The 142,466-nt window shown below is 38.6% G+C and overlaps 5 protein-coding genes across 11 annotated transcripts in view; 3 read left to right on the forward strand and 2 right to left on the reverse strand.

Moving 5' to 3' along the window:
* LOC139165791 (putative ferric-chelate reductase 1) overlaps window positions 1–11,239 on the reverse strand; it is a 23,773-nt gene extending 12,534 nt beyond the window's left edge. The window contains exons 1-3 of the mRNA XM_070749028.1: window positions 11,211–11,239; window positions 2,879–3,074; window positions 1,598–1,734 (exon numbers count right to left, since the gene is read on the reverse strand). Of these exons, the coding sequence (XP_070605129.1) occupies window positions 1,598–1,734; window positions 2,879–3,074 (333 nt within the window). The 5' untranslated portion in view covers window positions 11,211–11,239. The remainder of the gene's footprint in view (window positions 1–1,597; window positions 1,735–2,878; window positions 3,075–11,210) is intronic.
* A 39,265-nt stretch (window positions 11,240–50,504) lies between these two features.
* On the forward strand, window positions 50,505–72,666 carry MTF2 (metal response element binding transcription factor 2). 7 transcript variants are annotated; one of them, XM_070746489.1, is made up of 17 exons: window positions 50,549–50,905; window positions 51,604–51,636; window positions 52,961–53,027; window positions 54,392–54,590; window positions 54,682–54,763; window positions 55,282–55,377; window positions 55,775–55,875; window positions 55,971–56,119; window positions 56,890–56,985; window positions 57,500–57,568; window positions 63,123–63,246; window positions 64,387–64,454; window positions 64,757–64,927; window positions 67,560–67,668; window positions 67,827–67,885; window positions 68,774–68,878; window positions 69,911–71,676. In XM_070746489.1, exons 3-17 carry the CDS (start codon window positions 52,996–52,998, stop codon window positions 70,263–70,265), a joined length of 1,815 nt encoding a protein of 604 aa, XP_070602590.1. In that variant the 5' UTR covers window positions 50,549–50,905; window positions 51,604–51,636; window positions 52,961–52,995; the 3' UTR covers window positions 70,266–71,676. The 7 variants fall into 7 exon arrangements, with proteins under 7 accessions (XP_070602591.1, XP_070602592.1, XP_070602590.1 ...); XM_070746486.1 differs by having other exon boundaries at window positions 50,566–50,905; window positions 52,925–53,027; XM_070746492.1 differs by lacking the exon at window positions 52,961–53,027 and adding an exon at window positions 71,869–72,666 and having other exon boundaries at window positions 50,816–50,905; window positions 69,911–70,161.
* A 511-nt stretch (window positions 72,667–73,177) lies between these two features.
* On the reverse strand, window positions 73,178–87,934 carry TMED5 (transmembrane p24 trafficking protein 5). The gene is made up of 6 exons (XM_070746493.1): window positions 87,919–87,934; window positions 82,237–82,490; window positions 79,779–79,876; window positions 78,186–78,363; window positions 73,651–76,466; window positions 73,178–73,569 (listed from the first exon to the last, which is right to left on the reverse strand). The coding sequence occupies exons 2-5, from the start codon at window positions 82,423–82,425 to the stop codon at window positions 76,248–76,250; spliced, it is 684 nt and encodes a 227-aa protein (XP_070602594.1). The 5' UTR covers window positions 82,426–82,490; window positions 87,919–87,934; the 3' UTR covers window positions 73,178–73,569; window positions 73,651–76,247.
* CCDC18 (coiled-coil domain containing 18) lies at window positions 82,779–121,262 on the forward strand. The gene is given in 30 exon segments (XM_070746484.1): window positions 82,779–82,862; window positions 84,730–84,890; window positions 85,032–85,185; window positions 85,307–85,471; window positions 86,523–86,632; window positions 88,995–89,123; window positions 91,018–91,114; window positions 91,757–91,878; window positions 93,855–94,164; window positions 97,269–97,336; window positions 97,421–97,572; window positions 98,325–98,542; window positions 99,399–99,509; window positions 102,884–103,015; window positions 104,507–104,641; window positions 105,439–105,516; window positions 106,091–106,207; window positions 107,131–107,298; window positions 108,294–108,436; window positions 108,813–108,976; window positions 110,774–110,987; window positions 113,290–113,389; window positions 114,599–114,715; window positions 114,853–114,996; window positions 115,704–115,907; window positions 116,387–116,524; window positions 117,974–118,162; window positions 118,533–118,880; window positions 118,882–118,971; window positions 121,117–121,262. Coding segments are annotated over 28 exon segments (4,224 nt in total). The 5' UTR covers window positions 82,779–82,862; window positions 84,730–84,756; the 3' UTR covers window positions 118,945–118,971; window positions 121,117–121,262.
* Window positions 121,263–125,894: 4,632 nt separating this feature from the next.
* Window positions 125,895–142,466, forward strand: part of DR1 (down-regulator of transcription 1) — a 20,911-nt gene continuing 4,339 nt past the window's right edge. Inside the window, exons 1-2 of the mRNA XM_070746498.1 lie at window positions 125,895–126,589; window positions 135,667–135,830. Coding sequence (XP_070602599.1) covers window positions 126,370–126,589; window positions 135,667–135,830 — 384 coding nt within the window. The 5' untranslated portion in view covers window positions 125,895–126,369. The remainder of the gene's footprint in view (window positions 126,590–135,666; window positions 135,831–142,466) is intronic.

The raw sequence follows: 142,466 nt of genomic DNA on the forward strand, positions 1-142,466 counted from the left end.
ATAAATGTGTCCAGTCCTTTTCTTAGTTCTTCAACTAAGAGCAGCATAATAATACAGATATATGTAATTCTAGGGCCAAACCAAGATTCTAGGCTTATTATTTCTAAACAAGCCAGGAAACTTTGCTTGTTTTATAAACATTGGACCTTCCTTGGGGGACTTCAGACCTTGGGTTTTTTTTGTTTTTTTGGACCTTGCTCTTGATCTGTAGATTTCAGACCCTGCACTGTGGATGTCAGATGTCGCTCTTGCCTTTTGGACTATTTGGATTATTGTCCATGGGATTTTGGGTTTTGTTTCCTGTGGATTTTGGATTTTGCTTTTGCCTTATGAAATTGTGGATCTTGCTTTTGTGGATATCAGACTTTGTCCTTGCAATTGTGAAATCGGGGTTGAATTTTACCAGGATAACTGTGGAACAGATTAGAGGCTGTCAGTTTTCTTTGGGAAGCTGTTTGATTTACGTATGGCTGTGCAATGAACATAATATGTTAGCATCTGGGATTAGTGACTTACCATAGGTCACAACAGAAGCTGGGTATCCCAGTTTAGTTAGCACATTGAACAAACCAGGGATGATTTGTTAATTCACTCTTGCAAGCAAAAGCAATGAGGACCCAGATTGTGGGGGCAATAGGCTGGCTCTGTTAAAAAGTGCTATTGCTAACATGTTGTAAGCCGCCCTGAGTCTAAGGAGAAGGGCGGCATAAAAATCGAATAAATAAATAAATAAAATAAATAAAATTGGGAATAATCTGATGATCATTATTGGTGATTATTCCCTAACAATAATAAAACTGGTACTTAACATGCAATGTCACAATACATGCCCATCTTTCAAAAATAAATAACTTGTTGCAAACAAAAATAAATGAGTATTTAAGGTAAAGATAAAATTAAGCAATAGGAGGAGTAGGGAATTCAGGAATATTCTTTTCTGTAGGGCCAACCTATTAGAGGGCACGAGACATGTTGCCCTACGTGAGCTCCAGTGCGTTTACATGCGCTTGCCAGCTGATTTTCACCCTTGGGGAAAGCCATTCTCACCCTCCCCAGGCTTCAGGAGGCTTCCCCAAAGCCTCAGGAGTGCGAAAAATGGCCCAATGGGCAAAGCGGAAGTCCACTTCTGGTTTGCCCATTGGGCTGTTTTTCACACTCAGGAGGCTTCAGGGAAACCTGAAGGTGAAAAACGGCACAACCGGGGAAGGGGGGGCTTGCAAAGAGATGCACGCATGTACAGTGTGGTGCACATTGTTAGGTTGTGTGTTGGCATGTGCACACACACACACTCATTTTTGGCACACAGGAAGAAAAAGGTTCACCCTCACTGCTGTAGGGTATTATCTCTTGAATATCATCAGGTTTTCTCTGCTACAGTGTATATCAAACAAAATCAAGGTGTGATTCTTTTCAGTATCTTTCTCATGCTTTTTCCTTTTTTGGGATTGATAGTATAATCTGAAACTCTTAGCACTTCGTTCATCTCTTCCTCATTTCCGGGCCAAGCCTACATTCCATCACATGGAGGGACTTTGATAAACAATTTTTCAAAGAACAACATAGCATAAAAACATTATCTGAACACAAAGACACATACCGTCATATTGTCACAATGGAGACCTCGCGTGTTTCGATCTACAATATGAAATATCCCAACAGGAACATTTCCATCAATTTCTCGGGCCTGTACCATAAATGCTGTAAATCCAGATGTTGACGTTCCTTCTAATATCACTAGGATAAATATTTCATAGCATTAGAGAAGTCTGTGGGTGGGGTTTTGGGGGGGCATCATTAGACGTAAAATATATATCGGTGCCTTTCTTTCTTTGAAAGTTCAGTGGTATTCACACAATATAATCTTTGCTGGAATAAATAATCTCAATATTAGTTTTAAATGCATCTATTGAAATAAAAATTTAAGAGTTGGTTGAATACTTTCAAGTTAGTTATTTCCTAAAATGAGACCAGCTGCTACCTACTTCAGCTCAACTATAAGTGGCATCTAATTTTCCTTAGTATCAATTTACCTAGTTCTAAAAGAGTGTGGTTAATATTTTTTTAAAAATAATTAAAAAAACCCAATAATATACTTGTAACTTGTAACGTCCACCAATACACAAAACAACTACCTTTTAATAATGTCGGCTAAATTGCATTTATTTAATATTTTGCATTTGCTAAGGACAAATAAGGAGACATGCAATCCAGTCTCCAATCCAAAATATTCTATGCTGATTTCTGAGACAGCACAGCAGTCTGAAAACAAAGCCCTGAAGACATTGTGAGCAGTGAAATATAATTCTGGCATACATTGCTGTCATTATTTATTTATTTATTCATTCATTCATTCATTCATTCATTCATTCATTCATTTTCTTTTTTTCCTTTTCTTTCTGTTTTTCTCTTTCTTCCCTTCTGTTTTTTCTTTCTTCTTTTTTCTTTCTTTCTTTCTTTCTTTCTTATTCTCTCTCTTTTCTTTCTTTTCTCTCTATTTCTCTTTCTTTCTTTCTCTCCTCCCTCCCTCCCTCTTTCCTCCCTTCCTTTTTTCTTTCTACAAGAGCAAACAAATTAAGTTTGTACATTCCTGAAGTAGAGTGTTACAGTCTGTATTTCATACTTTTATACCCAGGGGTCTAAACTTTGTCTCACCAGACTGAGTCATAAAAATATACCATATATCCAGCTAATTTCAGCTAAATAGCCTAATATTTTACAACCTGAAGACATTTTTTTTAAAAAAAGGAACAATCTGTATGGCAAATTTAAACTGCCACTGAAAAAACTATTGACAGATAACAATGTTCAAAGTCTGATGGATTTTAGCATAATTTACTCAATTTTTGAGCTAGATTATACCTTTGCCCACTTTTTTTACCTTGTATTTCATTTCCAGGGTCATATCTATCAAAAGAGACAGATATGACATAAGGTGGGCTTGAGGTCTGTGGGGCATTTCCATGATCTGGTAACATGGAGTCACAATCTATCGAAATATCATTGTATGGGTATCCAAAGATTTGGGACACAAATAATGTATAAAGAATGATCCCAAAAAAGGAATACGTCTCCATCTGAAGAAAGAGAGAAAAAATATGAGTGAGTAGGAAATATCTATAGAAAAATGGGAAATTTGTTTCTCCAGGGGTGAGAAAATAATTGTTACTGTAAATACATCTTTTTCATGAGGATGATCACTTATGATGATGTGTTTGTTAAAATATACAGTATCTTGTTTGCCAATTTATTATGGGAAGACACTGAAGAGTATTTGGAAGAAGAACAGCAGGAACAGAAGCATTTGTCAGTGGCTGAGCTCACAGGTTAAAAATAATTTGGCTTCATATTGATTTATCATAAAAAGTGAGTCTATTCATTGGAAACTGTAAACTATGGTTTGGAGACAATAATCTGGTCCTGAACACCAATAGAATGGAATGGAATGGAATGGAATGGAATAGAATAGAATTCTTTAGTAACCAAGTGTGATTGCACACAGGGAATTTGTCTTTGATGATATGCTTTCTCAGTGTACATAAAAGAAAAGATACATTTGTCAAGAATCATGAGATACAACACTTAATGATTGTCATGGGGTACAAATAAGCAACCGGGAAACAATCAATAGCAATATAAATTGTAAGGATACAAGCAAAATGTTACAATAATACAGTCATAAGTGGGAGGAGATGGGTGATAGGAACTATGAGAAGACTAATAGTAATAGTAACGCAGTCTTAGTGAGTAGTTTGATAGTGGTGAGGAAATTATATAAGACCATGGAGCTTTTAGTGGACTATATAAGAAATAGATCAGATATCCAGTCCTTGCTTGTCAATGGAGACCGAGTGGAGAAACTGGCTGGGCCTTCGTGCTGCTCTCAAATTTCCTGGGAAATTTTTCCGGGCTCGGGTTCTTAAATAGAAAATGGTTCTTAAGAAGAGGGAAAAAATCTTAAACACCCGGTTCTTATCTAGAAAAGTTCTTAAATAGAGGCGTTTTTAGATAGAGGTACCACTGTATTACCATCTGGCAGAAGGTACAGGATAATAAAAACAAATAGACAAATAGACAAATAGTAAAACAGCTTCTATCCCAAGGCAGTAACTATATTGAATTCTACTGTATACTGCAATATTGGGTGTTCAATTCAATTGTATAGAATGTGAAGGATGTGTGCTTGTGTTTTATTTTTATAGTTACAATGTACCCTGAAGACCATTTAATTTCATTGTATGAGGTGCAATGACAATAAAGTAAACTAAACTTATAGAAGACGTAGGAGACACTGTTAAATTTGAGGGAGAACTGCAACTTTCTTTTATTTAGTTATCAACCTTCAAACAGATAAAATGGAAATATCAAACTTCAGTCCTTTTCCTCCAATTGTTCACTTCTGGGTTTGTTAAACCTGCCCGGGGGAGAAGAATAGGGCTGAGGGACCTGGGCTGTAAAAAGATAGACAACTAGTGTAGCAAATGTTAGCAAAGAATCGTTTAGTACTCTCCTGGATTTTTCAAACTCACATAAGGTAATCCTACATAGCTCTGAATAAGCTTCTATGGCACAAATATTCTGAAATGAAAACACAAGCCAAGGTAGACACTGGTGAATTGGAAGGCTGCTACCTGGTAGGGAAGCAGGTGACAACCATGTATCTGTTCCATTTCTTGGTTGTATTGTCTGCAGATGTTTGTTGTGTCTTGTTGCCTGGCTGTGATAAATCTTATGTGATATCGTGGTTTGTTTTTGCTCTTGTTATTTTGTTTTGAACTGACAGCTGTCCATAGCCATGCCTTTGAAAGGCACTGTCATACACATTTACTAAATAAATAAACAAGCAAAAACCTTAAAGGATCCATCCTTTTAGAAATGGAATAAAATAACAAGGAGTGGCCCTTTGGCTGGTTTTTACAACAAGAGAATGTGTTTCTTTTTCCATAAAATTCTAACCAAAATACAGGTGGTCCTCGACTTACAATATTCATTTAGTAACATTCACTGGAAAAAAATGACTTATGACCATTTTTTACACTCATGATTCTTGCAGCATCCCTGTGGTCACACAATTAAAATTTGGACATTTGGCAATTGGCATGTATTTATGATGGTTGCAATGTCTCAAGGTCGCGTGGTCACTTTTTGCAACCTTCTGACAAGCAAAGTAAATAGGGAATCCAGATTCACTTCCCAATGATGTTGCTAAGTTAACAACTGCAGTGGTTCATGTAACAACTGTGGCAAGAAGGGTTGTAAATCGGACAAAACTTAGATGGAAGACTACCTGCAATTAACTCAACAATTAATCTGAATATTAGAAAGAGATAAATGTATCTCCTGAGGGAATAGCACTTCCAAGAAGCTATTCCATATGCTCTCATCAGCTCAAGCCACTCCCATCTAATTTGCACGTCCTTCCGGTCAACGACTACTTCAGCTTCAACAGCAACCACACAAGAGCATGCAACAGATTCAAACTTAATATTAACCGCTCCAAACTTGACTGTAAAAAATATGACTTTAACAATCGAGTTGTCGAAGCATGGAACTCATTGCCGGACTCTGTGGTGTCAGCCCCCAGCCCCCAACATTTCTCCCTAAGACTCTCCACGATTGACCTTTCCAGGTTCCTAAGAGGCCAGTAAGGGGCGTACATAAGTGCACTGATGTGCCTATCGTCCCCTGTCCAATTGTCTTTCCTTATCTCATATATCATATATTTTCTCTCCTTTCCTTCTACTTCTCTTCTCTTCTTTCTTACTTTCTATCTTTATATATATTACTTAATGTCTATTCTCTTTCATATGTATTGTATATTGGACAAAGAATAAATAAATAAATAAAATAAATAAATAAATAAATAAAATATAATTTGTAGTATAATATCCAGGGGTGAAATGCTCCTGGTTCGCTCGTGCCTATTGGTCGTTGGAGAACCAGTCGTGAAGGGAGCGCAAGGCTCCGCCCACCTGCCCAGATGCCATTTGGGTTATTTTACCCTCTGCGCATGTATGCACAGAATGCTTTGCGCATGCACAGAGGGTAAAAGAACCAAATGGTGGTGTCCGGTTGAGTGGGCGGAACCTTGTGCTCCCTTCGCGACTGGCTCTCCGACAACCAATAGACACAAACATACCGGGAGCATTTCACTCCTGATATATCCATTTTTACTTATTTTGACTATGTGCTATATAGCTAGTACGTATAGTATACATTTTTGTTTGTAGTAAAACAAACTAGACATTTAGTTGTATAAATATCTACAGCCTGTAAATTCTGTTTGCAACACCAGCTCCCACTTTCTTCGGGGTCATTTCTTAAGTATTTATGATACGTTTTATTCTTGCTACGGACAATGAATTTGGGGTCTGCAAAGAATGTATCGTATAAAGAGTCTACCTCTTCTTAATAATATCCTAATTTCAATTGTACTATTTCATTGGATCTGCCCTAGAGAAGAAGATGGTGTTTAGCTAAACTAGAAAGTCCATGCAAATACTTAGCTATATTGCAAGTCGGATATACATCACAAGTATCTTTTTTAAAAACAATAAAGTTTATTAATTAACAAAGGGTAAATGGAGGGGAGGGGAAGGGGTGTATACATAGATTCAAAATGGGTAAGGGTATTTATTACATGATAATATATTTCATAATATATGTAACAAAATGTAACAAAAATTCAATATTCACATTTGTATCTTATTACTATCAATAATTCATTTATCTATCTTATCATGTTAATTAAAACCTATAAGGATAATAAATGTTAGTAAGAATAGTGGAAGATGTATTTGTAGAAAGGTAAATAGAAAAATAAGGTTAGAATTATATAAAATATTTAGCATAAGAAAAGTATAAGGAGTAAGAAAAAAAAGTTAAATAAATGGGGGAGGGTAAAGGGGAAATCTGCATAAATAGCAGAAGTTATCAGGAGATACGACAATGTATATTGATATATTATTGGGTGTATCAGTAATATATCAGTAATGAAAAAAAAGAGTGAATAAAGAAAATAAAATATATTTATATCTATGTATCTTATGCTGCATTATGTTAGGGGATAAATAAAATATCAACAGACCTTCAGATTATGAGTAATAGCTTCATGAATCTCTACTATACTTGAGACATCTGCTTTATATCAAGTCAGACCTCTGGCCTGACTAGCTCAGCATGTCATCATAGGCAGTCAGTAGCCCTTCAGGGTTTCAGCCACAGTTTCGGCCAGGTGTTGAGGAAATACTATTATTTGAAGCAAGGCTCTTCTGCACTCAGTTCATATGCTCACTATTACATGATTATCTTTATTAACACTAGGACCCATTATCCTATTATGAAAGCAAAATAGTTAGCAGCAACTAGCCAATCTTGACTGATCCCCAGAACCTGACCTGCTAAGTATTTTAAGGGAGGATCATCTAGGTATACTACGTTTGTCAACTAGAATGGGAAATTTAGGACAGGGGAATCCAAAATTGGTAAATCAGTTCTATGATGCTTTTCCAGAAGAATGGATGCTAGAAGTTAGTTAGGCTCTATTCAAGAACTTTGGTCTTTATCCTGTGATAAAATAAATCTTTCCAAGAATTATGTTTCTGAATAAGATACAAATTTCTCTTATTTCATCCATTCACCTTTCAGCAACAACAAACTATAACTGAGATGAAATTTGCTGCCTGAGACTATTTTATTTGCTCTAAATTGCTCCAGAATTGTACTGTCCCTAAATAAATGTGCAATATGCAAAGAAAAAATTGGCTGATTCTTCCAGGCTTGCTGCCTTCAGCACATCAATCGTTGGTAGTGAAAAATACACCTGTCAATCATGGCACCACTGCAGAAATGGGGCAATATCACTGCATGACTCTTTCTGAGGACTCTAGATTCCTTCATGATCCTTTCTTCCTACCCTCCGCTTAATTGCAGCCTAGGTTGGGTAATAAACAGTCATTGAGGAGATGACATCACAAGCTTCACTTTTATTTAGGATTCCTCTCCCCTTTCTTTTCTTATATAGATTACAACCTGTCTTTCATAAACTACTCAAGACTCACTTATACCGCCAGGCATGGGGGAGTTGAGACACCTTTCCCCCGGGCTCTTTTATACTTTGTTTTATGTTTGGTATGAATGTGTTGTTTGGTTTTTTAAATAATGATAGGGTTTTATATGTTTTTTAATATTTGTTCTACTATAATATTGTTCTACTATAATATTGTTCTACTATAGATTTGTTCTACTATAATATTGTTTTTATTATTGTTGTGAGCTGGCCCCGAGTCTTCGGAGAGGGGCGGCATACAAATCTAATAAATAATAATAATAATAATAATAATAATAATAATTATTATTATTATTATTATTAAGCTCCCTTCATAATTTGTTCAGAAGATAACAGCAAGTGTTGGTCTCATCCTTCTACTATCCTACTATGTACTTATTAATCCAATCAGTCCCACAGAGTTTATCGTTTGCAGTACTTCTAGGTGAGCAGCCTAATGGCATTGCACAATTCTTAGCATATAATTTTTTTCAGTCATTGGTTGTTGCATTGCAGAATTCAAAAGGCAACACACAGGGGTCATTTGGACATGTGTGATAAACATTGCTTCATGATGGGCTATTACTTGCATGCAACTAGATTGGGATTGTCAATGAAATGTAAAGAGAACTCCTATACTAAAAAATATGGGTCTACTGTTCTTGAACAAATGTCAAGAACCAGGACAATGCTGCAGGGTCCAGTTCTTTAGAGGGACAAGAACAGAATGATGTTAGATAAGGTTAAGTTTGGGGGGGCATCCTAAATTTTTTTTTTTAATTTATTTATTTTGTCCAATACATAATACACATTGAAGAGAATAGATATGTAATAATATAAATAAAGAAAAGAATAGAAGAAAAGATATAAAAGTATAGGTGAACATATTTGAAAGGAAGAAAAGATAAATGAGATAAGGAGAGACAATTGGACAGGGGAGGAAGGCACCCTGGTGTACTTATGCACGCCCCTTACTGACCTCTAAGGAACCTGGAGAGGTCAATCGTGGATAGTCTAAGGGAAAAATGTTGGGGGTTAGGGGTTGACACTACTGAGTCAGGTAATGAGTTCCACGCTTCGACAATATTATTTTTAATATTAGATTTGTTTACATTGTCTTTTTTATTGTTGTTAGCCGCCCCGAGTCTTCGGAGAGGGGCTGCATACAAATCTAATAAATAAATAAATAAATAATAAATAAATAAATAAATAAATAAACTCGGCTGCTGAAGTCATATTTTTTACAGTCAAGTTTGGAGTGGTTAATATTAAGTTTGAATCTGTTGCGTCCTCTTGTGTTGTTGCGATTGAAGCTGAAGTAGTCATTGACAGGTAGAACATTGCAGCATATGATCTTGTGGGCAATGTTAAGACGTTGGGCCATAGACAAGAAGGTTGGTAGTTTGAGACCCATGTATCACATGACAGGATGAGTTCCTATCACTTGCCCCAGTTTCTGCCAAGCAAGCTGTTTGAAAGCATGCAAATACAAATCAATAATCATCAATACCAAATTACTATTGTACACTGTTTTATTGTCGCTGTTAGCCGCCCCGAGTCTCTGGAGAGGGGCGGCATACAAATCCAATAAATAAATAAATAAATAAATAAATAAATAAATAAATAAATAAATAAATAAATAAATAAATAAATAAATAAATAAATAAATAAATAAATAAATAAATAAATAAATAAATAAATAAATAAATAAATAAATAAATAAATAAATAAATAAATAAATAAATAAATAAATAAATAAATAAATAAATAAATAAATAAATAAATAAATAAATAAATAAATAAATAAATAAATAAATAAATAAATAAATAAATAAATAAATAAATAAATAAATAAATAAATAAATAAATAAATAAATAAATAAATAAATAAATAAATAAATAAATAAATAAATAAATAAATAAATAAATAAATAGATGCCACTTTGGTGGGAAGGTAACAAGTGTTCAGTGCCTCAGGGTATAGTCATGCCGGCCACACGAGCACAGAAGCATTTTGGACATCACTGGCTCCGTTGGCTAGAGATGAGCCCTGCCCCCTAGAATTGGACACAACTGCATAGGGGAAACCTTTACTTTTTTTAAAGGTTATAAGAGGGATCCAGAGGGAGACACGATGTCTGCACACTCTGAATAAGATTCACTGACTCGTTGTTACTTCTCATTTTATATATGTGGCAAAAGAGATCACATACATCTAGCAGTTGTCATTGCATACTGTTGATTTAAGAGGAGAGTTGTCAACATGGGAGAGATAAGATTGAAGTCTATCTGGTTTTTGTCTAGGGGGAAAAATAAAAGCAATGGCATGGGGACATGGCAGAAAAAAGATGTTTATGCCACAATTGGGTACAAATGAAGGAAAATGCTCAGCAAGATTTTTCCTATGTCAAATAATCTAGTAGTGCATCTGCCTTTTTGGTCCAGATTGCCTTGATGAATAGCAATTGAAATTTTGGAACCTATATTGAAATGTATTTTTGGGACAATCTCTTTTTAATCCCTGGATAAATAGATTAGAACCCAAACCTCATTCTTAATCACAATCCACTCTTTTCATTTGGTTAAACCAGGTTTTATGATATTATGTAAGAATCCTCACATTTAAAGCCAGATATAAACATTTGCCGAGTGGGAACTTGTGCAACTTGTGAACTTGTTAGGAAAGAACAACTAAGAACCTGCTCTTTGCAGATAAAATAAATTTCTGCCTAACTTGAAGGACCATTATGAAGAAATCATTCATGTTTCTCTTCCTTTCCTGCCTTCCATAGTCTTTGTTTCCTGATAAATAACACAGTCACTGCAAATTTTTCACCACCCTGATTTCAGGACACAATATACTATTTTTGTGGTGTGGTTCATTTTCTGCAGCTGGTAGTGTTCAGTACTCAGAGAAATCAGTGTAATGCTCAGCATCTTGTCATATTTAAAAAAAAACACTCTTTAAAATACAAATTAGTTTTATCTTGTTAAACTTTTCTTCTAATAGGTTAATCTGGCTTGCTAAATATTAAGATTCAGTCATTATAGCCATACAGCTCATTGCCAAGTTTTACAACCTAGTCAAGACACAGGTCATTAAATCCAACCCAAAATACATGGGAAGTAATACTCCTAGATTATTTTCAGAATCCCAGCAACCTACCTTCACAATCCCCAATTCTGACCAGCTGTGATACCTTTGCAGCCTGTATAGGACTCAGAGGAAGATGCAATGAATAATTATGAGGAACTGGAAGGCTCAGCCAGTCACATGGGCTTGAATAGAAAGCAGCCAATTACAGACTGGAATCTCCGCCTTAGAAATTAACAAATGCCAGATAAAATTATCTGTGATATGGCTAGACTTTCCATCCTTTAAGCAATCTTTCTTCCTTTTGTGAAACGTGCAGTTTAAGATAGAAAAGTTTTTGAACTCTATTCATAGAATTTCTGAGATTTACTGGTGTCATTTGTGAAAACAAATTTTGAATATAAACGTATACATCAATGCAGAAGATTTTAAAGGTTAAATTACAACTGAAACCATAAGTTTTTATTTTGGGACAAATGGATAGGCAATTAGAAAACAATCGTGTGGTTTTGTTTTTATATATGACAATTACAGCAAGACTATTATATGCTCAAAACTGGAAAAGTTAGATACTGTCTAGAAAGGAGGAATAGCTGGTGAAGATAATGGAAGTTGCAGAGATGGCTAAATCAACTTTCTTTATTAAAGACATGCTTATTGCTGACTGGAAATCCCCTTATAATATTTTTAACATGAAATAGAAAAAGTGCATTTATGATTTTATGATTAGAAAAAAAATGGATAATAGAAAAAAGTGAGCTTTTTTCCTTCGTAATCATAGAGTAATAATATCATGTTTATATTTGCTGCAGAAGATAATGGAAGCTTCTTGTATGTCTTTTTGTGCTCTTTTCTTTCTCCTTTTATTCTTTATTATTTTTACATTTTTTTGTAAAAAAAAATTAATAGTTTATTTTTTTAAAAGTGCCACCATGAGATGTTGTTTTGCAGCTTCATTTATCACTCCTATCATGGGAGTGGTAAATAGGAAAACTTTACACAATCTCATATCTTTGTATTGCATTGGATCGGTTTCTTTAAAAAGTGACTTTACTTGTTCCATGGTCTAGGCAATATGCCAGGAATAATGTGTGGGATGGGCACCTATTATTTATTCCAACAGAGTGTCTCCATTTTTGTAAAGGAAAGTAGGGCTTTAAAGCATTTGTTCTATTTGACAGGTTTACGGACGAATCAACAAAACCAAAAAGAGCCAGCTTTGTTTATTATTATTATTGTTGCTGTTGTTATTGTTGTTGTTGTTGTTGTTATTATTATTATTATTATTATTATTATTATTATTTAGATTTGTATGCCACCCCTCTCCGCAGACTCGGGGCGGCTCACAATAACAATAAAGACAATGTAAAACAAATCTAATAATTTAAAAAACACTAAAAAACCCATTATTAAGAGCAAACATACACACAAACATACTATGTATAAACTGTATAGGCCCTGGGGAGATGTCTCAATTCCCCCATGCCTGACGGCAGAGGTGGGTTTTAAGAAGTTTACGAAAGGCAAGGAGGGTGGGGGCAGTTCTAATCTCCGGGGGGAGCTGGTTCCAGAGGGTTGGGGCCACCACAGAGAAGGCTCTTCCCCTGGTTCCCGCCAAACGACATTGTTTAGTCGACGGGACCCGGAGAAGGCCAACTCTGTGGGACCTAACCATAGTGCAATGATAGTGAATCTATGGCATATGTGTCACATGTAGCACGCAGAGCCATATCTGAGAACACGCAAGACATTGCCCTCTGTCAGCCAGCTGATTTTTGGGCTTCTTTCAGCCATTTTTGCTCTCTCCAGGCTTCAGCAAAGCCTCCTGAAGCCTGGGGATGGTAAAAAAATGGTCCAAGAGGCCAACCGGAAGTTAGGAAACAAACTTCCAGTTAGGTCTCTGAGCTGTTTTTCACTGTCCCCAGGGTTCAGATGGTGAAAAACGGCCCAACAGGCCTACCAGAAAGCTTCAGTGAGGCCTGTGCTCATGTGTGAGGGAGAGGGGTTCACTGGGGGTGTTGTGCGCATGTGCGGTAGAGCATTGCATTATGGATGTGAGCACACACGCACACATGATAGCGCGCACATGGGCATCCTTTTTGCACCTAAGCCAAAAAAGGTTCGCCATCACTGTTAGAAACCAGGAGACTGTGAATTCTAGTCCTACCTTATGAAAGCCAATTGGGTGAGTTTTGGCCAGTCACTCACTCTCAGTCAGACTCACCTCAATGGGTTTTTGTTGTGGGAAAAATAGAAGGAAGGAGTATTAGATATATTTGCCACCTTGAACTATTTACAAAAATAATAAAAGGGGGATTAAGAAAAAAAACAATGCTATAAATGGAACCAACTACCCCCGATGTCTGTACTCAGGGATGGGCTACTGCCCGGATGGGGGGGCGGGGGGGGGGGACACACGCAGTGGGGTAGTGAAAATGGAGCTTTACCCCAGAACACCCAATTTGCACTGAAAGATGTTGAAAGAAAATGCAGGGCATCCTGCACAAGCCACGCCCACAATGTGGTAGTAAAAATTTTGGTAGCCCTTCACTGTGTACTGCTCCCACCCTACTGGCCTTCCAAGATTTTTAATAGTTCAATTTATTGCAGTTTGATCAAACTAAAGGCCAGAGACTGGTATTTCTTCTTCAAAATATTCATGTGCCTTGGATGCATCCTATTAGAGCAGAAATGCCTTATTAATACCCACAAGTGAGAAGTGTTGTTATTTTGTCCTCATAAATTATAGCACCTGATACCCATAGGAATCTCTCCAAATATATGACTGATGTGAACCATTGGATTATTCTGGGCAGATGGGATGGTGGTAGATTTTTTTTAAAAAAGAAACAGTGCTTAACTGAGATCATTATAGGTAGATCTTGAGACTGGCAATTCCTTTGCTAAGTAATGCGATAGTTAAAGGAGATATCACATGGCCATGATGGGTTTACAACCTTGCTTTCCCCCCCTGGTTTTTAAGTGAATCATCCATGGTTATTAAGTGAGGCATCAGGTGACCATGAATTGTGCTTTTATTGCCAGCTTCTCATTGACTGTGCTTTGTCAAAAACTAGATGTAAAGTGCCTAAATGGCAATCAATTCAATTCAATTCAATTTATTAGATTTGTATGCCGCCCCTCTCCGAAGACTCCGGGCGGCTCACAACAATGATAAAAACAATATTATAGTGGCACAAATCTAATATTAAAAGAAATAACTAAAACCCTATCATATTAAAACCAGACAACACATACATTCCAAACATAAATTATAAGGAGCCTGGGGAAAAGATGTCTCAAATCCCCCATGCCTGGCGGTATAGGTGGGTCTTGAGTAGTTTACGGAAGACAAAGAGGGTGGGAGCAGTTCTAATCTCCGGGGGGAGTTGATTCCAGAGGGCCGGGGCCACCACAGAGAAGGCTCTTCCCCTGGGGCCCGCCAGATGACATTGTTTAGTCAACGGGACCCAGAGAAGGCCAACTCTGTGAGACAGGATTGTGGGATGCTATGACAATTGTGAATGCTGTGAAGCACCCAAACTCAATCATACTGCAATGGTTGTGTGTGGACTAATCATAAAGTTGTTTTTCAATATTGTTGTAATTTTGAATCACTGTTAAACAGCACAAGGAGTATCTATAAAATTAAAACTACAAGCAGTGTTGAGGGCAGGTGGAGAAAATTTACCCCTTTATTTTCCTAATCAACCAATGTTCTTGTCTTATTGTTGAAATCATAATTATATATCCCTCCAGATGTTGCTGAACCATTTCTTCCTTTATCCATTGAAAGTCTGCTGAAGCTGATGAAGATTGTCTTCTTCTTCTCTGCCCTTCTAAGGAGATAAAATAAAATGTGCACATGTTTAGTAATCCAATGGACATATTTTGTCACGAGGCCTAAAAAGCCTGGCAAATGTACCCACAGTCTTTCTTTGGCATTAATAGCCACCCTCATGTATAAGGGCCACCATGGTGCATACTCAGGGAATGTTATGTACTATTATTTCAATTTCAGCAATATTATTTTTTCTGGTAAATATTATTCTGGAAACTCTGCAGGTGCCACTTGCAAAAACCCACTTCTGGTCCCACATCTATCTTGGGAGCAATGGCTTGGGGCTCCAAGTTGTATCATTGTGGCTGCACCAGGTCTGTTGGTCATGCTTCAGCAGGATGACTGTTTATTTAACCACATCCTGTTAGGCATGATCCCCACTTATATATTTTTAGTAGAGCTTCAATTGAATCTGTTAAATCCTGTAAGTTCTGTAATGTTCTATATCTAGGTTAACTTGTTAAACAGTGTTGTTAAGCAGAAATTGTAATAACCCATAGGAATTGTTTACCTGCTTCCTATTGGTCGCTGTAGAAGGCGCCAAAATGGAAGAGCTGTCAGCCGCCGGCTGTTGCTGGGGGAAAGTCTTTAAATAGAAGCGCTACTTGTCTTACGCGCCTTCTGCTTCACTCGCGCCTGGAGTGAAAGTGTTTCAGCCGCTCGCTACGAGCCTAAGAGAAATAAAGAGTTTAAATTGGAGACCGTGTTTCTCGGTTATTACATTGGCGACGAGGGTCTTAGCGGTGATTTTTTTTGTGGAAAAAATCAGTATGTCAACCCCTTCACTTATTCAGCCTCCGGAGCTGTTTGACCCAGAGAGGTCAACTTGGTCAGCCTACATGGCTAAATTTGAAATATTCTTAGAAGCTGCCAGTCTGCATACAGCTGAGGACAGCAGGAAACGTGCCTTATTTTTGAACTATTGTGGCACACACATATTTGAGTTGGCAGGGACTTTGACAGATCCTGAGCCTCCTAATTTTGTGCCATGGACTACTTTGCAAACCAAATTGGCTGCACATTTTAAACCTACTAAGCCACCGATAGTTTACAGGCACCAATTCTCGCGTATGTCTCAGTCGGATGGGGAATCGATTAACCAATTCGCAACCCGTTTGCGCACTATTTTGGCAAAATGTCAATTTGACAATCCTGAAGCGAGATTGACAGACGCCCTTATATTTGGAATGCGGAACGTCATGATAAGGAACAAGCTTTTAGCAACTGAAGACTCGTCCTTACAGGACGTGATTAAGGCTGCTCAGACAGCTGAGGTAGCTGAGGCTGCGGCAGCTGATTTAAAATCTAATGACAAGCTGCAGACTGTTTTTAAAATCTCAGATACTCAGCGTGCCTCTGCTCGCCGCCAGACTGACGGTCAGTTCTCCGACTACGATGACTACAATGAACACTGCTGTTACCTACGAGGACCGCCGGACAGACAAGCCCGATCAACTTTTCCTGCCTGCGCCGGTTGCAAAGGTCAACATCAGAGGTCCCGCTGCCCCTTTAAGGACGCCTTTTGCTACAGATGTGAGAAGAGAGGCCACATCGCCGCCGCTTGCAGAGCTGCCATGCCCGATGACATCCCTTCCACCCAAGGTCAACAGCCTACTTTTTCTTCTCAACGATCCTACCGTCCTTTCAGGCCACAGGGACGGGGGTACCGCCGACCTTGGAATGCCAGAGGTAACCGCGCTTTCAGTGACTCTGGAGTTTACCCTCCTGCCCCTAATAAAATTATTGTCCCCCTTTTCTTAAACCATCAGCCATGCCATATGGAGTTGGACACTGGCTCCAAATATACTCTAATGCCATGGCATAAATTGCATTTATATGTACCGGGTTTGTCACGGGACGTTTTACAGCCTTTGGACATTTCAATCAATGACTTCCAGGGTCACCCTATTAGGGTCTTGGGTAAAACCAGGGTACCTATAACCTTTCGAAACGTTCACCATGTTCTGCCTATTTTAGTTGTGGAAGGTGCTAATCACTCCCTTTTGGGTTTGGACTGGATGGCACCTTTGGGGTTAGCAGTCACCGGCCTAAACAAATTGACATATTCTACTGTACCTAATTTTGTTAATGAATTCCCTGAGGTTTTCCGTGATGGCCTGGGTACCTTTAAAGGGCCTCCTATATCTTTTTCTTTAGATCCTGCTGTTCCTCCCGTTAGGTTAAAACCACGCAGGGTGCCCTTGCCCTTACTCAGTAAGTTGGATGAGCAATTAACTAAACTGCAAGCACAAGGCATACTGGTACCAGTTGAACATTCAAAATACGTGTCAAGATCTAGAGACTCTCTGGATTTGCATGCAAAATAAAGAAGGTTCTGTCATTAGAATTGGGGTGATCTATAGGCCTCCAGGGCAATCCGAGGAATATGACAACAAGATGGTGGATGAAATTACCCAAATGGCAGTAAAGGGAGATATTGTGGTTATGGGTGATTTCAACATGCCTGATGTTGACTGGAATATCCCCAGTGCCCTTACATGCAAAAGTAAGAATATAGTAGAGGCCTTTACAGGAGCAGCTCTGGCACAGCTGGTTAAGACACCAACTAGAGGGGAGAATATTCTAGATTTAGTTTTTACGAATGGGAATTGGGTTTCAGATGTCAAGGTGGGAGAAAATTTAGGTTGCAGTGACCATCTATGTTTGTGGTTTGATGTAAAAACTCATTGTGAGCAATCCTATAATGCAACCAAAGTATTGGATTTCAGAAAAACAAATTTTAATGCAATGGGAGAATATTTAGATAATGAATTAAAGGGGAGGGATAAAATGGCAGGAGCGAGTATCCAGTGGACTGTATTAAAAAAGGCCATCTTAAAAGCCACTGGACTGTATGTAAGACAAATAACTAAAGGTAAAAGGAAGAAGAAACCGCTATGGTTTAGCAATGAAGTAAGGGCTATAGTCAATGAAAAAAAGGCTGCCTATAGGAGGTATAAAGAGTCTGGAAGTATAGCTGATAGGGAGGTATATAAAATGAGACAGAAGGAGGCGAAACAGATAATATATGCTGCTAAAGCCTCAAAAGAGGAAGAAATTGCCAAATCTGTAAAGAAGGGGGATAAAACCTTCTTCAGATATATTAATGATAAGAAGAAGAAAAACTGCGGCATCACGAAGCTTAGTACCGGGAATAATACATGCATTAATGGGAATAAGGAGATCGCTGACCATTTCAATAGCTACTTCTGTTCAGTTTTCTCAAAAGACACCTTACAAAATAATACTATAGAGGGATATAGCATTGCTTCCAGCTGTACGGATTCAGCTCCAGTGATCTTAGAAGCCGATGTCTTAGAAGAACTTGAACGATTAAAGATAAATAAGGCAATGGGTCCAGATGGCATCCACCCCAGAGTTCTTAAAGAACTCAGATCTGTCATTGCTACCCCCCTGACTGATTTGTTTAACCAATCCTTGTTAACAGGAGAAGTTCCTGAGGATTGGAGAATGGCCAGTGTTGTGCCTATTCACAAGAAGGGCAGTAGAGAAGAAGCTGGTAACTACAGGCCAGTTAGCTTGACATCAGTTGTAGTTAAAATGATGGAGACTCTACTCAAAAAGAGGATAAATCAGCACCTAAAAAACAATAACTTATTAGACCCAAATCAGCATGGCTTTACTGAAGGCAAATCATGTCAGACTAATCTCATTGATTTCTTTGACTATGTCACAAAGGTGTTGGATGAAGGTGGTGCCGTGGATATTGCCTACCTGGACTTCAGCAAAGCCTTTGATACGGTTCCACATAAAGAGCTGATAGATAAATTAGTGAAGATTGGACTTAATCCCTGGATAGTTCAATGGATTTGCAGCTGGCTGAAGCGTAGACATCAGAGAGTTATTGTTAATGGCGAGTATTCTGAGCAGAGTCAGGTTACAAGCGGTGTGCCACAAGGATCTGTTCTGGGTCCTATTCTTTTTAATATATTTGTGAGTGACATAGGGGAAGGTTTGGTAGGGAAGGTTTGCCTATTTGCCGATGACTCTAAAGTGTGCAATAGGGTTGATATTCCTGGAGGCGTCTGTAATATGGTAAATGATTTAGCTTTACTAGATAAATGGTCTAAGCAATGGAAACTGCAGTTTAATGTTTCCAAATGTAAAATAATGCACTTGGGGAAAAGGAATCCTCAATCTGAGTATTGTATTGGCAGTTCAGTGTTGGAAAATACTTCAAAAGAAAAGGATTTAGGGGTAGTGATTTCTGACAGTCTCAAAATGGGTGAACAGTGCAGTCAGGCGGTAGGGAAAGCAAGTAGGATGCTTGGCTGCATAGCTAGAGGTATAACAAGCAGGAAGAGGGAGATTATGATCCCGCTATATAGAATGCTGGTGAGACCACATTTGGAATACTGTGTTCAGTTCTGGAGACCTCACCTACAAAAAGATATTGACAAAATTGAACGGGTCCAAAGACGGGCTACAAGAATGGTGGAAGGTCTTAAGCATAAAACGTATCAGGAAAGACTTAATGAACTCAATCTGTATAGTCTGGAGGACAGAAGGAAAAGGGGGGACATGATCGAAACATTTAAATATATTAAAGGGTTAAATAAGGTCCAGGAGGGAAGTGTTTTTAATAGGAAAGTGAACACAAGAACAAGGGGACACAATCTGAAGTTAGTTGGGGGAAAGATCAAAAGCAACATGAGAAAATATTATTTTACTGAAAGAGTAGTAGATCCTTGGAACAAACTTCCAGCAGATGTGGTAGATAAATCCACAGTAACTGAATTTAAACATGCCTGGGATAAACATATATCCATCCTAAGATAAAATACAGAAAATAGTATAAGGGCAGACTAGATGGACCATGAGGTCTTTTTCTGCCGTCAGACTTCTATGTTTCTATGTTTCTATGCTCCCTGGGAAACCCCGATTGTAACCCCACTTAAGCCAGATGGTTCGCTTCGAGTTTGTGCAGATTATAAGTCAACCATTAATAAGGCACTACAGCACAACTCGTACCCCATTCCAGTAGTGCAGCAGCTGTTGCACACATTAGGTTCTGGTAAAATCTTCGCAAGGCTGGACCTTGCCCAGGCATACCAGCAGTTAACAGTTGACGAGGCTACTGCTTTATCTCAAACTATTGTAACACACAGAGGTGCCTTCAAGTGTACTCCTCTACAATTTGGGGTTAGTGTTGCTCCTGGTATATTCCAAAGGTTAATGGAGCGCTTGTTAGGGGGCCTTGATGGGGTGGTCCCTTACTTTGACGATATATTAATTTGTGGTGACAACTCTGCCCAGCTGCATACTAGGATTAGACAAGTACTCACGAGATTGAGGGACAAGGGTTTGAGACTAAAACCAGAAAAATGTGTGTGGGGAACTCCCTCAGTAGAATTCTTAGGGTTTCGTATAGATGCTGAAGGCATTCACCCCACAGAAGAAAAAGTGAGAGCCATCAAAGAAGCCCCTGCCCCAACCTGTAAGGCAGAGCTGCAAGCCTTTTTGGGGCTATTAAATTTTTACGCTGTTTTTCTAAAACAGAAAGCCTCCGCAGCTGAGCCGCTCCATCGGCTCCTCCACAAAGGGACAGATTGGGAGTGGGGTGAGAAGGAACAACGGGCGTTTAATACTGTGAAAGATCTTTTGTCATCCCATAGTTTAGTGGTGCAATACAGCTCGACACTTCCCCTGAGGCTCACATGCGATGCTTCTCCGTACGGGGTGGGTGGAGTTTTAGCCCATATCTTTCCTAATGGTCAGGAAGCCCCAATTGCCTATTTTTCGAGAACGTTATCTGGGGCTGAGCGCAATTACGCGCAGATAGACAGGGAAGCTTTGGCATTGGTGGCCGGGGTGAAAAAATTTCACCACTATTTGTTAGGGAGACCGTTCCAACTAGTGACAGACCACAAGCCTCTCTTGGGTCTGTTGGCCACAGGACGGCCAACCCCTCCTTTCATGTCTCCCCGTATGTCCCGGTGGGCTATCTTTCTAGCTGCCTATGATTACAAGCTCATTCATAAAGGGGGATCTGCTATTAACCACGCAGACGGCCTTAGTCGCTGTCCATTGGGACAGAGGGTAGAAGACCCAGCTCCAGCATCAGAGGTGCTCCTCATTGAATTAGATAGAACTCCTGTGGTCACTGCCAGGGAGGTGGCATTGGAAACCAGGCGGGATAAGGTTTTGAGCAGAATTTTAAATTATATTCTAAAAGGCTGGCCATCGAATGGAGACGACCCCTCAGTAGGAGAATTCAAGACAAAGCGGCTGGAGCTATCGGTTATGCATGATTGCATATTATGGGGGGAGAGAGTAGTCGTCCCCGCTGCCCTGAGGCCTCGGGTAATGAAAATGCTGCATGAGGGACACCCAGGGGTGGTGAGGATGAAAGCATTGGCTAGGGGGTATTTATGGTGGCGTGGCTTGGACAGAGAAATAGAGAATTGGGTGGCAACATGTGGCCAGTGCCAAGAAACACGGCCAGACCCGCCTAAAACCACCCCTGCACAGTGGGACAGCCCCCAAGGGCCATGGTCTAGAGTGCACATTGATCTAGCAGGGCCAGTGGGGAACAATATGTTCTTAATTGTGATTGATGCATACCCGAGATGGCTTGAAATAGTGCTGTTAACATCTACCACATCATCAGCAGTGATAAACGTGTTAAGGAAATTATTCACAACGCATGGGTGCCCAGACATATTAGTCTCGGACAATGGGCCCCAATTTACGTCTAAACAGTTTGAGGTGTTCTTAGCTAATCTAGGAGTCCGGCACGCACTCACATCGCCCCACGCAGCCTGGTCTAATGGAGCAGCAGAACGGTATGTTCGCGTGGCCAAAGAGGCCATTAAGAGGTCAGCTCCAGGTGACATCCAGGAAAGATTAGATACATTCCTGCTGACCCAACACATAACGCCTAGTTTGACTACCGGGAAAAGTCCTGCGGAGCTACTTATGGGGAGAAGGTTGAGATCCTCCCTTGATAGGCTGCACCCCTCCTATATTAAATTAAAACCGGACAATGTGTCAATGCCTGAGCGTGCAGTGGCTGTGGGACAAAATGTATATGTTAAGAATTTTGATGCTGGTAAACATTGGGAAAGTGGCATAGTGCAAGATCAGACGGGTCCCAAAACATATATGGTCAAATTACTGGATGGCCGCCTCTGGAAGAGGCACATAGACCACATTCGGGGAAGAGTGGAAAAAGCCGAGAGCGAAGGAAATAAGGCTAACACTCATCCACTCCCCACAGGGAATTTCGCAAGGTCTAACAGGAACCCGGAACCAGTTGATTGGGACTTACCTGGGGGAAGTAGCCATTCCAGCGCTGCCTCTGCTCTGCCATCTCCTGGGCATGGAAGCAATGTGTCTGTTGGACGAGAGGAACCATCTTCGTCGGTGGACACGCAAGTCATGAGCGACCCCAGGCGATCGGATCGGACCTCGCAAAGACCTACTCATTTGGAAGACTTCGTCACTTATTTGTCCGAGTAAATACCTGTAAAACCGTCCAGAAGGGGGAGGGGTGTTAAATCCTGTAAGTTCTGTAATGTTCTATATCTAGGTTAACTTGTTAAACAGTGTTGTTAAGCAGAAATTGTAATAACCCATAGGAATTGTTTACCTGCTTCCTATTGGTCGCTGTAGAAGGCGCCAAAATGGAAGAGCTGTCAGCCGCCGGCTGTTGCTGGGGGAAAGTCTTTAAATAGAAGCGCTACTTGTCTTACGCGCCTTCTGCTTCACTCGCGCCTGGAGTGAAAGTGTTTCAGCCGCTCGCTACGAGCCTAAGAGAAATAAAGAGTTTAAATTGGAGACCGTGTTTCTTGGTTATTACAGAATCCATTTGCTCTTTCCACAAAATTTGTCCTCTGATCCCCCTAGCTCTCTGAAATGAAAGACTTGTGACCCATTTTGGACACTTTGGAATACGTCAAGGAAAGTGTTGATTCCTCATTGTTTTCAAGTAAGCCTTTATCAATGTGAATCATAATCCATATGAAGGCAATTAGAAGCCAGTGAAAAAATCCAGAACTGGATGGACAAAACAATAGAAAAAGCAAGTGCATGCCAAGACATAAATCGGTAGCAGAGTGTTAATGACAGCCATCTGCTGCACGAATCCCAGCAACCAGTTAGGTCCCACAGAGTGGGTCTTCTCCGGGTCCCGTCAACTAAACAATGCCGCTTGGCGGGACCCAGGGGAAGAGCCTTCTCTGTGGTGGCCCCAGCCCTCTGGAACCAACTCCCCCCAGAGATTAGAATTGCCCCCACCCTCCTTGCCTTTCGTAAGCTACTTAAAACCCACCTCTGCCGTCAGGCATGGGGGAACTGAGATACTCTTTCCCCCTAGGCCTGTACAATTTTATGCATGGTATGTATGAATGTATGTTTGGTTTTTACTTTAATGGGTTTTTGATTGTTTTTACTATTGGATTATTGTGTATACTGTTCTATTATTGTTGTTAGCCGCCCCGGGTGTCCGGTGAGGGGCGGCATACAAATCCAATGAATCAAATCAAATCAAATCATTTTGGGCCAAAGGTCAAGAGTTGATTTAGGAACTCAAACAAATCAACTCAGTGCTTTCTTTATTTAATGGAAAGTCTACAGTGAAGTAGCTCTTCTCTCCTTCATTCCATCCCCAATACCAAGTCAGCTGCATAACTGCCAAGAGGCAGGGGTGGGCAGCAGGCAGGACAGGGTGGAATGCAGTTCCATTGGCAGAAATGAAGATGCGTGCACAGCTCCAGCTGATCGGCGGCTGTCACTTCCTGGATTACTGGTGTTGGCTCGGCTCTCCTTTATCCCCCCCTGCTGCTGCTGCCTCTGAGCTCCTTGCTTTTTTCCTCTTTCTTACTTCCTGGCCTTCAATGAGATTCCCTCTCTCCTGCCCGGCTCCCTTCCAGCCTCACGCGGCCACCTCCCACCTGAGGTGCAAGCAGAAGGCGTGGGTGGAATCGGCGCTGGTAGTATTTATGTGTCTGGTAGCACATGTTCGCCTAGCTACCCAGCCTGAGGCAGGGGGGACGACCCAGGAAGGAGAGTGTGTGAAATGTGAAGCAAATTGTCACCCTAGCGAGTGACACTGGTCAGGTTGTAAGTCGAGGACTTAACAGTTCACTTGAACGATGATAATCGTTCAAGCCACTCCCGCCTGATCACATGGCCAGCAAGCCACTCCCACCCAGTCACATAACCATTAAGCCACACTCACAAAATAAGCCACACCCACAGTGTGGCAGCAAAAGTTTTGGCTGCCCATTACTGCCAAGAGACATTTTTCTGGCCAAACATCTGAGGGAACAGTTTGAATTGTTTGTTTGTTTGTTTATTAGACTTCTATGCCGCCATTATCCTCAAACTCAGGGTGGCTCACATCTCATTCCCTTGAGATGCACTTCTTCCTGCACATTTGGCCTGTGAACTCAGCAAGAAAGCTGTAAAAACAACAATTCAAGACCATTCTGAAAAACATACGGCTACGGGTGCATCTGAAAATGTGAAACTGGTTCTTCTAGAGGAGGCTACCCATTCTGGATGCACAAGATCACCGCTCCATCCCTATAATATGTAGATGAAAACGATAAATTGCAGATACAGTGACTGTTTCAAACAGAGTATTACAACATCCCTATCATAAACAGATCTCTCTCTGGCTTCTTCACTGGGAAAAAAAATAAACTTCCATTATTCCAGGGATGAATACTTTATGATAACAACCAGATGATCCACTTTGCTACTTCCTGTTAAATGGCATGTATCATGCTTGTTAAATGGCAATGTGTAAATAATACTTGAGTATAATATCAAATAAAGAATCATTGGCAATAATGTTAAGATCTCTTTTCAAAGCTCTCTAGATGCTGAGTATATTTGCCAACATAGATTCTAATTTTTATTTGCTCAAATGCAGTTTCGTCACCCCTTATCAGCAACATTGTAGTGAATGGGGATGGTGGTGGAAATATTTGCTGCCTAGGCTTTTAAATCTCATTTGGCAATAATATCTGACTTAGCAAACTATCTTAACTTCTTTAAACATTACAGTGTTCCCTCGATTTTCGCGGGGGATGCGTTCCGAGGCTGCCCGCGAAAGTCGAATTTCCGCAAAGTAGAGATGCGGAAGTAAATACACTATTTTTGGCTATGAACAGTGTCACAAGCCTTCCCTTAACACTTTAAAACCCTAAGTTACCATTTCTCATTCCCTTAGCAACCATTTAGATTATTACTCACCATGTTTATTTATTAAAGTTTATTAAAAAAAATATTTATTAAAGGCAGACGAAAGTTTGGCGATGACGTATGACGTCATCGGGCCGGAAAAACCATGGTATAGGGGGAAAAAACGCGAAGTATTTTTTAATTAATATTTTTGAAAAACCGTGGTATAGACGTTTTGCGAAGTTCGAACCCGCAAAAATCGAGGGAACACTGTATACGATATTTACAATCCTACATACTTAAAGTATGACTGAACTGCATGGAACCTCTGTATAAATATGCATCAGATTGGCTTATAAAAAAACAAAGCAGCTCAAGGACTAACAACTCTTAAGTTGGGTGACCTTCAGATGGATGGGATTTACTTCATTTCTTGAATCCCCTTACCAGCTTGGACATGGTTGCTAATTCTAGGAATTGAAATTTGGAAGATGCTGGATTGGAAAAGTGACAGTAAAGTAAACCAGTCTTCTCCAATTAAGTATTTATGCCAGCAGGGCATGTTTGGAGTTAAGCCAACTCATCTGAGAGTACTGATTAGTAAACATATTTTTAGTGATACACAAAATTTAATACTTACTACTTAGCATAAAAATAATTATATATTGACAGTTGGGGAAATGCATGCTAAGAGAGTCAGTCTGGATAGTGTTAAACACCAGGCTAGAAACCAGGAGACTGTGAGTTTTAATCCTGCCATGGGCACTTTTTCTCAGTCTAAGGAAGAAGGCAAGGTCAAACTACTTCTGAAACCTTGCAAGAAAACTGCAGGAATTTGTCCAGTCACTAAGGAGTGAACACTAACACAAGCATTTAAGAACTCTGGAGGGAGAATTTCTAGTACTACACCAGTCAAAGCACAATCAGGTCACCAACCTGTGTTCTGTCGAGCTCTCTGGTAGAATCCTCCCAAAAATGCGCAGATACAATTTCAGACACACACACACACGTTTGAAAATTCAAAACAATGTTCTTTATAATGAAAATTCACTTAAACTAAGCCCTCTTTTGGTATAGCAAAAAGCACTTGTCTCGAAACAAACTGGTAATTTGTACAAGTCCCTTATCAGTTCTGTGATACTTAGCTTGCAGCTGTGAGGCAATTCAAAGTCCTTCTTCTTTCACAAAGTGAAACACACTTTGCTCTGGTTTAGTTTCAAAGCGGGGGGAAATCAGCACACCAAAGGTCAAAGTCAGTAAAGCAGTCACGAAACACAAGGATCAGATAATCCTCCACAATGGCCAAACCCACAGGCTGCTATTTATAGCAGCCTCACTAATTACCACAGCCCCACCCAACCACAGGTGGCCTCATTTTCTTTGATAATAATCTCTCAGTTGTTGTTGCCTATGCATCGCTCTCCGCATGCGTGGCTGTATCATTAACTCTTGTTCTGAATCCAAGGAGGAGCTAGATAATTGATCTCCTTCTGAGCTGTCTGCCACACTCTCCTCCTCCCTGTCACTCATGTCTTCTTGGTCAGAGGAGCCTTCATCAGCAGATTCCACCGGGGGGGGGGGCAAAACAGGCCTGCAGCATGTGGATGTCTCCCCCACAGTCCTTGGAGCAGGAGCTAGGCCAGAGCTAACCACAACCTGACGGATTTTTTTTTCAAGTAAAATATTACTAGAAATCACTGCAAATATAGAAACATTAAAAATGGAAGATAACAAAGCCAGGTTGTCTTATAAGTGACATGAAAACACCAAATCTTTATTTTATTTATTTGTCAAACATGTATAGGATAATAGTACTTTGGATAAACATAACATAAGTAAAAAGTAATGATATAAGAGGACAATAGGACAGTAGGACAGGATGAGTAGAGACAGTGGTGCACGCCCTTTAAAGACCTCTTAGAAACGGAGAGAAGTCGACTGTAGACAATTTAAGGTTAAAGTTTTTGGGGTTTGGGGAAGAAATTACAGAGCATTCCAGGCATTGATCATTCTATTGCTGACATCGGTGCATTTTTTTTGCAATACGACTTCAGCAATAGAGACTTCAATAAGATTTGCAATACAATCTTGCAAACTGTTTGACCAACTTTCCATGTAACGACTCTGGTGAAAAGGAAAAGCATTCATGACCAGAAATGAAATGTCTTTATTTTTTTTAAAAATAAAAAAAATAAAGCTAATATTCTAATTATTTTCTGCATTTGGGAGAAATATTAAAACTGCTGGTCAAAAAAGGCATGTATAAATCAATCGCAAAAACTATTTGTGTAGAAATATAAGCAACTTAACATTTTTCATGTTTTTTAGAAAAAGAATGCAATTTGAGAATCGGGCGTGAACTGCACGTGGCATTGACCAAAATGACCTTCCATTTTTGGAAATTGCATGTTTCATCATTTAAGTACAGTAGGTGTCCACCCTGGTGAGAAGCAAGTTCCTTGGGTTTTTCCCAAGGAAAAATCTCTGAGAGATGAGATGATTTATATACCGGTACTACACCTGCCAAATGAGAAGAGCGGTGTGTGTGTGTGTGTGTGTGTGTGTCTGCTGTATACAAAACCTATTATCTCTCCATCAGCTGTCATCTTTTGTTGCAATCATTAAAATGATATCAGCTCAGTTTCCAAGGGCAAAGATATTGGAGCCCTCCTTTTTCTTCTCCTTCTTTCTCTCTCTCTCCCTGTCTCTCTTTCTACATGCTCTGCTATTTCCACATTGTTTCGTTGTAAAAATGAAACCAACAAATAAAGGAAGGTGGGGATTGCATACCCGAGAAAGGGTGTGAAAGATGGAGGTTGGGCACACCAACAGAAATAGGTCAATCCTTCAAAGGCACCAGCCAGGACTCGTTAAATGCCAATTAAAGATTACGCTATTCCATGGCATTAATTGATGGGGTAATACCCAATCACCCAACATTTTAAAAAGGCAGCTATATGCATAAGTTTGATGCAGTTCTTGAGAAAAGAACTGAAAAAGCTTATTGGATAAGAAGTGAAAGGTTTTCAAAGGAAGAAAAAAATCAAGAAAGTGCAGTGGTTGTTTTTTTAGAACAAGCACCTTTGGTGGAGAGGAGAGAGAAGGAAGAGAGTGAGAAAGGGAAGGAAGGAAAGAGAAATAATGGAGGGAGGCAGAGAGGTGGGGGAGGAAGGAAAGAGTAAGAGATAAGGGAGGGAGGGAGGGACAGAGAGAGAGAGAGAATGTTTTCTCTCACACTCTCACTTTTTCTTACTCAAATAAAAGTACTGCTGCTGCTGCCATGAGAAAAGTCCAATAATGACTCCTAAAACCAGTGGTGTCCTGGGTGACAGATTTAAACACAATTTTCTAAGATTATGATTTTATTTACTATTTTGAAATTTGCTTTTCGCAATTTTTCTTTTTTCTTTTTGTACAAAAGAAAGGACATTTATTTTATAAACAGGGACCTAAGAAGAACCATGCTAGGTAAGATCATAGGCTAGACTCATCCAGAATAAAGTTTGATAAGTAGGACGTGAGCACAATAGCAATTTCTTTTTCGTTGTCATAAGGAACTAAATCTACTGATGGCAGTGGAGAACTACCATGACTGGCAGTTATTGATAGCCATTACCTCCCCTGAATGTCTTTAACACCTTTCAAGGGACAATCACTACATCATATGGTAAAACAAACTGCTATTTGATTATATGTCCTTTAGAGCAGGGGTCTCCAATCTTGGCAACTTTAAGACTTGTGGACTTCAGCTCTAGGAGTTGAAGTCTACAAGTCTTGGTTGGAGACCCTTGCTTTAGAGGGAGGGAGCTGCTGTGAATGCATTTAGATATTATATTCGACTTCTTTTTTGCTTGTATCTTTTGTATTTTTATTATTATTTTCTAAGCCGCCCTGAGTCCTTCGGGATTGGGCAACATAGAAGTTGAATAAATAAATAAAATAAATAAGTAAATCTCATTTGACTTCATTGGATGAACTCTTATATGAACTCCATAGACTCGAGTCTACGGAGAAGGGCGGCATACAAATCTAATAACTAATAATAATAATAATAATAATAATAATAATAATAATAATAATAATAATAATAATAAATATATATATATATAAAATAAAACGTAATTTTTCTGTATTGTGCATGATTGGATACCCTTATAAAGCAGGATCAAAGACCTGCGTCCAACTTTCTTGACAGAAACATTCTTCTCTATCTGCTACAGCTCTAACTGAGTCACATGATGGGGCAGAGTTCTCCCAACACACCTAATAATTGGGAGAAGGAAAGAGTGATTACTTGTCTACCTAAGGTTATTCCACAGCTGCTTAAAGAAAGGAAGAATTGTAGGAGGAGGTAGATTTCCTAAGTTATTATGAGCAAGGCAATCTACATCCAAGCATCTCAGCTCACTACATATCTGAGTCATGACCAACAAGTGGCATCACCCTTAAATTGCTTGCACGTTAAGACATGAGTGTACAGAGTCGTTTCTTTTTAAATAGATCAAAATGAATCATTTTACATTATACAGGTGTAGTGTACATAAAGCACAAAGCCTGTAAGTTGCTATTCGGGTGCATTTATTTTTACTGTACTGAAATGACCTCACTGCTGAATTTGTTATCTTGCCTTAACTTCAGGAGATCTGAGAAATTATATGAGGATTATTCTTTGATTCTCACAACAATCCTCTAAGGTAGGTTAGATAAAAATAAGTGACTAGTTCTAAGTTATTCATCGTGGAGTTGAAACTCAGTCACAGTCCAACACTTAGACACACAACCCCAAGTTGTGGGTATAAGAACAGAAAACGGTATTGTGGGGAAAATGTTGAAAAATGCCTCTTAGTTTTGGGCTCAGTTCTTGTAGTCACTTGATCTTCCTTTAGCAATGGATGATAAAATTTAATAAATTTCTCAGAAGTCAAGAGTGGCCTTTGAATGTTAACCATTACTCTATAACTGGTATTTTAAAAACAACTTTATTGATCATGTGCTTAAAATCAAACCAACTTGATGGGGACAAGGCACAAAAGGAACCTCTCTGAGGTATAATTAAATAACCTGAGAAAGGCTCCAAATTTTAGCTACCTTCATCCCATCCTTTATTTCAAATTATATGAATACAGTCAGAACTCATTTAGTGATTGATGATTTAAAAAAATAATTTTGCAACCAGCACTCACATATATGACCTTTGAAGACCAATAAAGGCAAGAAAAGTTGAAGTAAGATCATAAGCAAGTTTTGGCTTAATGACTGTTTTTATTAATGACCACGTTGCTAGTCCCAACTGTAGTCCATTAAACAAGGACCACCTGTATATAATAAAGTAGAGAAAGTAGAGATTTTTAAATGTAATGTCTTTAATTTTATATTGGTAATTGAAAGAACCTGGATTCAGTTATTGATCAAGCATAAGGCAATTATAAATGTCCCAAATATTCCTGCATCTGTTCAATTATTTATGGGTTTCAGATACTTAAAACTTGCTTTTAGCTTCCAAGCAAAACAGTCCCACAAAGCAGCTGACAAATATAAATCCCTAGATATTATCCTTGAAATGCGTTCACAATAAATAAAAATAGCAAAGATAAAATATTTTTTTAAAAAAAATCTGCTACAAGCAAAGCAAAAGTAATTGAAGTATACTGCATAGGCAAATTAGTGGGAGATAATTTATACCCAAGGCTTAACACAATAAGAACAAAGCAAATTTAGGATCAACTCCATTATTGTATAAACTGTAGAAGCTAGGTTTTGAGAAGCTGAATGGGTGAAATAATTCCTGTATCACCCATCCAAAAACAAAAAACAACCCCCCCTCCACTAGCCATCCAGTGTTCTGCAACAAGATGTACTATATTCAGTAGCATCACTAACCTCTTTCCTTTCACACCTGCTTTATCTTCTCTTCTACTTCTCTTGAAACCAGTTCATCTGGTTTGCCTCCTTTACTCTGATTGAAATGCTGTTTATAAGATTTGATGGCAAATAAACACAGTGTTCTTAACCCTATCAGCCTGCATACTCACTGCATTAATGACAGGGTCAAAATCACTAACAGAAGGCTACTCAAAGTTATTTTATGCATTTATTTTGAGCAATTGTTGATTGCTCAAAATAAATGCATAAAATAGGGCCACGATTAATTAAACAGAGGATCTCCTGATTGATCATCCAATTCATTAAGGATTTTATTCACCATTGCTAAACTATTATAAAAGAATGATTAAACCAGCAGTGAGAAAAGTGTGGCTGTCAGATGCTGTAGGTCTAAGATTTCAATGAGCACACCCAAAGGTCTGGGATAATAAGTGCTGCTATCCAACATATATGGAAATCATAAACTCAAATGCTAGAAATTGCTAGCATTTCCTCTTCTTACAGGATATGATGATGGAATAGAGCTATGCAAAGGCATCTGCAGCAAAGAACAAAGGTATGAAACATAGACCAATAACCTGTAATAATTATTGTTTGGGCTGTTTAATCACCATGAAAACAAAAAACCAATAGAAAGGGGATCCTATCCTCTTAGTAGATGAGAAAAAATGATAGCTACACTAGGAATGCTTCTGTACTAATAAAAAAAAAATTCTACACTATAGAAAAATATTTTATTTTTTTATTTTGATTTATAACTGCATACTCTAAATTCATATACTGTACATTTGTACCAATATTCACACAGTCCTTTTGCTTTATGTATCCCCTCTCCTATTTCTCTTCAATAAAGATTATATTTTCTACACTATAGAAAAATATTTTATTTTTTATTTTGATTTATAACTGTATATACTCTAAATTCCTATACATTTGTACAAATATTCACATAGTCCTTTTGCTTCATGTATCCCCTCCCCTATTTCTCTTCAATAAAGATTATATTTTCTTTTTTTAAAATGTTTTTTCTATACAGTGCATTTAAAAAAATAATAATCTCAGTATATACAAATATTGATTTTTTTTTAAAAGCACATATGTGAAGCTATTTTATACATATGATTTTATTTTTTTCTACTCTAACAAGTTAACTGGAGGAAGACAAGAGTAATATCAATGTTTTATGCTGCTTTGTCTGGCTGGCTGACTGGCTGGAACAACTGGGTGGGGGGAGGAGGAGGGGGGAGAAAATCAAATTATTACTTTGGACACTGTGGATGTCAATAGAATTGGAATACAGAGCAATGGCTTCCAATTCTATCTTATTGTCCAGTCCAAAACAGAGAAACAGTAACTTCTGTTCCAGATCAAAACCAACTCCAGTACATTTTTATCTAAATACATGATAAAAATTATTACAGCTTAATGTTTAATTAAGCATTCATTCTTTTGATGATCTTTTTTTTAAATCTGTGGTTTAATTCATTTTCTTAACACGAGCTAAGTGGTGGTTATGTCCTGTTTTCAGTGCTAGCAGTTGCAGCTTTCTCTGTATTATGAATGATCAATAGTGTGTGTAAATTGTACACTTCAGTGGCAGCTGGTTTGTAAATGCGCAGCAGTGTTTTCTTAGGCTTTCTTCCTTAACACATCAGCTTCTGTTTGAGGGTTGGATTCTATTTCAGTAGCTGGTAAATTTGTTTCTAATAACTGTCAGCCTTGTTAAATAGTTGAGAGCAGAATAGCAGATGAAAGCTGTGCCGAAAAGAGGAAGTAAACTGGACGTCAGATTGTAGAAATATGGGAAGCTCTTGGATAAAGGAGAACAAGACAGAGGAGACGAATAAAGGAGTATTGTTATAGATGAAAGGCATGGATGTTGGACACTGAAGAAACACATGAAAAGAGTGAAAACATATAGATAAATGTTATTTAAATCATTTTTATAGATAAAGGAGATAAAGCAGCATAGAAGAAGGGAGAAGGGTGGCATAGAAGCCCAAATAATAAATAAATGAATAAAATGAGTTAATGAGGAGGACAAATCTAAGCAGGTCAGAAAAGCACAATATGGAAGGATGGAGAAGTAACTAAGATGTATAACACATGCTGATATTTAATATTTGATTAATTGCATTTATATCCTGTATTTCTTTTTAGAAATAGATGGAGAACATAATGTCTTCTCCTCCTATTTTCCCAACAAGGACAATTCTGAGAAGTGGGTTGGGCTGAGAGACAGTGACTGGTCCAAAGTCATCAAGCTGGTTTCTCTGCCTAAGGGAGGAACAGAAATAATTTTTATTAGCCCTTGTGCTTTGAAAGAAAGCAAACAAAAATCTATCAGCCTATAATTTTAGAAGTTCTCCATCCTAGTTTACCATTAAAACAGTAAACAAGTCTTTGTTGAACTGGGATGAAGGACCTTTTATGAAGACTTGGCATAAGCAATGTTGTTTAGCAATTGACACCAGGTTTGAACCAGCACTTTTGAAGTATCTGAGAACAGGTTTGGTGTTTGGAACCTTCTTGAGAAAAGGGTAGATCACAAAATGCCACTTGTTCGGTGTTCTTTCATTTTGTGTACCGGTATTTGTAGTTTGCAAGACTATAGTTTCTAACATATCCCTAGTATATGAACAAAAGTCCTCGGTCCTCAAATTAGCAGAATTATCTTGCTCTTCATCAACAAATGCCTAGAAGGATCTCTAGCATAGCTTAAAGGTAACAATTCTCCTCTTTTAACATCTGTCTCTGCAACTAATAAAGCTAAATCAACAATATTTGCGAATTGAGACAAATCAGTATTATTTATTCATTTATTCATTCATTTATTGGACTTGTATGCCGCCCCTTTGTGTATGTATGTATGTAGGTACGTATGTGTGTATATATATGTGTGTGTATGTGTATGCATGTGCATATGCAAATGTGTGTGTTTGTATGTGTGTATTTATATGCGTGTAACATATTTTTGCTGAATTGAAAATGAAGGGAGACTAGTATAGATCTATTTCAAAGTTGTTTCCTCTCATCAGTTAGCCATATCCTTATTGGGATTTGATCCAGCAGCCTTTGCCTTGTAAGGTAGAGATTTAAACTCTAGGCCACAGGACCTCCTCCTTTCAACTTTGTATGTATATATTAACAACAGAGTTGGAAGGAACTTTGGAGATCTTCTAGTCCAACCCCCTGCTTAGGCAGGAAACCCTACACTACTTCAGACAGATGGTTATCCAACATCTTCTTAAAAACCTCTAATGTTGGAGCATTCACAACTTCTAGAGGCAAGCTATTCGAGTGATTAATTTTTCTGTCAGGAAATTTCTCCCTAGTTCTAAGTTACTTCTCTTCTTGTTTAAGGAGAGTAAAAACTGAACACAGTATTCCAGGTTTGGCCTTACCAAAACTGGAATTTATATTTTACAGAAAGAGTAAATTGCATTTTGGGTTCTCTAGGCCAGTGTTTCCCAACCTTGGCAACTTGAAGATATCTGGACTTCAACTCCCAGAATTCCCCAGCCAGCATTTGCTGGCTGGGGAATTCTGGGAGTTGAAGTCCAAATATCTTCAAGTTGCCAAGGTTGGGAAACACTGCTCTAGGCAATGCAGAATTAGAAACTTCAAGTTTCAAACTTAAAACTTGGTTCTTTACCTGATTTTGAACATATGCATTTACAGTAACTCACATACCTTAATTGCTATAATGTTCCCAGTTTCTAGCCATAGGAGTTTCTATCATTGCAAAAGAGCTGCTTGGTTTTGTTATTTGTATGGATCACATCCTAATCTCAGCCCCATCATCACACTCATGCAAATTCCTAAATTGCTTTGCTCGGTGGAAACAGCATTGTACTTTTAAATCAGAACAGGAGTATCTATCCACTTCTCTAAACTCTGATGACTAATGCACTGAGCATGTGAAACAAGTTAAAAATAAGTCTGTTGTTGGTCCACGTCAAAACACTGTTAGAAATCCTTGGGGTATTGATTAGCTAGTTTCCTGGGTAGGATACCATGTGTTTTCAACCATGCTGTCTGGAGTAAACACATGTGTTTTCCCCAAAATAAACAATGTCGGTTGGCGGGCCCCAAGGGGAGAGCCTTCTCTGTGGCGGCACCGACTCTCTGGAACCAACTCCCCCCGGAGATCAGAACTGCCCCTACTCTTCCTGCCTTCCGTAAACTCCTCAAAACCCACCTTTGCCGTCAGGCATGGGGAAACTAAACATCTCCCCCTGGGCACGTTGAATTTATACATGGTATGCTTGTGTGTGTGTATGTTAGTATATGGGGTTTTTTAAATTTTTGAATATTTTAGTTGATTGGATTATGTATTGGACTGTTTTTCACTTGTTGTGAGCCGCCCCGAGTCTTCGGAGAGGGGCGGCATACAAATCCAAATAATAAATAAATAAATAAATAAGTAAGTAAGTAAGTAAGTAAGTAAGTAAGTAAGTAAGTAAGTAAGTAAGTAAGTAAATAAATAAATAAATAAATAAAATAAATAAAATAAGGCTGGGTTTTATTTTCTTTTAGGCCCCAAAATAAGCACTAGGGCTTATTTTCAGGAGAAAATAAGTCCATTTACAGGCAGTCCACTTCTTCCGGTTGCTTGGGAGGGGGGAGGAAGCCACATGGTGCACTAGTACCACCGCCATGAAGCAGGGGGGATGGAGCTTCACATGCCCCACACCCGCATACCTCAGGGGCCCTGCAGCCAAGCCACCCTTGCCTCGACACCTGCCTCGCCTTGCAGAGGCGGCTCCGGCAGACCCATCCAGCAAGAGCCTGCATGGCTACTGGCCCGCTTCTTCTACTTGCTCAAAGCCACAACGGAGCAGGAGGCTGAGCAACATACCAGTGCCAGGACCATCAGGTGAGGCGGGGGGGGTGGAGCTGCTTCACGCAGCACGCACTGGCTTAACTCAAGGCCCCCACAGCCAGGCCATCCACGCCCTGACACATGCCTAGCCTTGCAACCATGGCAGCAACACCAGCACACTACTCTGCTGCCCAGTCCATTGCAGCTACGAGCAAGCAGAAGAAGTGGGCCTGTGGCCACGCGGGCTCCTGTTGCACATGGTATTTATTTATTTATTTATTTATTTATTTATTTATTTATTCTTTCGTTTGTTTGTTTGTTTGTTTATTTGATTTGGATGCCGCCCCTCTCCGTAGACTCGGGCGGCTAACAACAGTAATAAATCTAATATTTAAAATAATTTAAAAAACCTTATTAAAAACCAAACATACACACAAATATACCATGCATAAATTGTATAGGCCTGGGGGGAAGGAATATCTCAATTCCCCCATGCCTGACGACAGAGGTGGATTTTAAGGAGCTTACGAAAGGCAAGGAGGGGGGGCAATTCTGATCTCTGGGGGGAGCTGATTCCAGAGGGTCGGGACCACCACAGAGAAGGGTCTTCCCCTGGGTCCCGCCAAACGACATTGTTTAGTCGACAGGACCCGGAGAAGGCCAACTCTGTGGGACCTAACTGGTCGCTGGGATTTGTGCGGCAGAAGGCGGTCTGGTTGTTAGTTCTGACGCTGTGCGGCAGGTGTTGGAGCGTTGATGGCCTGGCTGCAGAGGCCCAGGGATAAGCTGGTGGGAGGCTTCACCGCTGACTTGCCTTGTGGCCACAGCACTCCAAACAACCAGATGGAATGGGTGGCTGGCTGGCTGCAGAGGCTCTTAAATAGGGCTTGTGTTGAGGGTAGCGCTGATATTATGCGCACACAGACACAAAATCACGTTAGGGCTTATTTTGAGGTAGGTCTTATTTTCAGGGAAACGGGTTATGTATTCATTCCATTTATCCTGTTGCCTGTCTCAAATAACACAACTCCGGGTGGCTGACAACACTTGAAAACAAGGTAAAAACATAAAGCAATAAATAATATAAACTGCAGCTGTAGGCCAACTGACACAATTGACACAGCCTCAACCATATGCCCAAAGCCCCAGGTGCAGTAACAAAACTACTTCCAAGATCTGGCCACGAGAGTCAGGGGAATGACATACCACAGCAGTGTTTCCCAACCTTGGCAACTTGAAGATATTTGGACTTCAACTCCCAGAATTCCCCAGCCAGCGAATGCTGGCTGGGGAATTCTGGGAGTTGAAGTCCAAATATCTTCAAGTTGCCAAGGTTGGGAAACACTGTACCAGAGGATGGACACCACAACAGAAAAGTCGCTGGTCCTGAGTTCCCACAAATGACAGTACTTAACAGAGGGAGGGGATTTAGAGCATATCTCTCCTGTCAGAGTTTAAGTAGGTGGTAAGACAATTCTTTTCCACTAAGGAGGCCGATTAAGAATTCCTATTTAATTTCTCAACCATTAAGGAAGAACTACAAGACCAATGAACTAGCATTTTCCTTTTCCAATCTCAAGCTCAGGAACCAGGAGAGAGCTGTCACAGCATTCCTACCATTGGGGAAATAGCACTATAGCAATAGCACAAGATTTATATACCGTTTCACAGTGTTTTACAGTCCTCTCTAAGTGGTTTACAGAATCAGCCCATTGCCCCCAACAATCTGGGTCCTCATTTTACTCACCTCAGAAGGATGGAAGGCTGAGTCAACCTTGAGCCTGATTAGATTTGATCTGCCAAATTGCTGGCAGCCGGTGATCAGCAGAAGTAGCCTGCAGTACTGTACTCTAACCACTGCACCACTGCAGTGGTGAAACAGAATCACAGCCTCTCAAAGCAAAAAAAAATCTACGCTTCTAGCAGTCTTCGCTTTTCTGAACCAGAAATAAGGTGATTAGTATTTTCAGCAGTACTGACATTAAAGAGTTGGAGCTGTTTTCAAACTGTTATAGAAACTTAAAATGGAAATACCCTTAATCTCTGAACAAAAGTATGATTTGCTAAATACAACAGGACAGTGATGGGTAATATTTGATACCGTTGCAAGTGGTACAAAGTACTTTCTTTTTGTGTGTAATTATGTCACAGTATTGGTATGTTGGGGAAGGCCACTTGCCATACATACTGTAGCAGCCTCAACTAAATAATCAGAGAAGCAGTGACAACTTTCACTACAGGGTGTGTTTGACTTTTTGACTTTCTAGTGTCTTCCTTCCTTCCTTCCTTCCTTCCTTCCTTCCTTCCTTCCTTCCTTATTTTATTTTGTTAGTTATTTTATTTATTTATTTATTTTGTCAAAAATGTACAAGATAACAAGTATAAACATAAACAAAAGCAAAGTGGACAATACGACAGTAAGAAAGGGACAGTAAGCACAATGGTGTGCTTATGCACGCCCCTTACAGACCTCTCAGGAATGGGGTGAAGTCGATTGTAGACAATTTAAGGTTAAAGTTTTGGGGATTCAGGAAAGAAACCACAGAGTCAGGTAGTGCGTTCCAGGCATTGATCACTCTGTTGCTGAAGTTGCATTTTCTGCAGTCGGTTTACACTGAGTTTGAATCTATTGTGTGCTCTTGTGTTGTTATACCTGAATACCTGAGGTATTCACCAAAAAGTAGGACATTGTAGCAGATGATTTTATGACCTACATTTAGATCACATTGAAGGTTTTCTAAGGCCAAAATTTCAAGTCTGGTGGAATAAGGTATTCTGTTGCAAGCAGAGGAGCGGAGTACTCTTCTTGTGAAATATTTCTGGACTTTCTCAATTGTATTAATGTCTGATATACAGTGCAGGTTCTAGGCAGGTAAGCTGTATTCAAGAATTGGTCTAGCAAACATTTTGTATGCTCTGTTCCATTGTTAATTTCACCATTTCCATACAATCGTAATTTTTTTTGATAATTTCTTTGTCTAAAGGTATCTGGGGGTCTTTCCAACATTGTGTGTAAGTTATTCTTGCCACTGTTCCAATGTGCAACATTAAATACATAACATTTTTAGAGTATTGTTTCTTAGTGATTCATAGCAGAAAACAATTCAGGTGTGTATTCTACTATTGTACCTATTATCTCCTGTATCCATTTATGTACTTTCCTCCAGTACTGTTTGGTTTTGGGACACATCCACCACAAATGAAAAAAGGGTGCCTTGTACCTTTTTGCATTTCCAACGTATCTGATTTAAATTTGGATAGTTTTTGGCCAATCTTGTTGCGGCCAGGTGCCACCAATAGAACATTTTGAAATAGTTTTCTTTATAAGCTGTTGATTTTGTTAATTTTATGTTTCTGGTCCAAATTTGCTCCCAGTCCGCCAGGTATATGCTGGATGGATGGCTGGATAGATATTCTAAATAGAGCTACAGGAACAGTTTTAAGAGAAAAGAATATACAACATGTCTGATGTTATCTTTCTTAATCTACATTCATAGAAATGTTAAAGGTTAAACCTTAATCATTTAATAACATTTCACATAGGTCTCCATAAAAAAATATTCAGGGGGCCAAGGCAATTTAAAAAAAAAACAGTAGATTAAATACTGCTATGTACATTCAGCATTTGATTGCTGCACAGATCCAGAGGTTTCAAGGCTTAGCTATTAAAAATGTATGTCCTAAAATCTCTAATTGCAGACTCAAGAATCTCCAGCACTGTCTGTGTTTGCACTTGTATTTGGAAGGATACAACAGTCAAATATAAAAAGATCAATTATTGAACTTGGGTTATAGTAAGACTTGGCTTGCACACTGTAGTGGCTATGGTTTGTTTAACCACTGTTGATTGAATAAATCACAAATTGCTAAATTTGCAAGGAGCAAATGAAGGATTGCATATTACATTGACTGAATTTAAAGACTATGTAAACCAAGCAATGTACTTGATAGCTAATGAAAGCTTTCACAACTTTTAAATTTTTTAAAAAGGGAATTTTGCACAATTTACCTATCATTGAAGATTTTCTAAATTTTATTTATATTTTTAGATTTAAAATTAACACCACTGTCTCTGGGTATGCTTGTAACCCAATTACTTTGAATGGAAAGTGAAGAAAAAGCTATCGTGGGTTGAATCAAAGAAGCCCATAACAATACATGCCAAAATGGAGATTCTCTATCTTGGAGAACAGAGAAATGTATTTACATTGAATTTTGCTAATTTAATTGAAGCCAGTTAGAAATTATTGAAAAAAGTTCAAAAGAGGTTACCGGTATTTAAAATGAATGAATGATGCATTCCAGATCATCTTTCATGTAACACAGTGCAAATATCACACACACAAAGGGGGAGGGGGGTTTATTTGTCTCACAAAGAGTAAATAAGTGAAATCAGCAAAGATTGAGGTAGTTTAAAAAGTTGTGTGATGCTTAGATTTCATTTCTTTGATGATGAAATGATCTTCATTGCCTAGTAGATATTTACTGGCTTATATCTCAATAACTAAAACCAAGAATATAGTAAACACAGAATATACTTGTGTGAATTGATTTTCACAATTTACCATGAAATAATCAGAGGTGCAGTAGTAGTGCCACCTTGTGTCTCAAAGCTTGAACATTTATCTTCTGATTAATGATAAAAGTCTCTTGAGATGCTTAGGAATTTTTCCTTCAGATTTATAAATAAACCAGCAACTTAAATGAAAAGTATTACAATTTTTCTCTGCTGTATAATTAAATGTCATCATGGTCAAATACATACAAGTAGTCCTTGATTTGCAATTTGTTGCTTAGCGACTGCTTAATTTAATTTAATTTATTAAATTTATAAGCCACCCAACTCCTTTCAGACTCTGGGTTTAATGTTATGATGGACCCACCAAAAGAAACTTACGACCCAGTTCCCAACTTTCCCCCCATCACATTGCCATTTTTTGGGTCCTTGGCAACTGGCCTGCATTTACGGCCTTTGGCAGCATAAATTGACACAAGTCGATGATTACCTGTATATGAAAGAAAGCCCAACTTCAATAAAACTATTACAAGTATAGGTATCCTGATCCTTCTTCTGCATTATCACACTACTCTCTAAATAAAGCTTTGCCATTTCAGATTTCCACCTTCCCTTATTGCCATCAATTGAATCTTTAAGGGCAAAGAGAAAGGTAGTAACCTGTTACAGTTGGATTTTCTTGTTGATCACAATGAGTCTTGTAGAATCATTGTGATCAGTTGCTTGGTGGGGAAGATCCCAAAAGTTGTTTTTGTCTTTACAAATGCATAGTCTTCAACTATATCTTAAAATGTGGAATCGGAAGTGTCTTGGAATATTTCCTTTCAATATTCCATTGAAGCTTAAATCCAATTCAAAGCCCCACCCCTTCCTTGCTTCTTTTGGTAGTTGAATAAACTGAGAAATGGGTTCATAACTAACACATTGCAAGCAAACTCCTGTGAGTAAGAATAGGAAAAGCAGTAAAAATGTGACTTTGTGCACCAATGCACCTTCCATAATATAAAATCAAAACAAGAATTTTCTTCTATCATAAACTTCTAAAAATCTTGTATATGTGTGTATGTATTTGGCACCTATGTGTTTTCAGATAGATAGATAGATAGATAGATAGATAGATAGATAGATAGATAGGTAGGTAGGTAGGTAGGTAGGTAGGTAGGTAGGTAGGTAGGCAGGCAGGCAGGCAGGCAGGCAGGCAGAGACAGACAGACAGACAGACAGACAGACAGACAGACAGACAGACAGACATATTTTATGAACAATGCACAACTCTTTGTATTCTGAAGACTGTAGGCAAGTAGGCAAATTTTTGACCAAGCATTCCTTCAAACTGAGAGCCATTCCCTATGATGCAATTTGGTACTAAGACCACAAATAATTTAAAAAGCAATTTTCTGCTCCTAACATGCATTATAAATGGCTCTTTTCATGAAAAGACAAGTTTTCTCTCTAGACAAAACATGTGACTCTGGTTTTATAAAGCCCTGAGGAATACCTGGATTAGATCTTTTGACTTTTGAATCCAAATTTTACATTGAAAGAGGTGCTTGTTTTTCCTAATGAAAATTTTTAATTACATTTTGTATAATATATTATAGAGTAACATACTTTACGGCACAGGCTATATTAGTTATATACAAATGTTGCTTCAGTTAAGGCTTTGTTGTAAGGATTTAAATTTTGAAGATTTTCAACAACAATTGAACAGCAGTTTTCCAATTGTTATGTCTTGCCATAAAAATATGGAATCTCTGAAGTAAAAAAAATCTAAGTTGGGAAAAAATATAAAAAATAGCAAAATAGAACTGATGTGCAAAAACTGGCCTTAATTGCAGGGGAAACACCAAAAACTCTAAAATGAATAATATGATTATTATGACCAATACTTAGAGAAATGTAAAACTGCACAAATTAATTAAAACAGCGCTTTAGGAACTTTTATTATTTTTTTCTCTTAAACACAGTGGAGTTTTTTAAAGTACTTGGGCTGAGTTTGTTTCATGTTAATGAAAATTGTAGGTACCTTTGAGTTGGATTTCACCAATTAGCTTCCTAAACCGTTGCCTTTAATACACTACACACATTTCCACTCTCTTTGTAGAAGACTGTAGGGAAGATGAAATAGGAAACCCCACTTGTGGACAAAGGATCCCTTTTTTCTTTATACTTACACATATGTGTGATCTTATTACCAGAGCTAACACATTCATGGCAGTTCTTGGCCAAGATTCAAAGGACCAAGTGATGCATTACCCACAGGGCTGATTCAAGTCCTGCATTCAACAAAGCCCATCTTGATAGTCAAAGAGTTTTCCAGAGAAAAGTATTTGGTGTACTATGGGGAGAGGGGGCTGCATCTGGAAGGGGAAGAAGTGACTATATTTTGAAAGCATTTTGGTTCTTGGAATATTAATTTACCTTTAATGTCAGAAACAAATAAAAGAAAGGACATTAATTACAAAGCTTGAGATCATATATCACACTAATGATTGATTTTGGTTTTGGCTTACTGTATTGCATTCATACAATATACAGTATGTTTTTATTTGCGTCCATACAACATATTATGATTGTTCATTCTGTGCTTACTTGAGATCTCTCCTTTCTTGGCAAATAGTAGTTGGGCAGTAGGAATGATATCTGGTGGTCAAGATGATGTGAAATATTTTGCTTTGTCTGGGACCCAGCAGGTACCATAAAATGATAGGGCACATCAGTTTCTCTGTTTAGGTTGTCACTAGCTACTGAAAAATATACCTTCCCCAAAGAAAGAGGTGAATTGTGCTTTCATGTTTAGAAACAAAAGCATTGAAAATGCGTAACTAAAGCAATAGATCAATGTCTTACCAGGTACGCTGAAAATGTACCTTCTTTTTCTAGTTGCTTTTGCTAAAAGCTTTAAATTTGTTTCAACTGCTAAGCAGAGATTTCTCTTCAACTCTCTAGGAATATTCCTTTCACATTCTCCAAATTTTCTAAAACTGTTTCACACTGACCCACCAGGCACATTTTCTGCTGCCGATTTTGCTTCATCAACCATTCATTAGAGTTTACACTTAATCAAAGGGACAATGTCAATATTCGTACCCAACCAATGTCCCACTTCTTTAAACACGTTCTTGTGTGAAGTATTTGTAACTTGGAAAATAGTAATGAACTTTTGTAATGAGGGTGGGATGCTGAACATCCAAGATGCTATTTATCTCTTCAATTGAAAATAAGTTTTCAGGTACTTGTAGTGGACTGACAAGACCACTGTTGGGAATGGGAACAGTGTAGAAGCTGAGAAGTGGAATGAAGTAAGAGTTATTTCCAATGAAAAAGTAGCTTGTCCTCAAGCACTACAGAGCCAAAGGTGGTGTTCACTTACTTTCCAACCCAGTTTGCAAATGTGAGATATCGCGCAATTGCTCATGCGGCTTCCACACATGTGTGCAGCCATGCACACGATCGAAACATTTAAATATGTTAAAGGGTTAAATAAGGTCCAGGAGGGAAGTGTTTTTAATAGGAAAGTGAACACAAGAACAAGGGACACAATCTGAAGTTAGTTGGGGGAAAGATCAAAAGCAACATGAGAAAATATTATTTTACTGAAAGAGTAGTAGATCCTTGGAACAAACTTCCAGCAGATGTGGTAGATAAATCCACAGTAACTGAATTTAAACATGCCTGGGATAAACATATATCCATCCTAAGATAAAATACAGAAAATAGTATAAGGGCAGACTAGATGGACCATGAGCTCTTTTTCTGCCGTCAGACTTCTACGTTTCTATGTTTCTATGCACACGGCTTGCATGTATGTGCACAACTTCAAAACATGCCTAAATAGGATGGCATCACCCGAACCAGTTCCAGTCCGGCTGAACACCACCTCTGCATAGAGCTCTGGTTCTTCTTGAAAATTGGATCCAGAGAAATTCCTGTTATATTGCAATTAACCAGAAGTAATTAAACCAGAAATAATTAAACCTCAACTGCCCAAGAGAGATGAAGGCATGGGATTCTATAAAGATCTAATTGAGGAGCAGCAAAAATATCACAGCTTAGGTGCCTTAAAGTAACTTTGGAGAATATAAGACAGAAGTGGTATTTAGTCAGTTCGGACTGGTTTAGGCAAACCAGTATGAGCGACCTGTGGGTGAGTCCACCCCACCCACCTGCCCCAGCGCTATGCTGTCCTATGTGTGCACATTTTGAAGCCGTGCGCACGTGTGCAAGCCACACATACGAGCAAAGCGCATGCACAGAAGGTATATAAGTCCAATTAATAAAATAAATAAAATAAAAATAAAGGCTGCGCTCACATTTGCGAACTGGCAGGGAAAGTAAGTCAATATCACCTCTGATATAAGGGATATTATAATCTTACAGAGCTATCCTTTGAGGTAATAGAGGCTGAAGAAAGTAATGTCAAGCTCCGTCCACTCTGTACATGTGCCAAATACCACATGCACATATGAAAGCAGTGGGCCTTGAATCTGGACAGTACAACTCTGCTTTATTATTTCTATGATAGCAACTTAATAGATTCTTTGGGGTGCCTTATCTTTTATGCTGATGAAGTAACAGAAGAATTACAACATTTTATTATTTTTTATTTATTTATTTTGTCCAAAACATGATAAAGGTTATAGAAGATATATTCATAGTAGAAAGTATCAGTGAAGGATAGATGGAAAAATATAGGAATACAGTGTAAGAATCAATGAGAGAATAGAAGAAAAGATATAGGAAAGTAATAAAAGATAAGAAGTATAGGATAGACAAATAGGACAGGGAATGGGAGGCACGCTGGTGCACTTATGCATGCCCCTTACTGTCCTCTTAGAAATCTGGAGAGGTCAACCATGGATAGTCTCAGGGTAAAATGTTGGGGGTTAGGGGATGACACTACGGAGTTGGGTAATGAGTTCCACACTTTGACAACTTGGTTACTAAAGTCGTATTTTTTACAGTCAAGTTTGGAGCGGTTAACATTTAGTTTGAATCTGTTGTGTGCTCTTGTGTTGTTGTGATTGAAGCTGAAGTAGTCGTTGACCGGGAGGACGTTGCAACGTATGATCTTGTGGGCAATACTTAAATCATGTTTCAGGCGTTGTAGTTCTAAGCTTTCGAGATTCAGGATTTTAAGTCTAGTTTCAAGTGGTGTAGTGAAGGGCTCTTCTGGGGAAGTACTTCTGGTGCTGTGGAACAAGCAGGCAAAATATATCCAGATGACTCGTTCTGCAAACTATGCCAAGATGCTGACAAAACTCCACTCTGGACATAAAGCTTCTCTATGTGAACCCAATTCTATAAGCAATTTCTTCTCAGAATTAACTCTCTTCAAAATCTGGGTTTATGCCAGGACATTATGATTTAAAATTTTATCTTTAAGAACAAAGATTAACATTGGGAAATCCAATAAAATCATACTATATCACTGATCACTATAAAAATCAATGTCCCCAGATGTTTGGGCTAAACTCAAACATTGTTGTTGTTAATCTTTATAGTAATCTTGCTGCTGCAAAAGAAGATGACATTCCCATTCTTAAATAGTAATGCCAGAATGTTGAATGCTGGAAGAGTGAGAGAACTAAGATTTATCAACACAAATGGTGGTGCTCTGAGAAGGTTCGGAGGTCCTGTCAGTTCAGCAGCACAATTAAGAATGCCCATGGAAGACAGTGTCTATGACTGGAAAGAAGTCAAGGCATGCAGTCAGAAGTCAATAGAGGCTCAGTTGCTAATTCTGTCATCACCACAGAGGTGAGTTCCTCCCGGTTCAGAACAGTTCACCTGAATTGGTAGCAACCCGCTGGTGATATCACGATGACGTTACTGAACCAGATCAGTCGGTGCCCGTCTGTGGGTGCTGCCATCTTTTTTTGATTTTTTTTAAAATTTGGGGGAGGGGATTTTAAAACATTATTTTCTTCTGCACATGTGCAGAAGCAGAGCTTCCGGCACTGTGCATGCGTCGCCATTTTGTTTTTAGCTTTTTAAAAATATTTTTTCAGGGTTTTTTTACAATATGCATGTATGTCGCCCACATGGCATGGGAGGAAGCAAATAGGCAGTGAGGTAAGTTGGAACCCACCCCTGCATCACTACTATTGCTGCCAAATTGTTAGAAATATTATACAGTATACAACAACATTATAATGGGAAAAGATTTTAAAAAGTTCACTTCTATATTGCATTTGGGGAGAGGAGACATGTGGATGAGCCATAATCGCATATTAAACCATATAACATGAGCTCTTCTACACCCTCAACTCCAAATCCAAATACAGTGGTACCTCAAGATACGAACCCCTCGTCTTACGAACAACTCGTGATACGAACCCGGGGTTCAGAAAAATTTTGCCTCTTCTTACGAACTTTTTTCGAGTTACGAACCGGCGTTCGGAGACTGCTGGGAAGCCACGCGGCTGTTTTAAAAGGTGACAGCCGGGCGGCGGGGCTTCCCAGAAGCCTCCCGAACGCCGGTTCGTAACTCGAACAAAGTTCGTAAGAAGAGGCAAAATTTTTCTGAACCCCGGGTTCAGTTCGGGAGGTTGCTGGGAAGCCCCCCAGGCCGGCTGTGACCTTTTAAAACAGCCGCGCCACTTCCCAGCTGTCGCCGAAAGTTGTATTTTTGCGGGGGGGTTTTTGGTTGCACGGATTAATTGACTTTACATTGTTTCCTATGGGAAACAATGTTTCGTCTTACGAACCTCCTCCTTGCACCAATTAAGTTTGTATCATGAGGTATTACTGTCATAGTTCCCTCTAAGCTGAGCAGTGAGCAATCGCTCACTTAAAAATCATCATCAACTCAGAATTTTCCAAACCTGCCCAGAAGCCGAGAGAGAAAGAGTGAGAGGGAAGGAGAGAGAGAGGAAGAGAGGAAGAGAGAGAAACAGATAGAAAAAAGAGAGGAAGGAAAAGAGAAAGAAAAAGAATGGGAGTAAGGAAGAGAGAAAGAAAATCAAAATCTAGTTTGAAACTAGCTCAACTATTTAAGTGGCATTTTGATATTGATAGAGTTGCCCTATTATGAGCTCACTGTTATAGACACACAGTACAGTATTTTATTTTGAAATTCTCTGAGGCAAAACAGGGTGGGTTTTTTATTTGTTTGTTTGTTTGTTTGTTTGTTTGTTTGTTTGTTTATCTATTTATTTATTTATTTATTATTTCTGTGCCGCCCAGTCCCAAAGGGACTGCCGCTCAGACACTATACTTTTCCACCCACCCACCCCAAAAAATTAGAGGGAACACTGATTACTGTATCTAATTTGTGGTTCTGGGTGTAAGGCAAACATAGCCAGAGCTTCAGAATTTTCCTAAACTTGGAAAGGATTGAAAATGCATTGTTCAGTTCAATTCAATTCAATTTATTAGATTTGTATGCCGCCCCTCTTCGAAGACTCGGGGCGGCTCACAACAATAATAAAAACAATATTCCAGCAAAAACAAATCTAATATTAAAAAGCACATAAAACCCTATCATATTTAAAAAAGCAAACAACATATACATACCCAAATATAAATATTTTTAAAAAGCCTGGGGGAAAGGTGTCTCAACTCCCCCATGCCTGGCGGTATAGATGGGTCTTGAGTAATTTACGAAAGACAAGGAGTGTGGGGGCAGTTCTAATCTCTTCTTGACAATTCCTATAAGAGTCCTCTATATTGTTAATAGCTTTTAATTCTCTTATGGGTTTGTTCCAATTTTTCTACATCTTCCTAAATAGGCAGTAGCAGGAACTAGATGAGGTATCTTAGATGTAATCTGACTATTGCTGTTTATAGTTCTGCAAAATAAAGCGAAATTAATATTTTTCACAATTTGGAAACCATGATTATGTTACTGTATCCTAAAAATTATATTAATCTCATTTGCATCTCCCTTACACTGCTAATTTATTTTCAGATGCCAGCGAACTGTGATCCTTGTGTTTTGTTTGTAAAGTATCATAGTACATCCCTCTTTATAGTATGCATTCATATAACTAATCCCAAAAATTGGTTCACAGGCATCTATCAATCTTCATATTTTCTTTTGTATGCTGCATTTCAACAAATATTTGAGGCTAATTGTATGTTGGACACCATTTTGAGTTTATGCACAGGTTACACAGCGGCTACAAAGCCTAGTTTGGTCAAACCAAAAATGGAGCCATTTCAAATTCAAAAGGTACAGTATGCATCAAACCAGAAAACATTTTAGCAGCTTTATGCACTACATTATAGCCACACTAAAGCCTGGAAACCATTTTTATTTGGCACTATTACAATATTTGAAAACCGGAAACACAGACACTAATAGATTATCTTGAAGCCTGAAAAACATTTTTGCATTTCTTTGCCAGGGAACTAGCTCAGGAAGAGTCAGAACAGACAAAAAAATGATATTGAACTGGCATTGCTTTTCCATTGCAATTTTGATGCTGTTTCTGGAATTCTGAAAATATGCCTGTGAACGGTTGAGAGAGAATTGTCTTCCATTGACAAGAAAGAATCTATTGAAAACAAATAAAACAAGGGCCCAAGGTTAAAAAAAGAGAGGAGATATTGTTGCTGAAAAGCATGAATGTATTTCAAGATTAGCATAGGAGGAGTAGCCTGTTGAATTTTAACCTCTTTTGTAATGCTTTATAGAATAGCTATTCTTTTTTCTTTTCTCTTACCTCTTCCCCCTTCTACCTCCCTTTCTCACAATAGCTACCAGCGCTGTTCTTGCTCTATCTCCATACTCTTTTCTTTTCCAATGAAAAATGTGCATTTTACATGTGGTTTTTACACATAACACCCCATAGTTTATTTATTCCATTTCTATCCCAAAGCAATTCAAGAGTGATTCTTGAATAACTGGTATGCACAGATGTGGGACCATTTTAATTAGTAATTATTAATTCATCATATGCGCAGTTTTATCCTGACTTAACCTTTCGGAGAGTGTGGTTTCTTGCATGTATATACCACATACAGGAACAAAGAAGTGCTCACATTTCTGCTGAGAATACCTAGAATTAATTTCAGATTGGGCTGACAATTTCAGATTGGGTTGACAAGGATTGAAAAAGCAAGGCAGTGTATATTTTTATCTCTTTGTTTGTCAAAACGTGTACAAATGTTTGTATAAACATAAACAAAAGCAAGTAGGTACAGTATAGGTAAATTTGGACAATAGGACTATCTTCCGCTTCATCTTCTTTTGGGGAGGATGACTTATAATTCCGATTTTTTTTTCTTTATTTGAGATAAACAGTATCCATAAAAACTGCATGTGGGCAATGAAGATAAACGTGAAGTTCCTTATTTACAGCGTCTGGTTTACCACATTAACACTGCAATGTATGCACACATTCCTGGAAATCCTCTATATATAAACACCAGCAGCTGGATAATAATTGATGAAGCCTCACAAAAAGGTTGCAAACTGTACAATTCTCCAGAATTTATCTGATGCCTGGGGGGAGTTTTATTTTAAATTATTATTTTTTGTTTGTTTGCATGGTGTCTCTTGGTTAGTCTCCTCAAAGCTTTCTGGGCTTTTGTTCCTAGGGTTGGCCTTAATCAAAGTGTTGCCCAAATCATCAATTATTTCTTTCAGGAACTAACACAAGCCCCTTTGTTACTTTACTGTATTATGTTTCTAGGAGGGCTGTTCTGTAAAATATTCCCCCCGCCCCCCCAAATGGTTTTCGTCTTTGTCGTTTTGGGTCCCACAGGAGTTACAGCAACTCTAGAAGTGTGAGTAGTACAACCGTTTGAAGAGCTCGGTGTGCCCAAAGCAGAACGCACACAACAAAGAAAAAAAAATCGCTACCACACATTCAAGAGCCAGGCAGGCGGGCGTGCAAAAGGGAACGTTTGGGTGTTCAAATGACTTTTAAAATTGTGAGAGACGCTAAACCGAGCTTTGTGTGTGCGTGCGTGTGAGAGAGATAGAGAGAGGTTGTTTGTTTGTTTTTTAATTTCAAAGGTTTCCCCTTTTGCTTTCCCTGTTATGCCCGTCCCCGCCCCGAGGCGAAGAGGCGAGATGAAGTCCCTCTTCAGCAAAAAAAATAGTCCCTCTTTGTTCACCAACTTATCGAGATGGCGGCGGAGACGATATCCTTCCGCGGCTGGGCTTGCCTCTTCACTCGCCGCGGAGAGAGAGAGAGAGAGACGAACGGAGCGCTTGATTTGATGCGGCCAGCCCGACCTGAGGGGATTGCACCATTTGGGGGAGGAGGAGGAGGAGCTGCTGCTGCCGCTGCCGACGTCCCCGAAGCAGCTCCTTTGTGTTTCCCACAATGCACCAGCTTCTCCTCCGCGGGAAAGAAAAATGGCGAAGGCTTGTTGGGGAACCGGGCTGCCCGTGAGGCTGCCTCGGGCTTGAGCCCCCCCCCCACCTTTTCTTTGCCTCCCCTCCCCCCACCTCCTCCCCTCCCCTTGCGTGGATTTGCCCTTTCCGAGGGCGGCGAGAAAGCCCGGCCGAAAAGCGGCTTCTCGGGCTAGAGCGCGTCGAGCGCCATTGATTTCCCTGCATGAAGCGAGTGGCCCAACTGGAGAGACCGAATGAGGTGAGCGGGAGAGGAAAAGAGTCCGAGGGAGGAGATGGTTCGGGGATGGTGGTGGTGGTGGGAGGTAAGAGGAAGGGAAGGGGGAAAACCGACTCTCTCTTCCCCCCGCTTCCCGGCTTTTATTTATTTATTATTTTTGAATCCCGCCATCGGTTGAGTTTTGAAAGGGGAAAGAAAAACAAGGTTACAACATTTCCGCTCTCCCGGTCGGTTGACGTTGCGGGGAAAAGGGGACCGAGAGATATGCGACGTTTCGGCCCCGCTGGCCGAGCTTAGTATATAAGGAGGGAGATGTGAGGTGGGTAGATGGGTGTGAGCATCTCTTGCGGTGCAACATGAACCGTAGCTGGGTGGGATATATATATAATGAGTGTGTGTGTACACACCCACGCACGCATAAATAAATACATAATACTGTATATAAATAAATTATGTATGGGGGCGTCTGGGTGCCCTAGGCAAGCCAAACAAAGGCAAACCTTTTTTTCCTTTGCTGATAATGAAAAGGAAGGGAGACTAGTATAGATCTGTTTCAAGCTAGATAGATTTTAAGCTAGAGATTCAATATATATGTTTCTTTCTTCGACAGAAAAAAACGTGTATATGTATAATATAATAGATATGAGGAAGTTCTGCATTGCCATAATTTCGGTCTGCAAATGGGACTCGAAATCATCTTTTTCGTTTTTTGTTTCCAGGGTCGATAAAAAGAGGTCGTTCCAAAAGAAGGGGTTGGTAAATTTGTTGCTATACTAATGCCAGTATACTAGTTCTCATTATTTTCTGTATGATTTATTAACCAGTAAATTACCTATTAATTATTTACATAATTATAAATGGGACCTAGGGTTAAAGATTTTGCAGCACTGTTCCCCGAGACAGCATTTTTATACATACATACATACATACACACACACAGACATATACACACATTTATATACATTTATATATATTAATTCAGACAGCCCTTTTTCCAACTCTCTCCTGCTTTATGTTGTACAACTGCTATATGTACCCCTTTGTGTCTGTTTTCAGTTTGTTTAACATAATTAATAAATTAACTTCTTAAGTTTACACAATATATTGAACTATGATCCATAAAGTGGGACTACACATTATTTTAAACCATATTAAAAATTTGACCAAAATTTAAACGAATCGAGCTTTAACACATTGTACAAAGACAGTTGCTGCCTTTGTAACTGATCTGGTTAAATGTGGTGTGGAGAAAGGGGACTATGAGTCAAAAGAAGAAAAAAAAAAGGTTGGTAGTAATGATAAATGAAAAGGCAGCTTTGATCTTGTACAGTAGAGAGGGGGTAGATAACCTGAGGTCACCTGCAGCCCCTGAGGTTTTCAGTAGAGTCGCGAGCACTCTTGAACTGTTTCTAAAAAATAAAATAGAATTTTTAATTACATGGGGAATAACCATGTTAACTATATTTTTAAAATGTTAAATTGAATATTTTGTTTCCATCCTGGCCACCTGTGATTTGTACTATAATCCTCAGCACTTCACACGCACAAAATCAAATGTGGCTTTTGACACCCCTCCCTCCCAAAAGCTGCATTTCTCTAATGTAATTTATGTTTTCAATTTGCTTATACACTATCCTTTCAAATTACATTTGAATATTAGTGTACTGTTAATGTCAACATTAACAACTACAATGATATCTTAGAAACCCTAAATCTGTGATAGTCAAATTACTAAAAATAATATAAACTGATAAAAGGTGCAAAAAATACATATCCTCTCCCCAGAGCAATTACTCTGTGATAAAAGAGTATAATATTTGATGATTCTTAGCTTAAAAATGTTTAGGGAAAGCATTATTTATTTGCAGGATGTGTGTGTTGTGCTTATTATTCCATTTCCTATTTTTTCTTGTTTCCTGGCAAAGCTGTTTGTACCTTTTAACAGCATTGTTGCTGCTGTTAAAAGAGCTTGTTACCTTTGCTCTTGCTCCTTTCAGTATTTGTGGAGTGTTAGCCAAGTGACATCATTTTTCATATTAGGAAATTGGAGTTCTCACCATTCACAACTATTCCTAGGCAGTCAAAATAGGTCTTGAAATTCCAGTCAAGAAATGTGGATAGAAAAAACTGGAATTCCACAAATGTAAGTAAATAAATTACAATAAGCTTGACCAGAATTTTAATCAATTGTTTAATTGGGACTGAGCTTATGGGGGAATGGAAGAAGTGGGAAAGAGAAATATTATTAAATAATTGAGACATACTGGTGATATGTGAAAAGTGAATGAAATAATGTATGACAGCCAGTTATAATTCTGTCATTGCTAACTACCACATTTAATAAAGACATTGCTTCTGCTCCTTGACTAACTGTTTAGCCTTGCCTAACTGTCACCTGAGTGTTTCTCCTGTCCTTTTCTCTCCCTCCCTCCTTCCCTGTCCCCCCTCTGTATGTGTGTGTGTGTGTTTATTAAAATGAGTATGCAATTTCAGACTTCTGTTACATTGAATGAGTTCTTGCAGGAAACAAGTTCAAAAAACCAATGTAGTGTGTTGTGCAACCCCCCTCCCCTGAAAAATTATAGTTATAACTTATAGTTCAGTGTTCTGTACAAATCTAGGGAATTAGATTAACTCACTTAATCAAGATTTAGCATTTTGTGCCAACATGGTCTATCCCTGATAATATCTCCAAAGATATACAAAGTATTATTTCTCTCAGTTTAATAGCCTGTTTCTATTTTCTGTCTTAAATGTATATCAGTTATTCTGTGGAAGTTTAAAGTAAACTTATAGAATATATTTCCTGTGTTGCAAAAAACACTGGACTTGGCAATAACACTTTTGTTTGAATTCTTGCTTGCTGACGCTTCATCCTCAGCAAAATTAAAAAGAACTAGGGCTGTTTATTTCTCTTCATATCTTTGCAAATGCCTTAGTTATGATGTATTGTTTCAGTGTTTGTACAAGGGCCCAATGAACCAAGAGAACACTATGTTTGCATAGTGATAGAAATGATTATAGGCTGAATACTACATTGTATGTAAAAGTATGAAAACCACTTACTAGTAACCAGTTGCTGATAAATAATTTTACATGAAGTATGTTACATAGATAGTTTTTAATAATAGCCAAAGGTTCTTTTTCTTTTAATGTAATATTGCCATGTGCATGTTTTAATACTGTTTGAAATGTCCTGAGAGAATATCTGAGAAAACCAAGATATAAGCACATTTTACCAGATTAGATGAACAATGTAGAAATAATAAGCACTCAACTCATAAATTTAATTGTTAGTCTTTAGAACTATGACATATTTGTTCAATATATATTGAATTACAATAAATTTCCAATTAAAAACATTACTTATTGGCTTCATCTTCTTGTCTCAGATATGTCTAGAGGTTAAATATAAGTCTCACTCTCAGTTAAATTTGTTGTGGTTTGAACATTAGCTTTTCATGTTTTAGAAGTTGCTCATGTTCATTATATATGTCTGTATTTTAGAGACTCTACGGGGGTGGGTAATTCAGAGGTCCACAAGCGGTCTCCTTTGCACCGAAACCAAAAACCACCAATATCCTTGACCAAAATCTCCTCACGGGATGGACAAAAATCCAAAAAGCCAGTGTGCAAATTTGAAGAAGGTCAAGATGTCCTAGCCAGATGGTCAGATGGCTTGTTTTATCTTGGAACTATCAAAAAGGTAATCCATTTTTAATTAACCTACTAGCTTGCAATGTTTTATGGCAAAATTGCAAATTGTTATTATGACTGCAAATTTATTTTTATTTTAGATAAACAAACTTAAGCAGACCTGCTTCGTTATATTTGAAGACAGTTCCAAGTCCTGGGTTCTCTGGAAGGACATTCAAACAGGCAAGAACCTTATATCATGATGATAATGATTTTATCCTTTAGTAATAAATGTAAAACATGAATTTAATATACTATTTCCAAACTCCTTCCAGTTGAGATTCAGAGTGCAACAGGCATGAGGAAAGGGTTAGGCATTCTTCATCTGTCACTTACATATAGTGATGAGTGATAAAGAAGAATGGGAGCTAGAAATGCAATGGATCTAAGTAGAGATGAAAATTATTAGGGAAGCAACATGCTGAATACAAAATATGTGTAACCCATATATACTCTAAAGACAGCTGAGCTGTTGGATGTATAGAATTCATAAGTCTCTCTTATATCTCTTGATATCAAATACATTAGTCAAACCCCAACTAATTTTACACTGTTCTAAGTCATGGTTCACAGACCAGAGTGGCTGAGTTCACATATTATACAAAACAAAACCCAAATCACATTATGTCAGGACTTAGCAATCAGTGTTCAAAATGTAAAATTTATTCATGTAGTGTGAAGCCATGCTTTTGTTGTTTCAGGAGCTACTGAAACGGGGGAAATGGTCTGTACAATATGTCAGGAGGAATATTCAGAAGCACCCAATGAAATGGTTATATGTGATAAGTGTGGTCAAGGTAATTTTTAAAAGTATAAACATTTTTTAAAGTATATTGTATGCAGGGGTAGTTCTCAATTTACAACTGTAATTGAGCCTGTAATTACAATTATAAGTTGTGGAAGTTGTTAAGTAGATCAACTTCAAAAGTGGGTTGTAGGTAGCTCGGGAGGTATATGTAATTTCATATGGTTGCTAAGCAATTGGCTATAAGTCAAGAACTACCTATAAACCTAAGCGCATAGGCATTTCTATTGATACTTATTACATTTATGCCATTCTCAATGTCTCATTGTGTTTTCTAGTATCAGGACATTTCATTTAAAATGTTTGGTTATGGGTTTTAATGTGGGAGAGGGAGATGTAATAGCTTTATATCCTCTTAAAGAAGTCTCCCCCCCTTTTTAAAAACTCAGGTTATCATCAGTTGTGTCATACACCAAATATCGGTTCTAATGTGATAGATTCTGACGATAAATGGCTCTGCCGGCAGTGTGTCTTTGCAACAACAACAAAAGTAAGTTGATTACTTAAAAAGCAATTGCAGTTGAAAATTGATTTTTGTATGGTATTGGATACTAACATTTTCCGGTTTAATGCATTTTATTTTAGAGAGGTGGCGCGCTTAAGAAAGGACCAAATGCTAAAGCACTGCAGGTCATGAAGCAAACATTGCCTTACAATGTAACTGACCTTGAATGGGATGCAGGCCATAAAACAAATGCCCAACAGTGTTATTGCTACTGTGGAGGTCCTGGAGAGTAAGGAGTTGACATGCTTTTGAAAATATATGTTCAGTTTTTTTTCTATATTTTCTTATTTGTCAAGAATATGTCTGAGACCAAGTGTTATGTTTCATTAATATGTCGTAAAACAGAGTACCAGGCTTTATTGAGCAGAGTATCAGGCTTTAAAATAGTACCATGCTCTTAAAATAAAAATAGCTAAACTATAATCTTGAATCAAGTTTCAGTGAATCAATTTGGAAGTTGATTAGTTTAAGACATAATGCTAAAGCATGTCAGTTTTGATTTGGTTTAGCTTGTGTATAAACTTTGTGTTATGTTTAATAAAGATGAAGGCAGAAGTATCAATGAATGTATAGGGACCAGTTAAATCTTCAGGAGCAATTAGTAGCTTTCATTTTATTTTTCTTAAAGCAGCCACTTTAAGAACTCCTAACTGAGTAAAACATAAAATAGGTTGGCACTCCATTTTGCTGTAAATTCATTAATTAGCAAACGTCTAAATGACAACTTCCCATCTTTAGTCTGTCAACTTTAATTTTTATATGACCCAAATCTATTTTATTTATATTTTATATGACCTAAATCTATCTATCTATCTATCTATCTATCTATCTATCTATCTATCTATCTATCTATCTATCTATCTATCTATCTATCAATCATGTGATTTTATTAATTCTAAACTTCATAATCATGTAAACATATTTAATGATTTTCTGCTAGATTTACAGCAGGTTATTTACTGTATAACAATCTTCATTTTTTTCTTACTGTTAATGAAGCTGGTATTTGAAGATGCTGCAGTGCTGCAAATGTAAGCAGTGGTTCCATGAGGCTTGTGTTCAGTGCCTGCAAAAGCCAATGCTGTATGGTGACAGGTAAGATGTTTTTCTTTGATCTTCGGTTATATGTTAGGGAAGGACTGTATTCAATCCTGTACTCATATGTTCTCCATGATTGTAACTATAATACTCTGGGAAAGGTCTCTTTAATTTGTACATATTGTAATATTTTATAGTTAAAATTTTATGTCCTTTGGTATGCCTCATTTTAATTGTGATGCCTGTGACACAAACTGATATTTACATCGATGCGTAAATAAATAAATATGCTACTATTTCAGTGCATTGTTAGACTTATCCTATTTATGGTCTTCCCTGAGTCACATTTTATCATAAGATAAAAACATTTTAATGATTATAAAAACATACACCAGGCTTTCATTATTTGTTTGAAAACAATCTTTTATTTATCACTTGCTGATGTACTTTAACCATGAAAACAGATTTGGTTTTGTAGCCTTAAATATCTTTTCAGATGAATTACTGTCAGTACAATTTTAAAACAAATATGTTCACACATTGAATATACTTTTTAAACTTTTTTTTAAAGGTTTTATACATTCATTTGTTCAGTTTGTAGTTCTGGACCAGAATACCTCAAACGTTTACCCTTGCAGTGGTAAGTACAACTTAAATCAATCTTGGGCAAAAAATATTCAGCATCTCCTCTGTAAAGATCGTTTTGTAATTAGATTGTTTGAATAGATAAGTAATTAGAATATGGATATACAGTGAACCCTCGAGTTTCGCGAGGGTTCCGTTCCAGGACCCCTCGCGACAGTCGATTATTCGCGAAGTAGCGGCGCGGAAGTAAAAGCATCATCTGCGCATGCGTGATCTCTTTTTTTAAAAAAAAATTTAAAAAAATGGCCGCGCATGCGCAGATGGTGGGGCGACGGCAGTTCGGAGGCTGGCAATGTTTACTTTCCATGCCGGCCACCCCCCACCAGCGCCTCCGAGCTCCTCGCCGCTACACCCCGCCCGCCCGATTCGCCCCTCTCCCCTATTCGCCCCGTTTTTTTGCCCTGCCCAAGTTGCTAGTCCTCAGTTGCTAGTCCTCAGTGAGGAAATTTACTTTTTGATCCCAGACTTCATTTTTAACCTGGTTTCTTGCACTGCCCAACCAAGTTGCTAGTCCTCAGTGAGGAAATTTACTTTTTGATCCCAGACTTCATTTTAAACCTGGTTTCTTGCACTGCCCAACCAAGTTGCTAGTCCTCAGTGAGGAAATTTACTTTTTGATCCCAGACTTCATTTTAAACCTGGTTTCTTGCACTGCCCAACCAAGTTGCTAGTCCTCAGTGAGGAAATTTACCTTTTTGATCCCAGACTTCATTTTAAACCTGGTTTCTTGCACTGCCCAACCAAGTTGCTAGTCCTCAGTGAGGAAATTTACTTTTTGATCCCAGACTTCATTTTAAACCTGGTTTCTTGCACTGCCCAACCAAGTTGCTAGTCCTCAGTGAGGAAATTTACCTTTTTGATCCCAGACTTCATTTTAAACCTGGTTTCTTGCACTGCCCAACCAAGTTGCTAGTCCTCAGTGAGGAAATTTACTTTTTGATCCCAGACTTCATTTTAAACCTGGTTTCTTGCACTGCCCAACCAAGTTGCTAGTCCTCAGTGAGGAAATTTACTTTTTGATCCCAGACTTCATTTTAAACCTGGTTTCTTGCACTGCCCAACCAAGTTGCTAGTCCTCAGTGAGGAAATTTACCTTTTTGATCCCAGACTTCATTTTAAACCTGGTTTCTTGCACTGCCCAACCAAGTTGCTAGTCCTCAGTGAGGAAATTTACTTTTTGATCCCAGACTTCATTTTAAACCTGGTTTCTTGCACTGCCCAACCAAGTTGCTAGTCCTCAGTGAGGAAATTTACCTTTTTGATCCCAGACTTCATTTTAAACCTGGTTTCTTGCACTGCCCAACCAAGTTGCTAGTCCTCAGTGAGGAAATTTACTTTTTGATCCCAGACTTCATTTTAAACCTGGTTTCTTGCACTGCCCAACCAAGTTGCTAGTCCTCAGTGAGGAAATTTACTTTTTGATCCCAGACTTCATTTTAAACCTGGTTTCTTGCACTGCCCAACCAAGTTGCTAGTCCTCAGTGAGGAAATTTACCTTTTTGATCCCAGACTTCATTTTAAACCTGGTTTCTTGCACTGCCCAACCAAGTTGCTAGTCCTCAGTGAGGAAATTTACCTTTTTGATCCCAGACTTCATTTTAAACCTGGTTTCTTGCACTGCCCAACCAAGTTGCTAGTCCTCAGTGAGGAAATTTACTTTTTGATCCCAGACTTCATTTTAAACCTGGTTTCTTGCACTGCCCAACCAAGTTGCTAGTCCTCAGTGAGGAAATTTACCTTTTTGATCCCAGACTTCATTTTAAACCTGGTTTCTTGCACTGCCCAACCAAGTTGCTAGAATAAAACCCCCCAGCCCTCACCTGTGTTTGAATTTCATTCACTCACTCAGTCATTCATTCATTCTTCTCTATGCCACTCAGTCCCAACACTGTCAACCCACAAATTACCATTTCCCATCCCCTTATGTACTGTACCTCTACCTGTACCTGTACTGTACACATTGAATAACACACTTAGTCATCCTGATAGAAATAACAAAAATATTTATTTACATTTTTACATTTTTTGGGGGGGGTTAGCATAACTAGGATAAATCGGGATCTTCTTCTATCACCATGTCTACAATGGACGCTGCAGGTGATGTTGTGGCAGACCTCTTGGTTCTCGTGACAAACATAGTTATGGGCAGTTGTTGGCGCTTTTTCTTTTCCTTGGCTAACAAGGCTCTGTATGGTGCAATGGTGTTGTCAAGGGAGGCCTTAAATTGAAAATAGCGAGTCATGTGGGGATCCCAAAGTTCCGCCATGCGTTGGAGATTTGCAGCAGCTTTGTTCATTTCTGCAAGCCGCTCCAGCGTTAGGCCAACATCTTCTTGTTCCTCACCTTGTTCAGCTCCCTCTTCCTCCTCTTCTTCACTCGCTGACCTGGTCAGCTCCTCCAGATCTTTGTCTGTCAGCGGTAGGCCATGCTCATCAAGCAAACCATTGACTTCCTCTGGTGTCATGTCAACGAAGCCTTCTCCACCCAGTGCCTGTGCCAGCTTCACAGAGTTCTGGACTGCAGCATCTTGAATTTCTTCGGGAGCAAACCCCCTGTGAGCATGCACCACTTCTGGCCACAATTTCTTCCAGCAGGCATTCATTGTCTGCGACTTCATATCCACTAAGGCACTCTGAATGTTCGTCAGACAAGATGCAATTGTGTACTGACGCCAGTAGGCCTTCAATGTGAAGTTTGCATCAGCATCCATTGCTGCCACGATGCTTGCAAGAGAATTGCGCATGTACAGTGCCTTAAATGCGCGGATAACACCTTGATCCATTGGCTGGATAAGCGATGTGGTGTTTGGTGGCAAGAATTCGACTTGCACCCCATCATGTTCATGTTCCAGGTCATCATGGCCTCCCGCATTGTCCATTAGGAGAAGCACTTTGAAATTGAGTCCTTTGCCAGCCAAATAAACCTGCACCTGTGGGATGAAGCACTGATTAAACCAGTCCCGCGTGAGGGGTTTTGTAATCCATGCTTTAGGATTATGCATCCAGTACACTGGCAATGAATTCTTATTTCTGTTCTTGAGGGCTCTTGGATTTCGTGACCTATAGATTAGCCCTGGCTTCAGCGAAAAGCCTGCTGCATTCCCACACATGATCAAAGTCACCCGATCTTTCATGGCCTTAAAGCCAGGGGCTTTGGCTTCATCTTGCATCAAGAAAGTCCTTGAAGGCATCCTCTTCCAGAACAGGCCTGTTTCGTCCATGTTGAACACCTGTTCTGGAAGGTAGCCCCCTTCTGCAATTAGCTCTTTAAACGTGCCCTGGACAAAGTTTTCGGCTGCACCTGTATCTGCTGAGGCAGCTTCTCCGTGCAATGACACACTCTTCAGGCCATAGCGCCGTTGAAATTTCTCAAACCACCCTTTGCTTGCTGTGAATGTGGCTGGGGCTGAGGCTGAAGAAGCAGATGTTGACGGCTGGGGGTCTCCAGGGTCATCAGCGCCTTCATCTACAGAGAATGACAGGAAAGGGAGAGAGAAGTGACTTGAATGAAAGCATACAGTCCTTCCTTCCCTTCTCTCCTTCCTTCCCTCCTCCCTCCCTTCTCTCCTTCCCTCCCTCCTTCCTTCCCTCCTCCCTCCCTCCCTTCTCTCCTTCCCTCCTCCCTCCCTTCTCTCCTTCCCTCCTTCCTTCCTTCTCTCCTTCCTTCCCTCCTCCCTCCCTTCTCTCCTTCCCTCCTTCCCTCCTCCCTCCCTTCTCTCCTTCCCTCCTTCCTTCTCTCCTTCCTTCCCTCCTCCCTCCCTTCTCTCCTTCCCTCCTTCCCTCCTTCCTTCCCTCCTCCCTCCCTTCTCTCCTTCCCTCCTTCCTTCCTTCCCTCCTTCCTTCCCTCCTCCCTCCCTTCTCTCCTTCTCTCCTTCCCTCCTTCCTTCCTTCTCTCCTTCCTTCCCTCCTCCCTCCCTTCTCTCCTTCCCTCCTTCCTTCCCTCCTCCCTCCCTTCTCTCCTTCCCTCCTTCTCTCCTTCCCTCCTTCCTTCCCTCCTCCCTCCCTTCTCTCCTTCCCTCCTTCCTTCCTTCTCTCCTTCCTTCCCTCCTCCCTCCCTTCTCTCCCTCCCTCCCTCCTTCCCTTCTCTCCTTCCCTCCTTCCTTAAAAAACACTTAAATACACTTATAAAAAACACCATTCCTTACCTCGGTCTACCCCATCTGCATCTGTGTGTTCAAGACGGTTGTACAATTGCTGTGCCTTGGTTCGGATAGTGTTCGTATCCAAAGCAATGCTCTTTTTTCTGCAGTCTTCTAGCCACACAGACAAACCAGCTTCCATCTTCATAAGCCTTTTGTTTCTAGGCGTCACTACTCTTTTGGCAGCCTTGTTGAATGATATCAGAGAAGTTTGCCTTATCTTCTTCTCATCTTTCTTAATGTATCGCACAGTCGATTCGTTGAGCCCATAATGGCGACCAACCTCTACATTAGAATGTCCCGCTTTCAGCATGTCCAACAGTTCAATCTTTTCCTTGATTGTCAACATCTTCCGGGTCTTTTTAGCATCGCCTCCACTCCGCATTGAACGTTTAGGTGCCATCTTCAAAGAAGATCCAAACAGATCCAAGGCACAGATGGAAGACACAGATGCAAAGCACAGCAACTCCAAGGCAGATGGAAGACACAGATGCAAAGCACAGCAACTCCAAGGCAGATGGAAGACACAGATGCAAAGCACAGCAACTCCAAGGCAGATGGAAGACACAGATGCAAAGCACAGCAACTCCAAGGCAGATGGAAGACACAGATGCAAAGCACAGCAACTCCAAGGCAGATGGAAGACACAGATGCAAAGCACAGCAACTCCAAGGCAGATGGAAGACACAGAGGCAAAGCACAGCAACTCCAAGGCACAGATGGAAGACACAGCTCGAAGGAACGGCTCGAAGAAACGTCTGGAAGGAACGGCTCGAAGGCTCGAAGGAACGGCTGCAAAAACTTTTGCAAAAGTTGCAAAACTGATTGCAATTGCAAAGCTGATTGCAATTGCAAAGCTGATTGGCCGAGATTTCGGCCAATCAGCAATGACGCGTGACGTCATCGGGCGGGAAAAACCAAGCAGGTTTTTTTTTTTTTCCCCCCGGAAAATCGCGATGTAGCCCTCGCGAGAATCGAGATGGTAACAATTGGTTTAAAATAGCGAAATAGCCCTTTCGCGATCATTGAGGACGCGAAACTCGAGGGTTCACTGTATTACTTTTGTTATCCTCTTCCTTTCTGGTTTCAGTTGAGAAAGTGAAAAACAAAATATTTAGAAAACAGGAAATTATTTTAGTGAAATAGAACTAGTGATTATTGGTAGGCAATAGTTATGCCTGTCATCTACAGAATGGGACAACTTGCTGCAGCTGACGTGCAGCAAGCCAAGATCCACTGCAATCCACTCTTGAATTGCCCCACATTGAATTGTCCTGCAGGGAGTTGGTCAGGGCGAGTTGGACAGGGCCAGATAGCTGCAGGGAGTTAGATCTTGTCATGTAGACAGTTAATGTTCTCTTATCTAAAATATTAAAACTTACTAATTGTTATTTAAACTTCTGGATTCTAGGGTAGATATAGCACATCTATGCCTTTACAACCTAAGTGTTATTCATAAAAAGAAATATTTTGATTCAGAACTTGAACTCATGACATACATTAATGAAAATTGGGATCGGCTCCATCCTGGTGAAGTAAGTTTTTGAAATATTAATGTTGTTTATGTGTTTCTATAGTTCAAAAGATCCAACAGTTAAACTGTGGATATATTTTAACAATTGTTCAGCCTATAATAAAATTGTACTAGATCTAAAGTTTGTTTTCCTGTATAATGTTGACATGCTTGTGAACAGTTGTTTTCAAAATTATTTCTTAAGAGTGTTTTATTTGTATTTAAAAAATCTTACGATTTGAAAATTAATGTCAGATGCAAAAGATCAGAACCGCACATGAAGATCTAATTAGACACTTATTGCTACTTATGTCTATGCACAGGAATATTCTCAACTAATGGTTAGCATTTGCTTGGCATTATATAAGGGTCAACAGAATTCATTCCTTTCCCGCTCACCTCATAAGGGTCAACAGAATTCAAGGGAGGTTAGCCCTAGTTTGCTTCTGGATACATAGAAATTCCAGGCTGATCCCTCTTTTAACTGTGCCCCGAGGTTCTGCCACTCCTCCTACAAATTACACATAATCTACATATTTTTTCTATCTAATGATAATTTATAAAGTATGGTCGTGTGACTGATAGAAGTTTGAATCTCAAAGCATCTTTATCTTTTAAATAGTTTTTTTTTAAAAAATAAAAAATATATATTTGTAGTCCTTACAATCTGTTACTTCAAAGTTACGCCAAATCTTCCCAGAACAATTTTATGATGCCATTTTGAAATTTCATGTGATTACACTTTAAGTGCTTAGAAACCAACCAGAATTTATAGTCAATTGCAGCATTCCGTGGTCATTTCCTCAACAAATTCTTCTATTAAAATATTTATTTTATCAGACACAGAATGTAGATTGCTCGTATTTTACCAAAGGAACAAGTATTTATATTTCAGTATTAAAACTATACCCATTAACACAAGCGATATTTAGCAGTTCAGATAGATACAGAACAATTTATTCAATGCCTTGTTTGTAGAATAATGAAGATAACTAAACTTCTGTTCTCACTTTTATTTGTTGATATGCTACAGTAGATATTTTAGAATTTTGCCCTGTCACATAAGAAATTCTAGAATGTATCTGTTTGAACTGTTAAGTATTAGTACTAATAGGTGTTACTGCATATATCAGTAAATTAAATATTTCTTGATACTTTACAGCTGGCAGACACACCAAAATCTGAAAGATATGAACATGTTCTAGAGGCATTAAATGATTACAAGACCATGTAAGTTGATAAGGGTTTTATACAATTTTCTCTTTTATTTCCTTTAGTTTAATCTGCTAATAGTCTAAAGTTTTTTGAAGTGTTTTCTAAAAACCTGTAGCTGCAACAGAATATTATTGATTGTCTAAATGTTTAAGTCAGATTTTATTTCTGAGTAGAAGTTATATGAAAGTTTACTTCCCCCCAGTGTTGCCATTTGAGCAAGCTGTGAGTAGTGCCATACATTTGTTAATAAATGGAACTACATGACTAAAGAAATGAGTTTCGTCTTCATGTTCTGCATTTAATATCTTGAAATGCAGGTTTATGTCTGGGAAGGAAATAAAGAAGAAAAAACATTTGTTCGGCTTAAGAATTCGTGTTCCTCCTTGCCCACCAAATGCTGCTTTTAAGGCTGAGAAAGAACCTGAGGGAACTTCCCACGAGTTCAAAATTAAAGGCAGAAAATCATCTAAGCCTGTGCCTGATCAGAGGTAAATAGACTAGAACAATAAAATGACAGAAGCTGAAAGAATTGTATGTAGATTCCCAACAAACTGGAAATAAGCAGAGTTCTAGAGGCTAGGGAGTCACGGGTTGCCGATGTTAGGCCAGGTTGAGCTTGTGCAGTTAGAATAGCATAAAGAACCAATTTGGTCTAGTAGTTAAAGCATCAGGTTAGAAACCAAGAGACTGTTATTTCTGGTCCTGCCTTAGCCATGAAAGATGGCTGGGTGACTTTGGGGCAGTTATTCTCTTAGCCCAATTCACCCCACAAGGCGCCTCTTTTGAGGAAAACAGCAGAAAGAAAGGAGTATTGTTTATGTCTGCCACCTTGAGTTACTAAAAAAATAGCAAAGGTGGGAAATAAATAGAAGATGTAATTCTAACAGCTATTGCAACTTTTATCCTTACATACAGTACCATAAAAATGCTGAATCCAAGTAGGTACTATTAAGCAGTATTACAAAGCATATGATGTATCATATACTTTGATCTATCCAGATCAAGTAATTGGCAAATACAAGCTATGTGTGATCTTAATTCAGAATTGGCCAAGAGTTAAATGAGTAGTTTTGTGCAAACATAAAAACTTGTGCAAAATGGCTTGCTAAACTCAGATTAAAGCTTTGACTATCAACAGCAAATGGAAGTATACTGTATAACTGGCTATCTTCTATGAGATCAGTGGCCTAGAAAATAAACTTGTTGAAATCTTGAGATACCCTGTTAGTGGAACATCAATATCCCATACTACTTCAGTAGACAAGCACATCCCAAGGAGGATGAATGGAAATGTTGTATTTTCTTGTATGAAGTGATGTTGTCTAATAAATTATTCTTAAATTTCAAGCAGTTGTGATAAATCTAATGAGTTTTTAAAAAGAATTGTACAGTTGATTCTTGTAATATGTGCACAGCACAAGAAGATTGCCTCTGATCAGCATCTTTTTCAGCCTTTCTGGTTTCTACTTAATTTCTTACCAACCGTTGATAAATATTGTAGTATCTGCCTGAAACATCTTCAGAGTCAAGGTTACGATGTTGCGTTGATTTTGCTCCTTTCTGTGGGGATGGTTCCAGCTGGTAGCAGCGACTGGAGAAAGTTGAACTCAAATTCTTTTTCTGTGCTGCCATAGGGCTCTTTTTCTTCCTATTTAACAGGAAGCTATTGAAAAAGTTTTATTTGCCAGTATTGAGTTAAGTATTATCAGTGTTAACAGGACCTAGCTGTATAGCTTGACCCTAGTCTTAACAGGAGAGATAGTTAAGGTGCTATCTCAATGCCTAGAATCTATGATCATCTTGGAGAAAGACTCTGGGTCAGTCCCAGAAAATAGAGTGGATGTGAGCATGCAAAACATCTGAGACTAGTGGTATTTCATCTTTCATTCTGAGGAAGGTTGTGATCTTCTGGACTGAACTAAATCATAATCGGGAGGTTATTTCAGATTCCTAGTTTCAGCTCAGGTCTTTGTAGTGTTCCATCCATTTTATTCAACAGTTATGGCCATTCCTGGATCATATACGACCACCTCTCGGTAGAATTAGTACAACTCAATCTACCTGGGGCTGTCTTTGAAGACTATCCAGAAACTACAAATGGTCCAGAATGCAATGATACTTACACTTAAGAGTTCTTTTGACAAGTAGCATTACTACTGCATGAATTACACTCTTTGCCAGTTGGCTTCTAGTGCAATTCAAGAAGCCCACTGGTAATTGCTTTTAAAGACTTAGCTTGCTTGAAACGTAAATATCTTTGGGGCTCTTTTCTCACAGCAGTTGTGGCTATTTAATAACATTTAGTGAGGAGAGCATCCTTTGTCTTTGAAGGATTGCCATCTTCAGAGAATACATGCCTTTTTATTACTTTGTTCCCTCTCCTTTGTAATAACACTGAAGCTAGTCTGATCAATCCTGTTAGGAAGTCTTTAAGACCTGGCTGCATAGTACAATCTGTCAGTTCTGGAAACCATTATATCTGTTTGCTTCAACTGCCATATATTGTAGCCTGGGAAATTGGGAGGGTTTTTTGTTTGTTTTGTTTGTTAGAATGGTAAACACTTAACAAGTCATAACAGAATTCTTTACTCAAGGATGAGAGTGCCTGCACCTACATGGAGACAATATCCAGTTCAGCATGAAGATTTGATTGGACCTTGTGATGAGCTTGTGAACTTTCAACTCAATGGGGAAACCCTGGAAGCTTCCAGATTTGGGTTTCCCCAGATGTTGCCAACATGACATCTCTAATAAATTGGAACTTTGAGCCTCTGAGTTTTCTTTGGTTGGGGGTGTTTATTGGAATGCTGACACAATCTTTGAGGGTGTGGTGTGGTAGATCATCTCTTTACAATTGGTACAATTCTGATTACTTTTCATTTCTGTAGTGACAGATTAGAAAGTTTTGAGGTTATAGTGCAGAAATATAAAGTGAAAGTTGTTTTCTCTGCTAGTTCTAGTATGATGTAATTGATAACATGTTTTTACTGATATCCTGTTTTTATATTTCACTTCTTATGAATGGTCAAAAAATAAAGCATAACTAGTAGAATTTCGGAAATGAAATTGTTAATAAATACAGACCAGTATTACTGCTTAAAACTAAAAACTCTTTTCCAGGGAAGTCACTAATGGTGTAGAAAAAAAGGGGAAGAAAAAGTCTGTAGGTCGTCCCCCTGGCCAATATACTAGAAAAATGATTCAAAGAATGTCTGAGCCATCTATTTTGGTAAGTGGTATTCAGGTTTATTTATTTAATAAAATAAGTACTACTTTATTATTTCCCTATTTAATAAAAATGAATATGTTAAACTCTCTTTTTAATGTTAACAGTTAGAGAATTGCATATTAACAGAATGTAAATATATATATATCTTATTCTTTTAGGAAAAAGAACCTGTTATAGTGCCCGAATCCCCTGTTTTGGATTCTCCTAGCACTACTGGGTATGTATGGGAAAATATTCATTCAGTTTTCTATTCAAACAAAGCAGACACTTCTCTCCCTTTGCATACTCTACGTATGTGATGAAATGTAAGGGGTTTGCATTCTACTGTGGTAAATAATGTTATTTCTTATAACAAATTAAAACTGAAGATTAAGAGACTTAAAGAGCAATGTGATGAAAGGGACAACAAAATAAAAAAGGGAAAGGAGACAGCCACTGTACAGAAAACAGAAAAGAAATGAGTGTCCTTTTGTAAAAAATATAATCTTTCCTTCTGTATAGAGTTTTGTACTTTGAAGTAGAAACAGATGTAAATGGTCTGTACATAGAGTGCTGTATTTTCATTCTACAGGCAGTCCTTTATTAGCTGCCTTGTTTAATGACTATTTGCAGTTACAATGGTGATGGAAAAAGTAACTTTACAACCAGTCCTCACATTTATGACCCTTGCAGGTTTGTAAGCAAAGGAAAGTTGAAATAAGATTGTCGCTACAGTTGTGCTTTCACTTGGAGGCTGTTTTGCTTCACAACCATTTTGCCGGTTCCATTTGTAGTTGCTAAATGAGGATTACCTCTCTACAATTTTAACTCCTAAAAACTGGTCTTAAATAAAAGATTGGATTGTAACATCCTTCCCCCATGCCTAATAAGAGATAAGGTAATTTCAGTTTAAAAACTTGCTTTCATTTCAAGATTCTGGCAATGAGATTTTAACTAGTATTTAACTTAAAATTAAATTAAAACTAGAAAAACAGTTACTCTACTTCTGACTGACTGATTTGGCTGAAATTTAATATTTGTCAATTTGATTAATGCTAGGTTACCGTATATGAAATTGTAATATCAATGTCAATTTTTTATTGTATGACACCATGACATCATTCAGAAAATCTGATGGAACTGCACACTCATCCAATACCTCAGATGTGGAATCCACAGGTGTTGCCAGTACAAAAGAAACTACCTCAAACAGTATTTCCAAGCATTACAGGTGCAGTATTCCATGTATTACGAACACATCTATACGCATATGGTAGATCAGTTGTGCTGTTTTAATTTCAAGATACTTGATATGTTAAAGTCTGTTTCATCTATTCTATACCATTTTGGGCTGTTAACATAAGAGCATTTCATTTCAGGTATGACTTAAATATTTTAATAGTTCTAAATTTCTACAATATGCTGACTTCTAATAACAAAAATCATGTAGTGGGAGTCTACTTCTGAATGATGTATCTGTGAGTTTAAATAAGTTTAAATTGCAGTCATGAAGATCTTTATGATAAAATTACCAATGTTTTTCAGTATCATCTCTGAAAGTCAGAACATATAGAATGGGCTGTATCCACAACAGCAGATTTGATTAGTTATCTGGAGCCTTCAGTTTGTCAAATAAGATTGAAACTCCCCTCCTTTTTACTTTCTTCTATGGAAGTAGTGTAGTAGCAGCAAAATTATATTGTTTTCCACCGATAGAGATTTTACAAGCAGTTGCATTTATGAGATGCACTGGAAGAAGATCCATGTCCTTGGCAAGCTTACAAGCAATCTGCTTTTCCTTATTTTAGAAATGCTTGACAAATTTAGAAGCAAAAATCAGTTTAAAAATGGACAGAATAAATTAGTAAATTATGCATTGGTACACTGTGGCTTCCAGTAATGTGTCATGTCTCAAGTAACATTGTTTGCTGTGCAGTAGAATTATCTTAAGTTAACTCCTATCAACTATAGTTCAAATGTAAAACAAATGCTCCAGAAAAATTATTTAAGTATATATACTGTAGTATTGTAAAAGGTAAAACATACATAAAATGTTCGTATGAAATATAGCCCCCTAGATCCTGACAACTAAATTGTCTCCACAATCCATGAATGAAATGTGGCCATAAATCTCAGCAAAATCATACTGATCCAGCATTAATTGAACTTAGCTGTATCTAACAAAGAAGACATTTAAGAGTAGATTTCATTGTGGTATTGCATATTCTATTTTTTTTTAATTAATATTGTATGCGCTTTGCAGTTTATCTGATTCTAGGAAAAGGACACGAACAGGAAGAACTTGGCCATCCACGATACCCCACTTAAGGAGAAGAGGACGTCTTCCACGAAAAGCACTCCAGATTCAGAACCCAGAAATTGTAAAAGAAGATGAAGGCAAAGATGACTATCAATATGATGAACTCAATACAGAGATTCTGAATAATTTGGCAGATCAGGAGTTGCAGCTTAATCATCTCAAGAACTCTATTACCAGTTATTTTGGTGCTGCAGGTAGGATAGCTTGTGGTGAAAAATACCGTGTTTTGGCACGTAGGGTTACACTTGATGGAAAAGTTCAGTATCTTGTGGAATGGGAAGGAGCAACTGCTTCCTGACTATAGTGCTGAATATTATTTTCTGCACTGCCCTTTATCTATTTATAGGCAGCGTTTATACATTGGAGTGCAGAAGGGAACCTAAATGGATATTTGTAAAAATGAAATACCAAGTTAGCCTTAACACTTCTTGAATAGAACAATTTTTTTATCACATAAGAGGCCTACCGATTAAAAAAATAAGGCTAGATTCTTAATGTGTTTAAAATGAGGATCTAGACTGTGTTGGGTTGGGAATCTGGGATTTCAGTTGCTTTAAAATATTCACAAGTCAAAAAAAGCCTTGTCTCTAATGTACATTCCATGGATGTTTTTTTGTGAGTAGGGACTATTTTCTGTAAGTAGGACAAATTTTGAAAAAGATACTTGATCTTTTCTTATCCAGAAGTTTGCAAAAGACTATTTCTACTTTGACAACCCTAGATTTTCATACAGTGTAGTGTATATACTTCCTGCTGAGGACTGTAAAATATTAAAATCTTTCAAGCAAAGTGTATAAAATATATATTGAGCTTGTAAATTGCTCTGTGACTATACTTTGTTGTCTTTTTAATATATTCTTTGCATGTGTGTATGTATGTGTATATATATTTATATATATATATACACACACATATACACATACGTGTGCATGTGTATATATGTGTGATTGTGACCTATGCAATATAAATTATGGGATTGGGCAGCTTTTGACTACGTATATATCCCATAATGTCTTTTATCAGGAATAGTTGCAGTATTTACACAGCAGCATTTCTTCTCAGGCTATATTGAGTGCTGTTGTTTGCCACATACTATAGAATATGTGTCAAATGAGTACTGGGTATTCTGACAGTAAGTGCAGTCAGTAATGTCATAATGCATTTAGAAAATAATCCAGGCTGCACTTCTAAACATGGGAGCCCAGTGATTTTGGAGTGCCTCTCAGGTTCATATTATCAATCTCCTGCGCAAATGCCCACTCTTTTTGAAAAACGGATATCAATTAACATGAAACCTAAATCCAAGGCTTATTATAGTTGCCTCTAATTAAATTAGTTCTAAGTGAATGGGGAGAGATTAAAAGTACATGCTCTAGTTTTTATTGTTAAGATATACCTGGAAACAGCACAGCTATTACCAGACCAGGTTTTTGAGATTGCAGTTCTCAATTCATTTACATTCAACTCAGAAGGATTTCTAAACATGTATAGTGTTGCACTGTACAATTCCTTGAAACAGTTTGGCCGTGTGCAACCTTGCAGCATCAGTTTATGTTGGCGCGGGGAACCGTAGCTGGTTGGGGCACAGACTTGAACATTTGAGCATGAGCTCTGTATAAAAAAAAGAATTCTAATAATTTGTGACATGTTGATTGTAAAATCTTTTTCAGTTACTAAAAATAAAAAGTCAGCTGGACTCACATTAACAATTCTCTTGGGTGTGATGATAAGTATAATTTGAAGAAAAGGTTTAATTACACAGGGTTAAGTATGTTGCCATTTGAAGTAACAATACCTATTTTATTACAAAATTAGCTCTTCTGTTACTAAAATCAATCAAATTTAAATGAGTAACTTATTTTACCTGTAAAATAACAAGTTTTGTTTTTTATTGGGATTAGGTGGATTTCGGTGGATAAAGTCTGCAACAACTAGTGGAGTATAATCCACAGTGACTCCTTTACCTTAGTGACTTTCCTTTACCTGAGTTTTTGATATTTTTTTAACCAAAGAGTAAATATTTTTACTTAGAAGCTTCTTCCTTTAATTAGAGATGATTTATTAGACATGGGTTGCCAACAAAATAAATTGTCACACAAAAATTAGATAACACTTGGGGGAAAAATTATCTGATGAAATATTACTCTGCTCTTATTTATATGATTTGAAAAACAAAAATACTGTTAGGATTATCAAGGAAAAATATCATCTTTTACAGAGCCAAAGGAAGAATAGATAAAATGCCCAGTGCTTGTGGTTTTTCAGAAAATTTAGTTGAACAAAGGTGAAAATTGAAATTTACTTCTGCTTGCCTTCACTAAAAATGGGTCTCCTCCATTTACTCAATCTCAGCTGTTAAGTTGCCTTGACTATAGCTACAATATTTTCATAAGAACAGGTTACTTTTTAAATGTTGGTCTTTTGAAATAATTCAAAATGTAGTTTTGCTGTAATTCACAACCAGTTTTAAAATTTTCTTTTTCTGCAATTTTTTGTAATTCACATTGAACACCAGCAGTATTTGCAGTAGGGCTTCCATGCAAGATCACTATTGGAATCTAGTAGGGGAGAGAATGTGATAAACTATCGGTTTAATTGTGGGTGGGTGTTTTCATTTTGTCATGGTGTTGACATGTTTGTATTGCTGGAACTGTTTTCTAGAATTCAAATTCAACATTAAATGTGTGTATTTTTAAGAACCTGTTTCTAGTTGCATTTGTTAAGCATGCAAAAGCAAAAACATAGCTCTCCTTTTAAGTTTCTTAAAATAAATTATGTGGATATTTTCGGTAAGTGATAGTAAAGCTAATCTTGTGTGTAGTTTTTTTAAGGACTGTACTGACAACGACACAGTCTGCAGAGTATTTATGGGACATAAGCCGTCAGACATTAGAGTGTCTAGGGGCAAGTTTTACTCTTCTTTTTGGTCTATGACAGTACTGTACATTTCAATAAATTTTAAAAGGGTGCTATACTTTAAATATAGCAAAAGTTTGCACTCAAGGTACAAAGATATCTGAATTTTTCCTCTATCATGTTAGAGATTGTTATCTTGTTTCTGTAAGAGAGAACAGCATAGAGCAGCATAGGCAGGAAAAAGCTACAAGGAGATATCTTAATCTATGTTCCTAACATTCATACATTGCCTGGGGGGAAAGGACCTGCACCCTAAGCACATAAATGGGAGAATCAGACAAATAAAATACATAATTGATTTAATATTCCTTTATTGGTTTTCTCCACAATCATTTTCGTGCCTCAATAAAAATCTATATTTTGTTTGCAGAATGTTGATTCCTGAGCTCTGTTAAATTGTATCATACAAAACATAAGACAAAGTAAACTTATCAAAACAACTCAGTTAAGCAATGTTTATAGTTTTAAGGTTGTTGCTAAGTTGTAGCTAAATATAGAGGTAGAAAGCTAGTCACAGCTTTGTTTTGTACAAAATGTTATATAATACCTTTACCAGTGCTATAGCTATTACAGCCATTTTTTTATGAATTCCAAGACCATTGGAAGTACCATGTTTGTTTCAACTGCAACATTAATAATAAGGAAATAAAATTCAGTTTTCCTTACTTGCATATATGTTAATAGGTGTATATATATATATATACAGTGTATGTGTATGTATATATATATATATATATATATATATATATATATATATATATATATATATATATATATATATATATAATTCTTGCATTTTGTTCCTTATCACTTCTTACATTTACAGTATTTGCTGATGATAGTATAAAGTTTTCATGAAATTTGCTATAGCATCAAGACACTTGGGTACAGGTGCTCACGCTCACCAACATTTAATTAATAGATAAAACCTGTTGTATGAATAGAAGATTAAATAATGGAAACATAAGTATCCAAATTGGTAAAATTACTGATACGGAGTTCATCTTGCATTTATGAGCATAAATTAGCACTGTATAGAATACTAATACACAAAACAATTTGTTGAGCATACACAGCTTGACTTATAATAGTTTGTTTAGCGACAACTCCAAGTTACAATAGCATTGAAAAAAGTGATTTATGACCAGTTTTTTCATGATCGTGGTCACATGATCCAAATTCAGCCGCTTGGCAACTTAATCATATTTATGACTGCTGCAGCAATCTGGGGTCTTGTGATCACCTTTTGCGACCTTAATGGGGAAGCCATATTCATGTAACAACCATGTTCCTAATTTAACTGCAGTGATTCACTTTACGACTGTTGCTAGAAAAGTTGTAAAGTGGGGCAAAACTCATTAACAGAAATTTGGGCCTCAAAAGAGGTGACTACCTGTTCTTTGACTTGCTTTTGATTTACGTTTTTTAAAGTCATTCTTCCTAGTGGTATAATTTTAATTCACAAAGTTAAAAATTATTTGAATGCGTTTTTAAAAGAATAAACCTCACTTTGGCCTACAACAAATGTGGGAAATTACTTTGTAAAAACCAATTCAGCTGAACTGAAGAGTTATTTAAAAAGGCAACACTTCATACCATCCAATGATGTTACTCTTGCATGTATGCCCTTGCATGCATGTATATATATGTATATGTATGTGACAACAAAAATGCACATAAACATACATATCCATTTCTATTCTGTTCCTATTCAAATCTTAAAATCGAATAAAATGACAGTGAACCCCTTTGTTATATTTCATGTTAAAACAAGAGTATTCTATATCCAATTCCTCAGGGACAAATTTGTACCAAAGGTGGAAACAAGAACACTTATTAATCATTTAGCCATGATCTACAGCAAGGATTCCTAACCCCAGGATCGTGGACCAGTACCACTCCGTGGCCTATTAGGAATGCGGCTACACAAGCAGCAGGCAACTGAGCAGAGTGTCATCTGCACGGGAACTAGGTTACACATCAAACTACCCCTCCCCCAGTTCGTAGAAAAGCTGTCTTCCACCAAACAAGTCCCTGGTGCCAGAAAAATTGGGGACTGCTGATTTACAGTAATAATTGTAACTGTGAATGGACCAATATTTCAGTCCTTACAATGCTCAAAGAATTCAAGAGTAGTACATAGGTCTGACAGCATTATGAAATGAGAACGTCAGTACGATAAAGATAACCATGTTTATGATTTCTTGAAATGATAAATTTGCATAGAGAATCTTCAAAAGTTAAGCAATTAAACTAAATGAATATTGATATCCAATATCAAACCTACACACACTTCAAAAATGATATTAGTGTTCCACATCTCAATACCATTCTGTTTTTTTTAAAGCTTTAAAGCAACACACCTTTTTTTCAAGCTTTCATGACACTATGAAATTTTTATGTGTTAATTTTATTGAGTCTTAAACCAGCAGCATCTTCCAGGATGCTAGTAGTACTAATGCACATTAATATGGTAAGATTAATATTTCACTTGGCATAGGTTTTTATGTCCAGGAGTTATGAGGAGTCTGATGCTCTATGAATTTGGTGGTTTTCTTGCAGACATTTCATTATCCAAACTAGATAACATCATCAGGGCTAGTCACAACCATGACTCAGACAGCATCAATCCTGATTACAAACATTCTTCATTAAAAATTTGAGAAGAAAAGTTAGTTTTCAATACATTATTATGGTATGTGAACAGATTATAGGGTTTTAATTTTGATTATCTATCTATCTATTAGATTTGTATGCCGCCCCTCTCCGAAGACTGATTTATTATTACAAAGATTTGATTCTCACTATATTGACTTCTGAATTTTGATCCAAGTAGCTGATACTACTGAACCAAAACAACTTTGCTTTATAGACTTAGTGACTTGGATTTTACTCCATCTATTTAATATTAATGTGTGTGAACTACTGGGGTTTGGTATAAGTGTCATTCATTTTGAAAACGTCTTAGCACAAATAAATCACAAGAAGTTTTACTTTAACAGACGATCTAATAGGCTTATTTTCAGCATTTCTACTCCACTCTGGTCGTTAAAATACTGAAAACACATTTTTATAAGGTTATGAAACAAATTTACTTTTTTAAAAAAAAGTTAGGCAAAAAGTATAGACATATAATTACAAATGTTAAAAATCTGGCATTGCTCAAATATACTGTGCAAGACAAATGGCACCAGAGACAAATTATGCACCAAGTTAGAAAAAAGCCACTGTTCATAATTTTTTTAAAAAATCGTATGTGAAAGTTATTATCCATTCCAAACAGCTGAGAAGTAATACCCATCTCTTTTTCTTAATTAGTATATTGCAAATTCCCTTATTTATTGCTTTAAATCAAACTCTCGTGTTAAGTTCTAGTTTTCCTTTTATCTTCAAAAAGATTCTTCAATAAGTACACCTGAACAGCTGACACTATAATCATTACTGCCAAGTTGACCATGGACCAGAAGTTTACCCTGTCATAATTGCTTTCTTGTATATTTCTATCACGAGCTTCAAATGCTTTGAGCAGGGTTTGAATTTGAATGCTTTTGCCAAGTCGAGCCTTCACACCGTTGACAGATTCCTATTAAAAAAAAAACACAACCACCATTAGTTTTAAAACCAAATATTTTAAAATAAAAAATAGAACAAAGAAATCTGAAAATTACTCCTAGTGTTGACATTGTAAAGTCATGCTCCATCCCTCCTTTCCACAGGCCATTGTGCCTAGCTACAATGTTCTGGTCAAAAAGTCTTTTATTCACATAGGCAGCTGAAAGGACTCTTCAGCTTTTCATATACTATATACAGTGATCCCTCTATTATCGTGAGGGTTCCGTTCCAAGACCCCTCGCGATAATCGATTTTTCGCGATGTACGGTTGCGGAAGTAAAAACACCATCTGCGCATGCGCGCCCTTTTTTCTATGGCCGCGCATGCGTAGATGGTGGAGTTTGCGTTCCCCGCCGCCCACACAAAGGGGAAACCCCGATTCAGCTCCTCGCTGCTGCTGCGCTACCGAGCAGATCAGCTGCTGGGCGGCCGAAGGAATCTTCCCTGGGTCTTCCCCCTCTTGCTGGCGGGCGGGCGAGCGGCGGGCATCAGCGAGGAGCCGGGGTTTCCCCTTTGCGTGGGCGGCCGGGAAGACCCAGGTTGGGGGTTCGGGGGGGTGCTGGGAAGCCCCCCAGGCCGGCTGTGACCTTTTAAAACAGCCGCGCCACTTCCCAACTGACTCCCGAAGCCAAACGCGGAAGGGTTTTTTTTTTTAATTAATATTTTTTTAAAAATCGCGATATAGCGTTTCGCGAAGATCAAGATCGCGAAACTCGAGGGATCACTGTACTACTAAAATAGTGGAAGGTCACAAATCCTCTTTTGGCCAGATCTGTTCAGCTAAAAATTCCTTTGATCTCAATGTTCTCTAAGACAGGAGTCTCCAACCTTGGCAACTTTTAGACATGTGGACGTCAACTCCCAGAATTGTTCAGCTGGCTTTGCTGGCTAAGGAATTTGGGGAGTTGAAGTCCACAAGTCTTAAAGTTGCCAAGGTTGGAGACCCCTGCTTTAAGCTGAATAGTGGGTTTTTTTTAACCTTAGCACTCTCAATACTCCTGAAATGTCAGTCTTTTATGTTTGTAAATATAGGTAGTCCTTGAGTTAAGACCACAATTGAGTCCAACATTTATCTGCTAAGTGAGAAATGTGTTAATTGCCCCAATTTATGACAGCCACATTTGTTAAGTGAATCCCTGACGTTGTTAGTAATATGGTTGTTTGGTGAATCTAGCTTCCCCATTGACTTTGCTTGTCAGAAGGTTGCAAAAGAGGATCACGTAAACTCAGGACACTGCAACTGTCATAAATATGAATCAGTTGTCAAACATCTGAATATAAATCACGTGACTATAGGGATGCTACAACAATCATAAGTGTGAAAAATGGTCACAAGTAGGTTTTTTCAGTGCCTTTGTAACTTCAAACGGTCACTAAATGAACGAGGTAAGTCGAGGTCTATCCAGTGTTGCTATCCCAAGCACGTATACCCTCCTTATCTAATTCTTCCATCTCAGAAAAAAAGTTTCCAAAAAGTTCTGAATTTGTGCCATTTTGAATCCTAACAAAAATACACACAAAACTGTATGCATTACATGAAGTAAATGTTAGTATAATCAATAGGGATAGGTGTGCAATATTTGCTACATTGTCCTATTTGCAATCCAATTTTGATTCAGTGAAAAAGAGAACAAACACATTTTAAATACCAGCTGCCATAGATTCCAAAAGAGTTGGCTATGTTACATACCAGAATATCTTCTAACTTCATATCCAGAAGCTCTGTTCCAGTTGCATATTTTCCCCAATCTTCTTCTTCTTCTTCACCCGTGTTATCTAAGATCAGTTCAAAGAAAATCACTTTCTCTGATACGGTGCTAAATGTGTTGTCAAAGCAGAACATGTAATCACCTTCCTCAGTCTCCACTCTGTTAACATAAGACATTGCATTTTAATACACTGTACAGGCAGTTATATTACTTTCAAGTCACTTAATGACAGTACTCTGAAACTTTAAAAGTATACAGGTAATGTTACATCTTCTAAACTGCTGCAGCACCTTGGATCATTAGAAATCTGCAGGAGTGCTGTTTAATACTTTAAATTGTTGAAGACAAGAGTAATATTACTCATTACCGGACTCCATAGTGTCATCCCCAAACCCCCAACACTTTACCTACAGTTGACCTATCTAGATTCCTAAGAGGTCAGTAAGGGGCGAGTACAAGTGCACTAGAGTGCCTTCTGTCCCCTGTCCTATTGCTCTCCTATATCTCCTATACCTTTCTTCTATTCCTATATCTCTTCTATTCTTTCATTGATATGTTCTATTACTATACCTTCTTTTCTATTATTTCTTAGATATATTTTACTATGAGTATCTCCTCTATAACCTTCATCATGTATTTTACTATGTGTATATAGATATATACCCACTAAAACCCTCATTGTGTATTGGACTAAATAAATAAATAAATAAAATAAAAAAAAATAAAAAACATCTGTTGGACTTTGGCTTAATATTGCTGTTTAGCTCAAAAATTTAAAATATCCCATAACACCTTTGTGAGTTCACCATTTCTTTTAAATACATGGTTCCCAAACTGTCATAATTGAGCATGTCGTGAAAGAATTATAGATAACAGCATATACCTAGAATAAAGAACTATATTATAGAAATGATATAAAAATAATGACTTTAGAAGAGACACTGGTTTAAAGATATATGGGAATATGTTATCAGTATGTTAAATATAAGATGAATTAGGATTAGGATTACTCGGGGAAGGTTAAGAGGAAGTAGAAAGGGAAAGAAGAAGAGAATGAGTGGAGGGACATAAGAAGGGAGAGAGAAGGAGTAAGAAGGTAGAGGGAGAAGATGGAGGCGGAGGAGAGTGTAAAGAAATGAAGAAAAACACACTGGTAAATAACAGCATAAAATGGGTGCAAAAATAAGATATTGATTCATGATTGATTTGGGTAAAAATGTATAACTATGTTATTGATATGTTTTAAGGTACTCTATATGTATTGATGTATATATAGAAATGGGAGAAAAAAGCTTAAAAAAATTATAGAGACACTAAAGTCACTGTGAAGCAAAAAATAATCTTTGGGAACTTCCAACTCAGCATTACTTCAGCTGCAGAAAGACAAGATTTTAAGTAATATCCCTTTCCATAGCAGTTCCCTATACCTTGTTTCATATCTTTCAAAAAGATCTTGCCATCTTTTAGACAATTTGGGGTAGGGAGGGATGTACAGCAAGGATCACTCGAATTTCTGTGAACTTTTTTAAAACCTAGGATCTGCCAAGAGAGTCTTTTATCATTTTTAAACTTACGTATGAACGCCATCTGATTTTCTCTGTTCAAAAACTATGGTTTCGTGTTTTGGCGATACAAGATGAAAATCCACATCTAAACCTGCTCCATCTAGTACCTAAGATTGTAACAAAGATAGAAATTAAACCAGTACTCATCAAATTAAGAAATGAGCAAATGATGCTTTTATAAAATTGTCTTAAAGTGAACAAAGTAATATAAGTCTCAGCCAGACATGGAAGCTACTGGGGACACCTAATTGTAGACATAGCTGATAATGACATAGCAAAATATTATTTAATAGATTAGATAAACATGGCTCAAGATTTTGTGAAAGCAACAGCATTTTTATTCTAGTATTTACTTGTTCTTCATGTTACAAAGAACAATAGCAGCATTTATAAGAAAAACCTCCGTGATTACACAAATATGCTTATTCCATGGTTGGCAACTATGCCACCCAGGCACTTAGCACCTTCTGTTTGTATAACCCAAGTCACCTTGACATGGACAGCATATAAAATTTATATATACACATATAAAAATAATCTCTCCTTCCCAATAATGAAAAGGAAATTCAAAAGAATACTAATATGGAGAGGTAATTTGAAATTAACTTTCTAGTAACTTTGAGTAGAATTGATCTACAAATTCATTAATAATTTATTTATTTATTTATTTGATTTGTATGCCGCCCCTCTCCGTAGACTACAATGTAGTGAAATTCTCATTTAAACTATTCATCTGTCAGTTCATTTTAGGCTTATTTGGCTTTCCCACTGCAGAATTTTGTTACATATACTTGTCAGTACAAGCTTCTAAAAACCAGTTTGATCAAGCTGTGTCACTGATATTTAGCTAGTCTGTTTGCTCTGTAAAACAAACACGAACTGCCACATTCCCTCAACCTAGACTAGCCATCACATGGAGATGCAGAACTCTCAGGTTCTCAGCAAGCATGGCCAATAGTCAAACTAAAAGAAATGATGGCACATGTACCAAGTTGGGGAAAGCTAGATCAGGGGTAGGCAAAGTTGGTTCTTCTAGGACATGTGGATTTCAACTCCCAGAATTCCTGAGCTAGCATGATTGGCTGAGGAATTCTGGGAGTTGAAGTCCATAAGTCATAGAAGAACCACCTTTGCCTGTTCCTGGGCTAGATGATGGCCAAAGATGTGAATGCTTCATTCTTTAAAGTTTTGTTAATGCAGATTATTTTTTCCAAAGCACCCGAAGGCCAGACAAAGAATAATGGATGGAAGCTAATCAAGGAGAGATTCACCCTAGAAATAAGAAGAAATATGACAGTGAGAATAATCAACCAATGGAACAGCTTGCCTTCAGAATTGTGGAAGCTTCATCACTGAAAGTTTTCTTCTATTTTTAATAGAAAATTTTATTGATTTTCACATATCTTCTTTAAAAACAATAACATAATTATATTTTCAGTAATTCTGCATTGTTACATAAAAGAACACTGAAAGTTTTCAATAAGAGACTGAACTGCCATCTGTCAAAAATGGTTTTCTGATTGAGGGAGGTTGGGCTAGATGACCTACAACAGAGGTCTTCAAACTTGGCAAATTTAAGATTTGTGGATTTCTATTCCCAGAATTCTGGGAGTGGAAGTCCACAAATCTTAAAATCGCCAAGTTTGGAAAGCCCTGACCTACAAAGGTCCTTTCCAACTCTGTTATTATATTATAAAGAGGAATAGGTCCCAAGCATTTGACTCGCAACTTTAAAAATTAAATCCAAGACAAAAAACAACCTGGCCCAAAAGGATTACATTCACACAACCCCATCGTGGTTGCTGCAGTATTAATACAAGGTTTGGCTTCTGCCTATTGCCATTGTGAATCTGGGCACAGCAACCCATACTTTACGTCACTTCTTTCTAGGAGCCGAAAATAAGTGTGCAGCAGTGTAAAAGGAAACCACAGAGTTGAACTTTTTCCAGGACAGTGTCTTTGAAGCGCCTACTTCCTCCTTTTAGCAGGGGATTTCCCCCCCCCCTTTTTTGCGGGTTGAATCAAAAGTTCCCTCTCTTTCCTTCTTGGATGGATCAACTGGATTCTTGGAAACAACTCGGGCACCGAAATTCAAGCTGGGCACAGAGGTGCCTATATAAAACACTGGGCCCCGTGAAAGGGGATCCCCTCCAACCTGGACGGGATTCTATAAAGCAACAGTGTTTAGAGACCCTTTCCTTGTCCCTTCCTCTTACTATGGAGGTGAACAGTGTGGTCCCAGACAGGGCTGCTCAGTCAGTCAGGTAGACACCGAATTCAGCTGTAGCTTGTCAGCAGGAAGAGTCCATTAGATCCCAGTCACCTGTGTGCAGATCCACGACCACTGTATCCAGAGGACTTTTTGCGGTTATTGGTGGAGCACCCATTTTGGCAACACACACACACACACACACCTCTTTTTGCTACCATGATTTCACCTATAGGCGATCGCCGATCTTCCACCCACCTGGAACTCGATCTCCAACGTGGCCCCCTTCTTCATGGTCTGGAAGAAGCACTCCTTCCGGCCGGCGGGTAACGTGAAGGTGAAGTCGCTGTCTAGAGAAGCAACAAACCCCAAAACTCCAGGCGGTGGGGAAAGCAGCAGCAGCAACTGGACGAAGACCAGCAAACTCCGCCCGCTCGCCGTCCTCATCCTCAAAAGCTCCGCAAGCGGTGGGGGCAGAAGTCCACAAGCCGCAGATCGCAACTGGCGCAAGTCTTCACACGCGTCCGGAGGTGCAGGGGTTAGGACGGGGGAGGGGGGTTAATGAGAGAAAGAATACCCACAATACATAGCCCGAGGAGGCGAGCACTTAAAAAGGAGGGGCTTTTAAAGGGCTGCAAGGCACGGTGGGGAATGTAGTCCGCCCCGAGTTCCAAATGAGAGCGGGTGAGCGGGAAAGAGGAGAGCTGCAAGACTACCACTCCCGAAGGGCCGTGAGGAGCCGAGACGGCGAACCAATAGACGCGCGACAACTTCCTTTAAAGCGCCTTCTATTGGCGAACTTTTTTTATTATTTTTTTTGAACCCTTCGATCCTGCGCGGTTAGAACGAGTAGTTTCCCGGGGCCCGCGAATTGAACAGGAAAAGTAAAGCGTTACGTCGACTCCTTATATATTTTAAAAAGTGGAGGGAGGGGGTTAAGAAAGGGATGGTTTTTTTCCCATGGGGGTGTCAGTTTCATCCTATGGAAAGGCTCTAAAAGTTTATTCTGGTGACGTTGCTCCCAACTGTCAATCCGAGGATTGGGTGGTTTTTTTTAAATATTTGGGTCGCTTTAATGCGGCTCCTCATAGACTTCAATGGGGGCACCAGGAGTGCTCACTACATGCGGAGGGCCAGAGGGAGGGAGGATAAGTTGCTAAGCAACGGAAAGCTTGTGGCCTGCGTGGTCCAGGCGGTTCAAGGAGCTGAGGGAGAAAAAGGCGGCGGTGCCTCTGAGGCGCGGGGGGGATTTATTTCTTCGTTTTATTTATTTTCACATATTATTTTTGTTCTGAACCTCCCGTTTCCCCGAGCGTTTCTATTTTGGGTGACCTGGAGCGCTGAGAGAAAACATGAAATTAAATATAAAGGTGAGGGAGGAGGAATATTTTGAGAGGCTCGGCCGGTTGCTGGTGGCGGAGACGGAACTGAAATTTCGGGAATTAAAGAGAGGCGGTAAAAGAAGCCCTTTTGGGGGGGGGGGCTGGAGGGAGGGGGAAGCGCCATTAAGATGCGATAGGAAGAATTTGATTTGGTTCAGACTGTTGTATCGAACTAGAGCAGTTTTAAGGGTTTTTTTTACTCTCACGACTCTAAAAAACTGAGCCCAAAATAGCTTGCTTTTCTTTCTTCCTTCTTTCGTATTGGTAGTAAATAACAATGTTTATATACATCATACTAGTAAGAGAGAAACATTAGGACGGGACAGAAGGCACGCATGCCCCTTACTGATCCCTGTATGGTTTATATTTATTAGTATTTTCCCATTACAGTATAACAATTAAAATGGATGCCTTTGTTAGAATATTTATTGAATTGTGTAAAAATATTAAGCCAATTAGATATTAATAAATAAAATACCTTCTCTTCCCCCCCCCCCCCAAAAAAAAGACATCCCCTGATAATAAGCCCAATCAAGCTTTGGAGTGCATGGCAATAAGGCCAAGCACTTATTTCAGGTTTTTTTAAAAATGTTTATTTGGATGTATGCCGCCCAACTCCCAAAGCACTCTGGGTGGCTCATAGCCAAATACACATAAAATGTAATTTTAAAAAAACCCTAAAAACAATTCAAAAGTGTTTAAAACTAACAATTAAAACAATTAAATAACCATACATGTCTTTATTTGGCTGAAATTGACTTGTATTTCCTTCAGTGGTCTAATTAGGAACATCTTGTCTGGATTAAAGCTCAACTTAGCTGTCATCCAGTCCATCACTACCACGAGTCCTATATTCAGTTCATCAGCATCAAATACTGTACATTGATGATTCTCCTAATAAAGAGTTATAATGAACCCTGAAGATACAGATGTATCTATAGAATTCTTACATAAATCTGTATCTATGGAATATTAATGTACTAACATGCGGGAGTTGAAAATTATAAAGAGCATTATCTTGAAAACAACCAAATCAATACAGTATAGGCCCTGTGTTGGTTGGATTTTGTTAACTAGAATATGTGAATTATGCACCCTTTGTATTTATGCAGGGCACTTTCTCCTGGTTATTACTTTGTATTCATTATTGGGTATTCTTATTCAACTTAGTATTCCTATAAATTTAAAATGACCATAAATTGAAGTTTATTTCCAAACAACTAATTGTTTTATAGTTATTAATGTTAAGAAACAGTAATATGAAAGTGGTTGAATGTATTTGTGCAGATAGAGTTAACATTGCTTTCTGTAATGATGAGAATTAAAAAGCAATTTTTCGAAGTGAAACATATTGCTATTCTCTTTTTAGTTATTTATTTCAGACAAATGAATATAAATGGAATCTAACTCATGGGCTTCCAGTGACCAACAGGAAGATGTGGAAGATTTGCTTGCTAACATTGTAGCCTTAAGAGGTCATCTAAAGAAAACAGAAAAAACTTTACAAGACTTGGGAGAACAGCTTTATAGGTATAACTGTATGGAACTAAAGTTACTGTTACTGATATGCTTATTTACATTGTATTTATATCCTACCTACAGAGATTTTCTCTCAGAATAAATTGGTGTAAAAAAATTGAAGTAATATGTTTCTTTTATTTGTTTTTCCAGTAATAATTCACATAATTCTGAACTTGGTGTTCATGACAATGAATTTAAAATTTTAACACTGGAAGATCTGGTTGATCCTTCTAAATTAGAGAATAATACTGTGAGCAAAATGTCTTGGCATAACAGTGATTCTTCAAGGAAACCCAGGAACAAAGTAATTATTTGTGAATTTGATCATTTCTAGCAGTACCTTTCTACATTACCGTTGATTTATCCCAAATCCTGATACTATTGAATAACAATTTGTGTTTATTACAAATGCTTTTTTTTTGTAGTCATATTCATTGGCTTTTGATAAGAGCATGGAAGAGGAAAACAAACTTCTAAGGGACAAACTGAATGTAGTCCGTGAAAATAATGCTTCATTCATTTCTCAGAACCACAAGCTAATGAATGAAATTGAAACTATAAAGTTTGAACTGAATCAGGCAAGAGCACATGTAGGTATCTTAAAAAGCATGTTTTTTAAATGACAATGTTATAGGGCAGTGATGGTGAACCTTTTTGGTTGGTGTGCCAAAAGGGGAATGTGGGGGTAGCTAGCATGTGTGCACGTGGCCACACCCCTTCCCTCCTCCCCCATGCATGCACACACTCCCCTGCGCTGTCCCTCCCCCCATATATGCACAGTCCTTTTTGAAGCCTGGTAGGTGGAAAAAATGCCCAAATGGGAAAACTGGAAGTTCAGGAGAAGGCACTTCCTGTTTGCCATTATGCTGTTTTTCACACTCTGGAGCTTCAGGAAGCTTCATGTGGCGTTGTAGCTGAAACATGGCAAAGTCTTGTGTGCCCTCCGATGCGTGTCCATTGGTGCCACATGTGCCGTAGGTTTGCCATCATGGTTATAGGGTATAATTAACAATATAACAGGTAATAATTATATGCTATAACATTCTCCTTTATGTTAAATTGTAATATGTAATGTTTTTAGGTTAGCACTTATGAATATTTAGGTGCATTTTTTAATATGATTTTGGCTCAGATTTAGAGGAGTGAATTTTAAAGTGGCATAATGATGTATCTTTACTCTATTAAAACCATTGTTCCATATTATACAAAGAGAGAAGCTGCTTGGTTTTATGAACTATAAAACTTGATGTGTCTCTTTCACACATTACATTTTAAGCGTTCACAGCAATATTAGATGACCAAAAATCAGCCCTAATCTTGCAACATTTTATAGCCTTGTTTTATGCTATAACTGTCAGTGTTTAAGTATAGCGTTAAGTGAAAAAAGACAAATAATCTTCATATAATATTTTTATTTCTGGGGTGTTATCTGCTAACTTAAAGTATCATGCTATGTGCAGATTAAAAATATTGGAAATTAGTAAAGAAATATTCTATTTATATTGGTAATTATTGAAGTTATTTGCCTACTGGAAGTAGCAAAAAATAGACTAAAAAAGAAATTTGTAATCAAATAAGTGTACAAGTGATCTATTAAAAAGTACAATAATGGATTCTTCCTTGTTTACCTCATTTTTCCAGATATCTTTCCTAGAATCTAATATGGGTACACGTTCAGTTCATATTCCAATATTAGAAGAACAGATAGCAAACTTGGAAGCAGATGTTCAAGCTCAGGATAGACTTCTAAAGTAATTATTGTTTAAATTAAATTTTATAATTTGCAAGGTTGTTTCTTTCACTATTTTCCATTTAGAGTTTGGTTCATTCTTTTCATGTTGAGATGAATGTTTATACCCTGTATCAAGTTGGGTTTTCCTTTCTGAAAATAACGTATGCTCTAGTCTAGGCCCTCCAGTTTTGGGAAATCTTTATCTCTTCTTTATCTCTTGTTCTAAAAGGAGTTGCACTATCCCAAACAGAGCCAGAGCAAAATTGGGGATCCTCATAAACTTATAACTCCTTTTTAAGAAACAGATAGCAACTGTGACCAGGTCAGTCTTTGCAGAGCTTTGTATTATGTGCCAGTTTCACCCTTTCCTTGGATGGGAGTCTCTGCTCACTGTCACTCACAACTTGCTCATCTTCTGGATAGACTATTCTATAGTATATTAGAATCTATTAATTAGCATTCTTGAGATATTTGTATCTGTATTGATGGGTTTGTCTGTGTTTTGTTGTTTTAATTTCAATTACCGATTGTCTACTTATTTTCTATTGGGGAAAGGTTGAGTCTTTCATTTGAAGTGAGTAACGATAGTGAATGAATGAAAGTTCTACTCCTTCCTGTCCTCCTAGAAAACTAATTTGAATAGAGGTAGTCCTTGACTTATGATAGCAATTGGGATTGGAATTTCCATTAGTAAATAATGTCATATATTGCAGAATATATCACTTAGCAATTGCAATACCGGAATCCTGGTTGTCATCATTAAGTGAATACCTTGGTTGTTAAGCGATACAAATTCCTGATGGCTTCCTATAATCAAAGTCAAAGGTGAATCTAGCAGGAAATTGCAGGTCCATGTCCACAGATAAGTGAGAAAGAGTGAGGGGGTATATGGAGATGCGGAGATGGGTAAGAAATATACATGAGATCTGCTGCATGGCCTGGCAAGAGTGTGTGAGTGCACAAGTGGTGTGAAAAAGGCATGGGTCAGGGAAAGCAGGCAAAAGATACAAATCAGGAGAGTGTGACAGACATAGTGTGGATTAGGGAGTGTGAGGATGTACACGAGTTGTGTGAATTGGGCAAAGTATACAAGGTTCTGTGCAAGAGGCAAGGCACTGGCAGGGTTGGGGAGAGTGCAAGGAGGTGTATAATAGTGTCATTCAATTGAGAAGGATGCACAGTGGTATGTGACAGGCACCATACAGGTCGAGGGTGTCCAGGGATATGGGTTGGGATGGATGTGCAGGGGTGTGTGAGTGGGTGCCTTTACACCACCCAGAGGGTACATGAATGGGAGAAACTTACCCAGTGACCTGCAAGCTTCCCTGCTGGATTCCTCATTGTCTTTTTGGATAAATTGGTAGGGAAGATGATAAATAGTGATCATATGATGTACACTAATCAGCATATATTAAAATGAAATTTCATTTTAATTTCATTTAGCTCTCAAAAGATAAGCATTATGTATATCAGGATATCCAGCAAACCTGGAAAATAGGGAAATCAGGGAATTATCAGGGAAATCGGCGGTTTGAGAAATATCAGAGAATTATCAGATAATTCGTGAAAAAAATAGAATAAATCAGGGGAGGAAACCCAAACTGTATTAAAATGTTTAAAAGTCAGGGGGAAATCATGTAAAAAAAACCCGGATCACACTGCCTGGCAAAGTCAAGCAAAAATTAGCATAACTGTGGCAACAACTTGCTTCCTCGGCTACTGATATATCTCCATGGCTTAGCTGTTTTGTATGGCATCATCTATGACTGTGCTTTAACTAGATCGCAAGTTACAAGACACCCTGGTATATACCCAACACATACACATGTGTGACACAGAGAAACATACAGTCTAGTTCAAATGTATACATATACGTGACCAAAAATTATAATGCTGGGATTGGCAGAACTCTGAGGACCTCTCATAACCATTATTCATTCTTTGGAACAGTTGCTGCCCTAATAGTTGTAGATCAAGGAATCCTGGTAAATGATGTTCTGATCTTTAGTGCAGGAGTCCCCAACCCCCAAGCCACAGGCCATTACTGGGCTTTGAGCCATTTGGAACCAGGCCATGGAAGTAACAGGTGAGTGCACATGCATCCCCACTTGCAGTGGGCAAGGGCATGCGCGCATGCTTCATTTGTGCGAGCAGCAATTGCACATGCCTGTCACTCACATGGAACCATCCACCCATCCCACCTACCTCACTAGGCCAGAAAGGTTGGGAGGCTCTGCCTTAGTGTACATTACTCTGGCCATTTATTTCATATTTCTATACTGAAAATATGATTGGAATTGGGGAGATTGAGAATGCTTTCCAGCTGTTAATATCTTTGCTATAAGTAAACTTACTATATTGTTTTAAAATCTGTATTCTAGAGATACAGAAGATAAGTTAGAAGAAAACCAGAAAATGCTAATGGAAAAAGAATATGATTTGCAGAAATTAAAGGAGGATTATAGAAGAATGAAGCATGATTTCATTGGATGGTCTAAACAAGGGAAGAGGTGACAAATTACATGCATTTTTTGTGTATAATTCTGAAATCTTGACAATATACAGTTTTGCTGTAGAATAATGTTTAATATGCTCAATATTTTAAAATAAAGTAGCATTCAGCAGTATTGCTGCATGTTATATACAATATATGTTTGAGTGCATATTGAATATGTATATAAACAAAAGCAGCAGGTTGTACTGGTTTTTGAACCAATAAAAATTCCTTGAGGTTTGCAAAATCAAATGCATTGAAGTCAAGAAAGTTTGTAGTGAATACATCATGAGAGTGAAGATCTTAAAATCCAAAATCAGTGAAGAAAATACCATCAAGGAAATTAATATTTGTGCAATTCTAGTCATTAAATACACAGCTACCATAATGAGCTGGACTCTGCTTACGTTTACAATTGTTACGATTGGTGGGATTACTGGGTAGTTTAATGAAATGGCTGCTGCTAAGTAACAATTGTGGGAAGACCAAACTGATCTTTCTGCAAAGACATTGAAATAGCCCTTCTGTTTCTCTCTTGTTTATACAGTGATACCTCGTCTTACAAACCCCTCATCATACAAACATTTCGAGATACAAACCCAGGGTTTAAGATTTTTTTGCCTCTTCTTCCAAACTATTTTCACCTTACAAACCCAAGCCGCCACCACTGGGATTCCCCACCTCCGGACTTCTGTTGCCAGCGAAGCCCCCGTTTTTGCACTGCTGGGATTTCCCTGAGGCTCCGCTCCATGGGAAACACCACCTCCGGACTTCCGTGTTTTTGGATGCTGCAGGGGAATGCAAGCAGCGCAAAAACGGGCGCTTCACTGGCAACAGAAGTCCGGAGGTGGGGTTTTGAGGACTTCTGTGTTTTTGCGATGCTGCAATTTCACTGAGGCTGGGGAAACCCCACCTCCGGACTTCCGTTGCCAGCGAAGCACCTGTTTTTGCGCTGCTGGGATTCCCCTGCAGCATCACAAAAACATGGAAGTCCGGAGGTGGTGTTTCCCATGGAGGGGAGCCTCAGGGGAATCCCAGCAGCGCAAAAACGGGTGCTTCGGCTTGCAAAATGGGTGAGTTTTGGGCTTGCACGCATTAATCGCTTTTCCATTGATTCCTATGGGAAACATTGTTTCGTCTTACAAACTTTTCACCTTACAAACTTCGTCCCGTAACCAATTAAGTTCGTAAGACGCGGTATCACTGTAGTTTCAAAGCCATGATGTAAAACATGTAGAAACCGAAGATTATTATTCAGGCCTACTATACTTAGTGGTTTAAACATGGAGAGTTTTAAACAAACAATGGGTTCTTTGTTTTCTATATCTAACTATTCCATCTGCAAAGCTGTTATTGGCATGGAAATTAAATGGTAGTGTCTCACTTGTACAATTCCTTAGTTGAAGAGTTGAAATAATATCTAATATTTCCAATTTGAATGCATTTCAGCCTTTACTTTTAGACTTAAATTTATTGGCTTGAAAATAGATGTAGAAAATTATCAGTCTATTTATGCTATTGCTCTATTTTAGTGGTTGAGCATATTCTGTAACTACCTAAGCTGAAGTTTGCTGCTGTGCTCCAAGCCACGTTCAAAATTTACTTATTTATTAAATTTATATGGTGTCCATTGTGCTATTAAGCGACTTTGGGAGCTTTACAAAATGTTTTTTGCATCAATAGATCTGCTTACGAAGGAATGTTTGACCAAAACTAAATTTATTCTTAATTTCTCATCAAAAATATGTAATTTTGATTCCTTGACATTTTGAAGGGCTTTATGTAAACCTTTTTAAAACTGAGGTATGTTTTAATGATATCCAACAAATACGTATTCTCTGTTGTTCAGTTATGTCAATGAACCACTTTTTTTTAACCTCTTACAACTGAGCTGCTATTTTCGTTTAAAGAACTGAACAACAAAGAAATGAAGCACTATATAATGCTGAGGAGTTGACAAGAACATTTAAACAATACAAAGAGAAAATAACGAATAAACTGGAAAAGGTAAGAAAAGACTCCCAAGATATTTATTAGAACATTTTATATACCATGAAGGTATGAATTCAACTATTAGTTCTAAAACTAAAGTCACTTCTGTTGTTTAATATGTTTTTGCGTATACCATGATTGCATCTTAGCCAATAAAAATCAGATTCATTGTATATCAGAAACACAATTTTTTGCTGTTAAAAGATTTGGAAGATCGATAGAATGTAATGCTACTTTATAAGAATTTAGAAGGATACAGATTTACCCAGCAAAAGTCTATGTATCCTGAATGAGCTGATAATTCAATAGTCATGCATATGATTGCATTATTTTTGTTTATTTATTTACTTACTTCATTTGAATTCTAACTAATCACCAATTTAGAAAACTAAATCATAAAATAATACCTGCAAAGAAAGGAACAAAAATATCCCAAATTACATGTAACCCTCAACTTACAATCATTCATTTAGCAACTGTTCAAAGATACAATGGCACTGAAAAAAATGACTAACAATTGATTTTTGCACTTCCAACCATTGCATCATTCCAGCAATCACATGATCTAGGTACTTGGCAGATTGATTTCTGCCTTCATTTATTATTATTGATAAATAGTGGGTTGATAGGTTCTGAATATTTTTTTCTTTTATTCAGGTACAAGTTGAAGAACAAATGTTAGAAAAAAAGTTAATAAACTGTGTAAATGAAAAGGAGAAGTTGCTCACACAATGTAATGCCTATAAAAGTGAGCTTGAAAGCACAAAAGATCAATTGAGGTATGCTAGATTTTGGCATTTAAACATAGAATTGCTTTTATGATCATGAAGTCTTCTGATATTTGATCATGGTTAATGAAAATAGTTCTATATACCATTCAAGCCTTATAATGCACATTTTGTCCAGAATATAGTTTTAATATTAATGGTAACTGGATTCATCACATTCTTGTGTATTATTATGTATTCCGCAGATGAAGTTTTAGATTTTGAAATATTAACATTAGATTATTAGCAAATACGTTGTGAGAGCTAGTGATTTAGCGGCATCAGACTAGAAATTGGAAAGTTGTGAGTTCTAGTTCTGCTTTAGGCACAATGCCAGCGGGATGACCTTGAGCCAGTCGCTCTCAGGCACACACAAATAGGTATATATTGCCATGTCTGGTGGCAATAAATATTTTAAGCCAAAAGCTTTTGAAAATGGAAAAATCACTGAACAATCTTTTATTAATATAATATGCAATTGATTTACTGTATTGCAAAGTCTGAGAGAATTGTTATTTTTTTCTGGATTTCAAGAGTGAGATTTAATTTGAAACTCCATTTTTACACACTGACAAATGCTTCCAATAATAAAGTTATTCCTAACCAAGTATATGGAGCTATTTTTTCAGTGGCATGGGAAAGAGACAATGGACTATTTTTATTATTATAAATCTGATTTATTATTGAGTTTATGTGTGGGGGGGACAGGACTCTGTGTATCTAAAAACACAGGTTACCACTTTACACATGGCAATGTTGGAATGTTGTCTCTCCTGAAATTTGTGGGGTACACACTGTTATATCTTGTACATCTGTTGGAGATTTATCCCTTTTGTCAGGTCTTTTTTATATAAAAGCTAGCTTAATATTTTTCCCATTTTCCTTTCGCCTTTTCTCTTTCTTACTCTGTATTTTATATTAATTCATACTTTTTATATTTTATGTTTTTTCAATCACATTGGATGCTTTGGTATAAAAAGTGATATATAGTTAGCACATACAAACACACACACACACACAGAGGTCACATGACAGCACTTTGTAACTTTCAGAAGAAAGGGTTCACTTAACTATTGCAGATTTAATGGCCTCTACAAAAAAAGTTGTAAAATTGGATTGTGGCATTTGAAGTGTCTCAACTTACGACTGGAAATCTAGTTCCAATTGTTGTCTTAGATGGAGGGCTATCTATAAATAATCATTTTGAAAAGGAAAAATGTGATAGTTAAAATTCAAAACTAATCCCTAGAATCTGGAATTGCTGGAATGCCACAAATTAGATGCTGAGAATTGCCCCAATAAGTCCTTGATTTATTGTCCATAGACTTTATGGTTTACAAAAAGATATTACGGTCTGTGCAAAACAGAGTTTTAATTTCTGTTTTTAGCTGTTAGGTGTATTTTCATAAAACACTACAGAAAACCAAAATATATTAGCAAAAGACAAATACATCCAATTCTGGTCATCATTTAACCTCTTTCAATCAGTGGGCAATACTGCACAATTTTCTTTGATGCTTCAAGTATCAAAACATAAAATATTTAAAACTGGTTAGCTTCTGAGAAGATATAGACCATTTAATTTTGTTTTCTGTTTATATAGATAGATATACAGATAACAGTATTATGTGTGAATGTGTATATATATAGATATATAAATATCACACATGTACACATATATCAATATTAAAATGGTGATGGGCTTGTGCCAATTTATATAATGGCTTAACTTGTGTATTTTTGTGCCTGAAGACTTCAAGTTGTCAAATATAGATTATTGATACTTAATTGTAATTATTAGATTTTTATGACAGACTTTAAAAAGTCAGGATGAAGATTTCATATTCCAAAAGATTGTATGTAAATGCACTGCCTGCTTTTTAGAATTCACATTCAAAGTAAAATTGTGAATCAAACAATTGTTGTCAAGGAAATATTGACAATAAGATAATCTTTAAGAACCTGTGTAATTTTGATTTGCATTTTAGACATTTAACTGAAGAGAACTGCACTGGAATACAAAACCTTAAAACTATGGAAGGAAAAGTGTCTGAAGTGGAATTTTTGCTCAAACAGTCTCAGCAAAAGAATCAGATCCTTGAAAATAAACTTCAGGAACAAAAAGCAGGACTTCAAGAAAAAAGTGCCATAATAAATGAAAATGAAGATTTAAAAGCACTAATTGCACAACAAAAAGATCAGCTTAATTTGTATTGTCAAGAAATTCAACGTTCAAAAATTGAACTGAAAACTTTAGAAAATCTTATTTTCCAGTTGACCCAAAGCTCATCAAAAGAGGTACAATGATTTCTCTGATATTTTTTGAAGGATCTACTGTCTGTATATATTTGTGTGTCTATACTTTCAAGTCAGTCTTGCTTTGTAGCAGTGGTCTGGACTAGGTCCCTGCAGACTTTTGGCAAGATTTTCAGAAGTGGCTTGCTATTACCATCTTTTTTAGGATTGAAAGACTGGCCCAATATCACCCACTCATTTTGTTCCTAAAGCAGGGATAAAATTCACATATTAACAGTGATAAAATATTTTCCCTCCTTCCGTGTTGTAAGTTTATATTTATTGTTATTCGTAAGTGTGTTTTTCTTTTTTTCTTTTTTCTTTATTGGTGTTGTTGTGTTGTTTTATTTGTTTCGTTTTTGTATTTTTGGTTGTTTGTAAATTTATTTATTTATTTATTATTTAGATTTGTATGCCACCCCTCCCCGCAGACTCGGGGCGGCTCACAGCAAGATACAACAATTCATAACAAATCCAAATATAATTTAAAATATTTAAAAAGAACCCCATTTTACTAACAAACACACACACAAACATACCATGCATAAATTGTACATGCCCGGGGGAGGTGTTTCAGTTCCCCCATGCCTGACAACAAAGGTGGGTTTTAAGGAGTTTACGGAAGGCAGGGAGAGTAGGGGCAGTTCTAATCTCTGGGGGGAGTTGGTTCCAGAGAGTCGGGGCCGCCACAGAGAAGGCTCTTCCCCTGGGGCCCACCAACCGACATTGTTTAGTTGACGGGACCCGGAGAAGGCCCACTCTGTGGGACCTAATCGGTCGCTGGGATTCGTGCGGCAGGAGGCGGTCTCGGAGATATTCTGGTCCAGTGCCATGAAGGGCTTTAAAGGTCATAACCAACACTTTGAATTGTGACCGGAAATTGATCGGCAGCCAATGCAGACTGCGGAGTGATGGTGAAACATGGGCATACCTAGGTAAGCCCATGACCGCTCTCGCAGCTGCATTCTGCACGATCTGAAGTTTCCGAACACTTTTCAAAGGTAGCCCCATGTAGAGAGCATTACAGTAGTCGAACCTTGAGGTGATGAGGGCATGAGTGACTGTGAGCAATGAGTCCCGGTCCAGATAGGGCCGCAACTGGTGCACCAGGCGAACCTGGGCAAACGCCCCCCTCGCCACAGCTGAAAGATGGTTCTCCAATGTGAGCTGTGGATCGAGGAGGACGTCCAAGTTGCGGACCCTCTCCGAGGGGGTCAATGATTCCCCCCCCCCCCCCCCAGGGTAATGGACGGACAGATGGGATTGTCCTTGGGAGGCAAAACCCACAGCCACTCCGTCTTATCTGGGTTGAGTTTGAGTCTATTGACACCCATCCAGGCCCCAACAGCCTCCAGACACCGGCACATCACTTCCACTGCTTCGTTGACTGGACATGGGGTGGAGATGTAAAGCTGGGTATCATCAGCGTACTGATGATACCTCACCCCATGCCCTTGGATGATCTCACCCAGCGGTTTCATGTAGATATTAAATAGCAGGGGGGAGAGGACCGACCCCTGAGGCACCCCACAAGGGAGAGACCTCGGAGTCGACCTCTGACCCCCCACTAACACCGACTGCGACCGACTGGAGAGGTAGGAGCAGAACCACTGGAGAACAGTGCCTCCCACCCCCAACCCCTCCAGCCAGTGCAGAAGGATACCATGGTCGATGGTATCGAAAGCCGCTGAGAGGTCAAGAAGCACCAGGACAGAGGATAAACCCCTGTCCCGGGCCCGCCAGAGATCATCCACCAACGCGACCAAAGCAGTTTCCGTGCTGTAACCGGGCCTGAAACCCGACTGCTGGGGACCTAGATAATCGGCTTCTTCCAAGGACCGTTGGAGCTGGAGCGCCACCACCTTCTCAACAACCTTCCCCATAAAGGGAAGGTTGGAAACTGGACGATAGTTATTAAGTACGGCTGGGTCCAGGGAAGGCTTCTTGAGGAGGGGGCGCACGAGCGCCTCTTTATAGAGTGTTGGAAATATGTAAATATGTAAATATGTTTGTTTATGATTTGTTAATGTTTTTAAAGAATTTCAATTAAAAACATTTTAAAAACCTGATAAAATGCAAACTCTTCTCAATGAAGAATGCCTTTGTCCCTGTATAGAAGGATCCTTCTATATGAAACCCTTATAATTGCCCCATTTTATGATCTTTTTTGCCAGTTAAGTTCCCTATTGACTTTACTTGTCAGAAGGTGGCAAAAGGTGATCATGTGACCCGAGGACATATGATCGAGGTGCCAAGTGTCTAAATGTTTATCACATGGCCATGGGGATGCTACAATGGTTGCACTGTAAATGTAAAAAATGGTTATAAGTTAATTTTTCGGTGCCATTGTAAATTTTAATGGTCACCAAACAAATGGTTTTAAGTCAAGGATTACTTGTAATGGTAGATATTTATAAAGTATTAACTATAGTCCATTTTTTGCTATAAGAACTACACTAATAATGAGGAAAGGAAATTAAATTGAAATGATGCAGAGGGGACAAAAATATAGAGTATATATTTGTTTTTCCTTCTTTTCACATTTATCCAGGGGTGGGCTACTGCCCGGATGGGGGGGGGGAATGCAGTGGGGTAGCGAAAATGGAGCTCCGCCCCCGAGCACCCAGTTTGCACTGAAAGAAGTTGAAAGAAAATGCAGGGTGTCCTGCATAAGCCACGCCCACAGTGTGGTAGTAAAAAATTTGGTAGCCCTTCACTGCATTTATCGTACATATTGTTTGGAAATATCATCACAATTTCCCAACATTTTAAATGCTGAGATGGCCTCATCACTCCTGACTTTTTCAAGATCCTTCAAGACAGGTTTACTTGTGAGGTGCATCCATTATTGTTAACATCTCTTTATTATTGTTTAGTTCTGGTTTTATAGTTTTTTACATTTTTAATAATTATTATATAATGGTTTTAGGTAATTATTGCTTATTTCTCATTTTTAATTGGATTATTATTGTCACTTTCTGTGAGATATATGGCTGTATAAAGTTGAGAAATAAATTGTATTCATGAACAACTTCTCAATTAATAATTACGTACTGTAATTACAACCAATTTCTTTTTATATTTGTTTCTGTTTTGCCCATTTTTAGGATAATCACTCAAATGAAATGTGCAGTAATTGGTCTGAAATAAATAGTTTTCTGAAAGAAGAGCTAAGGTATTCTTTTAACTTATTAAGGATCAAATAAACCCATTATGAGTTATAAAAAATAAATCAATTATTATATACTATTTTTCCTAGGCAAAAAATTAATTTTCAAGAAACAAGAATTCAGAAACTTCAGACAGAATATATGGCCTGTAAGTTAGGTCAAGATTTCTCTGGAGATGATGAGGGACAGGAATTGAATGTCCTAGAAATTGAACCAGTAAAACTCAATAGAAATCAGGCAGGTATGTATAATGGTTATATGACTTCAGTAGAAAAGCACATTGTATTTCTACAAATTAAACTGAAAAAAGTTTAATTTGTTTCTGAATACTAGATAGTTGTTTCTTCAATAATCCACTTAAAAGTACAATAAATGGATCTTGTGACAAGAATATCCATCATGTTTAAATCTGACTAGCACCATAGTGGTTCAGATGATAAAGCTAAACAGGTCACTTTCTAGACTATCTAGAAATGGTAGGTTATGTTTACACTTGATACTGCATTTACTGAGATAATTTTTTTTCTTTGATACACCATCCCTATGGTCACAAAAATTCATATGCTTGGCAACTGACTCATATATAGGATGGTTGCAGTGTCCTCAGGTCATGTGATCACTTTTTCAACCTTCTGACAAGCAGAGTCAATGGGGAAGCCAGATTCACTTAACATTTGTGTTATTAACTTAATAACTGCAGTGATTTACTTAACAAGTATAAGAATGGTCACTGAATGGGACGAAAAAAATTCACTTAAAACCCAAAACACAGAAATTTGGGGCTCAGTTGTGGTTGTAAGTCAAGGAGTATCTGTGTGAACAGTTAAGAGAAGATTCTGTACCAAAATATTATGACTAATGTATGCATCTAAAATATTAGTGCAGATCTACAAATGGATTCTCAGATTTACTTAGGTAAAAATGCTTAGCTTTACAATATTGTACATTCTAAATTTTTATAAATGTCTAAACCTCATTGTCTCATTGTTAAAGGGACAAAGTGTGAACAACTGGAACTTATCAGTAAACAGTTTGAAAAAGAGAAGCAAATATTAATTAGAAATTTAGAAGAACTACGTATTAAACTGGAAAAATCAGAAGAAGAATGTGCTGTTTTAAAAAACAACATTGCCCAGAGAACCAATCAGTTTCAAACAATACAGGAAGAGCTATTAGAGAAAGCTTCAAAATCATGTCGCTTGGAAAGAGAAGTAAGTTAAAACTAAGAAGTCTGATCTTCAGGGCTATCTAGTTTAATTCTATTTTTATATGATGCCTAAGAAGTTCTAAAGCATATATTAATTCCTCTGTAATAATATACTCTGGCTGGAATTTACTTTTTGCATCAATACTGAGATCTCCTTTCCTTATGGTTTCTTTCATAGTGTTAACTCACATTGGCTTAAGATCATTCTCACTATTAAACCAATGAATAGCTAAGGCCTTTTGAGATAATTTGTCAGAGTCCGAAGTACGCAAATAGCCATTGTGGTATAGTCCCACAAGCCTAAATCAAATGTAACAGTATATTCTGTCATCATATAAAACCTCTATACTTCTTGTCCCAGACATGACTGATATTCCTGTTGATTTTAACAAAAATAACAAAAGGGTTAGGGTAAATGGGCAGCCATTTTTTATTATTTGATAAATAAAGTAAAATAAATATAATGAGAAGTGACATAAGATTATAGGTAAATGGGATGAACTGTGAATGGGTTTATGTTTTGCAATTAAGTATGTATGTATGTATTTTCTTAAATATTCTTAAATACAGCTCATGTTATTTGCCATTACTAATACCCTAAACCAGGGATAGGCAAAGTTGGCTCTTCTATGACTTGTGAATTTCAACTCCCAGAATTCCTGAGCCAGTCATACTAACTCAGGAATTCTGGGAATTGAAGTCCACATGTCATAGAAGAGCCAACTTTCCCTACCCTAAACCATGAAAAAACATATACTACATTGGTGCAACCAGCTGCACGTATACAGTATAGAAGTTACATTAAGTATGTGATAAATGTATAAAATTATATCAGCCCTTTGTGTATTTATTCTTTGTAGATTGCAAGAAAATCCTCCCAGTTTTCCATCCTTGAAAAACAGTTGGAAGAAAAAACTTTTGCTTATGTAACTGCACTTGCAAGAAATACTGAATTGGAACAGGAATTAATGGTAATAGTCTTTTACTTTTTAAAAATATTTTGAAGTAGAATGAGATACATTAATCTTATATGATGTTAAATTGTGCTAATATACCGTATTTTTCAGTGTATTAGATGTACCTAGATTTTAGAGGAGGAAAACAAGGGGAAAAGTATTCTGAACCAAATGGTGTAGTATTATATTGTTTAATAAAATACAGTAGTCCCTCGCTATATCGCGCTTCACCTGCCGCGGCTTCACTTCATTGCGGGTTTTGAAGTCAGCTTCATTTGAATGATTTTACCACACAAACAAGCGCTAGAATCCCCCAGCGGGACTCCCAAATGATGAGCGGGGCGGGGACTGAGCTCCGGCGGAGGCCCGTCCCCTCGTTCAATCCCCCTCGCCAGTGCCGAAAGGAAAAAAAAGAAAGGAACGTGACGCGGCGGGGATTTCCAGACTGGGCTCGAGGGCGGAGGAGAGAGAGAGAAAAAAAGAAACAGCCGGGGCAGCTCACCAGGGACTTTACAGCCGGGGCAAGGCAAAAAACACAACATTTGGCCGAACTGCTGCAAAGAACAGAGTAAGTAGTAGTGGGGTGGAAAGGTTAGCCGGCCGTTGCTCGCCTACAGGCATCCGGAGCTGGTGGGAAGGAGGATAAATTCCCCATCGCGGATTTCACCTATCGCGGCAAGGTCTGGAACGTAACTCCCGCGATAGGTGAGGGATTACTGTACCAGTATAGCAGAATACTTTTTACAACCATGTATACTTTTTAAAACCGTGTACTACACTTTTTACAAACTTCAAACTTGACAGCTTCAAGACTTGTGGACTTCAACTCCCAGAATTCCTCCACCAGTCATGCTAGCTCAGAAATGGGAGTTGAAGTCCACAAGCCTTAAACCTGCCAGGTTTGAAGACCCTTGCATTCCTAACCTCTAACTTAGTGGTCTTCAAACTTGACAGCTTTAAGACTTGTGGACTTCAACTCCCAGAATTCCTCCACCAGTCATGCCAGACTCGGCTCTCCTCCTAGTTCTCCCCCCACCCCATACCCACCCACCCCACAGTTCCGATTCACACCCCCTTCTGCTCTAGCTAGACTTAGAGTTGGCACCACTCTGCAACTGCATGACAGCTCAATGGAGACATAGCAGCTGCGAGTGGGAAGCCAAGCCCAGCTGAGGAAGATCTGAGGAAGGCTACGGCACCTGGGATCAGCTGGAGTGTGAGTTCTGCTGGGGACAGCTAGCTTTTCACCAGGTTCTTTTCTTTTAAAGAGAGAGAGAGAGAAAAGAGGGGCAGGCAAATAACCAGCTTCTCTAGAGGAAGAAATGTGTATCTCCCATCAATTGCAGTGTAATTCTGTCTTTCTGTCTTTACACTGCAACTGGTGGGAGATACACATTTCTTTCTCTAGAGAAGCTGGTTATTTGCCCGCCCCCTTTTTTCTCTTTCTCTCTTTAAAAGAAAAGCACCTGGTGGAAAGCTAGCCGTCCCATCAGAACTCACACCCCAGCTGATCCCAGATGTGTAGCCTTCCTCAGATTTTCCTTACATTGCAAGTAGAGCAATGGAAAAACCCCTGCAAAGACTTAGGGCTTGGAAAACATTCTTCTTTGCAGAGAATAGCAATGAACGAGCTTGCAAGCGGGTAAGAGCTGGGAACATCGTTAGCACCTGGTTAGGGCTGAAAGAAACTTACTCAGAGCAAGTTAGAGTAATTAAAAAAACCCTGCAAAGCCTTAGGGCTTGGAAAACATTATTCACAGAGAGTAACAATGAAAGAGCTTGGGTACATTAATAGCACCTGGTTAGGGCTGGAAAGAAATATTTGGAGCAAATAGAGAATGAAAAAAAAAATCAAAGGCAGGGTTTGGAATACATTCTTGGCAGAGATTAACAATGAAAGAGCTTGCAAGCCAGTAAGAGTTGGGAACATCGTTAGCACCTGGTTAGGGCTAGAAAGAAACTTACTCAGAGCAAGTTAGATTAATTTAAAAAACCCTGCAAAGATTTAGGGCTTGGAAAACATTCTTCCCAGAGAGAAACAATGAAAGAGCCTGCTAGGCAAGAGCTGGGAAGATGGTTAGCAGCTAGTTAGGGTTGGGGGAAAAAAGCTACATTCAGTGCATAAGACATACCATAATTATCAGCCAGTTTTAGGGAGGAACAAGGTGCATTGTTTACACCGAAAAATACGGTACTTGTTCAGAGCAAAAATTCTTTTTTTAAAATAAAATTGTCTATCTGATTTTTGCCTTTTAATTTTCTAGCTAATATTTTTAAATGGTCTTTATTAATTTTTCCTTTAAAAACAAATATGTGTACAGAAAAAGAAAAAAAACACAGTGGACTAACAACATATAACATTAAGGGCGGCATAAAAATAGAATAAATAAATAAACAAACAAACAAACATAATATACATCTGAATCAAAAAACATAAAACAAGCTTGTTGATATTTTCTTATATATTTAGTTTTCATTATGGTAAATTGATAGTTTTCTATAGATTGAGTCACCTATTTCAGTTTCAACATCTATTTCATTTATATTACATAACTAAATATCCAATTATTCTCATATTAAGTACACAGAAAGTAAGATTGTATAATTCTTTACAGTTTTTTTATTATATAGAACTACCGGTATCTTATAGTAGCCAATTATGCCACTTATCACATATTTTATAAATATCTATTTCATCCTTATCCTGGAGTTCCATTGATAGTTTACTCATTTCAGCACAATTCAAGGTTTTCATAACAACAGGTAGCATATTCAGTATTAAGTCAGTTTTTCAATTTTGCATGTATCAAGTATACCTGTCCTCTTTTGTAATGTTTTCCCTAAATATACCCAATAAAAATAACTCTGGCTTACTTCAATAACTTGATCTGTTGTATTATGACTTTAATTTTATTCCAAAATGGTTTCACCTTGGAGCATGTCCACCATAAGTGGTAGTAAATCCCCTTTTCTTTTTACATTTCCAATACTTTGGGGAGAGTTTCAGGGAAAATAATGCCTATCATGGGAGAGGAAGATCCCATCTGTAAAACATTTTGTGTATGTTTTCTTTGTATGTTACTGCAAGAGTCAATTTATATAGTTTACCTCCCAGACTTTTTCTGATTCTGACAGGTTTATTGAGCCAAAATTCTGACCCCAAGCAATCATAGATCTACCTCTTGTAATTTGCAGTTGAAAATTATATAATTTTGAAATCATTTTTTCTTCTGTGCCCAATAGTATTTTATCTAATCCGTGTATATTTTGCAATCCAAATTGCTAATATTTTAGTTATGCTTGCACAGTGAGATAATGATTTCCAAAATATCCATATATTTTTTTCAACTTAATGTCAACTTGGTTTTTTTAAAAAAAAAATATTCTAGGCAATGAACTCTCAGCTTCAAAGCATGGAAAGAAACATCATTGAAGAACAAGATCACTTCTCTATAATATTAGAAGAAACGAAGTTAATTAATCATGGACAACAGAAGGAGATGGAAAAACAAATTGAGTTAGTAAGTTTCAAAGTTATGTAATAAGAATTATTGAAATTAAAATTTCAATTCCAAATATTTTGATAGACTCTTGCACTTAGAAAAGTTGTACTTCTGCCATATTCTATCTGGGCTTGGCTGTAGGTAAACAGCTAACAGCATGGCCCTCTGAAAAGTAATTTACATAACTATTTCATGCAATAAGTTCTTTGTGGAGGCATACTGTGTGGCTTTTTAAAAATCATGCTACTGCAAATTTCAATTAAAAAAATAGCTAATGTTCTAATTGATAGAATATTGGATTAGCCAGTGCTTTTTCCTCCATGACTTTCTTGCTACAAGGAGTAGTTGCCATGCTATTCTGTTATCAGCAAGCAAAAAACAACTGGCTTGCAGGAAATGCATGTTATCTATTAAAAGACTAGAAAGAGCATGTTCACTCTTCTGAATTACATTATTCCCATAATTCACATGAGAAAGAGTTTGGATGTAATATAAATGTACAATTTGCCACTGGTACAGAGTAACTTAAATTGTAGTTGCTACCCAGCAACTACTGTTATCCACTTTCCTCTTTCTTTTTAATTTTTGCATGATCTCTTAGGTCTCCAAAGTCAGAAAAAATAATTGGAATAACAATTCTAGGATTTGTTCCCTACATAGAGAACAGGGCCACAATGCAGTTCTATCATATTGTAGGTATTGCTATTTATGGCTTTTTAATGCTGCTGTTGCTGTATTTATTTACTTACTATTTATTACATGTATGTGCTTCCCATATTATAAGAGACAACTCTGGGTGACTTACAAACATTTAAACTAATATACATTAGAATAATAAAACAATCAATAAAAATAAACACTATTAAAAGTGGAAAGGGGTATTGATGATAGGTCAACCCATGATGATAAAATATCTCAACCAGCAACTTCATGTAGATGTAAAAGAGGAATGGAGAGAGTACCAGTACACAGAAAAGGAGCAGCTGTGGGCTGGATCTCACTTTTTATCAATACTGATTAGGACCAGCCTTGTCAGGATCAATCAATACTATACCTTATATACAAGAAACAGCACTGTTTGGAAGCTACATCTGCAGGCTTTGAAATATCAAAAACTGGTGAATGAATTACTACAGTGTTCTTTCCAATTGGGTTAAAAATGCTGCTACAAAACAAGGGTGGTGATGAAAGGGTTGGAATTAAGCAGTGAGTAAGAAAATTGTAAACATATTTCTGCAGGTTTCTCAAAGTTCATTTAAAGCCCCCACTAGGCCAGAAGCTATAGTAAATGCTCTAGTTTTTTCAGTTCTCAATCTCTGTATCATTGATTATTTCTTTCAGCAGTCTTAATTGTATTCTATTGCCATCATTTTGTGTGTCTGTTAAATATGATAATCTATATTTTGGGTTGCTGTAAAATATTGGAGAATATTCTTATAACATTGATGAATAGGGGAAGTATATGTGGGATATTGGATAGATCAATTAAAATCTTTCTTTCTTATATAGCTACAGTCTCAACTAGAAACTAAAAACCAACAATTTCTAGAACAAGAGAAAACTATGTCCATTTTCCAGGAGGATGTTTTATATAAACAGCATCAGCTTGAATCATTGAATCAACTATTAATAGAAAGGAAAGAGGTAACCTTTTTGAATAATTAACAGTTATTGGGGTTTGGGTTGGATTGCTTGAAAGTTACTACTTGCAAATTGTTTCTTTGCCTTTTAGCATCTGAAAAGCAATTTGAGAGTCACTGTTAATACTAGGAAGCTTTGAACTAACAACCTTTGGATGCAATTTCTAATTAAAAATTATAAAATAGCAGTATTAGGAAAGACCATATTTTTAGGTTTGAAATGCCAATGTATTAGCTATTGTTAAAATCCTGGAAGGAGGTCTGTATAGTGCCAAAACTGTTGATGTAATTGAGCTCAAAGTGGGGTGCATCTTTTTATAGTATCTTGATATGACTAGATGAATTATGATTTTTTACTATCTTCCCCCATCAAAAAAAACTGAGATGCTTCAGTCAAGCAAGCAGTATTTTATCGATAAGACAAACCCTTTTATATTACTTGAAACTTTCTTGAATTTATAAGGTGTTAGAGTCCCCAGATCCCTAGTGGCATAACTATTTGGTTGGTACAAGAGAGACAAAGTTAAGAAATAGGAACATGAAATTAGATAGATGCCTGAAGAATCAACCTGAAAACAAAACACTTGGGTGGGAAATAATATAATTGTGCAAAATGGAAGGAAAGCCTAGAAAATGAATTTAATCCAAATGTCTTAGGACAGCATACCTGCAGATTTTTATTTTATACAAAAACAGGTGACAGACAGCTTGCCTGAGAATTTGTAACCATATTAAAAATATGATAGAAAAGTCCCAGTATTTAATAACATCAAATATTCTGTTGATTCTGAATGAAAACAGGAAACAGAAAAACAAAAAATTCAAAAAGATGAAGCTTTAAAGAAATTACAAGACCAACTTGCTGATGAAACAATCAAGGTTTGTACAGTTTTGTGGCTTCTTAAAACTTCAAGTAGCTCTCTGTTCTATTGTATTACCATACTTATAATATCTCCTTACTTTTCATTTTCTTTCAAAAAGAAAAGTAGCAGAATGCCAGATGGATCCTCTGCATTAATTTCACTTTTGGGTTAAATTAGTATTTAGTCTTTAAAGAATAAATCCATGAATGGATTAGTTCCTTTAAGTCTTTCATATTTATTAAATGACCCTACTCTTTATGAATTTATTACTACAACTATTACTATTGTTCAAATAATTTAATATTGAATGTAGCACTTAATTTTTCAGGAATACCAAAGATTCCAGAATCAGTAAAAAACCCTCTCCTATCAGAAGGGTTTACAAAACAGGAAACATAGAAGGAAAAAAGAAAAGAGGAGGGGGAGAAGCAAAGAGCCCTATGTATATATAAATAATCACATGAGTTGAAAACAAATCAAGGGATAGCAAGAGCCAAATGTAGTTTATTTCTCTGTGTAACTAATTAACTAGACTTGCCTCTATCAGATAGTCGTTCTTCGCTGTTAAATGTTTTCTTCTGTTTTATTAGGTCAAACATTTACAAAAAGCATTAGAAAGCTGTAAGCAAGATATAACTTTGTATTTAGAGAATTTGGAAGAAAATAAAGTGCTATTTGAAAAGCAATTGGAGAAAAAGTCTGAGGAGGTAAACATGTTCCATTTATTCTTTTTATGTTATACTGTATTTGATTTACAAAAAATAAGAATTCATTTTATTAGCTAGATTACTGGAAAGAAAAATGAGAGAAACGTCACTGATTATATAATACTGTACAACCAGGCCATCATAGTTACTAAAGACAAAGAATATGTTGTTTAGTTATGTGGAAGTGATTTTGAAAGTCAGGTTCTGTTCCTAATTATTTTAAGCTAAACCATATGTTCAAATATAGGCCATATTGTAGATTTTTATTTTCATTTATAATAGACCTTAATAAATACTACAACTTGTTAGTAGCATAGATATATATTGATAGAGCAGACCATTCTGTAAAAGGTGAAGTAGCAGGAAGCTGAAAAACTAATTGCCTTGCCTTGCATTCTCATCATAAGAACATAAGAAGAGCCATGCTGAATTAGGCCAAAGCCCATCTAGTCCAGCATTCTGTGTCACACAGTAGCCGACCAATTGTACATGGGGTCTTGAGCAGAAAGAGAAGGCAAGACCCTCCCTTTCCCTTGACCCACAACAAATGGTACTCAAGGGAATCCTGCCTGCCTCAACCAACATAGAGGCGGCACATTGACATCCTTTTCAATAACCACCGATACACTTGGCATCCCTGAATCTGTCTAATCCTGCCTTGAAGCAATCAAGGCTGATAACTGTCAGGACCTCTTCTGGAAGTGAATTCCATAAACCAACGACCCTCTGGGTGAAGAAATATTTCCCTTTATTTATCCTCACTTTCTTACCTATGAGCTTTAGGGAGTGCCCCCTCGCCCTAGTGTTGTGTGATAGAGAAAATAATTTTTCTCTATCCACCTTTTCTATCCCATGCATGATTTTATACACTTCGATCAAATCACCCCTTAATTTAATAATAAATCATATTATTTATTTCTCAGATACAGAGGTTGCAAAAAGAAATAAAGCATAAGAATGACAATCTTCAGTCAACTAGTGAACAGAATCTTGCTCTACAGCAGAGTCTGCAGCAGCAGCAGCAAATGTTACATCAAGAAACCATTAGGAATACTGAATTAGATGACAGCCAAGTAAAGCTTCAAAAGCAGGTACATTCTTTATGGTAAATATTTTAAAAATGTATGACAAGTATTTATATTCTGTGTTTTCTGTTACCAAGCATATTTGAAATGAAACAATTTCATCTTATTGTAAAGCATTAACTTGAATTCAGAGGGTTCTTGTGAGTATGCCAGCAGTTAGCTGGAGGAATTGACTATTTTATGTACAGAATATATCTTGAAAGAAATTTGCTCTATGGCTAGGTTCCCAAGATGGTTCTTTGAGGCAGAGCAAAGTGTAAGCCTCCAGCATTGTTTTTATACAAAATAAAAATGGCTGGTGATTGTAAGCTATTTATTGTTTTTAAGTGTACCTGCCTACCCCAGAAAAAAAAAATTGGGCCTGGGAAATTTTTTTATCATTTTGCTTTTTGGTAAATTGTTGTTTTGTTGTTGGTGTTACTAAAACTTTCCAAATGCAGTTGTGTAAAATATTAGGAGATTGAAATGTCCCAACTCTGACATTACTGGAAATCATCCAGTGTGAAAAGGCTTGGCTCAATCTTACAGAAATATTTCAGTCTGAAACAGGCATTTGATTGCAAAAGGAAGGTTGGAATAGATAGCTTCATAATCAGAATAAAACATTTTAGGGCTACGACTTTTTGACATTAAATTTTTTTTGGGAGTACTGTATTTCTATCTCCAAGCTTCAAGTTGCCCATTGGTCCAAAAAACTAGGAACTCCATACACTGGTTAAGATAATAAATTTTTGAGATACTCCAAAATGTATATATATTTATGCTTATTAGGAATAAAAATAAAAACAATAGATTTGTATATGTATTCTACTGAACCATAGAAGAGACCTCTGATTGTTTGAATGCAGCTTGAACATTCCTATGAGACTGGCTTCAACTCAATAGTCCTTCTGACTCTTGCAAGCATAAACTCTAATCGGGCATTAGCACATTACTAAGAGATTGATATGCTACCAAATTGTTTAGAATTACAGTGTGAATCTCTGTTTCTCAAAAAACAGGTATCAAAACTAGAGCAAGAACTTCAAAAGCAGAGGAATACATTGGAAGAAGAATTGAGAAGAACAAATGAAAGGCTTCATTTAGCCACTGAAGAAAACAATGTGAAACGGCAAAAAATAGCAGAACTTACTGCCACAATCAGGCATAGTCCCAATTTTTTAAGTTTAAAAATATGCTAATATTTTCTTGAACGTATTGTTTTGGGAGGAAAAAAAGGTTTTTACAAACAAACGTTTATAGCACAATTCTATGCATATCCATTTGTTCTATAGATTGTAGTGGGATTTATTCCCAGATTACTATATGAGGGCATTTTCAAATGTATTTATTTGTGTATTTGTTTATTTTTCCATTTATTCTTTGATTACTTTAAATAGCTTACACTTAAAACGTTCAGATTTCCTATGAGGTATACAGTAGTTCTCATTTTTAAATTATTGATTCTGGATACTTTGTAGACCTGTAAACATGCTATTGTTTTAATCATTCATTGAGGTATCATATATTTGCTTCTTTAGGCAGATTAAACAAGAGATGGATCAGTGTAAAGATGAGTTAATAGACATGGAGAAAGAATTAGTGCACTTAAGAAGAGATGGTCATAGTAAAGCAACGCAGCTGAGCCAACTAGAAATTACTTTACAACAGAGAATCTCAGAATTTAATAAAAAGACATACCATGGTAAGCTCTTCATTATGCCATATTCAATATTATGCCATATTGAAATGAATGGAACAAATTTCTAGAATGAATAACATTAAATAAGAATACTTTTATTAACTGGCTGCAATGATTATAAATAATTATAATTTATACATTGATTAGATTATTTCAGAAAAAATGTTTTGGGTACTTTTTTAAACTAATATTTTTGTTTTCCCCAAAAAATACCCTGTGCAATGTTCCAGCATTTTTCGGACTATAAGACGCACCCCACCCCACCCCCCAAAACATTGGAGTTATATATGGATTCCAAGTTGGTTCATGTACTTACATGCAGCCACTTGTGGTTTGCCTGGAAGGACTGTGACTATTTAATAACTTTCTGTCAAGGCTACTTAGCCAAGGACTCTGCTTTACATATGACAAAATCAATCTGACAGGCAGCTCTTTTACTCTCAGATCAGGATCAAAATGTATCCAGAAAAAATTATTTTTGCCAGCTCCCAGGAACCAGAGGGAGTTATGTGGGAAAAAGTGTGACCTTTCCTGCTGGCTACCCTGCTGGCTTTCTCAGGAAGCCAATGGGGAAGATTGCAAATGGGGATTACATGATCACAGAGGTCTTGGCAATCTCTCTAAAGTGCAAATGGGTTGCCAAGAGCCCAGATTGTAATTGGGTGACTGAGGTGCACTGCAACAGCCATAACTTCAAATACTGGTCATTAGTCCCTTTGTTCAGTGCCATCATAATTTTGAACTGTTACTGGACAAATAGTTGTTGAGTGAAAACTACCTTTATATAAGGTAAAAAGAGGAAGGAGAAGACTAGGAAAGCTGTAGCTAGATTCTAAAGATCAGAAATTTAAAGAACAAATAGTATATAATGCTATGTACAGGCATGTTGGAAACAGAGATGGTTTATTAGAACTGAAAGTATGGGAAGGTATAAAAAATAGTGTTACTGGAGTTTTGACTATGTTTTCTTTTCTTTTTATCTCACGTTTTTGATTTTTATCTCTTATCTCTTGGAATAACGTGAAGGGTATGTGTGCATGTATGTAACACTAGGAAAATAATGTACAGTATATTGGGCTGATAGCTATATGCATTGAATTCAAGAATGTGAATTCTTGGCAGCAGCAACAGCATGAGAATTACTAAATAGAAGCTAAGTTCAGAAAAGGAAAATATTCATAGCTTAGATTTGATGGTTTTCAGTGAATTCTTCCCCTTATGTCAGTAAAACTCACATTTTAGAGTTATTACTTATTTTTTTGGGATATCTAAGTGGAATCTGTGGCCCAAAGTTCTTGTTACTAAATTTGCCAGAGAGGTTTGCCACAGTTATGCATGACTGGCAATATCCATATTTGTTGCATGATAACATCCTCAAAAACTATATGAGAATTTTTGACTGCATCATATATGCACATGTGCATGCACACATACTATACACAGTCAACTTAACTGGCTTGTAGTTTGATTCTAAGTAGAATTAAACTTGATTTTAAACTGAAGCTCTACTTCATAGAGAGAATGGAAATAGGGTATTTCCAATGATTACAATAAGGCCAAAGGATATTTTTTCCAGAGTCCCTTTCTTGGCACCCAGTCTTCTAGATTTAGGGATAGGGAAATGGTTCAGTTACTCCCAAATAATATATTTAACTTTAAAAAGTATTTTATGGTGATTGCTGATATTGAACTTGTTGTGTTCTTCATCTTGGAATAGAAACTTAAAACAGTATCATATGTTAGATGCATACATTGTATGGCTAAACATTCTTGGTTGTTTTTTTCCTATCTGCACAAAAGTGAAAGAATTAGAAGATAAGCTGTTTATAAGTGAGACCCAGCAAAAAGATTCCATACAGAAAATAGAATCTCTTGAAATTGAGCTGGAAAACACCACTGGAGAGTTAAAAACTACTTTGAGACAACTGCAAGATCTTCGGGATACATTACAGAATACACAGATATCCCTGGAGGAGAAGTATACTAATATCCATGATTTAACAGATGAATTAAGGTGTGTTAATAAGCATTACAGAAGTGGATCAGTTATCAAACTAGTAGTTCCAGCAGATGGTATACTTACTCAAGCTTGCCTGGGCTTAAAAATCTAACATGATTGGACCTGGTTAGCATTTGGATGGGAGATCTTAAGGGAATTCCATAGCTATATGCTGATGTGCAATAAACATCAATGAAGAAAATAATGGCCAATTATTTTTGTTTCTGCCCCCAAAATCTTCAGGGATATTTTACCAGAGTTACCTGAATTTTATCTCAAATCAAGAGAGTATTTTTTACCAATACAAATTAATACATTAGAATATTTATTTCAAAGTTTATTTTGTTAATTGAAATACAGCTTGAATTTGCTTTTACAGTGGTACCTCTACTTAAGGACGCTTCTATTTAAGAACTTTTCTAGATAAGAACCAGATGTACAAGATTTTTTTGCCTCTACTTAAGAACCATTTTCTATTTAAGAACCGAAGCCCGGAAAAATTTCCCAGGAAATTTGAGAGCAGCATGAAGGCCTGGCCAGTTTCCTGCCATTCCCCCTTTAATCCTGGCCATCTGGGCTGCCAGAGGAGCCTTTTGGTGGCGCTTAAGGAGGCTTTGGCAGTCCAGAGCGAATGAAGCATTTTCCTTTCTGTGGGCAGTTGGGTAGGGAATAAACCTCTGCCAGCACCCAGAGAAAAGAAACGTTCCCTTCACTCTGGGCAGCCAAGGAGTCACCACAGCAAAGGAAAAGTGCCGGCTATAAAGCAAGTGAGTGAGAAGAGAGGGGAGCCCTTCAGCATGGGAAGGAAGAGGTAGCAGCAGCAGCAGCAGCCAGTGTATGGGAGGCAGTGTATGGGAGGCAGCCTCGCGTCGGGTGTATTGGAGGCACGTGCTCCTCCTTGCCGCCGGAGAGTCCCTCTTTATTTTTAAAGCCTTAAAGTTTTGGATTTTTTTGATTCCCCTCACCTTCTTCCTCCTCCTCCTCACACCCAAATCCCGAGCTTTTATTTCTTTCCTAATGGGTTTGCACACATTATTTGCTTTTACATTGATTGCTATGGGAAAAATTGTTTCTACTTAAGAACATTTCTACTTAAGAACCTGGTCACTGAATGAATTAAGTTCTTAAGTAGAGGTACCACTGTATTTATTAACAATGAAATGCTAATATAAATTATCTTTTGAATGACTTCATTGCCTTAAAATCATTGCATTGCTGAATTTTGAAGCAAAATAGCTTTAACTGTCCTTCAAGCTATTTCCCAAATGCAGAGGAACGCAAAACTAGATGTAAAATTAAGACAATAAAAAATAGGTATTATATACTATCTCTCATAAAAGGGAATAGCCTAAAACAAAAAAAACAAACTAGTATACAATATATCAGCTAATTGTGCCTTATTTTGAAACATGGAGAGCAACAGACAAAAGCCTGTTAGATGTATAACTTAGCTGAGACACAAATACTTGATAAAAATGAAAGCAAAAATTTGCTATAAATCTTCATTATTTAGAAATAATGAATCGTTTAATCATTTAATTTAGAATGGCTTAATTCTAAGTATGAATGTCCATAGACTCAGTCCATGAGTCTGTGTATGATAATTTACAAAATGAATAAGTCATGTGTAGAATCAGAATACTAAACTGTTGTATTTAATTACTTCCCGGCATTTTGTAAGTACCAGTAGAAGGGAGTATATGTAGCTTTAGTGCTTTTTAAAAACTGAATATTACATTGTTGAAAATATGTATGTATGCAAACCTAGTGATAAAGACACTCACCTCCCACTCAGAAGGTTGAGAGTTCAGTACTAGGTAGAAGCAGCCATTTCTTTCCTCGGGTGCAAAGAAAAAATATCTGTGGCTAACTCCATGTAGGAGGGGCAACAGGAAGGGCATCCAGCCAGTAAATGCCCAAGTTAATATAATTGTCCCAATTCTACCCCAAATACAGGATCATTAAAAATGGAGTTTATTGTTAAAAATATATATGCACAAATTTTAATGCATATTGAAATCCACTTTTTTCTAGAATTTTTTTGGGGAAAATCATTTGTATTAATCTCTCATAATAATTATGAGGTTTAATATGATTAATTATATTAACCCAATATTCAGTGTCAAGTGACCAAAGCTGTGCTACAATTTCTTCTTACAGGTTTGGCTGTTTTTTCCTTAGTTTTTATGAGTCACAGATTGAATAAGTTACTTCAAAATAAACATAGAATCAGGGTATAGAAGAATTGGATAAGGATAATTAGAATTTAACTTCCCTAATAGAGAAAATATTTCTCATTTTAAAATAAAAATTGCAGAGAATGCAAGGATGAACTGGAAGAGAAAAAGCAAGAACTTCTTGACATGGAAAAGATGCTGACGGAAAGAAATTGGGATTTGAAACAAAGAGCAGCTCAGGTTAGAAGAATATGTAAATTTAATAAGCATTTAAGAGTGATTGGGGCATTATTAGTAAATATATTTGGGGTGCATATTTCTATTAATTCTCTACAAGTTTAGTGTGTAGAGGTAATTCTGAACATATAACCATTTGTTTAATTATACAGTGATCCGTCGAGTATCGCGAGGGTTACGTTCCAAGACCCCTCGCGATACTCGATTTTTCGTAATGTAGGGTTGCGGAAGTAAAAACACCATCTGCGCATGCGCGCCCTTTTTTTTCATGGCCGCGCATGCGCAGATGGTGGAGGTGGGGAGCGACGAAAGTGTGGAAGCCGACAGATTGCTTTGAATGTCGGCTGCCCCCGCCCCCCCAGCGCCCGCTCGCTCGCCGCTCGCCCGCCCTTCGCCCGGCCACCTGCCGTTCGCTCGCTGATCGCCCGGCCACCCGGGTTCGGGGGGTGCTGGGAAGCCCCCCAGGCCGGCTGCGACCTTTTAAAACAGTCGCGCCGCTTCCCAGCTGAGTCCTGAAGCCAAACGCGGAAGTTCGCCTTTGGCGTTTGGCTTCAGGACTCAGCTGGGAAGCTGCGCGGCTGTTTTAAAAGGTCGCAGCCGGCCTGGGGGGCTTCCCAGCACCCCCCCGAACCCGGGTTGGGGGTTCAGGGGGGTGCTGGGAAGCCCCCCAGGCCGGCTGCGACCTTTTAAAACAGCCGCGCTGCTTCCCAGCTGACTCCCGAAGCCAAATGCGGAAGTGGTTTTTTTTTTAATTAATTTTTTTTTTTAAATCGCGATATAGCGTTTCGCAAAGCTTGAGATCGCGAAACTCGAGGGATCACTGTACTTTGAAATCAAGACAGCTTTGCAAAAAGAGATTATGATCCATCCTGAAGTTATGATTATTTCACCAGCCTTGTGGTCACAATTTTGTGGTTGGCAATCTGCTTGCATTTACAACTGTTGCAGTGCCTTTCAGTCACATAGTGACAATTTGCAGCTTTCCAGCTGGCTTCAACACAGTCAACTGGGGAAACTAGAATCACTTAACAGCCATGTGATTTGCTTAGCAGCTGTGGTAAAATGGTCATAAAAGTGGGTCCTGTCACATGATGACTTGCTTAATGGTTGCATAACTTAGCAATCAATTCAAGTCCCAATTGTGGTCATGAGTTGAAGTTTACCTATAATATTTGTTTCTATTTTCATATTTTGTCTTTCCTTTTTTAAAAGGTTACACAGTTGGATATGTCAATTCGTGAATACAGGGGAGAAATGGAACAGAAAATAATTACATTGCAAGGTAGCTTGGAAAAAACAGAGCTGCAGATAAAAGATTACAATAAACAGGTATTGTTATTGTTCAAAATGCTTTTTGAAACAATTGCTTCTAGTTGCTTACTTTCCACAAATGTCTGATGTGAGGAGTTTTAATTCCTCAAATAGTTATTCTCTTTATAACTTACTTGCTTACATTTTGCTATCAGGTTGAAAGTTTGGCAAGCAAGGTACAATGTTCAAAAGAGGAGCTTCAAGAAAAACAGTGTAATATTCTCCAACAAGATCAAGACATAAATCGTCTTAGAAAAGAGAATGAACAAAAGCAGCAAAGAATAGCAGATACTGAGAAAGTAAGTTTCTCGTCTATTATTTTCTTCCTTTTTTCAATACTCCAGGTTTCTAATCTAACCAGTGTTGTACATACTTCTGGTCAGTTGGAGGATGATGAAGAACTTGAGGACTCTGATACAGATAGTGTTTATGAATTAGTGGTGGGCCTTGGGTTACAGGTAGTAGAACAGGTGGGAGGGCAGCCACAGGATGTTGCTATGAGTCCAGAATCTAGCGAGGAAGTATGAAGTGTATTTTGAATATGGAAGGAAGAGGATAAAGATGGAGTTTCTTTGTTTATGAAATACTGCATTTATTAAAAGTTATTTGTAATAGCTAAAATTCTACCAGAAACCAGAACAACCAGGTACTTATTTAATCAATAATATATGATAAGGAATAAAAGAGACTATTGTCTGAAATATGTTCCACTGAATTCATTGAAGCTTACTGAAATGTAGCTTGTTTACTTTTCCACGAGAACATGCCAGTATTTTTGCATTTCATTTTTAATACTGCTGATTTTTTTCTTTCTCTTTAGAGAAGTTTATATACATATCTGCCAAAAAAGAATATTGTTCCATCTGTCTGATGATTTTAACATACTCTAGAACTCTGTTTTTCAGACAGCAGATCTGACTTTAGAATAACAAATAAGAACTAAAAATAAAATAACAGGAAGATAAAGGTTTCTTACTGTGTAAAAAAAAAACTTTTCTCTTTTTAGAAGCTGAAAGATCAAGAAAGGTGTATTGCAGAACACTATAAAGAAATACTTGATTTGGGGCAACAGTTGAGACTGGAAAGGGAAGCAATGAAACAAGTTCATGTGGATCTATTAGAGAGTCGCCGCCAACAGGCTCAAGCTCAGAGAGATGTGGACAGGATCTCTCTTGAACTGGAAGAAGTGAACCATGTCTCACATGAAAAAGTAACCAATTTTACAGATTAATTTTATGAGAAATCGGCTATCTCAATGCAAGATTCTTTTCAGTATCAGTTTAATGTGTAGACTAGAACATGATTCAGAGCACAGTTTCAAATGGGGAAAGACAAAAGGTTAAAGCTAACCAATAATGCTAGATTAGTTTGCAAATGAAGTAAAACAAGTATTTCAGACCTCGGGTGATAACCTTTTCTTAAACTTGTGGAGAAAACCTGAAAAAGGTCTGGTTCTTTTAATGAATAACAGAGAAGTGTTTGAACATTAATACAAAATATTTCAAGAATAGTTGTAGATATGTTTTCTTGATTTGTTCTGGAAAATTAGTAGCAATCTTCTATATAAGCAAAGTTGAGATATTTGGTATTGCTTAAAATATTTTTGTTTTTAATAATGCTAATTTAATATTTTTAAGAAAATATGACAAGATACATTGATTTTGTGTTGGGGGCATAATTTTCTTTCAGGAAACCCGTATAAATAATCTGGCAGAACAATTGGGAGCAGCTCAGGTGCGAGAAACTGAGTTAGAAGCAAGGATGCAATCTGAAGTTAAAAGGCTCATTGCAGAAATACATTTGCTAAAACAGTCTTTTTTATCAGAGGTGAGAAAAAATTGTTCTTTCCCATTTATTTCATCTTAGGTATGAGAGAATGAGAAACTCTATGTTTTGGCTTTATGTTTGGCTCTAAGAATTGGCTCTAGACAGACTTTCCTTTTTTTTATCTTGAAATAATTTCTTTTGTACCAAGTTTATATGAAATAATTTCAAAGCAAGCCCACTGAAATGACTGTTTAGACCTATGGTTCTCAAGATGTAATGATTCTGCTGGATCCCCGGGCAGATTGGAGGGGGCATGGAGTGCTGCTAGCAGCGGATCCACAGCAGGGACCTGCAGGATCTTTGCTAGGTCAGGAGCCACATTATACATTTTTTTCTTAGCTGACAACTGTCAGCACCAGTAAGCTTGCTGGGTCAGAGCTGTCATTCGGGCTGTGGGAGAGAACAGGCTGGCTGTAACCTGATACCTGCTTGCTGCTGTGATCAGCTATCAGTGTGGATGCATACCGATGACATCAGACGGTCCTGCATCTGGCTGGAACAGCTGAGAAACAGCTTCTACTGATTCCAAGCCTGCTTACAATATTGGATGACAATTAACCACTGGGGTGTGGCGTGGGTAGTATAAAAGATGGTGGGAAGCACACAATAAGCAGCTCTGACAAAACTTACACTTTGCCATTAATACTGTTTGTCAGTTCATGCTGGAGGAGGAATAAAGGAACTTGTTACAAACAAGGATTGTTTGTATACTTTTTCTTTCTATACTGGAACCTGACAATGACGAGTTGGGACCCATCCCTGGAGAAGATCACAAACAGTTTGGTTGATGAAACCACCTTCGCTTCAGAAGTACGTTCAAGAACAATGGGTCCATTAGGTCCTGGACCAAGGGTTGCTCTGTGACAGAGTTTCATGGTGCTAGGCCAACTGCAATCTTTGCCTTATATAACAAAGAATTAAACAGGTGGATGGGGAACAGTCCAATGAAAGATGGCTGCTCTAGTTGAACACCTTCATCCTCAGGCAGCTCCAACTCCAAGTTCCCATCCCCTGCCGAAGCCTGAAACTGATTGTCCCTGTAAGATGGGTCAGACCTCTGGTCCAATGGATCATAATCCTCTGCAGGAGCTTACTCCAGATAGTTTCTGTACTTATAGACTCTCCTTGTGTCTATTTGGGCCTGCTGTCTGTACTGTTGAAGGCCTTCTGCAATTCCCTGCCGGATTGGCTCTGCTACAATCGCTTTCCTACTGTCAGGTATGACTGGGCCGGGGTCATCCAGGGACCTGAGGCCTGCAGCCATAGGAATGAAGGTGGTCTCTGGCGCTATGACTCTCTGGCTAGTAGTTGTCAGAGTTGCCTCCTCTTTGCTGAGTGCCAGGCATGGATGGTAGAGCCAAATATGTTGATAAAATGAAACAGAACTGCTATTTAAATTTGTATTTTGAAATATTAAAAAATAGTATTTGAAATATATTTTGTCTTCAGAAACTTTCCCATGAAGAAGAACAGACAAAGTGGCAGCAGTCACTATCTAAATCTCATCATGTTAATGGGCAACTACAACAGATCAAAATAGAACTGGATGATGCTCAAGACACAGTTTATAATCTGCAACAACAGCTTCAGTCCAGAGATGATACGATTCAAGCAACAAATGAAAAGTTGCTCCTTAAAGTGAGTTAAGAAAGGAATAGTATTAGATATAAGGTTATCATTTCAATTCATTTTATAGGTACTTGCAAGACATTTTTATTAACATTGAAATCTATTTTAATCTCAGTTGGTCACTAGTAAATTATTTTACTTCAGTCTATCATCACTCTCTCCTCCTGTTATTCAAATATTATTTCAGATAATTGCTTAATTTGTAGAAATAATATTGGAGATGTTTGTTTAATAACAATAATCTAGCCATGTATGTTGTTCATAATATTTTTATTAATCAGAAATACTATCAATATTTTTGTTAAAACAAGTAGCTTCTGTTAAGATGACCCCTGATCACCTAATTTCTACAAACCTTTAAATTCGTGTTGCACTATAGGAATCTGAGCTTACAAGATTACAAACAAAAATTGCAGTTCATGAAAGAACAGCAAGCATCAAGCAACTAATAGAACATCATTGGTTTGATGATCAAGGACTTGACTTTGCCAAGCAGGCTACTTGCAGAAAACTACGCCGTTCAACAAGCACCAATGATCTAAATATTAAGGACAACAAAAATGTACTAAGTCAAAATCAGACAGTTACACTACACTCTTCCGTGAGTTCTGAAATGTCAAAATATATATCTCATACTTCATCAAAGAGTTTGAATGAATCTTCCTTTGATCCTTTGACATACAATGTAGAAGAAGAGGTAACTTGTAACAGTAATGACTTTCAAATGACTCAGTGGCATGCTGAAATATATCAACAAGGAGATAAAGGATTCTGAAAATTCTTCACTATAATTTTTGTCTGCTGTAAAGAAAAATCAAGTATGTATTTCTGTACTTATATTTCTTAGCTAAATGGAGTATAATATACATTGTCACTGAAGTAACTTTTCATGCAAATATTACCTTTTAAAATGTAAGCAGAGTAATTTCTAACACAGAGACATTAACTGAAGTTAAATCAACAATTTCCTCCCCAAAAGGCCAAGTGCAATACATGAAAATAAAACACTGAGTGGAATAAAAACTAAATTGGAGCTGTCATATTTGTAGAATATTTAGCACATCGACGTCAATGTTTTACAGGTAGTTCTTGACTTACGACCACAATTGAGGCCAAATCTTCATTAAATGAATTTTGCCCCACTTTATAGCTTTTTGCGCCATAGTTGTTAAGTGAATCACTGCAGTTGTTAAATTAGTAACATGATTAACTGAATCTGTCTTCCTCATTGACTTTGCCTGTGAAAAGGTCACAAAAGGTGATCACATGACCCCGGAACACTGCAACCATCATAAATGAGAGTCAGTTGCCAAACACCTGAATTTGATCATATGACTATGGGGATACTTCAACACTCAAGTGTGAAAAATGGTCATGTCACTTTTTTCAGTGCTGTTGTAACTTGATCACTAAAAGAACTGTTATAAGTATAGGACTACCTGCATTTACTATGGTCATTGACATCCAGATGAAAGATGTAAGAAGATCATCATAAATTTATTTTCTCAGAATTAAATTGGATAATGTTTTGGAGAGCTTTTTTCCAAGAATTAAAAATGCAATGAATGTGAGAAATAAATGTCATCCTAAATATGTCATCCTAAATATAAATAGATGTTTATAGTAGCAGCTCAAATATATTTTAGTTATTTATTTTATTATTTGGATTTCTATGCCACCCCTCTCTATAGACTCAGGGGTCAGGGCAGCTTACAAAATGTGAATAATACAAAAAAGGACATGTAAGAAACTCAAAGTTAAAACAATCTAAAAATAGACTGAACCCCCAATTATTAAAAAAACAGTCACTCATATTCATTCCGTTTACATTCATATGTTCGTCTCAGTTGTGTCAAAGAAGTCTTCAGATCATTTTACTACAGTTAGTCCTTACCTTATGACCACAATGAGCCTGGAATTATAATTATAAATTATTTCAGTCATAAATTGAGTCACCATGTGGTTGCACTTGATTTTATGACCTTTTTTTGCAATGGCCTTTATCTGTATCAATATTAAATGAATCAAATGTGGCTGTAAATCTGAATCCAGCTTATTCAATGGGCCTTTTTGCAGGAAAAGGCAAAAAAGTCACAAAACATGACTGCAACCAATCAAATATGAGCTGACTGCCAATGGCATATGGCATTAGAGAGCATAAGTGGGTTATGCACTTGGCAAAATTGAATATATTTTAATGACTACAAATTTCTGAAGGTTATAGACTATAGAATAGAATAGAATTTTATTGACCAAGTGTGATTGGACACAAGGAATTTGTCTTGGTGCATATGCTCTCAGCGTACATAAAAGAAAAAGATACATTTGTCAAGAATCATGTGGTACAACACTTAATGATTGTCATAGGGGTCAAATAAGCAACGAAGAAACAATCAATATTAATAAAAATCTTAGGATACAAGCAACAATATAGAAATGATGGGTGAAGGATGAGACCATGGTTCTATTTTGCAGTGGACTTTTTTATTTATAAAGTTACATTTGGTGATATGCCTTTCATACCGGACTCCCTAGATATGTTTTTTTATCATTAAGGAGATTGGTGTTATGGCCCCACAGTGGCTTTCATGACATTTTGAATTTGACTTCTTATATGGTCTTGTAGAATCCTGTACAGAAAGAGATATAGTTTGTTATATAATTTATAGCTAGCAAAAGAATCTTTCCATAAGATTACAGTACAATACATACAACTATGTCAAAATACTGGACATTTAAATTATTTTGTAAATTCTGAGATTGAGCTCTTTTGATTTTAGAGAGAATACTTTTAAATATGTACAAACAACATCTCCTAAAATCTCAGAAACTAGAGGTATTACTGAAGCAAAATTTCTATCTAGGAAGATTGTATATTGCACAGTGCTTTTTTAAATAAGAATTTGAGGTCTTAGTGAACTTCATTATAAAATATTCTTTTAACAAAAATGTATTTATTTCAGGAAGAAAGTTTATGAAGAAATAGTGTGCTGGCATGCAATTGACCACAGATGGATTTATGGGCCTGGCATTTATGGAGTTCATAACATTCTATAGAAACCACAAAAAATGTTTAGTAACTATCCACTGAAAATTATTTTCTGTGCTACTTATTGAGTATTTTTATTTCTTAAACTAGTAATATTCTTTTATTACGTTTACTAATAAAGTGAAATCCACAAAAATCATTTTAAAATAAAACTTTTCATTAAACTTAAAAATGTCAGCTAAACACAAAATTTATAACCAAACAGATAATATAATATTGCCCTATATTAAAAAAATACTACTAATAATGATAAATGTGATTGTACGTATAAAATACATGGATTCTGAATGGAAGTTTATAGCCATGTGCATTTGTCTGCACATAAAACTTATACACATTAGCTCATACACTATTGCATAACCATGATCAAAAGAATGACACATACTCCCTCTGCCAGGATCATTCGTATCTGGGGAAAAGTAAATAAGGAAGCTTTCCTGTTTTAATTGGGCACTAAGCCTGTCCCAGATTATTCCACCGTTATGAAACATTGTGATTTTTCCTACATGTATTTATTTTAGATTCTATCTCTTGATGATGCAAGAATTTAATGCAGTGGAAAGAAACATATACGTGTGGGGGGGTGGGGTTTACATATATACATACATACATGTATACACCCTTAGACATAATAACTTATCATAGAACTTTTAAGCCATTTTTTTCCAGTTCATCTTATCACATATATTGGGATTAAATGAGAGAATGTAATTTGATCTAAAGAAAAGGCATGAAATAAACATTGTATTAATTGTGATTATGAGGAAATCAAGGCTTTCTCTTACAAAAAGCTGCACATGCAGTGTTATATCTTACAAATGCAGCTAAGAAAGTTATTTTTAGCTCCCTTTGAATAAATCTTTTCCTTGGTGCACTGAAGCAATATCAAAAATTCTAGTACATATTTTGGAGTTCTTCCCTATCTATGGGAAGGTATAATAGCTATTAGAGTTATTTAAAAAAACAACCTATTTTCTTAATGACTTGACTCTAGATTATTTATAAAAGAAATTGCACAAGTGCTATAACATGTCACAGAAAATAACATTCAAGAGTTGTAACAAAACGTTTTCCTATTATGGCACCCTTATTTTATCCTCAAATCTGTCAAACTATCATATAGACCTCATTTCAACAGCATCTATGTTATTTGTTTTCCCGAAAATAAGACCCTGTCTTATTGTTTTTGTTTGTTTTTGTTTTTATTAGATTTGTATGCCGCCCATCTCCGAAGACTCGGGGCAGCTCACAACAATAATAATAACAGTGTTACAATGAAAACAAATCTAATATTAAAAAACATCTAAAAACCCCATCATTTAAAAACAATGCAACACATGCATACCATACATAAAAATATAAAAGCCAGGGGGAGATGTCTCAATTCCCCCATGCCTGGCGATATAGGTGGGTCTTAAGTAATTTGCGAAAGACAAGGAAGGTGGGGGCAGTTCTAATCTCTGGGGGGAGTTGATTCCAGAGGGCCAGGGCTGCCACAGAGAAGGGTCTTCCCCTGGGGCCTGTCAAATGACATTGTTTAGTTGACGGGATCCGGAGAAGGCCAACTCTGTGGGATCTTATCGGCCGCTGGGATTTGTGAGGCAGAAGGCGGTTCCGAAGGTATTCTGGTCTGATGCCATGTAGGGCTTTAAAGGTCATAACCAACACTTTGAATTGCGTCCGGAAACTGATCGGCAACCAGTGCAAGCCATGTGGCGTCTCAGCTGGTTTGTGCAAAGTACAGAGAAACTTCTCGCTGTAAGTTGTTAATTGCAATACTTTGCAAGGCATTTCCCTGCACAGACCGGCTGAGAGATGATACAGAGCTGCCAGACTTGGGTAAAATGCATGTCTCACGGTTGGCGGATGGGGGATGGTGCTCTACCCCCCCTCCCACCATCATGGCTTGGGAGCATCAATCCCTGCTTTGCCGCCACCTCCTTGCAGGCAGGAGTATTTCAAAACGATTCTGGAGGCAGAGCCTAGAGGAGTCGAGCCAGTCCCGCAGGGTATGTGCGTTTTATGTTGGTGCTTGCACACACTCGCCTCATGCTTGCTCTCTCCCGGGCAAAAGAGTGTCCGCCACAATAAGAGTGATTCCTGGCAGGGAGAAAGATAGTAGGGTGTGTGCAGACACCGACACAAGATGTGCACATCCTGTGGGAATGGCTGGGCTCCCCTGGGCTCTGCCTCCAGAGGCGGTTTGAAACACGCTCTTGCATACAAGGAGGAGAGAAGGCAGGGATCGAGTCTCTAGAGTCGCCATGGTGGGGAGGAGAAGAGCCCTGGGCCCCCATCCGACAGCACAAATGTGGAGAGATGCAAAAGTGCCCTTCCACTTGCCTGCCCTGGGATCTGCCCAGCAATGGGCAGCCAACATTTTTACTGCCACATTGTGGATGTGGCTTATTTTGTGGGTGTGGCTTGATGGTCATGTGACTGGGTGGGAGTGGCTTGCCCGCCATGGCTTGAAAGATCATCATCATTCAAGCGAACTGTTAAGTCCTGACTTACAACCTCACCAGTGTCGCTCTCTGGGGTGGCAATTTGCTTCGCATTTCCCGCGCGCTCCTTGCTGGGTCACTCCCTGCCTCAGGCTGGGTAGTTTGCCAAATGGGTGCCAATCAAAATGTTGAGAAAAGGTGGGGAAGGAAATGGGCCCCCTGCAACTCCTGCCGGTGCTGGTCTCCCTGCCACTTTCGGAGGAGGAGGAGGGAGGGTGGGATAGTCAGCTGGAGCTGGGCACACAGCTTCATTTATTTTGTGAGCCGCTCCGAGTCCTCGGAGAGGGTCAGCATACAAATCCAATAAATAAATAAAATAAATTTCCACCCCGTCCTGCCTGCTGCCCACTCCTGGAATTGCCTTCCCGCACCTCTGGCTTGGCGGGCAACTCTCGGGCTTTGTAATGGGGCCCTCCCGCCACCTCAGTTCTTTCCCGCTCATTTCTTGGAATGAAGGAATGGTTTTATTCTTAGGTTTTTAAATTGTTTTTCAATTGTTTTTCAATTGTTGTACGCTGCCCAGAAACTGTAAGGAGTTGGGCGGCTTATAAATCAAATAAATAAATAAATTGCTGTGCCACGTGGCTGGAGATAAGTTAAATCATGGTTGAGTTGCTGCCACCGCCTTATTTTTGAGGAAAGGATGGGAGTGCTTGGAACAAATGAGAGCCCTGCAAGCTGGGGTGGCCACTGGAGGCAAGGGTGTGACTTCTGTTGTCCCCCAAATGGGCTTTTTAAAGCCTCAGTAGTGCAGTGGTTAGGGTACAGTACTGCAAGCTACTTCTGCTGACCACAGCCTGCCAGCAGTTTGACAGATCGAATCTCGGTAAGGCTCAAGGTTGACTCAGCCTTCCATCCTTCCAAGGTCAGTAAAACGAGGACCCAAATTGGTGGGGGCAATATGCTGACTCTGTAAACCGCTCAGAAGGGACTGTAAAGCACTGAAGCGGTATATAAGTTTAAGTGCTATTGCTACTACAGGCAAAACCTGAGCAGGACCATGACTATTTGCTGCTCATCTCTATATTTTTGCTGTGCTATTGACTTACGTTTGAATAGCGCTTAAGACAATGAGACAAGAAAACATCAAAACTTGGCAGGCAGCAAACCCCACATTCCCTCGCGCTGAAATTATCTTATGAGCCATAGTGGCGCAGCTATTAGAGTGCAGGGCTGCAGGCTACTACTGTCTGCATTTTGACTCAGCCTTCCATCCTTCTGAGGTGGGTAAAATGAGGACCAGGGCAGTGTTCCCTCTAATTTTTTGGGGGGGTGGGCGGAAAAGTATAGTGTCTGAGCGGCAGTCCCTTCGGGACTGGGCGGCACAAAAATAATAAACAAACAAATAAATAAATAAATAAAAAACCCACCCTCTTTTGCCTCAGAGAATTTCAAAATAAAATACTGTACAGTACTGTGTGTCTATAACAGTGAGCTCATAATAGGGCAACTCTATCAATATCAAAATGCCACTTAAATAGTTGAGCTAGTTTCAAACTAGATTTTGATTTTCTTTCTCTCTTCCTTACTCCCATTCTTTTTCTTTCTCTTTTCCTTCCTCTCTTTTTTCTATCTGTTTCTCTCTCTTCCTCTCTCTCTCTCCTTCCCTCTCACTCTTTCCCTCTCGGCTTCTGGGCAGGTTTGGAAAAATCTGAGCTGATGATTTTTAAGTGAGTGATTGCTCACTGTTCAGCTTAGAGGGAACTATGGACCAGGGGTTTTTTTTTTGGGGGGGGGGGGGATATGCTAACTCTGTAAAACCGCTTTGGGAGGGCTATAAATTGGTATATAAATGCTATTGCTATTTATTTGGGCAAGGAAAACGTGCAAACAAAGAAGTAAATCCGGGAAGCATCAGGAGCTGAAAAATGACTGGTCGAGACTCTTCACACGCCAAGAGCAACACAGTGTCACTGAGCATGCGTAATGCTCGCTCCCGGTGAAGTCCACGTTCTGGGAAATTCACGGGCTAAACGTTCCCTCAAGTCAAGAGAATTAGAACAGGGATGTCTAACCTTGGCAACTTGAAGACTTGTGGACTTCGACTCCCAGAATTCCTCAGCTTTGCTGGCTGAGGAGTTCTGGGAATCGAAGTCCACAAGTCTTCAAGTTGCCAAGGTTGGACAGCGTTCTCGACCCACGCTGAGGTATCCAGTATTGCCTTCCCGTTAAAAAAAAAAGCCTTTCCGTTCTAAACCGGAAGCGGAATCAGGGCGGGCCACCAGGAAGAACTTCCGGTGGAAGTGGCGTGCGCCGCCGCCGTGCCGCCGCCGCCGCCTAAGGGCTGGTCGCCTGTCGCAAGTTCTTTTCTTGTTCTCGTCGCTGCGTGGCGTGTCTGGGGTGAAAGGAGCCGAAAGAAACGGGGGAGGTTCGCCGACGGGTCGAAGCCAGGAGGAGTTTCCACGCGTTGTGAGGGAGGTTAGCGGCAGCAGCAGCAGAAGAGCCCGGAGGGATGTGGCGGAGGCAGCGCTGATGGTTGCCGCTGCTGTGACTCTGGCACTCGAGAAGGAGAAGGTCGGCGGAGCTTCACGCCCGGGCTCGAGGAACGCTTTCTGGCCGCGGAGGGCGACCCTCCTGCATCGCGGCGACCATTGTGCCCTCCCCGCGGCGTCTCGCGGCTCCTCGTTTCCTTTCCTGTCTGTCCGTTCCCCGATCGATCCAGGATGGCTTCTTCCTCGGGCAACGACGACGATCTGACCATCCCGCGGGCGGCCATCAATAAGATGATCAAGGAGACGCTGCCCAACGTGCGGGTGGCCAACGACGCCCGGGAGCTGGTCGTCAACTGCTGCACCGAGTTCATCCACCTCATCTCCTCCGAGGCCAACGAGATCTGCAACAAGTCGGAGAAGAAGACCATCTCCCCCGAGCATGTCATCCAAGGCAAGAACCACCTTCGCCTGGCCTTGCTCCTTCACGCACCCTGAAACTCCATTGGTTCCTCCCCAATGGGACGGTTTGCCATTACCGCTGCTACCGGTGTGCTGCCATGCTCAGCTTTGCTTCTCTTGCGTGCGCACACTGCACACGTCCCAGTGTGTTTTTGCTTCTGGGTAAGAAGCAAAAACGCACTGAAATCTTTCAAGGGGACGCAGCTGTAAGATTCCAGCGATTTTTTTTATTTTTGCTTCTGCGGGTGCACAGAAGCAAAACAAAATCACCCAAATCTCTCTCATGCGCGCATCCCCTCACGAGATTTTGCTTCTGCACATGTGCACAAAGCAAAAATATGCTGAAACACGCGCATACACGCAAGAGAACTGAAGCTGCGTACGCAGTGCACTGTTCGCTACTAGTGCACTGTCCTCTACAGCAGTGTTTCCCAACCGTGGCAACTTGAAGATATTTGGACTTCAACTCCCAGAATTCCCCAGCCAGCAAATGCTGGCTGGGGAATTCTGTGAGTTAAAGTCCAGATATTCAAATTGCCACGGTTGGGAAACACTGCTCTACAGTACCAGTAGTAGCCCATACTGGATCCTCCCCACCCCTTGATCTATAACAGGAGATTTTTAATTTTTCCTTTGTTACGTTCCTTAGCACCCATTAAGCTATAACTTCATAGCCTGAAAGTACAGTGGTACCTCTACCTGAGAATGCCTCTACTTAAGAACTTTTCCAAATAAGAACCGGGTGTTCAAGATTTTTTTGCCTCTTCTCAAGACCCATTTTCTACTTAAGAACCCGAGCCTGGAAAAATTTCCCAGGAAATTTGAGAGTGGCATGAGGGCCCGGCCAGTTGCCTGCCATTCCCCCTTCAATCCCGGACTTTTCTGGGCTGCCAGAGGAGCCTTCCGGTGGCACTTAAGGAGGCTTTGGCAGTCCAGAGTGGACAGGGCGTTTTCCTTTCTCTGGGCACTTGGAGTAAACCTCTGCCAGCGCCCAGAGAAAAGAAATGCTCCCTTCGCTCTGGACAGTAACTCTCCTCCTCCTCTTCTTCCTCCTCCTTCCAACCCAAATTCCAAACTTTTATTTCTTTCCTAATGGGTTTGCATGCATTATTGGCTTTTACATTGATTCCTATGGGAAAAATTGCTTCTACTTACAAACTTTTCTACTTAAGAACCTGGTCACGGAACAAATTAAGTAGAGGTACCACTGTATTCCCTTCATCACTCCATCCCTTTTCCTATTAGCCCAATCGCTTGAGTTTTTCAAATACTGTATACCTGATATACGGGTTGTCCTCAATTTAACAACCACAATAGAGCCCCAGATTTATGTCGCTACAGAAGAAATGGGTTAAGTTGGGTTTTGCCCCATTTTACCGCCTTTCTTGCCGCAGTTGTTAAGCGAATCACTGTGGTTGATCCTGTTGTTAAATAAAACTGGTTTCCCCCTTGACTTTTGCTTGTGAGAAGGTCGCAAAAGGTGATCACATGACCTTGGGACACAGCAATGGTCATAAACATGAACCAGTTGCCAAGCGTCTGAATTTTGATTGCTTAAAGATGGGGATGTGGCCATGGCTGTAACTGTGAAAAATAAGCATAAATCACATTTCTCAATGCCATTGTAACTTTGAATAGTCACTAAATGAACTATTGTAAAGCGAGGGCTACCTGTACTTGGCTAAGATACTCATCTGCACTTGGGTGTCTGCCTCTGCTCCCTATCAAAGCTAGTTCATTGCACATTCCATCCCTTCAGGCAACTTGGTAACAGTAGAAATCCGACAGGCAGGAGCTGTTTATCTGGAAATTTTGGTACATCTTAATTGTTGTATCTTAATAAGTTTGCATGAAAGAGACACTTTGCAGATGTCAGCTTAATTCTAAAGAAGCACGTTTTAAAAATGAAGTGCCTATACAGAATTCTGTAGCAGTAGTAAATTCTCTAATTGGAAAAGGGGAGGCACTAATTTTTATGCAAGGCTTATGGGATGATCTAAAAGTGGGTGAAGGCTATATGAGGCTGAACAAATATTTATGTTAAAAAAAACAGGGATGTTTTCTATAGTTATACAGTGTTCCCTCGATTTTCGCAGGTTCAAACTTCGCGAATAGCCTATACCACGTTTTTTAAAAAAATATTACCGGTAGTTAAAAAATACTTCGCAATTTTTTTTCTATACCACGGTTTTTCCCACCCGATGATGTCATACGTCATCACCAAACTAATAATTTTTGCAAATAAATAACAAAAAAATAATTATTATTGTTAATAAATAATTATGTTTATAAATATCAGGATCACTAAGTGTTTTATTCAATGGTGAGTACCAGTAATAATGGTGAGTAAATGGTTGTTAAGGGAATGGGAAATGGTAATTTAGGGGTTTAAAGTGTTAAGGGATGGCTTGTGATACTGTCCATAGCCAAAAATGGTGTATTTACTTCCGCATCTCTACTTCGCGGAAATTCGACTTTCGCGAGCAGTCTCGGAACGCATCCCCCGCGAAAATCGAGGGAACACTGTAGTTATAGTTTATTAGATTTGTATGCCACCCCTCTCTGGATGTTGTGAATGAGTTGGCTGACTGATTTTAGTATATATGGGATTTTAGTAGTAATTTTTAATTAATTAGATTTGTTGTATTGTTTTTTTGTATTCTGTGAGCTGCCCCGAGTCTTCGGAGAAGGGCGGCATACAAATTTAATAAATAATAATATTTGAGAAGATAACTAATTATAATTCCTTGCTTCCTGTAACTTTCTAAAAACAGTTTTGTTCTCTTGCTTGCCTTTTAATGAAACTGAAGGATCCTAGTCAAAGAATGTTTATCACGATTCTTTGCTGATTCTCATAAGACAACTAGACTATTAATTCTTAACTTTTCTAAAAGGAATATTAGGGTGGGTTTACATTGTATTGAGTGAACAGAAGAGAACAGTGAAAGTAACCAAGATCCTTGTTTCATTCAGCTGGTTTTTGATAATATGTACTACAGTACTTTCGGAATCGAGACATGTTTGCTGCTTTAAGAATAGAAAATGAAAAAGCTGCAAAAACCGAGAGTAGTTCCACTGTGCCACATACAGAGACTAGCATTTTTTTCCCCTTGCAGAGATCAGAGATTTCAAGGAGCCAGACCTGTCCCATAGCTGGTTCTTGGCTTTGTGTATATACTTGTTCTATATCGTGTTATTCTAGTATGGCATCAAAACCCTGACTTGGGTAGATGACAGCCACGCCTCAAGGATGGTTTAGCTGATTTCCCTGTGCGTAGCAAACAAATGGCTTAGATGATTTTTGTGCTATCTTCCACCTCTGATTCTGTGAGGTGCACGGTGCTACAGAAACTTCTATACTAAGCCTGATCTCTATTTTATTAAGATTTTTTTTTATTTTTCACAGTTTTGAACCTCCTGCCTCAAAAATATTTTCTATAGTACAAAAAGTGAATTGTATAATTCACTTTGCTTACAGCTGTCAATAAGCACAAAAAAATGCAAGACGTAGAAGTTTTGACTGTTAGAATCACTTAGAATGATTCTAAGGTTTGGACTTCCACAGTATCTAATTTCCCCCTGAGACCAGTATATAGTCCCCCAAATTGAGAAATAAATAAAAATGCACATTTCAACAGAATGACAGATGTATTTTGGTTAAGCTCAAGAATATAACAAATAGTGACTATTCATTTTTGCTCATAGATTTGCACATAATTGCCCAAGGTTGAAATTAACATCTCATTCAGTATATGCACACCCAAGACTTAGCACATTTTTCTGGCCTGACTAAGCAAAAGAACTGAATGAAAGTCTGATTCATCTTAACATTAACATTGTCCTGCAGTAATAACTCTCTGGAAATACCTTTGTCCAGTTAACAGTAGTGAGGCCATGTCTACCTCAGAGCCAATGTTTGCATAGGCCAAGGCCAATATTAAACTGGCTGCGTCTCTCTTCTCTTTGCCCTTCCATTTCTAGTTAAGGAATATTTGATTTTTATGAGCATTTGTGTGGTTCAGGGTACCAAGATTGCTCCCTGTTGTATTAGACTATACCTAAACTCAGGCTTTTATGGCACTGGGAATTCCCATTCTGTTGGCTATGAGGGACAAGGAAAATGATGTGCCAGGAAGCAGATGAATGGTGCAAATAAGTATCTAAAGTATTTGTTTTCCTGGACCAATCAGAATTAATATAAGTTGGCCTCTTAGAACAAATATAAGACACTATATTATTTACTATATGCTATATTATATACTATATTGTTGTGAGCCATCCCAAATTCTCGGAGAGGGGCGGCATACAAATCTAATAAATTATTATTATTATTATTATTATTATTATTATTATTATTATTATTATTATTATTATTATTATTATTATTATTATGGAACTTAACATACAGTGGAACCCCGACATAAGAGCTGCTCGACTTAAGAGCTACTCGAGATAAGAGCTGGGAGAGGAGAGACATTTTTTTATTTTATTTTATTTATTACTTGGATTTGTATGCCGCCCCTCTCTGCGATACGAGCCGAGAAGAGCCGGGCTGGCTTACTTTCCTTCCTTCCCGCGCTGATGCAGAGCCACTCGAACAAAGCGTCGCGCCCCTCTGATGCTTTCGGCGGCTTCCGAAGCGACGCTGGGCTCTTTTGCCGCCAAAAGCGTCAGGGGGGCGTGACGCTTTGTTCGCGTGGCTCTGCATCAGCGCGGGAAGGAAGGAAAGTAAGCCAGCCCGGCTCTTCTCGGCTCGTATCCCGGCACTTGGTGAGTGGAGAGGCGGTCGCCTCCCCTGCCGCCCCACTCTGGGGGTCCTTGGCTTCTGCTGGGGGTGGGGGGATCCGAACGCTGTTTTGAATTTCACATTCCGAGTGGCCCAAACGCCAAAAGCGAACTTCCGCACCTCAGGAGTTAGCTCGCAAACGGCGCGGCTGTTTTAAAACATCGCTGCCAGCCTGGGGGGGAGAGGGAAAGGGGGGAGAGGGGGGAGAGAAAGAGAGAGGGAGAGAGAGAAAGAGAGAGGGAAAGGGGGGGAGAGGGGGGAGAGAAAGAGAGAGGGATAGAGAGAGAGAGAGTGAGAGATGCTCAGTGAGCCTTTCTTTGAAGTTGCCTTTCTTTCTTTCTTTCTTTCTTTCTTTCTCTCTCTCTTTCTTTTTCTCTCTTGCTCTGTTGCTCTTTCATTCTTTTTTCTTTCTCTTTCTTTCTTTCTTTCTCTTTCTTTCTGTCTTTCTTTCTCTTGCTTTCTTTCTTTCTCTTGCTTTCTCTCCTTCCTTCCCTCCTTCCATTTCTTTCATTCTCCCTCTCTATTTTTATTTCTCTTTCATTTTCTTTCTTTCTCTCTTGCTTTCTTGCTTTCTTGCTCTTTTTCTTTCTCTCTTTTACCTTCCCTTCCTCTATTTCTTGCTTTCCTTTTCCTTCCTCCCTTCTTTCCTCCCTCTACAGGATTGGGTGGCAGTGAAGTTACTCTCCCCTTTCATAAGTTTCCTTGCCTCCTTCCTCTGTTCCTGTCCCTTCACCCTTTCTTTCTTTCTTCCTTCCTTTCTTTCTTTCCTTCCTTCCTTTCCTCCCTCCATTTCTTGCTTTCCTTTTCCTTCCTCCCTTCTTTCCTCCCTCTACAGGATTGGGTGGCAGTGAAGTTGAATAAATAACTACAGTTTAATGAATGAAAATAAAAGTTTGCCATGTTGATTGTTTTGGGTAAAAAGAGGAAGGGAAGGAAAGCTCTCAGCTTATCATCTTATTAATAAGTAAAGTTACATTTATTCTTGCAATGTCTTTTTGCATAATTTAGACTAACTTTGTGAGTTTTTTGAGGGCTGGAACCAATTAAAATTATTTACATTAATTCCTATGGGGAAAAGTCGTTCGAGATAAGAGCTGCTCGACTTAAGAGCCCAGGTCCGGAACGAATTAAACTCGTATCTCGAGGTACCACTGTAGTTACATTTTTTATGAGTCCACGAACTTTCTGTTTTATTTTTACTTATCTACTGCAGAGTAGATAAAAGAGCCAAGGTGGCGCAGCAGGTAGAGTACAGTACTGCAGGCCACTAAAGCTGACTAGATCTGTAGGTCAGCGGTTCAAATCTCATCACCGGCTCAAGGTTGACTCAGCCTTCCATCCTTCCGAGGTGGGTAAAATGAGGACCCGGATTGTGGGGACAATATGCTGGCTCTGTTAAAAAGTGCTATTGCTAACATGTTGTAAGCCGCCTTGAGTCTAAGGAGAAGGGCGGCATTAAAAAATAGAATAAATAAATAAATTTGGTTTAAAATGATAGCTAGGCATGACATCGAAGTTAGTAGTATTTTTCTCATTCGTAGTTGAAGGCTTTTAGTAGCTCAATAAAATGTACAATATTCTCTAGCCTAATCAGCCCTGAAGCCAATTTATCCTTCTTAAATCTCAGGAATATGAAATTATACACAGTTAAAGGAAGTCATTTTTGCCCTTTTCCATTACATTCTGCACAGTGTTATATTATGTTTCAAACATTTAATGTAAATTTCATGAACATTCATAAAAGAACAAAAGACCTAGCCATTCAGCCCATCATGAACTTTAAATGTTTCTGCACAATTTAAGAAAATATTTATTCTGGACTTGCAGAGCAGTTTCGCTTTTTGATGAGGTCTAGATCTTTTTTGTTAGCAGTGCTGCAGCATCAAAGCAAAACTCTTGAGAAAGCCAAACAGATCTGAAAAGATTATTGTATGAGAGAAAAGATAAATTTGGCTGATCTTTAGAACAATTCTAAGACACTATATATATATATATATATATAGATAGATAGATAGATAGATAGATAGATAGATAGATAGATAGATAGATAGATAGATAGATAAATATAGATATATTTTTAAATTAAAGGAATGGGTTGTGAGATATCACAGATTTAAGTAGTTCTTTAATTAAAATATTTCCACTTGGAGAAGTATATGGCACATCAAGGTTTTTCGCTAGACTCAGTTACGCTAAGTTCATAAGAAAGCGTTTTTTTCCCTTTCTTACAAATTAACCTGACAATGCAGTATTGAATCTTGACAAATGTGGATTCAACATGTTGATCAAATGTTACAAAACAATAATCAAAATATCTAATACTGCATTAGTATTGAATCTACATATGTGTCAATGTAATGAAGTACAAGTGATACAGTGGTCTCATTTAAGATTTTATTCAGTGAATATTTTGCAAAATATAGGTACCCCCTTACAACTCTTTTTGTTTAGAAGCCATTCACCATTCACGTGCAAAAAATTGCAACCAGTCCTGCCACTTATGACCATTATAGCATCCCCATGGTCACATGATCAAAATTCCAGGGCTTGGCAACGGACATGTATTTATAACAGTTGCATGTAATCGCCATTTATGACCTTCCCAACTGATTTCTAGCAAGGAAAGACAATGGGTAAAGTTACATTTGTTTAACCCCATGTTCAGTCAACGAAGCAGTGGAAATGATGTGCCTGTGCCTGGAGGCTGTTGGGGCCTGGATGGGTGTCAACAAGCTCAAATTCAACCCAGACAAGACGGAGTGGCTGTGGGTCTTGCCTCCCAAGGACAATTCCATCTGTCTGTCCATTACCCTGGGGGGGGGAATTATTGACCCCCTCAGAGAGGGTTCGCAACTTGGGCGTCCTCGATCCACAGCTAACATTGGAACACCATCTTTCGGCTGTGGCGAGGAGGGCGTTTGCCCAGGTTCGCCTGGTGCACCAGTTGCGGCCCTATTTGGACAGGGAGTCATTGCTCACAGACGCTCATGCCCTTATCACCTCGTGGTTCGACTACTGCAATGCTCTCTACATGGGGCTACCTTTGAAAAGTGTTCGGAAACTTCAGATCGTGCAGAATGCGGCCGCGAGAGCTATCGTGGCGGGGCTTCCTAGATTCGCCCATGTTCCTACAACACTCCGTGGCCTGCACTGGCTGCCGATTGGTTTCCGGTCACAATTCAAAGTGTTGGTAATGACCTTTAAAGCCCTACATGGCATTGGACCAGAGTACCTCCGGAACCGCCTGCTACCGCACGAATCCCAGCGACCAATAAGGTCCCACAGAGTTGGCCTTCTCCGGGTCCCGTCGACCAAACAATGTCGTTTGGCGGGCCCCAGGGGAAGAGCCTTCTCTGTGGCGGCCCCGGCCCTCTGGAATCAACTCCCCCCGGAGATTAGAACGGCCCCCACCCTCCTTGTCTTTCACAAGTTACTCAAGACCCACCTATATCGCCAGGCATGGGGGAATTAAGACATCTCCCCCAGGCTTTCTTATATTTTACGTTTGGTATGTATGTGTTGTATGGTTTTTAAATTGTTGGGGGTTTTTAATGTAATTTTATTATTAGATTTGTTCCATTGTTATACTGTTTTTATTGTTGTTGTGAGCCGCCCGAGTCTTCAGAGAGGGGCGGCATACAAATCTAATAAATTGAATTGAATTGAATTGAATTAACAACTGCCCGATTCTCTTAAAAACCACAGTGATCACTTAGCAGGTGCAGCGATTTAGCAACTGTGTCAAAAAAGCCATAAAACTGGGTGCAACTTACTTAACAATCAACTTGCTTAGTGATAGAAATTCTGGTCCTAAATTGTAGATGTAAGTTGAGGAATACCCCTCTATAGAAATATATGAAGTCCATGTATGAACAATTATATGTGTATGACAGTTTACTGGAGTTTTAAAATAGTATAGGAAAAGGATACAGTTGTTTACATACAGATTAGCTTCAGGTGATGGATTGCATTTATGATGGATTGCATTCAGATGGTGTCCCTTTTTATCAGTGGAAGTTGGTGCTCTCCTTATTCAGTGGAAGTTAGTGCTCTTCATTTGTATCCAAAAGTTTTATATCAATAAAGGGACTTCACTCCAACTTTCTTTGTTATTTCTTAAAAAGCTACCAACATAAGGATTTTGCATTATCACGTACAAATGCCATGTGAGCAATAAAAATATGCTAATCATTTTATATTCATTTGCAGACTGCCAGTTATGCTATCTTGCTATCTTTTTATCTAAAATTATTTGACTTTATCACGGTTTTTTTTATTCCTAGCGTTAGAAAGCTTGGGATTTGGTTCCTATATCAGTGAGGTGAAAGAAGTCTTACAAGAATGCAAAACTGTAGCATTAAAAAGAAGAAAGGCTAATTCCCGTTTGGAAAACAGTGGCATTCCTGAAGAAGAACTCCTCAGGCAGCAGCAAGAGTTATTTGCAAAAGTAAGTGGGAAAACAGTTATGAATACTTTCTGTTAATTAATTGTAACACTTTCTGTTAATTAATTGAAGCAATTAACCTCAACATCCAGGAACTCAAAGTACGTAGTATTCTCTTACTCAGTTTCCTCTGCAATAATGCTTTAAATGCCCCAGAGTTTTTTTAAAAAGGGAGTTTATTAGCCCAAAGTGACTCAGAGAACTTCAATGGCTGAAGTTGGAATAGATTCTGGGTTTCCCCTAATTCCAATCCAGCTTCTTCAGTGCATAGAATAATGGATGCAATGTTGTCTATATTTCTGTGAATAAATGTTATCATCAATGAAAATGGATCCCCTTGCCTCAAATTTCATAGCCTTTGGAATTTTTGGAATTGCTGCTCTATGAGTACCTGCCAGATTGGCCAAATTTTGTTATTGGCCATTTCAAAACAATCGGGGTTTTGTTGTTGTTGTTGTTGTAATCCTAGACTGTGTCCTGGAAATGATTAAGACATCTTCTTGGCAAGATCTGTTTACTATATACCGTGCTTCCCCAAAAATAAGACTGGGACTTATTTTTTTTTATTTCCCCCAAAATGTCCCTGGCCTTATTATCGGGGATGGCTTATTTTCGGGAGGTACAGTAGACGCCTCACCTGCCACCTCCAAATTGCGCCCCACCGAGACACGTTTCCCACCTGGGACTTGTAGTTCCGTTGTGTTCCTCAGCATTGTCTCCAGGGAAGAAATTACATTGTACTGGTAAAAAAGCTTATCATGGGTTCAGTCAAACCTGGATGGGTGCTAACAGGCTCAAACTCAATCCTGACAAGACAGAGTGGCTATGGGTACCGCCTCCCAAGCACACGGCCATCTGTCCGTCCATCACCCTGGGAGGGGGATCATTGATCCCATCAGAGAGGTTTTGCAACTTGGACATCCTCCTCGATCCTCAGCTGACTTTAGAACATCATCTTTCAGCTGTGGCGAAGGGGGTGTTCGCACAAGTCCGCCTGGTGCACCAGTTGTGGCCCTATTTGGACAGGGAGGCTTTGCTCACGGTCACTCATGCCCTTATCACCTCGAGGTTTGACTACTGCAATGCTGTCTACATAGGGCTACCTCTGAAGAGCGTTCGGAAATTGCAAATTGTGCAGAATGCATCCACGCGAGCAGTCATGGGCTTATCCAGACATGTACATATCTCTCCAACATTCTGTGGACTGGTTTTCGGACACAATTCAAAGTGTTGGTTATGACCTATAAAGCCCTGCATGGCATTGGACCAGAAAACCTACGGGACCGCCTCCTGCCGCATGAATCCCAGCGACTGGTTAGGTTCCACAGAGTTGGCCTTCTCCAGATCCCATCAACTAGACAATGCCGGTTGGTGGGGCCTAGGGGAAGAGCCTTCTCTGTGGGGGGGCCAGCTCTCTGGAATCAACTCCCCCCGGAGATCCATATTGCCCCCACCCTCCCTGCCTTCCGCAAGAGTCTCAAGACTCACTTATGTCGCCAGGCCTGGGGCCATTAGATTCTTGCCCCTTGGCCGATGAATGGATTGAGAGAAACTGATTGAATGAGAATGATTGGTTTTTTAGGGTTTTTAGTTTCAGATTATAATTAATTGGACCCAAAATGTTATGTACTGTTTTATTATATGCTGTGAGCCGCCCCAAGTCCTCGGAGAGGGGCGGCATAAAAGTCCAATGAATAAATAATAAATAAATAAACTTCTTGAACTTGCAAGAGGTTTTCTTTTACCAGTACAAGGGGCTTTCTTCCCTGGACACAACCCTGAGGAACATGACGGAGCTACAGGTAGGACACGTGTCTCGCAGTCCTCCCCACCGCAATATCCCCGTTGTGGCAAGGGAGAGAATCGGGACAGGCAGAAGCCGCCAGGTAAGGAGCGCTGGACCAGAGTGGCCACTGCCCTGGCTGGATTTAGAGGCCAAAGAGCCGGAGTTTGAGGCAAAGAAAGAAAGACTTCTGCTTCTTTCCTTCCGTGCAGCCAAAAGCAGAAGCAGCAGAAGTCTTTCTTTCTTTCACCCAAACTTCGGCTGTTGCAGGAGAAGATTCCCTCGATTCTGGTCGCTCTTTACCTGGTGTCTTCTGCCTGTCCTGATTCTCCCCCTTACTGCCCGTATGAGAGAGAAAGAGAGCAGTCGAGAGGCAGCTATGCACACACCTCAAAGGGCTGGCTTGGCTGCTCTGGGCTGCCTGCAGCAGCGTTTTAAAACATGCCCCTGCTTTCTTGGAGGCAGGGATCGATGCTCACTTCCTCTTCCACTCAGGCAGAAGCACGTTTTAAATTGCCGTAGGCAGAGCCCAGAAGAGCCAACGTAGTCCTGCCGGGTGTGTGCGCACCCATCTATCACTTGCTATCGGTCTTGCGGCTGTGAGCCGCTCTTTCTGCAGCAACAGGCACAGCTAAAGGGGAAGTGGGAGGCAAGCGAAGGAGGCAGTGGCGACAGGAGGCAGAGCCAAAGGAGCAATGGCAAAGCTGAAGAGGCGGTGGGAGGCGCGTGCGGGAAGGAGGTGGTGACGGTGGGAGGCAGAGCCGAAGGCGCTTGCTCTCTCTCTCCCAGCCGGGAGCCAGTCTTTCTGCGGCAGCACTCTTTTGGCTGGGGGAGAGAGAGAGAGAGAGAGGTGGCTTCATGCATCCCAAGCGGCAGTGGCTTTACTGCTCTGGGCTGCCTTCAGCAGCATTTTGAATCGCTCCTGCCTGCGATGAAGGTATCGAGGCTTGCCTCCTGTTCTTCGCAGGCAGGAGCAGGTTTCAAACTAATCTAGGAAGAGCCCAGATGAGCCGAGTTAGTCCCGCGGGGTGTTTGCGCACCTGCCTCTCACTTGCTCTCGCTCTCCTGGCCAAGAGTGCCCACTGGAGAAAGAGAGGCTCCTGGCATGTTCCCTCCCCCTTTCCCTGGAAAGTATTTGGGCGGGGGCCTTATTTTTGGCGGGGGGAGCTTATTCCAAGGCATGTCCCCAAAAGCCATGTCGGGCTTATTATCAGGACATGTCTTATTATAGGGGAAAGACGGTAATAGATGAAAATGGATATGCTTAAGTTAAGTCCAAGCAAAAACATCTATAGTAAGACTATTGCATAGCTGTTTTTTTCAGATATTGAAGGAAATCTGCAAGTTTGCAATTGATAAAATGTAATATTATCAATTGTTCTGTATACTTGAGTTACGGTAGCAGTTTGGACCAGAATTTATATTGCTAAGCGATGTGGTCGTAAGGAGAAGGATTTAGGGGTAGTGATTTCTGACAGTCTCAAAATGGGTGAGCAGTGTGGTCAGGCAGTAGGAAAAGCAAGTAGGATGCTTGGCTGCATAGCTAGAGGTATAACAAGCAGGAAGAGGGAGATTGTGATCCCCTTATATAGAGCGCTGGTGAGACCACATTTGGAATACTGTGTTCAGTTCTGGAGACCTCACCTACAAAAAGATATTGACAAAATTGAACGGGTCCAAAGACGGGCTACAAGAATGGTGGAAGGTCTTAAGCATAAAACGTATCAAGAAAGACTTCAGGAACTCAATCTGTATAGTCTGGAGGACAGAAGGAAAAGGGGGGACATGATCGAAACATTTAAATATGTTAAAGGGTTAAATAAGGTTCAGGAGGGAAGTGTTTTTAATAGGAAAGTGAACACAAGAACAAGGGGACACAATCTGAAGTTAGTTGGGGGAAAGATCAAAGGCAAGGTGAGAAAATATTATTTCACTGAAAGAGTAGTAGATCCTTGGAACAAACTTCCAGCAGACGTGGTTGGTAAATCCGCAGTAACTGAATTTAAACATGCCTGGGATAAACATATATCCATTGTAAGATAAAATACAGGAAATAGTATAAGGGCAGACTAGATGGACCATGAGGTCTTTTTCTTCCGTCAGTTTTCTATGTTTCTAAGCTTGACATGCAAGTGCATCACTTAGCAATGGCAATCCCAGCATTTTCTGTTGCTGTCGTTAACCAGATTCAGTCAGCTGTTAGTTGAGGACCCATTCCGATCCAAATATTCCTGGCTAGGTCCCCCCCAACTCCATTCCCTCCCAGACAGCCTAAATCAGCATCATGGTGCAAAGCATTCCAAGGCCCCTGTACTCTGCCAGATCAGCCGACCTTCATCAGCTTCTTGTTTTGCTGCTGACCAAGCAAACTCAGTTTGGGATTTTGCCAGGCCACTGCTGGCCATGTGACATTTTTCCCCCCCCAAGCTTCTCAGAAGAAACAAGTGTGTGCAATCTTAGGAAGAAGAGTCTGTAGAGAGTCTCAGTGATCATCCAGAGTCATGGTTGCCCCAAAGGTTCTTTTTCAGGAGGTAACTGGACTTTCTTGGGGGGGTTTTCTTTCAAAGTCATTTAGCTTCTCAACCAAGAAGCTTCTTCAGCGCTGATAGAATAGTGAGGAATGGAAGGATTCTGTCAGAGCTGAAGAACCTTCCTGGATGAGAAACAAAATAACTTCAAAAGAGAAAAATAAGAAAGTCCAGTTACCGCCTGAGAAAGGACCTTTGGGACTTAGGAAGATTTCACATGCCCAACAGCTGCCTCTTGAAGGACCAGGCCAGGTGTGTAGAAGCAAGAAAACAGCAAAGGTTAGCTGGGTGGCAGAATGCAGGGGCCATGGAGTTCAGGAGAACAGAAGGGCAGAGATGGAGGAAGGTGGTGGTAGAGGAGAGTTGAAGTTGTCCTACAATCATAAGAGTGGGTGATCTGCTAAGTGCCCAACTTTTTGGTCATGTCACCAGGGGAATAACAACAATGTGTCAGGCCGAAGCCATCGTTTGAGTTAAAGACTTTGGCCTGCCACAATTAGAGTAGTACCATGGGAATTAGGAGGAGTGGTTGCATCTGTATAGTCTGGGGGACAGAAGGAAAAGGGGGGACATGATCGAAACATTTAAATATGTAAAAGGGTTAAATAAGGTTCAGGAGGGAAGTGTTTTTAATAGGAAAGTGAACACAAGAACAAGGGGACACAATCTGAAGTTAGTTGGGGGAAAGATCAAAAGCAACGTGAGAAAATATTATTTCACTGAAAGAGTAGTAGATCCTTGGAACAAACTTCCAGCACACGTTGGTAAATCCACAGTAACTGAATTTAAACATGCCTGGGATAAACATATCCATTGTAAGATAAAATACAGGAAATAGTATAAGGGTAGACTAGATGGACCATGAGGTCTTTTTCTGCCGTCAGTCTTCTATGTTTCTATGAAGAGGAAGACACTAGCCACAACAAATCTCTTTCTTGAAGATCCAAGGTCATCCTTTGTTCAGCACCAGTGGAAGTAAGGAAGAGGTCTGTAGATATGCAGACAGTCGGACAATCAGCCCACCTGATGAACTTGTAGGTGTGGGGATGAAGGATGAACTTTAACCTGGGTGGGGAACTGTAGAAAAAGTTTAGTACAGTGGTACCTCGAGATACGAGTTTAATTCGTTCCGGACCTGGGCTCTTAAGTCGAGCAGCTCTTATCTCGAACGACTTTTCCCCATAGGAATTAATGTAAATAATTTTAATTGGTTCCAGCCCTCAAAAAACTCACAAAGTTAGTCTAAATTATGCAGAAAGACATGTTTTTAATGAAGAAATGTACATGTACATATAAATGAATAATGAAGTTTCTTTCACTTAACTTGTAAACTTTCTTAAACTTTTAAATTTACATATGTTCAACTTCTCTGCCACCCAATCCTGTAGGACAGAGGTCCCCAACCCTTTTTGCACCAGGGACCGGCTTTAAGCGATCAAGAGAGGAATGGGTGAATGAATGGACGGAGGGTGGGAAGGAAGGAAGGAAAGAGGGAAGGGACAGGAACAGAGGAAGGAAGCAAGGAAACTTATGAAAGGGGAGAATAAGAGAGGAATGAGTGAAGGGAGGGAGGGAGGGAAGAAGGTGGGAAGGAGAAAGAAAAGAAGAAATAGAGGAAGGGAAGGTAAAAGAGAGAAAGAAAAAGAACAAGAAAGAAAGCTGCAAGCACCCCCCCGAGCCCCCCAGGCCGGCTGCAACCTTTTAAAACACGCGCGCCGCTTCGCAGCTGTCTCCTGAAGCCGAACGCGGAAGTTAGCGTTCGGCTTCAGGAGACAGCTCCTTGGCGCTTGTATCTCGAATTTGGGCTTGTAAGTAGAACAAAAATATCTCTCCCCTCCCAGCTCTTATCTCGAGTTGCTCTTAAGTAGAGCAGCTCTTATGTCGGGGTTCCACTGTACTGGTATGTCTACATTTTGTAACCAACATGACTCTGACAATAAATTGGAACGTGGAAGAAAGCCAAGGTTTGGACTCTGATTTATTTCTCATATGTTATTTGGAACGCTGACACAATGGCTATAACTTTGGGGACTGAATATACCATTCATTCAGCACTGCCCTAATTTTGAATGACTGCTGAACAAATTGTAACTTGAGGATTACCTATACTCAAAACAGTTTAGGAATAAGCAAGGAAAGTGAGGAGGAAAAACTCAAACAACGATTATGGAAAATTACAAACCAAAGCGATCATTCTCCTGTTCCCGGCAGGATTGCATTGCTCTTGATGTGTAGAAAACAGATTACTCTCTTGAAATCTTTCTCTCCAGTCTCTCTGGTTTGAGATCACATGAAGAGGGTCCCTGTGATTTGCATTAATTCCTTTGT

This window comes from Erythrolamprus reginae, chromosome 3 (assembly GCF_031021105.1).
Source record: "Erythrolamprus reginae isolate rEryReg1 chromosome 3, rEryReg1.hap1, whole genome shotgun sequence".
Lineage (NCBI taxonomy): Eukaryota > Metazoa > Chordata > Lepidosauria > Squamata > Dipsadidae > Erythrolamprus > Erythrolamprus reginae.

What these genes read in the sequence shown, in the direction of transcription:
- MTF2 (XM_070746485.1), top strand. An exon ending in AGGTCGTTCCAAAAGAAGGG is followed by an intron (nt 51,637 to 54,391) that starts GTTGGTAAATTT and finishes TCTGTATTTTAG; the next exon opens with AGACTCTACGGGGGTGGGTA. An exon ending in AGTATTTCCAAGCATTACAG is followed by an intron (nt 68,879 to 69,910) that starts GTGCAGTATTCC and finishes TGCGCTTTGCAG; the next exon opens with TTTATCTGATTCTAGGAAAA.
- TMED5 (XM_070746493.1), bottom strand. Translation starts at nt 82,425, where the DNA reads ATGAGGACGGCGAGCGGGCGGAGTTTGCTGGTCTTCGTCCAGTTGCTG. An exon ending in CGTTGGAGATCGAGTTCCAG is followed by an intron (nt 79,877 to 82,236) that starts GTGGGTGGAAGA and finishes TTACAATCTTAG; the next exon opens with GTACTAGATGGAGCAGGTTT. An exon ending in AAATCAGATGGCGTTCATAC is followed by an intron (nt 78,364 to 79,778) that starts GTAAGTTTAAAA and finishes TTATGTTAACAG; the next exon opens with AGTGGAGACTGAGGAAGGTG.